Consider the following 144,179-nt stretch of genomic DNA (forward strand, 5'->3'; position numbering starts at 1 on the left):
CAAGTACAATGTTCTTTTTACACATTCTTAGAAAAGGATAAAACATTATAGGTTTTTATTAAGTACAGTATATAAATTTTATATAGTTAGAACAAGCACATTCAAACTTTTCCAAAATACCCACCATAAGATGATGAGTTAATGAGCCATTACAGTACAGGTTGTGTGAAATATATTTTTCATAATCAAAATTTAAAGTTAGTTTATTGATTAATCACTGCTGAAATGTGCATTAAGACAAAATATATAATTAGCTATATAAATATTATAATATACTGTATATCTATATTATAATTAATATATAAAATATAGAATTATCTCAAGGTGGATGTAAAGCTGAAAGAAGCACATCACGTTCACAACAAACTACAGTATAATAATAAAAAACTATTTTTATAAAAAAACTGAATATTTTTATTTTCATAAAGTAGTCCTACTTTATTTTTTAATTACTTTAATATTTAACATACTGTAATAAACAGTTAATTACATTAATAAAAGTCTAAACAGTATATAACTTAAATTCTATAGCTGGAAAAAGATTGTCTCACCTAATACCCCAGCTCAGCATTGACCGGGTTCCAAAACCAGGCCAACTTTTCTGGTGAAAGCCCAAATGCTTCCATATGCCATGTTATGCATTCACTGTGCCACCTAACCTTGTATAAAATAGTGCAGACTAAAAACAGATTTAAAAAACTGTGCAAAACATTGCACTGAGGTGTGTGCACTGCAACTTGCTGTATTTTCTGGCATGCATTCTGAATGGCTGGATCTGTAGGGCTTCAAAGGGAGAATGATGATATGATTTGTTTCCAACTCATTCCTTTTGAGATTAGATTGTTTCTCAAATATTTACACCTCCTCCTTCATACAATTCATTAATAAGAAAAAAAAATAACACAAAGTTACAGCATCCAATGGAAAGAAAATACTAAAGAGAAGTCTTAAGAGAAACACATCAGAGAAAAAAATGATTCTTCAGTAAGATTGAATTCAGAGAGCAGACAAAGAGACAGGCCACCCAGGCTGTACGATGGCCCCACAATGAAACTGCTCTCATCTATGTGAATGTGAGCTTCTATTTAAACTCCTTTGTCACTGGCCTTCACTGTGGGAGAGGTGTGCAAGTGCTGCCAGGCTTGGAGGATTGTACCAGGGGAACAATTAAACTGGTAAAAGAAGAAATGCCTTCTCCCGGCTTTCTCAGAACAGTAAGATTTTCTATTCACCTGCTTGAGGTTTCTGCTTTGTTATAGGAGATTGAACACAAAAGGAAATAAAAAGGATAAAAGTGCTGTGTGTGCCTTTTTAGAAAACTTACTTTGTCTTAATTTTGCTGCATATCTTGGTTCAGGGGTTTCCTGAGTTTTTTTCTGACTGGGAACCCCTTCTTTGACAAAGACATCTATTTTAACATTCCCCTTTAACCTGCAGCAGCCTTTGGACAAAAATAAAAAAAACAGTGGTCTTCACCTGTTTGACTGCATAATTTAGTGGGCTGGAGAGCAGCCTGCCTTTCCATAGGAACAATCCTGTAAGACAGGACAGACAGGAGAGGCCTCAGGCATTCTGTTCCAAGTCTCCACAGTTCAGCCTGGAGCAATGTCTTATCTGCTACAGTCCAGATACTAAAAAGGCAAAACAAATCAGACTGTCACACATTCAGAAGTTTTCATTATGAATATAGGTTCATGTGTCGTTGCCTTATCTTCAGGTGCCTGCTGAATTTAATTAATTTGGGGTTGGCACAGTTCTGACCCACTTCATCGAAGAGAAATTGAAAGCCCGATACAGTAGACTTAGTCAAGACCTGCCCTCCGTTGTCAGTAGAATTAAAATCCACTCAAAGTCTCAGCTCATTAGGAGGCATGCCATGCAATAATGAGAGTGTGAGGACCCAAGTAAAGGAGAAGATTTAATACTGGGCTCATACTGTATGCTTATTAAACTCTCTGTTTCATTTGTTGCAAATGCAACAATAAAGAGAAGTTAATGTAGCAACAAACAGTCATGTATAAATTGTCCAAGCTTTTCTAATGCACTCCAGCAGATTGGAAATGATCTGTCTTCTTCTAAATTTTAAATATACAAAAAGGTAAAAACAAGTGCAGTGATCTGTGGTGCACACATCAGGGAGACCTGTGTTATTAAGTCTTTAAAGAAAAGCAAACCTCTCAATGGCTGTGCAAACTAAAGTCTGTCCTTGTCTGGTTACGCACATGGAAAATACAACGTGAACAGGAATAGTGTTTCCCATTTTCAGATTCCGGATTTCCTTAGCAGAACAATACCAAAACAATGAATTTTGAAAACAATGAAAACAAGAGTGGGCAGACTGCTTGTGCTTGTTTTTGTCAAACTGCAGGGAGAAATGCCTGAGCTGGTGCATCTTAGGTGAAAGTCAAAGTCAAAGGTGAAGCAAATACAGTTCTGCACTGTGACTGACACGCCTGTGAATCTGCACATGTGCAAAGGCCTTCCCTGCCTGTGAAGCATGTTGGGTATATAACTCACCATTTCACAATACATTATGTGAAGTAAAGGAAAGGCTAATCATTCTGTATCTCAACTACACAGGAAAATACTAAACTAATCAACAGCAGGGAGGCAGACAACAACAGTTCCGTGAAGTATACAGGACAGCGGTTATAATGGGGAGGGGAAAGGAAACATTTTGGCAAGAGTTAACCTAAGATTCCCAGCATCTTACATGTCAAGAGTCTAAGGAAATGTCCATTTATCACACAGCTCTGAGACACAGACAGAGGACAAGGGAGCAGCCCTTCCCTGAGCTCTCAAACACTCCACAGTGAAAATATTTAGTGAAGAAACTTTATTAAAAAAATAGTCAGCATCTTTAAAAAATACAAACATTTCAACCTTTTGTACTACATGTTTTCTTAGCTTTGCCATTTGGAAAATATTTTACTTTTCCATTGTAGAAAGAACACTATGGTTAAAGCTTACATGAACTTTATATACAGACTTATTACAGACCTCATTACACTCAAAAGTGAAGATAAGTGCAAATGTTACTTTTTTTGCTGTAGTAAAAAGGTTATGATTGGCACAGTGTTTAGAATGTGAAAAAAATGCCAGATGGCCATTTACCACTCTTGGAAGGCCATACAGGCAACAATCAGTTTGGATCAAAGAAGGAGCACATTTTACCTTTCAGACAAACCCCTTTAATTAATTAAACCATTTTTCTGTTAATAAAAGATCCAGTGCTGTACCCTCCAAACAACAACAAATCCCAGAAGCACAATCCCTGACATTTTCGTGTCATTCACATGGCTGTGTGCAGTTCTTCAAGCAGCTCTCAATTTGGCTCCACCCACAAAAGGTCTTTTATAATCATTGTAAAATCAGGAAACCTGTGGATAATCAGCATTAAACAATAAGTTTATGTATAAATGTGTAAGAGCTACATTAAAAAAACACCAGTATTAGGCTGGAGAAATACTGTCTTTTGTTATGTTATCTAACAGTCGGTTTCAAAGGCAGACTGATATTTCTCATCACCAGTATCACTATGTTACCCCAGGTGATAAATAATTACATGTGCTAAATTCGCAGGCAGAACCGAGAGATGCTTCTACTCATTTGCACTAGAACACTGTTTTACCACCATGGGGCAGACAAAGCAATGAATGTAAGTAGAGACAGACAATATCTCACTGTCTTTTTTCCAGCAAACAGCATTAATTTACTTGCAGCTTAACACTGAGCAATCCTTATTTTTGTAGCAGTCTGCACAAAGCATCAGGAAGTATGAAATACACACCTTAAAGTTCAAGGTATCTCCTTATAACTAAGGGTCGTCAGAAGCTCTATACAACACCCTTAAACTCAAGTAAACGTTTAAGGGGAAAACTAAAGAGGAACTGAGCAGCACCAAGTGATTTGTGCTGCCAGCTCCAGGTGGGCTATAGGCTGCAGGCAGTCTCACAGACTGGACAGCAGCAGGCATCAAAGGGTGAAGGAGGTCATGTTGGTGGGAGAGAGAGGGGGTGAGGTGATGCTCTTGCGTCCCAAAGGAACTTTCTGCCAGCAGAACTGACGCATGTCCTCCAAAATGCCGTTGCTGACCAGCATGTACAGCACAGGGTCCACCACGCTGTTCAAGCTGGACATGGCCAGGGAGGTGGTGAAATAGATGTGCACGTTGTTCTCAAAAGTGCAGCTACCCTCTTTGTAGAGGGAGAAAACGAGGGTGCGCAGGAAAAGGAGGATGTGGTACGGGGCGAAGCAGAAGGAGAAAATGGCAATGACGCCAATGGACAGCAGCTTGACCTTGCGCTTGCCCCGGTCCTCCACACTGCTGCGCCGCACCTTGTGGAAGATGCGGGTATAGCAGAAGATCAGGATGACCAGGGGTGCCAGAAAACCAAAGGCCACACGCAGGAAGTTGAAACGGGCGATGGCAGTGGTGAGCGGGTAGCTTTCGTAGCAGCGCTTGTTCTGGTCATCCTCCTTGTGGTTGACTTGGATCATGATCAGGTGCAGTCCCATCACGCACACAGCCACCGACAGACAGACCAGCCATGCGTAGCGACTCCGGCGGAAGGCCTTGGCGCGCAGCGGGTAGGTGACTGCCAAGCAGCGGTCAATGGAAATACAGCACAGCAGGTAGATACTGACGTACATGTTGGAGTAGTAGAGGAAGCCTGCCAGATGGCACGCAAAGTGCCCCAGACCCCACTTGTGGTCCATGTGGTAGTAGTAGATCCACAGCGGCATGGTGAATATGTAGAGCAGGTCAGAGATAGAGAGGTTCAGCAGGTACACCCCAAGGACATTGTGGCTGCGCACTTGCTGGATGATGGGTCCCAAGGTCAAGAGGTTGGCCAGGACGCCGATCACAAACACCACAATGTAGATGGACATCAGCACATTGCTAATGGGGCCAAAAGTAATTGGGCACGTTCTGTTGTCAGTGGTGTTCATGATGTGAGTTCTAACAGTGAGAGTTTTAGGACCACTAACGGCTGGAACTAGGCTCTTCGAAGGCAGTCTTTGCTCTTCTGTAGTAAAGGCTCCTCAGTGCACATAGGTGTTAATAAAAGTCAGCATCCTGCAAAAAACAGAACAGCACATTGTCACATGGGCACCCTGACATACACTTACTTTCCATTGATGGGTTTGCAAGGTTTATATTTTTTGGAGACATTGAAAATAAAAAATAAAATCAGCTTTGCCTTTTGCTTAAGAAAGCAAATAAGGATGATATAAATTGAAGATCATATTCAAGTGAAAAGACAAAAGTAGAGTGGCTCCCTACAAAACAGTGTTATCTGTAATGATTTCCGGTTGGTGGGTTTGCATTAATGTTTTTTCATCACAATTCACATTTTGGCATTAGTAACAAGATCCACTGGCACCACAAAAGAGTTTCAGAAGGTGAGTTGTGCGGAATGTCGTAGTTTCATCACCAATGACTAGCAAGAACAAAAATAAACAAGATTCTATCTTTTAATTTCTGTCGTAAAAAAAGACAGCACTTATGAACCACCTGAATACCACAGGAACTCCACGCACAAATGTTTACAATGTGGTCAGACAGATGATGCAGTTGCTAAAGAAACCCTGTAACAGTCTTGAATGTGCAATTTATTAATTGCTCACATTTTACTGGTATATACCAATCCTTAAAACAGGAAGAAATACAAATTCAGTAAAATGCATAGTAACTTGCTTTAGGCATTCAGAGTCGTTCATCTTCACAAAATACAAAAACTACAGATCAAAATGAGAACTAAAAGGGTATTTTAGTTGATCCTGAGATGACATCTAACCACATCACTGCTGAGTTTTGCAAGTTCACATGAAAGTCAGTATGTGAAAGATTTTGAGGAGTTTCCAAATGAACACTCAAGCCATTTAGGATGTGAGTTCATAGATAAACTGCTTCTACAAGAGCACACGCCCAGGACTCAGAAACACAGCACCACATGCAGAACGCGGGAAAGAGGAACCTTCTGGAGCATGCAGACATTTACACAACTCTTCCCTTCTTACTACAGCATGTGCAGTTCTAAGAACAAAAAAATATTTCCTGCTGAAAAACAGAGCACACCTTGCCCACAGACTCCATTTGATCGAAATATCATGAGTTACTTGAGTAACACACCTCTGCTCAAGGGAAACTATGGAATGAGCTCAGATGCAATCTGTTCGATTTAGTTTAGGAAAACCCCTAAAATTGTCATTGAACACAATGAGTTTCAGAGCGGGTGGGGAACTTTATGAGTAAAATAACAAAAAGAAAAATTAATATTTGAAGTGATCATTCTTATAGATCTGTTGAGTGTTCTTCTGCTTGGTCAATCTGCTGGCCCCAGGGGTTAGGACTATGTTTCTTTACACATATTTACTAGGGTAAAGGCAGAGCAATTTGGATATCAAGGTCAAACCATGTTAAGGCACAAGAAAGCTGATACAAGCTGCGAGGAACCATGGCAAAGGAAATAAGTGCATGTGGATCAGCAAAAATACTGTACAAATCTGCTGTGATCACCGTTCATAAAGTCACATGAGAAAATGGAATCACATGAGATAACAGTACCTTCAGGAGATCCCACACCTTTTTTCAGTCCACTAGTTTATAAAAAACTGATTTTTAAGTGTTATAGGAACAAAGTAGAAATAAAGTTGCCAAATTAATATTACTTCCCCCTTTCAACAGAAATACTCACTTTGTGTGTCATCTAACACAAAGACAGCTGGGCAGGAGGCTATCTGGAGCAACCTGCACAATTGTCAACAACACAGGAATATGTTTCATTTGGTTGACAAAGCTTATCACTACATTCAATAAATTTATTTCTGTGTGCCGTAGCCTTTAAAGTTTGTTTTAAATTGTAAGTACTATAAGTACTTACCAGATTACTGACACCAAGACATGCAGCCCTTTCCGTAGACAACTGTTGTGTTTCTGAATTCATGCAATACTGACTTGGCCACAAAGGAAGGCAGACCTCAGAGCAGACAGGCAGTAAACACGCTGTTATGCTGATTCCACGTGCGTATCTATTCTGTGTGCGTAACTGAGATAAACATCTGCTTGAGCTGGCTCTGTGGAGTGCTTGTGTCTGACTCAGAAAATTTCTAGGGATGGTTTCAGATCTTCATTCAGACCTGAATGAGCAGCTGCAGTCTCTGATGATTCTTCTCACCAATTAGCTAAAGGACAGAAATAACTTCACTGGAAATTTTTGGGAAAATAGCAGGAAACTTATTTTTAAGCCAGCTCTGGTCCAATGTGTCTGCAATGTCCTTTATAACAAGGGGTGTATGTTGATGATTTGCCTCTTAGTAGATCCTTTTATCTAACGCAACATACAAGGGCCAAGATCTTCAGAGAGGATAACTATTCATAATTCATAGTGGCTACAGATCACCGACACAAAAAGGACCTTGTTTCACAGCTCAGCAACATAAGGGACTTCAGTTTCTTGTTCAGGCTAACAGGCAGAGTGACCTAGGGGTACTCAGGACTTGAACAAGGAACTTCCCGGCAGCAAGACCAAACCACTGGCCTGCTGTCTCTGTCTCTCTGTGCACCAATTCATTCCACAGTGACACAGAATGGGTTTCATATTACAGTACATCAACACAAGGGAATCACTTCAGCAAAAAACAAACTACAATTCCACTGTCGGAAAGAAATTCCAGGTGGTCCGATTTGCTGTCTTGTAAGGAAACATCTGTGGAGCCTTACACTGAAGGTCATGTGTAAGTAGGAGTACACACAGTTTGAAACTGTACATTAAATCTTTAGAAGAAAAAGGAGAAATGTAGACGTACAGTATTTCTATCCTCAGAGCCGTGGAATTTTGGCTTTTTAACATATAAAAAAAATCAAAATACACATATAAATTTGATATTTGACACATAGCTGCATTCTGTAGTTGATTATGAAACTCATTTTCAAATTATAGAAGCTTTAGGAAATCAAAGGTTTTTACTTTTTTAGAAATAATAATGGATCCGTGTTTGTGCAGATTATTGGCATTTATGTCCGGAGTGTGGTTCACCCCAATTGCTCCATCTCTTGACAAACGCAACCCTCACTGCGCCACCACTGCCGAGGACACTCAGGTGTCCCTGCTGCCCGACACTCCCTGTCTTCGGGCTTGGAGAGACTGCCAGGGATCACAGGCACAAACATGTCACAGCTGAGGTGGCACTGCTAACACATCGGCACTGCAGCTCATTCTAACGCATCAAGACTTAAAATTAAGTCTTATCCTCACCAGCGTGGTCTCTGATCGTGCCACATGGTCTTCGAGTGTACCTGTGGTTCAGATTTTATTCCATTGAAACACAGGGAGACTGCTTGATTTTTTTGTTTCAAACAAGATATCGTTTAAAACAAACGATGAACAGGTGATTATATCAAGCTGATTGAGCCCTCTGACTGAAGGGTTTGCTTAATTATGACATTATTTTAACTTGTTTTACACCTACTGAGAAAGAGTAAGAAAGTAGCAGTAGCCCCATGAAATGGGATTCAAAACTTGAAAATTTTCTCGTTTAGCTGCAGTGTTTCAACAGCCTGTGGTCCAAATTGAAGTGCGTGTGCGGCAGGCGAAACAGGAAGTTTGAGACAGGTCTACCAGTCACTGACTGCTAACAGACAAGACCATTTATAGGGCAGCAAGGGCAGTCCTTTTCATTTACTTCTTCCTGAAACAGGGGGTATTTCTATTTGTAATGTTTACCAAATATATGACAAAATAAGCAGAAAAATGAAGGAATTACAGCAGCAATAAGAATTCATAGACATATGAAAAAATCTAAGTTTTGTAAAAAAAGGCAAATAATGAAAAAGTAGCTATGATGAGAAGAAAGTGATCAAATATAGATTAAAGGGCTGACATTTTGTGTATAGATTTTGCACAAACCCTCATAAGATTATAAGGTTTATTTTCTCCACAGAAATTCCATTACTTATTTCAGTCTCTGCGTGGGAAGGTGAGACAGCCAAATGCCATTTGCAAGAAAAAAATGCCAAAACAGGAAGAAATCAATTTAAATTTAGAAATCTTCAAGGAAGTTCCACTTACTCACTTTTTCACAAAGGAATGATATAAATAAAAATTAAAATCCCACCTAGCAAACACGTATCAGTCAACACTGGCTATGCAAGAAGGATAGTAAGAGCAGGGGTACTGGGCACTGACAACAGTTTAAAAAACAATTCAGAAAAACTTAAAGTAAAAGAAGAGTTTCTGGAGCTTTAGGGTACGTTGGTACTCACATTTCCATGCATGAATGAAAGGAGGTTTTCTGTCCCAGCAAAGAAATCCCACACAACTCAGATCCCACAATATGTAAAATGAAACAGGATCCAACACCAACACCTGAATCCAAATTAAAATTCCATATACTGTATATCAGCAGCAAAACAAGGTTAAAGCCTTTATCGCTTGATTGTTTTGTCTTTACTGACAAGGCTTACCAGTCAGAATGACCTTTTGATCGACAGCAGTGTGCCAACACAAAGGAGGGAGATACAGCCAGAGAGTATACAGAGAGAAGATGGAGGCATTGCTGTATGCACAGACTGCAGGGGTGTGACTAACAGCTCCCGTGTCTGGAGAGGAAGCTGGGAGATACACAGAGCTCAGTGCATGTGACAAAGAGACATCAGCTAGGGCTTCAGAAACCACAAGCCTCCATTCACCACAAGAAACATGACCTCATTGCATTCCACCCTCGGTGGACCTCTGGGTGACAGTGAAACACCAGTGCCACGGCTCCCAGCTCGTCCTGGGGCCAAAGTCCGGCAGGTTCTCTAGATCACACGTAAGACAGCCTGGGCAGTACAAGACTGGAGCATGTAAAAAAAATTAAAAGTATTTGGAATTCTTCACATTTCACTAATTTCTAACGATTTTCAGCAAAATAAACTTGCTCGATTGCCTGTGGACCAGGTGGTCTTTGCTATAGGTAATACTGTGTGCTTGCAGCTGTGCAACTGAAACAGCAGGGGTTTAACAGTGGTCAACCACAGCATTGAACCACCAACTTCTTTTTACACCAGATACTCAGTTATGCCCACAGGCTATATAATTCATGATGTCAGCTGCAGCTTGCAGTGCTCAAGAAATCACCCAAATGTCAAAGCACTGCTGTACTGTATATACTAACAGACACTTTTTAAAGGCATTTGGATAAGAAACAGAAACATTCTAAAAACTACAAACTGAGAAATCCACAGCAAAGTAAAGAAAAAAGAATGACTCCAGCATTATCCTTTAGCTGTACACGACAAGACAAGACATATGGTATATTTTTTTTATTTTCACGGAGCACAAAAGGACCATTTTTTCTGTATGTTTGTAGGTCCTGCTCCCCACAGTGCCTCTATACATGTCCAATAAGACAACTGCATTGGGATTCATCCAAAACTGGGGTTTCATCCATCCATCCAGTTTCCATCTGCTTCTTCCAATTCAGGGTCGCTGGGGAGCCGGAGTCTATCCTGGCAAGCACAAATTCAAGGTGGGGTACACCCTGGATGGGACGCCAGTCCATCACAGGGCGACACATATACAACACAGTCACACACTCACACCAGGGCCAGTTTTCTCAGAAGTCAATTAATCTACCAGTATATGTTTGGACTGTGGGAGGAAACTGGAGCACCTGGAGGAAGCCCCTGTGGAGATGGGGAGAACATACAAACTCCACACAGACAGCACCCTGGGTCTGGAATTGAACCCAGAGCCCCAGATCTGTGAGGCAGAAATACTTAAATATTGTGCCACTGTGCCTCTTTTTGAAAAGAAATTAAATTATACTCCTGAAACTTAATTTCATTTGTCTTGAGAAAGGCCATGTTACCAGTAATAATTCTAAAAAGCCTGGTGTACAGTATAAAGTACCTTATAATACTGGAAATCATCCTGAATAAAAGCTTTTGCTAAAAACATTAAAATTAATATAAGAAAGGAATATTTTTTAAACCAATACAGTCAAGATAAAAAAAAAATAATTCAAAGAGATTTAATTACATTTTTCTTCAGCCTCCAGGTTCTGCCTCAGTGAAGCTGAATGTTCTACTGAGACCTGATTCAAGCATTTCAAAACCACTACAAAGGATCTGGCAACTTCAGACCTATGGATTATGAAGGAATGGTGGGATGATATCCTAGGATCAGTTAAGCAGTATCAACAAAATAAATTAGATGGATTGAAAGGCCTCTTCTTGTTAGTGATCTCTAATGTTCGGTGCTGTTACTCCTACAACAAGAATTCCTGTCAAGAAAACTGTCCATCTGATTTTTAAAAAGCTCTGAAAAACAACGAGCAGGTTGATGATTGAAGCACTGCAAGTTTCACAACTAACAAAAATGAAAGCAGGGTGTAATTTAAGGGAAAACCCCCTTTCTTGGTTCCTCACATTCACGGAGAATGAATCAACTTACTTGTCCTCACGGGCCATCTGTATCTGTGCTTACTTTAAAGACTGAGTCTACGGCTCCCCAGTGGATTGAGATCAGTTCCTCTGAATTGCAGAAAGTCCCAGGAGTCACGCCATGTGCCCTCTTGAGCTCACCACTCAGGGCTTTCCAGTCGGAATCCCCACTGCATCAAAGAGTGACGATCTCTGTGTAGACAACAACCAGGGATAAGACAACTAGATGTCACAATATGCATCAGTTAATAACCCTGTCCGTGACTGTGACTTACTACCCAGCATGACTATTCAGCAAAGTCAAAAGAAACACTGTACCATCAGAAAAGTCACAAAATAAGTATAGGTTTAATAATGGAAACTAAACCAAGATCTGCAAACAGATCAACCAACCAGACAGACCAAAACTCTACCAACCACTACTACACCACCTAGGCCAGGTTATACACTATAAGCCCCACCTCTGGTCCCTTTGATGTCAAGGTGAACCTCCATTTTAAGGGGTGGGGTTGACAAGCTCTGTAACCTGACACAAGATGGTGGACACAAGACAACATTGTGGATCCACAACAGGTAACACACAACATAATTCAGCAATACATATTGTATAACACAGAACTAGCAAAAACTATATACAAATGATAGGCCCATCAAAGCAAAGTTCTGTGCTTAACGACAGAGCAGTAGCGTCTGTACTGGGCATCAGAATTAATAGTGTCAGAGTGTGGAGCTTTTGTCCACTTTCCAATGTTATATAAAAGTCAATTTATGAACCTTTATGGAGCACTGTGAAAAGATCAGTGCCTTCATTACCTGTGTATGTGGTCTGGAACTTAAGATAATATCACTTTATTAGCCATATACAATTTCTTGCATTAGGAATTTGTATTTTCGCATGCCCTAACTTGCTCTCCATGAGATACACAGGCACACAGACAGGGAGAGAGAAGCTTGGGGTCAGAGCACATGCTCAGCCATTTATACAGTGCCCCTGGAGCAGTTGGGGTTAAGAGCCTTGCTCAGGGGCCCAACGGAGTAGGATTCCTCTGCCAGCCGTGGGATTTGAACCGGCAACCTCCCAGCCACGGGTGCAGATCCTTAGCCACAGAGCCACCACCCCACCACATACAAATGATAGGCCCATGCGACCAGAGCGTAGCACAGCCGTTCATCACAGCGACCAACACAGCAAAGTCATGATTGCTGTTCCCCACTACCTTCCTGCTTTCGAATCTCCTTCTAAGTCAGGATTTTCAAGCCCTGCTACTGAAGAGCCCCAATCCAGTTATATTTAGAGGTCGCCCCAATTACCCTAGTTATTTAAAGATGAGGTACACTTTTTTAAGCAGTGGTTCCATTAATCAAGTCATTTTCCAGTGAAGGGAATACTTAAGAGCTGAAGGATATTGTGATTTTTGTTTCAAATGATCTCTAAATTACGTCAAATTACCCATTTAACTGATTATAACTAACTTGTTCCCAGCCTTTGGAATTTGATGCCTGGCCCACATGGTATTTAACATGACCGTAAGAAGACTGTGAAGAGAACAGGCCGTCATCCCAGTGGAGACGGACAGGCATTTCCTCTACACTAAGCGCACCATCAAGGCTGCCTGTCTTTCCCTGTGTCTACCCCGCACACTGATTTCTCTCTGCGTGAAAAAATATTTTTTACTATCAGTATGGAATTGAAATAAGCTTACTACCCAGAAGAAAGGTAATAATTATTACCTTGGGAATGTTCATATACAATAACTAAATGTTCACTCGATTTGGTCTGTCACAAGTTCAAATTCTTCACCCAGAAAAAGTTCTGTTTAGCCTGAGAGTGACTATGTCAACAAGCCAATGTTACAAAGTAACAAGTAATAGGTTTATTCCATGCTGAAAAGAGAAGAAAGAAAACACAACGTTTCGGCTGTGCAGCCTTCTTCGGGTGACTGGCCTGGCCTTCGGCTCACACCTGAAGAAGGCTCCACAGCCGAAACGTTGTGTTTTCTTTCTTCTCTTTTCAGCATGGAATAAACCTATTACTTGTTCCTTTGCAGCCTACGCATGCTGACGCAGCTACCCACCTGAACTACTTTCCTAAATATTTACAGTCAAATGGAATAAAACATATGCCTTCAGGATATGAGAAAATCTATTAAGAAATATATATTTCCTATATTTCCTGGGAAGTTCATGGGAAGTTTAATTTGAAGAGCTTTTTTCCGTCAGAGATGTTGCCCAAAGGTCACTACGAGGAAGTAGCTCTTCTTGACCCCCTTTCCTGGGAAAGAAATTAAGCACAATAAAAACAAAACTCTATCATGGCTAGTCTTCAACTGGACTTCCTGGGCAATGACAGTAATTCTCCTGACTAGGGCCTCCACAGACAACCACTGAACCCACTACAAACAATTCATTTAAAGCACATCAGTAGCCAGTATCTAGGAAAGTGTCTTGGGTTATAAAAGTATTTGCAATCTAGAATATAAAGTAGGAGTAGGCAGTTTGACTTGGTCCTCAAACACAACAGAGAGTGACTGCTTTTTGTTTCTATAATGAAACCACTTCAAAACTTCAAAAGTGTCATATCGGGCAACTCATAGTTACACTTGTACTGTTTTTTTAACCTTAAAATATAGTTTGACACAAATGGGGGTGGTGTGTTGTAGAATCAATCTTTTAATAAGTGGGTCTAACTAAGGTACAAAACCAGTGCTCTATGGTTACTTTAGTGTGGGAACAAAAAAGCAAAACCACCAAAAACGAAAAGCTCTTCCTTGAACTAATAATACTTCTTTCAAAATCTCTCTAGTTATAATAACCAGACACAGTAGCTAAGCTGCTCAATGGTTTTGCAGTGACATCTGTGTGAGATCCTTCTCTAAAACTCTTTCTCCAAACATTAAGTGTCTGAGACTCTTCTCAAAAATTGACATACTGTAGTTAAATGTTACCTTTTCCTTTTACCTGCCCAATCTGATTCAATCAGATTCAAGGAGGATCTGCCTTCTGTATACAGATGGCAGGTGTTGACGGATCACCTGGAAGCCCCTGCTTCCTGGTTGTGTCGCCTGACCAACTGTCTGCTCCCAATTGATCAGGTAACCTCCTTGTATAATTATTTTGTTTCTCAAATATGAACTTTCTCCCATCCACCCGAGACCTTAGAGCCCAATCCAGAGACAAACACTGCAGTGTTTGTCTCTATGCCACTAGTCAATAACAGAGCATGTAATTTCAAAATGCAAAATAACTTGGATAGCGTGTTTTTGGAAGGTGGGAGGAAGCTGGACCAATACACAAACACAGAGAGAACATGCAAACTGCACACTGAAAGCATCCCAGTACAGAATCGAACCATGAGTTGTGAGACAGGAGCACTAAATAATATACCACTGTGTGGGTCCAAATTAAAACTTGACTTTTAAAGAAAAAGCCAGAAAGAGGTAAAAATGCATGGCCTATTATAATTCAAGGAACAAATGCTGCAGGTTGAGCCACTCTTTGTATGGAGATACCTGCATGCTGCTCTGCTCTTCCATGACTGTTGGCACTACTGGGGTTAACTGTTCTAAAATCTCTTAACCTTCCTTGGGCAATATACATGAATAATCATATAGAAATTACCTGGGCGTTTTTCACTCCTGTTGTTCTGTTCCTTGTAAGAGCCAGTGCTCTGCCTGCTGCATGCAGCCCTGAACACACACCCATTTCAGAGAGTGAACGGCTGTACAAAGGGACTCCCAGTCTGATCCAGCTTTCTTGATGATTTAGGGTTGCCTGTTGCACCTATGTTGACTGTCTTTTAGCTCATACAGCGCTGGGTTTGGCCAGGAGTCATCCATGGCCCCGTGCCATGTGCTGGTGATGCTCTTCCTGTAAACAGGCATCTGCAGTTAAAGCTGCTGGACGCAAGGGCATTATTCTGGGTGCATGTTTCCTAATGGTGGCTGTTAATTGCTAATTGGATGTGCTATAAAGAGTCATTTAGACAATTACTGGCCAGAAACAGAGTTTCATTGAGAAACTGAAGGACAGAAAGAGCAGAGTTCTGCTGGCTCAGACTGACAGCAGCACACCCAAAGATTGGTGCTTCCAAAACCAAGAAATGAGCACAGAAACTTGACAAAACCAACAAAAACCTATCAATTCAGTTGGAGAAGAAAAGTAATTCAAAACTCACTAATCCTCTTAATTTAACAAATACTGTTCTTTTAAATTATACTAATTTATTAATGACACCCTTTTGAACTAGCTGTCCCTGTGGACTAGCAGGAAAAATGCCCATGTGAATGAAATGATCTAAGACGAGGAGCTTCAAACAGAGTACATATAAAGTATAAATAAATAAGAGATCTTCTGGGAACAAAAACTAAGATGTGTTCTTGAAAGCAAGGTCTGACAAAAACCGGATTTTAATAATTTCCTGCAGTTCTATTAATGTTTGGAAGGCATTTTTTCTTATCAAAAAAAGAGTATATTACAAACATCTCCTGTAGACCAGCTTGTTTTTTGTTTTCAGACTCAACAGCCACCTTGAAACCAGATTGACACTATCTTCTCCTGCTTGTGAAAGTGAAGCTGAAGCTGTAGTGCTGTGCTGTGCCTCTCTGCTTCCGGTGTGACTCTGCCCGTCATCTAGAGAAACACCTGTGTACAGAACACAGGATGTGGGAAACCACCCCAGAGCTGTGTTCTGTGCCTTTAAAACAAACCAAAAGCACAGTCAGAGTGCCGTCTCTGTTTTATTACTTCTGTGGTTTATTTTGTGATCGAGGACTTTTTAATTTCATCCTGTCAGCAACTAAAGGCTGTCTGCTTTTATCTTTGGAGGGAAAACATTAGGATGAAAAGGTTTGGACAGGGGTGGAAATATGTTGTGCTTGTCACCACTGCTGCCTCACAGATGAGGGTGCAGTCTTCAAATCCAACCTAGGCCACCTTCCATGTGCACAACTCCCAGCGACACTGTAGCCTTTCACAGAGACGCGCTGTCTTAGATAAATGAGTTCTCTGGCACCCAGTTCAGGGTACAGTCCTGCTTTGTGCCCTTTTCAAGGACAGACTCCAGGCTGCCATGACTCTTACTGGCCATTATTACCCCTCTTTTGCACTATAATACTGTCTTAAACACAAGAACAGACTTTATACAATACAGCAAAATTTGAAAGCTGAAACAGGTATTTACATGCATTTATCACCCAGAATACTATAATGTTACAAGTATAAATAAATAACATAAACCCTGATCAAAATTATTTAGTACTATATAATATAAATTGTATATCATTTTTAACATAAAAGTATTGTACAATTGAAAACAACACCCATGTAGTATTGGATTAAATTAAATCTACTAAATCTAATGTAAACATAGACATGTTGGAGTAGGGCAGCTTCATGGCCACATTCAGCTCTGGCTTGTACAGCAAATTAGACTCACCTGGGACATGTTAGAAAGTTGTAGGGACCTTGTACCAAAAAAGCAAGAAAACCTGATCTATTCTAGATGACATAGATGGCTGTTAGTTCTGATGTTTTGTACTATACTTTCTGTCTCACTTAAAAGCTTTAATTAGACACTTTATAACACTTCTGATCTATGAGTGGTAAATGTAGCTCAACTGTTTCCCCACCAACACGTTCTTGTAACATTCTTGTAAAAAAGTAACTGATCACTTTCACTCTCACTGCCAGGAAGTTAAAGTTAGTTACAGGGGAGGAAAACAGTAAAGAACTGAAAATTTCTTAGTAGAGCAAAATGAGGGCCAGAGAAGTCACTCTTGCTTCTAATTAACCAGATTGCTAAAGTCAGAAAAATATAAGATTGAACATCTACCTTTCGGCGAGAAGAAATGTTGAAGGCTAGTGGCCCAGGGACGTATATATAGAGAGACCTTGTGGGTTAGTTTCAATGCTATTTAATTGTGCACCTTTTCTTTAACAAAACGTGCAATGAGATGGTGTCACTGAGTTAAACCTTGCAAGAAAGCAGCTTTAAGCTCTCCTCCGCTGTCTGGATTTAAAAACTACCTCTCAAGACAAAGATATATAAAGAGTAACATTTACATTACAGACTTCTGATTTCATTTAGAAATTATTTATAAACTGCAATATCTAAACTCAGCGTTTACAGAGTTTCAATCAGGTAGTTAATCTAACTTTAATTTTTAATGTTAACAACAATCATACTATTCACAAATACAAATGATTTAATATTTGATTTCAGTGTTAATAATTAAAGAACCTATAAACTGTGATTTACAAGCCCTAAATGTTTGACACCTATTAAGCAAGATAGAAACATGGTGCAGGTGGCTCTTCAAAACAGAAATTAATCATATGCCTGTGAAAGTGGAATTCCTAAATGTTTAAAGCCACATCCACAGAAGTAATAAATACACAAGGAACAAGTAAAGGCTTAAGGAAAAGACAAGAGACAATGTTTCGGCTGTGGACCCTTTTTCAGCTGTGACTACAGGACAGCTTCCTACTTAAACGTCTTCATAAATACACAATGTTCGCGTTCTGTCAGTGAGATTGAAATATGTTTTAATATCACTTTGAAGTTCACCTCTCCTGCAAACAAACAAGGTCTGCAGCTCCAGGGTCGCATTCTCCACCGCTCTGGAGATTTAACAGCAGCAAATCTCTGCCTTCAGACTCAGAAAAAAAGAGGGAAGAGCAGTTAACACTGAGAGCAGGAGCACTTCTTTACACAAAGGGTGGTGGGAGTGTGAAACAAACTGCCCAGCCATGTTGTTGAAGCTTCCCTCAAGAAACAGCTGATTGAGATCTTAGCATCACTTAGCTGCAAACTACCAAACAGGCCAGATGGCATATGGCTGCTCTTGTTTGGAACTTTCTTACGTTTAATGTCTGTGCAGTCCCAATCCTTGCAAACAACGAACGGGGGAACGGCAATCAGGTGGGGAGACCAGATAAAGCCTGCAGGGGCAATCCAGAGTAGCCTGTCACACCCAGCCTGCACAGTTTTGGGAGGCAGGAAGAATCCAGGGTGCATGGCCAGACCCCAACATGAGGATGGGGAGAACAGCCAAACTCTTTCTTGTGCTGACTTCTTTACAGGACAGTAAATGTCCCTCTGGTTTGCAAAAGCTTAGTAGCTCAGATTGCTGGACAGCAGGTTTCACACACATATTCCACCAAGAAGGTATTTTCCATTTCCCTGCAGGGGACAGTTGGGAGAATTGGATGGTATAACTCCTACTCCTCCTCTTCACTTCTCCGATTTCCAACCTGGTTTCTCTTTTCTGTGTTATTTTTCAGCCTTTTGAAATGGAAATCTGCTGCCGCCAACTCTCCTGGCAGGCACTCAGCCTGTTTTTCAAAAGCTGCCTTAATGGAAAGTAACAGCGCTATCATGGCGATTGACAATGGAAAGAGGCTCAGTAGCAACACAGACACACAGACACAGACGCAGCAGCACAGAGCGCTAGAGATCAGATATAGATGGAAAGCCTGCTGCTAAACTCTGTTGGTTCCCAAGCACAGCATTAAGAACACAAAGAGGGTGGCAATCAAGGGGTGGCCAGGCAGCTGGTACCTAATTGATCCCTAGATCTCATCCATCTGCTTCATGACGGACCCCCCAGTTTCACAGAAGTGAGTGGAAAAGAGCAAACACCAGCAACTCTTTGTGCAAAGAGCAGCCACCTGTTTTCAAGCCTCTGTGCACCTGGATTTCACTCCCACACCCATCCTCTGTCTTTGTTTTACTGTGTGGAAAAACAACATTGAACTGCTCTCAGTAAGATCACAAACCATGCTTTCACACTTTTCACTGGTACAGACGCAACCCCAACTCTGTTTTGTTGAACTCTTTAACCCACTCTTACTTTTTTCACAACTCTTCAGACAGGTATAACTATATGAGCTTTTTACCTGTCTATCTACATCAGGCCCTGTGTGAGGAATCAAAACTACCCAATACAGCATTGTTTGGTTTTGTGCTTGGTCTTGTGCTATACATCCTTTATAAGTCTCTCTATGGAGGTTTTAAATTTTCAGACGTCGCCTTTTTTCAAACAGTTAAATATATTAATGCAAGTATAGCGAAGTAAGTAATATTATAACCCCATTTAAAAAAAACAACAAAATAATTTTCAGAATTCTTTGAAATTGTCAGAAATAAAACATCCACAACTCTTCCAGCTTTGTTTAGAAATGGATGTTACTTCACAGATAACACGTGTAAAGCAAAATACTGCCCACTTCAGTATTTTGCTTTACACATTTTATCTGTGAAGTAACATCCTGAATTTGGTTTGATCAGATGTGGGATCCACCGCACACGCTCAATGCATTAATGAACGAGTCCTCAGGTTTCTAACCTACAGGGTGTCTCCCAGCTTGTAAAGACTCAGAAGTCCCTCGCAGCTGTTGGAGAGCGAGCCCGTTATACTGTAAATACCACTGCTCCCTAAGAAAACATCACGAAGATAAACATTTGGTTCAAAACAGCAGATACGCTCTCTCCAGATTAAATAAAGCGAGTCTCCAGCCACAACAGTTTGTCTCTAGTGTCCTGCTGTTTCTAGGAATGAGGCGTCTATGAGTTTACAGTAAGTGGCGTGACCAAAACAAGGCGAATTCCAGCGCTAAACAGATCAATCAGTACAGCCTTGCACACAGCGTTCAGATTAATCACGGTTTCACTATTAAACATACAGCCGGGACCACACAAACGGCTATAACATTTAAAAACTGTTGTTCAGAAGTACACCGAGTCTTTCAGCCTTGTTTAAACTCAAGGTCTGTCGTCTCTAGGGCAAAGTAAGAAAAGTCAAGAGAATAATATGAATGTAGTCAGTCAATAATAATTATTTACATTAGTATATAATTTATAGTAGTACTATAGCCCTTTCCATCCCAAAGCGCTTTACATACATGTGGTCTGAGCGACCCTTGCGAAAACAGCCTCTCAAAATGACCTCTCGTGTTCGAGTCCGCGCTGCGGAGCGCACATGCATCGCGGTGCGCTCGCCAGAGTCTGTGCGGCCAGTCGCCGTGAAAGCTCACTCAGCACGACCGCTCCGCTTCCCAGCAGTGGCCCGTGTTTTTCCGGGGTCATGACCCGCGAGGGCTGGCTGTCGGGAGAAACCTGCACCGCTGAGGCTGTGAAACACGAGAACCCAATACTAACCTGTCACAAAAACACAAGAGCTCAGAAAACAATAATCATTATCTAAAAGTTTATGTCGAATATTTTTTTTAACTGTGTAGGCATGCGTATACAGATTTTTGATACAGATCCAGGGACTTGAAATATCTGTACCCGAACTTTGCATTCATAAGTAATTGCAGTCAGAGTCCAGTCCTCTCTCATGGCTTTTCTGCCCTGGCTGTCAGAATCACCTATCTCCAGTCCTTTTGGCCCAGAGTGCCCCATGACCTCAGTGGGGAAAAAGAGCTTCGGTTTGATGATAAACCAGAATGCTGTAGTAGGGAGGCTCTGCTCTTCTCGAGCGTCTTCCTGTCTGAAGATAAAGTTTACTCTAGTTCAACATGGAGCCCCAGGACTTGTGCCAGCCATTGGCTTTGCTTTGTTACATATTCCTGCTGCTCCCTCACCAGCACAGCACCAGCACCCTGTGCTGTACCATGACTTTCGCCATGACTTCTTTGTGCTTTGCAACACTTCCCTGTGGACAGGTACTGAGGGTTGCTCCTGTCTGCGCTGGGCTGCCTGAAGACAATGGCCGGCTGTGCTCTGCTGAGAAACAAGGTCACAGGAGCAAACCTTGAGAGAGAGGCTGAAAGAGCCTAATTTCTTCATGAGTTCACAGCCTGTCACTCAACTTTTAAAAGCTCAGAGGAAGCCTTCTGTTTGCCAGGGACTTCTTTATTTTAAATGATTTATTATGAAGTTAGTTGGCTGATGAAGCTCACAAAACATACTTCGAACATTGGTGAGGATTTCCTGTTTTTGTGGGTGTGCTCAGTAAATGTCATTTTTGCACCATTTTTGCACTATTTTTGTGCGCCAGATCTCGTGGTGCTGAAAGGTGAAACTTCACCTCCGCCTCCCCACCTCCACGTCATTCAGATGACATTCTCATCCAGGTCTCATCTTGGCTGAAATCGGCAGGTGTCGTATCTGGGGAACGCCTCTTTGCTATCAGTAAAAAACACAACTGTCTGTTTACTGAGAGATCACCTGGAGTGGCTCTAGACATTAGAAATAGGGGATTCAGTACATTGTTACATCACAGATAGTCACAGGTATCTGTACAGCCAGGTCCACCCCCAGCCTCATGAACTGCCTCCAGTGGCCACAGAAAGCTCCCTCTGCCAGCAAGCTTTCCTCCCAGCACTGACAGGCTCTCATGCTGATGGAGGCGTCATCACGAAGCAAGAGGGTACGAGGTTCAAAGAAGAGAACTTTGAATCAGTATTTTTTAGGATCTAGGAACACATCAAACTCCAACTGAGGACATAATTAGCTGAACTGGTCTAATGAAGCAAGAGATCTGTGGGAACAAACACCTGTAGACCAGGTTGTTGATCCCTGATTCACCCAGAAGAAAACCTAGATATAACAATGACTTTAGTTTACTACAGTAAACTCTAAAATAACTTTTAGCAAGCATGCAAGATGCTTGGACATAAAAAGAAACACAATAAACAGTGCAAGTCTCACATGTAAAACCTTTGGCGCTACAGTCTCTCTAGAGTAACTTTCTATTGTTCTGATTATAAACAATCTTCTGGTTCACAGCTGTCCAACCTGGAAAGAAATCATTCTCAGCAAGCATAACCCATTATTATTTGATCAGTTTTATTGTAGGATCTACTTCTGTATAATTAAGAAACAAAATTACAGAACCACCTCATTTAAGCTTCTACTGTGGACACAAGTCTGTTTGGGAAACCACACCACAGCTCCCTCTTGTGGCTGCAAGGCTGACAGCCTATTCTTATGCCTTCCTGAGAGATCTCAGATCATAGGAGTGTCACTGGGAAACTGGCGCCAAGGGAGACGCGGGTCCCTTCCTTTTTACAATTACACCAAAGTCACATGTTAACAGCACAGTTCTCCAGAAAACAAAACAACATACAAGAAGTACTCAGTCATGTCTTGAAATCACAGCCCTTGCAATTATTTTTTTTCTTAGTTCTGTATTTACGCAGGTAGTTCTGTGCTTCCTTTACTTTCTTCCACTTCAGAGCAAAAGCTTGACAAGCCTCTTTGTCCTTTTCAGGAAGCAGGCCGCAGAAAATTGGAACAGGACATGTGGAGCCACAGAGAGCATGGAGGAGCCAGTCTTTCACACACTTCTACTGCCTGGAAAGATCACTTCTCCTCTTACAGCAGGAATGATCTTTAAGACGGATGCAGTGTATAACAGTAGAAATTAACACAGGTACAGAAAGCATTTCAAAGAGGAGATGTTGCTTGCTCTCTGGAAACTGAGCTTTTTACACCTGATGCTTCAATAAGCCAATAGTCTTCCCTGCATACACTAGCCAAATAACCTTTTTGAAGGAGTTACAGACAAAATTACATAGAATTAATCAATGGATGATGTGTTTTTCTGGAGAGCATCTTGAAGAAAAATTTTCTGGTCTCTTTTTGTGTATATTAATATTTAATATATTAATGCTATCAAAGCTGCAATACTGCAGTGAAACTGGAAGTCCTGTACTGGCACCTGGGTGCCATGTCGCCCACTGGAGTCGGACACACCCAGACGACTCTGCCATCACTTCCTGTTTTCACTTTGAGGCAGGAACTTTTTTAACACTGCAGTGGGTGATTGAAGGCTGCGTGTGCATAGAAGAGGGAACTATACATACAGGAGTTTCTTAGAGGATGAAGAGTTAGACCACCAACACCCCCACAGTAATGATGTTTCTCATCCTTGCCCAGCTCCTCCCACACTGGAATACAAAGGGTAGCCAGTTAGTCGTGCATTGCTGAATTTTTATAAAAGAGAAATTAAGGAAGTCATTACAGTATCTGTGGGTGTCAGTGGAGGAAAAGTGCTCCTAAAAGGCTCCTGTTCAGGAGTGTCCACATTCATGAAAAGCAAAACCCATCTCCTGTGTTTTTCCAAGAGCCGTGGGAATAAGCAGCTGCAGCATTGGACAGACCTGCTCTGTGAGCAGGAGTTGGGGCGGAGTGTAGGATGGACGCTCCCCCCCCTCTGGCTACAAGAGGCCTCTGGTCCCAGTCCATGAGACGTTGCTCTGCCTCTCCCTGTGGCAATCCGGCATTTGATCATGGTTTTACTTTGTTCTTTCCCATGTTTTCCCAATGGGTTTACCAAGCTCTGGATAATGACGAAACCCAATGATTTTCCAATTAGAAAAGTTTATAGACAGTAGTATTTGTAGGAATATCAAACTGCCCTTCCATGCATCAGCTATGGAAAAACTATGTCCTCTCACAGTTAACAGCACCATGGTAAAAGGAAATTCTCCATTTGAATAAGTTTGACTAGACTGTGGCTCTGAAGCTGCTGATGTGCCACTATGTGTGAGAGAGGACGGAAAGACCATGGCCAGGTCTCTCACTAGAGGGACATCTTCGGCTGCAAGAAGTCACTGTTTGGAGACAGGAGAGTGTTGGAGCTGCTCAGTCCTCTGGAGAATGATTGCAGATCCATTGGGCTTTTGCTGTGGACCCATTGAAGTCGAGTCCTGTAAAGGGCTGGTTTTGTCACCTCTGTGCATGTCACAACTCCAGAGAGACAGGCGGTGGGCGGGGCACAGTGGACCCGTGGAGCCACTGCGCTCAGAGGATGCTGACCCTCTCGGTGAGCCCCTGCATGTCACTGTCATCCGAGTCGTCACTGCCAGCGGCCGGGGGGGCAATGAGGTGGGGGGGGTAGGGCAGGGTGTGGTCCTGTGCGAACTGCTGCCAGCGCCTGTCGTCGCTCTCGTGGGTGATGTAGCGTTCGCCCAGCTTGCACTCCAGCTCCCGCAGGTCCAGCCATGTCTGATAGTCCTGCAGCCCCAGACGCAGAGGGAGAGGGGCAGTTAAGACCAGGAGAAACAGAAACAGAGCGAGTGGGGCTTAACTCTCTATTTTATTAATAGTTGATCATTTATTCAGTCTCCATGTTTCTATTTACCTGCTTATCTTATGGAAATAAATGTTTTGCTGAAAGAGAGCTCATCTAACACCGCCACAGACCCATCACTCGTGGTGGTGGAAGGGGATCCCCATTACCTGTAAAGCACTTTGAGTAGAGTGTCCAGAAAAGTGCTATATAAGTGTAAACAATTTTTCATTATTAACTGCAAAGCCATCTACCTGTCTAACAGTACAACAGTGCCTTCTAGTGGTTATTTCCAGGCAACACAGACAACAAAACTAAGAGCACTGCTGTTTATCAGCACCACAGGTCAAACCAGTGTGTACCTGCAGCCAGATGTGGCTCAGGGACTTGTCCACACTGTAGCGCTTCCTCATCTTCACCTGCAACAGGTTGTTGATCAGATCAATGGCTGAGGAGGAAAGAAATGTATAACAGAATCAGGCAAACAGTGCTTGTACATGTGTTTCCTTTTTTCCACTTGGTCAGCTTTTAAGATCACTTTATTGGCCATATACAATTTGTCTTTTCGCATACACCAACTTGCTTTCCATGAGCCACACAGATAGGAAGAGAAGCTTGGGGTCAGAGCGCAGAGTCAGTCATTTATACAGCACCCCTGGAGCAGCTGGGGTTAAGGGCCTTGCTCAGGGGCCCAACAGAGTAGGATTCCTCTGCAAGCCACGGGATACGAACTGGCAACCTTCCAGCCACAGGCACAGATCCTTAGCCACAGAGCCACCGCCCGCCCACATGGCCTCAACTATCATTTCTATGCTGATGATACTCAGGTATCCATGACACTGATGTGGGGCTGTCTCTAATCTATGTAATTGCATCTCCAACATAAAAACTTGGATGACTCAAAATTTCCTTCATCTAAACTGCGACAAGACTGAAGTCATGCTTATTGGCACCCCCCATCAACTTTGTAAAGCCAGTGCTGTAACCCTATCTGTGGATGGTTCTGTACTTGAGCTTCAGTCTAAATTGAACAACCTTGGGGTGATATTTGATTCAGGTTTGACATTCGACCCACATGTGCAGCATATTGTCAAAACACTTTTCTTTCACCTGAGAAACATTGCTAGACTACGCCCAATGTTATCACTGACGCTCTACTCGCTGGGGTTTCCAAATCCACATTGAACAAACTCCAGTCTGTCCAAAATTCGGCAGTCAGAATCCTGACCAGGTCTAGTGCAAGTGATCAAATTACTCCTATCCTGGAGTCCTTGTACTTGGCTTCCTGTCAAGTATCAAGTCGACTTCTAAATCCTCATGCTCACCTATAAGGCTCTGCATGGCTTGGCACCTCAGTACCTGTCTGAGCTACTGTCGCCCTACTCCCCACCTCACAGCCTTCACTCCTCTAATTCTGGTCTCCTAATAGTCCCCCAAGCCCGTCTACATTGTATGGGTGACAGGACCTTCTCCTGCTCCCGAAGCTCTGAAACTCTCTCCCCAAGGATATCAGAGAGTCACCTTTTCTAAACTCCTTCAAATCCAGACTTAAAACCTTCTTCTTTAGAAGAGCTTTTACTTAACTGGTTCTGTTTTTACCCCTATGCTCCTACTGTATTTAGTAACCCCATCCACTGTCTCCTCTAACTGTGTATTCTCATCGTGCTTATCTTGTGTATTTTTTTATTTTTACTGTTGTTGTTGTCATTCCTTAAAGCGCTTTGAGAAGCCACCTTTAAAGGCATGATATAAAATAAAGTTATTATTATTATATAGAAACAAGTGCAGAATTGAAACAAAGGGAAGTAATGTTAAATGTATTTGTTTCTCCATGTGCAAAAAAAAAAGATATTGCAATCCTTTAGAGTTCAACAAAAGGCAAATACTAATTCATTGGTCTAAATGATCACATACAGACAGGACAAAAGAACTGAGTATCTTTAGTCCTTGCCAGAGGACAGCAACAAGGAGGTTTGATTTTAGTATTTTAAATCCTGAACGGACAGAGTTGAGCTCAATTGCATAATGCTGTGGTACCTTCGGGAGAGATGTGTTTCCAGGGGTTCGGGGGGTACATGAAGGCAGCATTGTGGATCTGGTCATTGATGTCCTCGTCCTCGTTGAAGGGGAAGGTGCCGCTCAGGCTGACGTACATGATGACGCCCACTGACCACATGTCCAGTGAGCGGTTGTAGCCCTGGTTCAGAAGGACCTCAGGTGCCAGGTATGCTGGGGTGCCCACCACTGACCGTCGGAATGACTTCTCGCCGATTATCCGGGCGAATCCAAAGTCACACAACTTTACCTTTGCAGACAGAAGGGAGATGGAAAGACACGGGAGAGAAACAGAGGAGTTTGATCGCCACATGTCCATGCGGATTGGGATTCTTATTCAGGCTTTTCTCTCGGAAAGTGTACAGTACAATACAACACTTTCACACAATGTGCACACATTACAAGACAGCAAATAATAATAAATAATGATCATTCAACAAAGCACAATAATGTACAGCTGGCAATAAAGAGCTATAAACACACTGGACAATAAATACGTGGTAGTCAAGTAAAAACTATGTGAACTGCCAGTGGGTATTCTTGAGCCTGGTGGTCTGTGCTTTGATGGTGTGGTGCCACTTCCCAGAGCGCAGGGAGAAGAACAGTTTCTGGTCGGGTTCCTGAATAATGGATCGGGCTTTACTCTGACTGCAGATTGTGTGAATCTCATCAATTGATGGTAAGTCGCATCCGATAATACTCTTTAGAGTGTCTTTGTCATGTATGGTATTATTTACATACTGTACCATGGAGTGATGCGAAGAGTTAGGACACGTTCTATGGTGCTGTGTAAAAGTTCATGATTAATTGCTTCCCCATACTGCATTTCTTTAGGTACCACAGAAAATGCAGGCGATGTTGTGCTTTTTTCAGACTGCCTACAGTGTTGTGAGACCAATCCAAGATGGCGGAGATCTGAAGTACAAAGCAGCTCCCACTCCCTCTGGGTCTCCTGAAGTCCACATTGAACACTTTTGTCTTGTTGATATTCAGGGCCAGATTATTTTCATAGCACCACCTTGTTTGATGTTCCACCTCGCTCCTATATGCAGACTCATTGTTGTTACTGATCAGCCCAGTGACAGGTGTCATCAGTGTATATGATAATGTGGTTGTTGCTGTAAGTTGCTGTACAGTCATATGTAAACAAAGAGTACAGCCTGGGGCTGAGACAGCAGCCTAAAGGAGCTCCGGTATTTAGGATCACTGTAGAGGACATATTTCTGTCAGTTTTTACTGGCTCAGCTCTGCCTGAGCTGCAAATGCAGTATCCATTTGCAGATAGAGTTGCATAATCCCAGATTCCTGAATTCCGGGACCAGCGTGATGGGAACAGTTGTGTTGAAGGCATAATCTATAAATAGCATTCTAATATAGGTGCCCCATCTATCTAAATGGTCAAAGGCAGTATGTAATGCTGGAGATATTGCATCATCAACAGATCACAGGATTGAGGGAGAAGAGGAGAGGGACAGAAGGGAGAGAGAGAGAAGTGTGGGGGATGAATAACAGGAAGTTAAGAGGATGATGACAGGGCCTGTTCTTGCAGCCCACATACCTACTGTGCAGGTACACAGCAGTAAACTTCTGGATACTCTGTCTAAAAAGAGAGAGTGCACAATTCCCAGTGAACATCTTGCACACTGAGCAGTACCTGTGGGAAGGGGTCTGCTGAGGCCAGCAGAACGTTCTCAGGCTTCAGGTCACAGTGCACGATGTTCTTGAAGTGCAAGTGTCTCAGAGCAGCCAGAATCTATGAGGAAAAGGCACAGGCAGCACCGTCAGTACAACTCTTCCCTCACAGGAGCTCACTGTGGTGAAACTTGTCTAATTTCAGCACCAGCCTGGAGTGAGCCCACGGTGAGAGAGCAGGCACCTGTGTGATGAGGAACTTGGTGAGGCGCTCAGGCAGCCGGCCCTTCTCGCTTGAGAGGATCATCTCCAGCATGTCCCCATGCAGCTTCTCCATCACCACGAACACCTTCTCGGGCGTCTCGAACATGCACTCCAGATTGACGATGCCCAGGTGGCGTAGGCTCTGCCAGACACAGGGAGAGCTGTGAGTGGTCCCCAGTGTTTGCCCCTCGCTTTTTATCATGAACTTATCATGGCAATGCCCTGATCTTGTTGAACATCAAAACCAGTTTAATTTACACTACAGTAACTATTTCTACGTATTGTGTTATTTGTTCTCACTTCCCTAATGTGATGAATAGAGGATTAAAAAATAAAATACAAATTCACTTCCAAACAGAACAGCTCTTCCAGATTTTTAGCCATTGATGAAACAGAGACCTACAGAAGACGCAGGATTTGGGCTTTAATTAGCAGATTGGGATATGTACCTTGCCTACCTTTGGCTTCTCTTGGCCATATCTTTAGATTTACTTTACAATTACTCTAATTACCAATAAAGGTCAAATGCCAATTAAAACAAGCTTACAGTCCATATTCTGTTTCATGAATGGTTTTTGTCCCATATCCAGTGTGCAAAATGGAGTATGCTGTTCCAAGCTGTGACAGTGTGTGGCGCTCAGTGAGATTGCACAGGCAGGTGCTAACCGTCCCCCCCTGTGGGTTACCTGGAGAATCGCAACCTCATTCCTCAGCTGGCTCTCCTGCCTGGTCGGGAATCGCAGCTTGTCAATCACCTTCACGGCCACATCACGTCCAGTTTTCCGGTGTTTTCCTGGAGACACAACACAAGACTCCTTAGTGAAAGATGTAGGAATTCAACCATTAATTGTTGTAAAAGAAAAACTTGCAACAGTTGTAGCAGGTGTATTATGGAAGCGTCTACAGGGTAATTCTATTCAAGGTTTTTTTATTGGCATGACAAGATGAAGCACATTTTGCCAATAAAATGTCTACACCTGTGATTTCAGTGATAATCAGACAGTAAAGAAAACAGACATGAAGTAGTAAAACAAATGCAAAAGAAAAATATGGAAAAGAAAATGAACTTTTACTAAACTGCTTCTGTTTCCCTCTGGGTTATGAGAGTTACTGCAGTGCAGTTTTGGATTTGCACAGCCCCCTGCTGCTTTGTAACTCTCCTCTGGCCCAGATGGAGTCAGGTGACGCCAGCTCGTTCACCTTGCAGGCATTAAATAGAAATGCCGCTGAGAGACACAAAGTGTATTTAAAGACATCTGAGTCACCCTTACAGAGTGTTAGCCGCTGTAAACAGAATGCAAGAAAACCCAGAGCTTCACATAATGACGGGTTACAGACACACTGTGCTCCTGCATTGTCCACCAAAAGGTAACTCTTTAAAGAAGAGATATACTAATTGCGTTACTGACACTCTACATTGTAAACCTCAAGAAGACAAACTGTGTACAGACTGTTTTAAAGACCACAGTCATCACGGCTACTTTTGACAGAGCTGCCTGACAAGCTAGACTGTGACACATTATAGTTGATGCGTATTTTCACTCTGAAGTTATTAACTCTGATTTTTGTAATCTCTAAGTGAATGATCAGCATTTGTGTTCCCAGCAGATAGTTTCACAGATATATATTGTATTACATATGAACAAGTAATAGGTTTGTGAAGGCTCACACCTGAAGAAGGCTCCACGGCCGAAACGTTGTGTTTTCTTTCTTCTTTTTTCAGGATGGAATAAACCTATTACTTGTTCATTTGCAGCCTACGCATGCTGACGCAGCTACCCACCTGAACTTGTATTACATATGTTGTTTATTAAGCATGTTTTTATTATATTCATAACTTGCATGTTGTATATTTAGAATCCGTGTGCGAGACTATAAATTATTATGTTTGACTGATTCCTAAATGTTGTCAAGTGCTCTTATTACAAATTCTGATTGTTACAGCAAATTAAAACCTCAACACCCCACACTACATATAAGCTAATATATTTAGAAGCAGGAAATTAAATTAATAAGATTTTCGATAAAATTCAAGACTGGGCAAATGCTTGGCTTATGACGTTTAATTTAGATAAATGCGTTATGTGGAGACAGCTGTTACACAGAAACCATATGTACGAAACGGGAAACGTTGAGCTTGCAAAAGCTCTTTTAGGGGAGACAAAGTCCCTTAATATGTGCTTACCACCATAGACCACTCCGAACTGGCCGGATCCCAGCACCTCGTCTGCAAAGATCTGGTAGACCATGCCGATGTCCTGCCAGGCACAAGAAAGACACCCATCAGCTACACTCCCCCGTCAGGTCCCCCTTGCGCCTCCAGCTCTCAACCCCCCCCTTGCAGCAGAAGAGCCCAGTCCAGCACAAAACACACAGATGCAGACTATCCCCTTGGCAGATCGCCCTAGACTTACACCAGGATTTGTACATCTTTCCCATTTTTTCACTTTGGTTTCAACCATGCCTTCACTGGGTGGTGGGGACTGCATGGAGAACTATTGCAAGTGTTTATCACAGGATATTCCCCTGCTCAAGTAAAGTCAAACACCATGAGAACATGCTGAAACTACAGCAAAATGGTGGGAAAACTACAAAATTCTGATAGTAAGTTTTCAAGGTAGAACTTTTCATTAGGGAACTGAGAGCAGCAGTGTGTCCAGGTCACCATCCAGCGTTCAAGCAAGGGAGCCTCAAGGAAATGCCCTATTTTCCTCCCATATTCTACTGCAGTTTACATTACAGCACCTTGGAGTTTGCTCTTGTTAACAAAGGCTGTAAAGCCAACCTGTACATGCAGGTTTCAGTTTACAGATAAAGAGCCTTCCAAAGATTCTGTCAAGATGGAAAGCACTGAAACGGTCCTTGTTGCTGCTGTACATGACAATGTCAGAAGGCATCACATCTTGGTATTGTTCTAATTCCATTTAATAGAGTGAAAACATACAGTATAGTTTAAATTAAGGATACTGAAAAGCATGTTAAAATATTTTGAAAAACAAAGGAACATGGAAATTGGAAATGAAAGGTTAGTGGAACCAGTCTCTGTCACAGCTTGGTCATGTTCTCACACTCACACACCCTCATCTGAGCTTGAGGAGTCTAGGACCGACACTCACCACATTCTCCTGGACCTGACTGTTGGACACGGAGATGCTGACCGAGGCCTGTCCTGGAAAGCACAGCACAGTGTCATTAGAATTCATGCACAAACACACTTGTTTGTTCTGCACAACAATAATTTAATCATGTATACAAAGCTGAAAAGGGTTTGGAAACATTGCCTATTGTGCTGCTGCCTTGCGGCTCACCATTTGGCTTGTACTCACTGCGGGGGGTGTGTCCCTGTGAAGTGGGAGCATCCTGAAAAATGACAGGCATGAGGGCTTGGCGAATGACCATCTCCCAGGCTTTGGCCACGTCCCTCCCCACCCCACTGTTGGGAGTGATGCTGCTGGAGGCGGCAGGGCAGGGGGAGAGCTCCTCCCCCACAAAGTAGCGCATGGTGCCTGTGACGATCTCGAAGCAGTGAGGGCTGGTGCCTGGAGGAACCAGGCTGAAGTTTTCTGCTGCTTTGACCTCCAGGATCTCTGATAGAGGGATTTCCTGAATAGGGACAGGATAATCAATATTAATTTAATTTGTTCATCTGGCTGACCTTTGTGTAAGGAGGGGGTTTACCATTTGGCTCCACAATCACATGGGCACTGTGGTATAGAACAGGTTCTTATAGTCAAGCATGCTAACAAGAAAAAAAATACAAAGCCCTTGATGTTGTTTTACACATGAACCTGTTGTGCATCAGTCAGGATTGTACCCTGCCCAACATAATTAGACGTGCAAGAAGGGAGGTGAAACTTAACAATTTAAAGAGTACAATATGAATAGAACATTAAGCACATTAGCCAAAATATTAGGAACTCCTTACTGAAAAATGTGCCAGGCTTCTGTGACCAGTAGATGAGACATTTATATGGAACATTATGGTACTGCTCAGTGCTGCCCCAGTTCTTGGAGCATGATGACCTTCATTTGAGGTTGTGATGAAGTGAATTGACTGCTGTACTGCAGTCTGGGCCCGAGATGACAGACTCTTTCTCATGTTTCTCTAGCACTTCCTGCCATTGACAAAGTCTACTCATTTTACACTATACGTACTGTATACAGCGTGCCTATCACACACTCACATTATAGATTACAGAAGTGCAATCAAGGAAGTGGCTCCTGCAGGAAAATTATTCTTGAATCCTCTTTACATTAAAGCACACTCACACTCGCAATCTCCGGTCGATCTATATTTAACTAGTTGTCAATGTACAGTACGTACAGTTCGGACAAGCAGATCCATATGAAGGGGACTGTTACCTTGTAATACTTATTGGTGGTGTCATTCTGGAAGAGGATGATGCACTTGCTGTCCAGCCGCCAGTAGTGACGCTTCCTCTGGAGGTGGGGAGGGCAGAGGTCAGAGGTCAGAGAAACAAGAAGCAGTCCAGCTAGAGGTGTAGAGAGACCCTCTGGCCAGGAAGAACAGAGCAGAAAAGGGCAAAAACAAGGGAAAAGAGACAGAAAGAACAAGAGTGATTAGAGAAAGACTGGAAATAAACTGTAAAAATAGAGTAAGGAAGGAATAAAGAATTGAAAGAGAAAAACTCTGACAATGCAAATGGCTCATCTACCTGCTTTTATAAATCATAAGTAGAAAACTGGAGGACCTGCAGTCAAACCTGAGCGACCACTGGTTACACACACACAGCCTCAGTCACAGCTGGGTGTCTGTGATAACGGCCAATGACTTACAGGCATGTTAGCCTGGTGAAAGAGTTTAATTACTCTTCAGGAACAAGCAGCACGTACCAGTTCTCATGAAATGATAATGGCAGTCAGGGCCTAATACACAGAGTGCAGCAGGTGAATTCAATTAAGAAGGAAGCCTTTAATAAAAGAATTGAAAAAGACAACATTGTGACAATCCATCCATTCTCAGTGATCTGTTCGTCCTGGTACAAGATAGGACAGAGCCTACAGCTGCTCCCATTACAGACCCACAGAGAAAGGCCAGTCAAACCTGTCCAGTATGGCTTTGGGAGATGGGAAGAAACTGAGCCCAAGACCTCTGACACAGTGAAGGCCATACTGGGGTCAGGGACTCTGCAGTATAAAGCCGACTAATGGGATGTGACAGCTTCCAGCATGGGACGCTATTCCTTCTCAGGATTACCCACTAACAGACTGCGGATGACCGGAGCAATTCTGGTACAGTACTTTGCTCAAGGGCACAAGAGCAGAGCCTGCAGCTTGAACTTACTACCTTCCAGCTGGGGTTCACAACCTGAACTTCTGCTCCCCACAGTCCATGAATTTCATCATGGAGAAACAAGAGGTCAAATAAGCCAAGAGCTAAGAAATTGGACAGGGGAGGACGAGTGCTGTTACCAGTGTGTCTTTGTTGCTGTAGTGGACCATCCAGCCCTCCTTGATGGTGGTACTCGACTTGCGTGTCGTCTGCCTCACAGACTGGACCACTCTCATGAGAGGAATATAGCCCATAGCACTGGGAAAGAATTGATCATTTTATTTCTTGAATAAAGAATTCAATTATTGTCCCAACACATTTCTAACAATGCTTACCAAAAATAATGAGGCCTAAACAGTTAAAGAGAGATAATGCAAGCTCAGCAACTGAGTATAGACAGCATATACAACACATTCTCGAACACTGAGGGACTTTAAACCAAAAATCAGGCCACATGAATGAAGAGTGCCTGAACGAAACATGAACTGAAGTTCATGGTGAAAGAGGACATGCAGGCACAGCCACTCACCTCTGGTCACAGCTGGTTCCACTTAGGCTGTCCTCTGGGAAATTGTTCTCCGAGTGTGATCCCGGGATAATTCCAGAGTCATCAGAGTCATCCATGAGGGAGGATTTGTCAGAGTCTCCAAAATCACTGGTGAAGTCCATGACCACTTCAGGGTCTACATTGGGGCTCAGCATGTCTGTAGGAAGGGATCTGTGATCATTACATCATACTATCCCACAACACCTTGGTTGCCACATTTTCAAAAATCATTTTCTTTTGCATAACCATTTTTTGCTGTTTAGCTTATGAACTCTGCATTGCTTGTTTAAAACATTAGAAGAGTTTGCCTTACTCTGTTATAGCTCGTACTGGTATTTGTCTCTGAAGATAAATGGTTTTTAGCTTGTTTTTTACAACACAGTAAAAAAAAGACAGTAAAAAAAAAGACAAATGTCTGTCGATAATCAGAAGCAATGAATTTAAATAAATACTGTACATTTGAAAACAAGGCTATAGCTTTAATTTCAGAGTCCAGACAGTGCTAAAGTGGTGGAAGTGTAGATGGACCACTAGCACAATCACATCTCCAGAGGAAACCTTTCTTGGGGAACAGCTAATCACCAGTTGTAGGTGTCAGTGTCTGTCCTGGTGACTAAGCACCCCTGTGTAAAGGGCTTGGAGAACACCCCAAACTAGGAAAGATACCAGAGATCCTCAGCAGTTCCCTTACCCCCATTAATGATGGTCTCTCCCAGGCAATCATTGGGCACCTTATAAGCACAGCGCTTGTGGCAGTTAAACTTGCAGTCTGCAGGGAAGGATCAGAGGAAACACATCAAGAGATAACAGTTGTCAGTAAATGGTAAAAAATTAGTAATAGTAATAATTTACTTTGTAGCAAATACGAAAAAAAACCGTTCAATGTTTTTTTCAAAAGATTGTCTCATTACAGTGATTGAAAGAAGAAAGATAAGAGTGATTGATGGATGGACTGGCACACAGTTGAGCCGACAGACTGACCTTTGAGAGATGGACAGAGAGGCCAACAGATGCACATTCAGAGGGGCAGACAGTTGGACTTACCCTTGCACTGCAGACCCTGCCTGAAGAGCCCGCGGAGCAGTCTCTTACAGTACTGGCACACCGTGGGCCGGGTGTAGGAGTGGATGGCGAAGGTATGGGGAACCTTCACCTTGGACAGCAGCATCTTGTCCAGTTGGATGGGACGTCCTGAGTAGAAGCGGCGTGCCGAGGTCCCTACCTCACTGGGCGTCCGGGGCTAAGGGGCAAAAGAGATTAGTCAGAAGAGGAAGTGCTGCAGAAAGGATGGTCAAGAGAGGAAATGAGGAGGTTGCAAATGAAAAGAGGACATTCAGTCCGTCTTCTTTGTTTGGTTTCTAGTAGCTAACTGATCCAAAGATTCTGCCTAGCCAGTTCCTGAAGAATCACTGTCTAGTTCAACACCACAGCTAGAGAACTAGCAACAAACAGAGTCGGTGTTCTTCCAGTGTGTGGCGGGACAGTGTATTCTTCAGAAACCCATCAAACATCAGATGAAGTGAGGAGTTGGGAGCACAAACAAGAGCAGAATTCAATTTCAAGCTTTATTGTCCCCTAGGGGAAATTTGTTTTATGGCACAGTCAAACACAACACTTATATTTACTAATTTACCCAGCCTATAACTGTTACCGGTACTTATGTTGCCAAACTGACAAGTGAAGCAGTATGTTAAGACACTTTCAATAAATAATTTGTAGAAAAGTGTAAGAATAGTTTTATCCACCTTTAAGTAAATGGGTTTTCTAAGAAAGAAGAGTCTCTGTTGGCCTTTTTTATAGATCATGTCACAACATTTGTCCCATTTTAGGTTATTGTCAATGACCAGTCCCAAGTACTTATAGTCATCGACATTTTCAACAGGCTGACCATCAATTATAGTGGGTTGGGGGTGTGTGGTATTTTTCCTAAAATCAATAACCAGTTCCTTTGTTTTTGAAACATTTAACTTTAGGGAGGACTTGTTGCACCAGTTAGTAAAATCCTTAAGGATGGGCCCACGATGGTATTCTGTGTTCTTTAATAAACTGACCAGAGCTGTGTCATCAGCAAACTTAATGAGGTGTCTATCTGTGTGTTTGCTTTTGCAATCATTGGTGTACAAAATGTACAGCAGAGGGGACAAAACACAGTGGATGTCAGATAAGCACTTCCCCAATTTGACCTGTTGAGACCTGTAAGTTACGAAGTCTAGGACCCACCTTATCAAGTTCTCATTCAGATTGAAGTGCTTTCAGAGTTTCTGTGCATGCAACAATGGTTGTATTGTGTTAAAAGCAGAGGAGAAGTCAGCAAATAAAATCCTTACAAAGCTCCCTGGTTGGTCCAGATGTTGACAGACCAGATTTTACAATTACATCGTCTACTCTTCTCCTTTCCCTGTATGCAAACTGAAGGGGGTCGATGAGGGCTTGTGTGCTCTTTGGGATGTGTTGTTTCACTATTCTCTCAAGAGTTTTCACTGGGAGAGATGTGAGGGCTACGGGCCTGTAGCTGTTAAGGCCGCTAGGCTTGGTAGTTTTAGGAATAGGAATAATGATAGATTTCTTCCACAGAGAGGGAATGATCTGGGAGTTTAAGGACATCTGGAAGAGAAAACTAAACATATTACAAAGCTGATCTGCAGAAGATTGTAAGACCCTACCACACACATTATCTGGACCTGCACTTTTCCTAATATTGATTTTCCTAAAAAGTCTATGTACCTCTGCTGTGTCAATATTAAAGAAAACGTCTCCAGATACAGGCTAAATAGCACTATGAGCTGAGGTGGTTGTAGATCTTAACTCAAAGTGGGTATAAAACACATTCAGATCATTGGCGAGCTGTTGCCCATCCATACCATTTAACAGAGGTATAGTGCTGCCACTACGCTTCTGAGGGATATTGGCCATGATTTTAATGCCCTGCCATGCTATCCTAGTGTCACCTGTTGTCATGGTGTTCTCTATTTTTACCCTGTACTGATCCTTAGCTTTCCTGATCTCCCTTTTCACCTCTCTCTGCACTTCCTTCCTGAGCTGGGTGTCCTCTTGAGAAAAAGCTTGTTTCTTTTTTAGGAGAACATGATTAAGGCTTTTTGTTGCCCAGGGTTTGGTATTGGGAAAAGCCTTAAAGCTTTTGGTAGGGATGGTAGAGTCGACGCAGAAAGAAATATAATCTGAAACCACAACAGAAAGTTTAAGAATAGTAAGTTTGCTTAAATCCAAAGGGCATGTGTCTCACCAGGCTGTCTTCAGTGGGGGTACTGGAGGACAGAGATTCAGAAGTGGACAGACGCAGGGACTGGGCACTGTTTAGAGATGTGGTGGACAAACGTCTCTTGCGTGCACCCGTGCAGTTATTGGGAATACTGAAGGCACATCGCTTGTGGTAGTTCAGCCCACATCCTACAGAGGGAGACAGAGACAGGTTGAAAACTCACAGCTACAGCTACTTGATTCTCACTGATGATTTGTCACTGGCTTACCTGTGAAAAATAAAAAACATTTTCAATGTTTTGTAAAGAAAATCTGTTTTTACTTGTCTGCTTCATACAATGTAACAAAAAAACAATTGCATCACTATACTTACAAAAACAAACAAGTGAAACAGGTTTTGTAAAATATTAGGCAGTTATTAGAATGACTTTGCGTTCGTTTGGACAGGTCCGGCTTCCTCACCATCACACTTGAGACCCTGGCGGACCAGGCCGAACAGCATCTCTCCGCAGTGGTCGCAGAAGGCCGGCGCGCGGTACGAGTGCACATTGAGAGCATGAGGCCGGATCTGGAAATCCTCGAATGTGGCAGCAGCTGGAAGGACAAGAGCGAGCATGAGAAGAAGGGAGACGCGTTCCTGAGACTCATGACAGGAGAGGAGCAGTTCAGTCCGCTCAGCAAAGCAAATCACTACCTGATGATCAACACAGACATTTCACACCTCAAATGGAGGACATAGAGAGGCCTGTGATAGTGTAGGGATAACTAAAGCAGTTAAAGAATCAAGAGGCTTCCTTTGTCATCTGAAACCTCAGGAGAATACACAGTCTGGTCTGTTAGCCTGTTCTGCATTACCCTCTTGCTTGCTGGGCAGACAGGTTTGATAAAATAGAAATTAAATCATGCTTCTCAAAATGTTGTTATGGTTTTGCAATCCTGCTACTGCTCCTTGCTATTAATTAACATATTTACTAAATTGTATGGCTGTTTCTTTCACCTCGTGTCTACCTGAGGCAGGAAGGATAAACAGGAAACCTGCTGAAGTCTAGATTTCTGGGAGGTTATAGCAGGACAGCCCTGACCCTGCAGCACTCAGGCCTTCAATTGTCCCTTCTCACCAAGAGCAGCTCTACTGTGCATCTGAGAGAGCTTCCTCCAGGTCCCAGCCGCAGCTGCCAGTCAGAGCTGAAGGAAACCTTTCGCAGACGATGAGCCTCGGCCCTCTCCTTGCAGGTGGCCGCAAACAGGAGATGTGGGGGTGGATGGTAGGTTTTCCCCCTTGGGGTGTCCACAGGACAAGAATAGAAAGGGCCCATCCCCCAAAAATAACAGAGCCCGACTCTACTCTAACCCACCCAAGAGCCAGCCCACTGCTCTCTGGAGGCAGCAGGGTCACGGTCTGTTAGGGTGTAAATAACACACGATAATAGCAACCACTGTCAGATTAACTGAATAATAGTAACAGAAGACTCATCTTTACCACAGCTTGAAACACACCCCTAACCCTGGGATTTCTCTTGAAAGGGTTGGTTTTATCCGCTTCTAAAGCCACTGATTAAACAATCATACCTGTAAGCAGGTGGCTCCACCTCATGAAACTCAATATAGTGCAGAAGGCGCCTTTAGCTGCCAAATCTTCTTCATACTCCAACACAACTTGCTCTAAACTTAACTAACTTAACACCAACTTACCACTGTGGGTCCCTTTATATCCCCACAGTCTAAATTACCCCATGTGAGATTGTAGCTCCTTGGATTGTAATCCACCACCACAACTAAATATCAATACACCGCATGTTACACTACTCATAGACAACAGAGGTCTTAATGGTTGATACTTACTGTACACCTGACCTTCCTCCCTTTATGGTACCTTAACCATCAAGTAGTATTACTACAAGCTACGTGCATAACATGCAGATTAATGGTGATGCATAGTGCTGTTGATAATCATGTGTCCATTTTGTTCAAAAATTTAACTGACAATGCAGTAATGAGTTTAAAAGTGTGTTTCCTCATGGCCCTGTATTGGATAAACTGGTTAGAAAATGAAGGGATGGATGTACACAACGTGTCAATAGAATAGTTTTGCTTTTCTTGAAAATATCAGAATATGAATGCAATAACATAATTAAGATGTAAAAATACTGTAAAATAAAAAAATGAGATAACTTTCATAAACACCTTCAGTGTTTATGAAGCGGGTATTGATTAAGAAGTATTGCTCAGCCTTTATGTATTAACTTGGAAAATAATTTGTCAGCTTCCTTCCAAATTCAGTCCTGATTGCCTTAAGAAATTCTGCAATGATTTCAGCACCTTTAACAGCACTACATTCAGTGAATCTTAATTTCCACAGAACAACAGTACTTGGAATTGTACTCTGATGTGTTGTATGTGACCCAGGAGACAGCGTTATAGATTGAGTACAGTCTCTCTGTCCAGTTACAGTACATCTTTTTTCGATTGGACAATGTTCTAACTTCTTCATAGCTGCAAATAACTGCCACCGTACAGTATGTTATGATCATATTATGTGTATTATCTGAAACAAAACCACTTACATTTTTACAATTCAAATGTAATTCAAACATGTTTAAACATGATTGATAGCCAGTGCTACTGTGATGAAAGTTTTTGTAGATACTCTGTGAGACTGAACGCAGAGTATCTGCAGGCTGTGATTTATTACTGGACAGAGGCATTGTCTGCACTATTATTCCCTTGGAATATTCCAAAAGTCCCAAAATCCCTTGTATAAGTTCACAGGTACTTAATTGTGAAAAAAAATATTTTAAATCTATAGATTTGTCTGTGTCAGCTACATTGTAACATTTTTTGATTTGTTCTTTAAAATTGTTTAATAGAGTAATATTGTCTCCGCTTACCTGCTGTAGATACAGCCCCACTGATTGTTACATGTTTCTTGAGAAATATCAATGCAGATCATTCCTGTCCAATATATCTTATATATCCAGTATATCTTATACGTCACAGTGGGCTGGTGTTCCAAGCTCCATTTACCTTTGTATTTCTTCGAAGTCTGCCTCTCACCAGTGTCAATCTGAGCGCTTCTATCCGTGCACTTGTATGATTTTAAACATGTCTGTTGTTACTCTATGAACATGGGCCAGTGATGAATTGCAGGTTTTACAAATTCAGCCATTGGTGTTCAATGCCAGACTGCTATTGTGCTTGTTCGGCCAGTGATGTTTTGTGACAAATGAATATTTTCTCATGCTTTTCTATAAATTGCCTCAATGCCTGATTTGAACCTATAAACCTGGAACATTAGTTACAGTAATCATGTTTAGGTTCTAATTGAATAATCAATCACAGTTCCTGTGGTCAAATTATAGTGCCTGCAGGGTCACCTGGAGGATAGTGATTGGGAGCCCTGAAAGGCATGTGGTCAAGAAAAGCCCAGTGCCCTTGTTTTAACCGTTTATAACACGTTAATAAATTGCTTATACTTTAGTGCTATACAACAATGTGTGATTATATTTCTAAATAGTTCTCAATAACAGGAGCACTACATGGTGATCCTGATGTATTTACAGCTATTTTCAACTTAGGGGCTGTGATCACAAAAACAATTAAGTACAGTTGGCTAGTTTCACAGCTCCACTAGGTTAGCAGTGATCCAGTGATGAAACTAAACTAAATCACAATCAATCAAATGATCTCTCCATACGGAAAAAGGAACTACACAGCAGTTTGCAATACTGTATTTTCAGTGTCACAGCAAAACTGTAGTTTAAAGGAAACGCAGGTACAGTAGATTTCTGCTTCTGTATTGTCTGTGCATGCAGGCTCATTTCGAGGCTGATGAAATGAGTGGCAGCCTCACAGCCAGATGCAAATGAGCAGCTGAGATGGTAGCTCTGAAACCGCAAACCGCCAGCACCCGCGGGACCTTCCTCTCACACTGAGCACTGCTGCTCCCTCCCAGACTGTGCAACTCTGCACTGCTGAGGCTGTGCTCTTTCTTTTTCATATGCCATCCAGGAAGGAGATCCTTGGGGCTCATAATTTTATCGAGCTCTACACTCTGCCAAAAAAACTAATGGAATGCAGAAATCAGATATTTCTGTAAACCCATTCTGCAAAAACCCTCATTCAAAACATACAATATAGTAATTCAAAATATATATATGATAACATGCTTTCCTTGTTTCTTTAGGAACACAATCCTAACACAATCGGTTTTGTCCCACTAAAGATTGAATAAAATGGTGGTACTGATTGGCGAAAGGTAGAATTAACAGCTTGTGTGCTTTTAAATGAGACTCATGTAGGAAAATGATGCTGAATGCAAGTTTGCTTGCTGTGCTCTGCAAGGATCACCTAACCTCTGTCTTCAGGGAAATGAAAATCAGCATGAATGCACACCATTACCAGAGACTGACTGCGAGAAAACAGCAGAGATACAGTCCTGATATGTGGAGAAAACGGGGGATGTTCTGCATTGGTAGATTTTTAAAATTATATCGGCAAGATTGTTAGAAACAATGATTGAAGTGGGCATTTCTAGTGGCTTAGGATAACAAAGAGTGCTTTGACTGCTCTCTGAAGTCCTAGCTCTGCTCTCAAAGCACTGAACATGCTTCTGGAGGCCTGTGTAGTCCCATAATCAATGCTGATGAGGGGAGAGGGGCTTCAGAGCCTTTTCCCTAACGGGCAAGTAATGAGAGAAGATCCCAACTTCCTTCCCCATGGGGTACACCATTCAGAGCTGCCAGACAACTCTAACATGCATATCTTTAGGTGGTAGGAGGAAACCATAACACTCATTGAAAAGCCAGAAGAGCACAATGTGCAAACACCACACAGATGGTCATTTAAGGCCAGAACTGTACCCAGGCTCCTGAAGCTGTGGAGCAATGGTACTAGCTACCATGCCAATGTGCTGTCCTGTTAACTCACCATACATTTCACAAAGCCATCAATTAAAAAAGTATAATAGCACAGCATTTCAAAGGCACTTGCTATATCAAATGATGGTGCTATTGTAAGGATGATTTTTTAGCTTTGCCTAAATGTCAGGAGTAAATCCACATATTCTATACTACCCTAGCTATTAAACTAGGACATGGTTGTGACTGACACATTGATTTTGACTGGATGAATAAAACAGTAAATTAACTGGGTTGGAAAGCAGGACAAGGGCTGGAGAGAACAAACACAGTACTGGCCAGGTGGTGAGAGCAGAGAGTTTGAGTTTAGAGTATTAAACACAAGGTATTTGCTGTTCAGATATACTGTAGCTATGCCCTCACATCATCAGTTGTAGGAAGAACAGCAGGGAATCAGTTGGAAAAACTCTGTGACAGTGTCGAGTGAGGGATGTCACAGGGACGCTGTGATTTAGACCAGAGGAGAAGGGGCAGGTACTCACCGGATAGAACCACCTCAATCAGATCCCCCTCCTGGATATCAGAAGCCGTTTTCACCAGCTGCAGGATGTTGTTGCTGCCAGTGTCATGCTTGAAGAGCAAGATCTTATCGTAAATCCCGTAGAAGCCGCACTCAGGAAACTGACAGAGGAGAGAAAGAGGGGAGACTCACATCAGTATCTGTGTGCCATTTAACGTGTGCTGCCTGTTTTTTTCATGACAGCTGCCAATATTTGCTTGGCTAGGTTTATAACCTGCTTTCCAAATAAAATCCATCTAATTTTAAACGAAGGAATTTATGCTAATATACATGTTGGCGAAGGGTCGACACACAACCAGATGAATCTTGAGGTGGCAGAGGTATCTGTCTATGCAGATGAGGAGACATGAAAGAAATTTGTAAAATCCTGAAAAGTACTGACAATTACTGCCACGGAAACTAGTTCAGAATACAAACAAGACAAAATAAGGAACCAAAGACACGAGTAAACACAATGAGGGAAGGAATTTAGAATGGAGTAGAGAAAGGGGGTTTTGGGGATCAAGTTGCCTAGCACCATTGCTGAAGTAGATTCCCTAAGATCCTTAGAGAAATCGAATGAGCAAAATGAGCCTGTGACTCCTTCTTTCCTGTAACCTATACTGTGTTCTTGTGCTGAAAGCCTCTTTATTCACTAGCTTTTAATATACTGTACATAACACTACAATCACTGATGTATGTATATACAGTATGTAGATATATTGTTTAGTTAATATAGGTAAAGAGTGGTTCCTGATTGTGCACAAGGGATGTTTTCCTCATTTTATATTGATTCATTAATTGCAAAGTTGGAAATAAAACAATGGCAAATAAGTGGCCAGTTTTCTACACAGGAAGAGGAGTAAAATGTCAAATGGCATAAAAAAGTATCATTTTTAATGGACTCTGCTTCAGAAGCATCTTTACTGAGGAAATGCCACACCGCCTGCACAGCTGGTTAAACTGGGGGTTCCCCGCCCTGCTCCTGGGGGACTTCTCTGTCTTTTGCTTTTTGCTCCAGCTGAGTTCTTAATCACAGGCTAATTGATTTCAGTTTTCTGTTTGAGGCATATCTATATCTGCTTTCTTGAAATGTTGAAAGGGATGTGTAATCGGTTTCAGCTTTGTTCCAATTCCTAAGGTTCATAACACTGCTGATCCAATGTGTTGTCTGAATGTAACCAACAGTTTTCTCACCATATGCTGATTACCTATTAAGAGCTCTTTAGTTAGAAATCAGAGGAAGAAATTTCGGAACAGGCTGATTAATGTGTTGAGCTTCGAAACAATAATCCTGAAATCAAGTATTTTTTAACTTCAGGGCTCGGGAAAGAAAAAGGTCAACTGAAAGCCTGAACAAGCAAGCAGATAAGTTAAAGGTATCCACCAAAGAAACATCACCAGCACAGCTGTCTGTCAAGGGTTAGGAACCACCATGTTAGACAGCGACTGTGACTGACCTCATTCTGCTGTGACGCGAGGTGTTAAATTCCACGGACCTGTGATGAACCTGCTACTTCTGTTACACTGGCAACGCATTAGAAAGAGCACATTTTGGGCTAAGATTCATCAATTAAAACTGTCAACTCGCTGCTGCTGAATTACTGTATGCAGCTCCGGAGGTGCTGATGAATTCAAATCAGTGCACAAATTAATTCAGTGTTTTATGGATACAGCCTTATGATAGTGAAAACATTAACAATGATCTTTTTTGTAAGGTCTCAACAAGAGTGCTAGTTTCTTTCCCTGTTAAACCACTAATTAGATGAGTGAAGCAGGTCAGGACTTGGTGAAGAATGAGCTGGGATACTTGGCAGCCCTTCTGAAATGGACATTGACACTTATCTTCTTAAAATGTTAAGAGACAGGTGAAAAAAATCACTAAACAAAAAATCCCTGCCCAACTCCTAACTTTTCATCCTGCATCTCTGGCTTCCCTCTGGCTCAGCTAGCATGGAGCCCCCACATGATGGTGCCCCAACCTGCTGGGGGGGGCAGCCTGTGGAAGCTCCTGCAGGGGGGGCACACAGGAAGGCGGCTTGCTCAGCGCTTGGAAGCAGAGATTGAGGAGGGCATTGTTTTCCAACCACGCCTGAGGGCCAAATCTACACCCCACCTCTCTCCTGTTGTCACACAACGTTGCTTCCTAACAGGCACAGACGAAAAACAGTTCCCCACACTGCAGCTGCCCCCTTCCATTAAATCAGACAGGCCTGGAAGAGAACTTTCTGTGATCCCCAGTGTGAAGACCCCAGCTTCAGCAAAAGTTCAGTTCATCAGGAGATTACACAGAGCTAAACCCAAAACGCTATGGTTTTGGAGGCTTATTCGCCACTTCCTTAAATTCTCATAAACTAAATTTTACACTTAATCTTCCCTTTAAGCATCAGCTAAGTGTTTTGACAAAAACCCAATTGAAATTGAAATGTTACTTTAGGAGAAAAACATCCATATTTAAAGTGTCTTATGTAAGCAGGACTGGAATTTGTGCTAAGAAAAGTTTTGCAGTTTCAAAATATATACGAAAGACACATAAAGACTAAGTTTCAGATGCCTGGTAGCACCTAAAAAGGTAGTCTTCTAACTAAAAAGTTAAAATCCTTAGAAGTATAGCCAGGTTTCCTTTCACAATCTCAGAGTTGATTCATAGGTAAAATGGTTAAACAACAGAATGTTTGTGCAGAGCTCCTGGCAACGGTTACTATAGCTACTCCTGCAAGCAATCCAGACCAGTTTGGCAGGTGCTGACCTGATGACATCACTGCCTGTGCTCAGGTGTGGCTGGTAAAGAAACACAGAGTGTGCTTTCTCAGCCCAGTGACAGCACTCAGTCACACCAATAGTCTCCTCTTTGTTTTGAAGTGGGACATTTGTAGAAAGATGCTTCACGGTCAATTGTGGCTGCACCCCTTGAAACTAAAAGATTCCCTGTGATTTTTACCATGGTTTTCCTACAGTTAATTCTGAATGAATTAACTTCTTGAACTAATGATGCAACTGGTAGCTGAGAAGAAATAAATGTGCAAAGATCTTGTATTTTCTCGAACCAGGATACTAAATTATGATTACACCATGATAAATACATACAGTATTTACATTTTATAGAGTATGCTTTATCTTATGCGGTTTGACAATAATTAAGGTCTTGCAAAGGTCCTTAAAAAATTGAAACAACCTAACATTCTCGTATTGAGTCCAAAAGATGTCAGTCATGTTTTCCCAACAAAGATTCCAATGAATTAAATAATGAAAGTATTGGAAGCTGGTTAACTCTATGGTATCTAATGAGGAAGATGTTAAAAATGAAAATCTTTAACTGCAAGGACATTTAATGCAAAAATATTCCAATATCATTAAACCATTAATAAAACAAATGACAATTTGAGAAAATTTTGTTTGCATTTATCTGTGCCAATGTAATAACTAAAAAAATAAAATCAAGAAGATTCCCTTGAAAATGTAGATTTTTAGTCAATATAGAGTAGAGCAGTTTATTGTCATATGTACATATGTATGTCTTGGGATATACACGGTAGAGCAGAAGACACAGTAGAACAGATTATTGATGGTAAATCACATCCTATAATCCTTGTGCCATTGCCACAACCCTTTGCAGTGTGTCTCTGTCATGCATGGTAGTACCGTTGTACTACACAGTGATGCCACTATCGAGGACACTTTCTATAGTGCTGCATTAAAAGCTCATGAGTAGCTGCTTCCCCAAACCGCATCTCTTTAAGCACCGCAGAGAGTTTGTTTTTCAGACTGGCTACAGCGTTGTGAGACCAAGTCAAGTCGGTGGAGATCTGCAGACCGAGAAACCTGAAGCAACTGACAGTTTCCCCTGTTGTGCCCTTGACGCTGATTGGGGCATGACTCCCTCTAGGTCTCCTGAAGTCCATAATGAGCTCTTTTGTCTTGTTGACATTCAGCCTGATAACTGTGGTGTGATCTGAAAACTTAATAATGTGGTTGGTGCTGTAAGTGGCTGTACAGTTGTAGGTGAACAAGGAGTACAGCCTAAGACTAAGACAGCTGCCTTGGGGAGCTCCAGTGTTTAGGATCACTGTAGAGGAGATATTGCTGTCAGTTTTCACCACCTCAGCTCTGCCCGTGAGGAAAAATTCAGTATCGAGTTGCAGATAGAGTTACATAAACCCAGATTCCTGAATTTTGGGACCAGCTTGGCGGGAAAAATAGTGTTAAAGGCTGAAATGTAATCTATAAACAACATACTAACATACTGTAGGAGCCCCACCTGTCTAAATGTTCCAGGGTTCTAAATGTTGAATATATTGCACAAGCGTGATATGTGAGCTGTTTAATAATTCAATTCAGACGTGTAAGCTCAAGAAAACACTAAGATTCTTTAACACAATATTAAAAGAGGTTTAGAATAAAAAGTCAAATTACAACCTGGGGCCTTTCTTTAATGCTTTAGCTGAGCTTGAGTGCACAAAATGGATTATACTTCCAGAGGCTGTTGCCAGCAAGTCCTTAGTGACTGACTGAAGCCAAATCATTAACCGAAGGAAAAGAGGAGAGGATTGTGTTCTTGTTTTCTTATTAAATCACTTCTTTTTATTTTTCTAAAATGGTCTATCTGCCTCAAAGTACAGCACAAATGCTAGCAGGCACCAGCCAATCCTTAAGTAAAGTATGACCACCAACTATACCCTCTTTTAATGTATGTATGGCAACACTGGCCTCTGCTCAGCCGGCATGAGGAAAAAGATGTACACAGAAAGTACACATAAGTCTTAAAAACAAGCAACCAAGTGGAAAACAGAACCCAATTATTAGTATTAATATTAGTATTCCCAGCTGTGCTGCATATACTTTCTAGAACCTTTCTTCTCCTTTGGAACAGTCCAGGAAGGATGGGATGTATCATCATCCAGTAAGTCACTCAGCAGTGTATTGGTACAGATTCCTCATACCACAGCCCCTCCAAGACACCTCCAAAGCCCAACCCTTTGTGTAGGACATGTGTGACATCTATAAGTCTGGCCAATTAAAAAAACATCACTCCCACTCTTCATTAAAAAAATGCCCAAAAAGTATTTAATACAAGAAATGCAAAGACAATAATGAACAAATTAGTATTAATTATTGTGTCCTGCCTTTTGTTTGGTTTCTCAGTTATGCTTGTTGTCTTTTCAATCATAGATGCACAGAAATATGATTTGAAAAGGTTACAGGCAGGTTGTTCTATGTTCCTTTCTGTTCAAGACCTCACTGTTCCCCTCCTGACATTGAACACTGCGGGAAGGAATCAAAAAAGGACTTTCCTTCCACATTTGGGGCTGTTTCTGATCCAGATCTCTATACATCTCACTGTGCATGTCTGACATCATTTGCCAGCCTTCAAAGTTGAAACAGTAATCCCTGATCTATATTCCTTCAAACTCAGATAATGACAAAACAAGCTGCATTGTTTTTGCTATCAAGCCTTCTGGTTGTCGCTGTATCCTTTGTCTGGGCAGAGGACCAAGCAGCTATGCCTTAAATTACTTTTATTGGCTTCATTCAAACAATCCAAAAGATGCTTTTGGTCTACTAATTAAAAAATCAACTTAATGAAGAATGAAAGGGCATGTAATATAAAATTGGGGACACAATGTCAGCAGTGCCGTGCTATAATATACTGTACATTCAAACCACTAACAGAATAACTAGAAGTCTGACCTTCTTAAATAGTTTGAAAGAAATGTCTTTCAGAAAGCGAAGTGATATGGTGCTCGCACACTATAGTTCGGCTCACCAGAAGTTCTGCAATTGTGCCACAGACATGGCCTCAGCTTCTACATGCAGCGACCAGATGGGGAAATGACTTACACGTTTTCTGTGCAGAGTTCAGAGAGGTTTTCACTCTGCAATCGATATCACACACATCACACATTCACCATGTTTATCACGGTAGGACTCCAGAACTTACCAAATTCTGGCACAAAGTAACTGTTAAATATCAATGTCTAATCATTCAGGTGGGTACCTGAAGAAGGCTCCACGGCCGAAACGTTGTGTTCTCTTTCTTCTTTTTTTCAGCATGGAATAAACCTATTACTTGTTCTTAATGTCTAATCATTCCTTATATCTGGCAATCTAGATTCTAAAGCTCTATAAAACTACAATGATTTTATTATAAACGCACATTTACATTTTCTCTTAATTAAGGATATTGTCCTCCACAGATTCCAATCAGATTCCTCCAATTACTGTACAATAAAACCTTACTGACTCTCCCTGTAGCCTGGATTAGTCCTGACTGTTCTGTAATGGCTCTTTAATGTGTTAATCACCAGATCCTAATCACTTAAGCCCACAGCAAAGCCCTTCTTTGATGTATTGTTAGTGCAGAGTACAGCAAAAGGCAAGAGCTTTCTCACTCAGCTGGGAGGGGTGGTCACCAAACAGCCAGTGCAGTGCTTGCGGGGTCTGCACTGCTAACTGTCAGCCTGGCATTCAGGGTCTTTCATAAGCCCACCGAACTCCAGTGCCATTTCTCTCTGCCTCTTCACATGGGATGATTCACATCAATTCATACACTCCACTCCATTAAAAACACAAATTAGTACAGCTAACAGCAGATGTGCTGTTGGTTTAAAGTGGCTTACTTTCAGTTTTTTCACCAGTATATAAAGAGTTTTTAAACTGCTTTAGAAAATTGCTTGGTTTTGACAAGAATTAGAAGTCACTTCCATGTAAAGATTAACGTTAAGAGCAGGAGATGCAATGAATTATGGGTAAGAACATGATGTATATAAAAACACAAGAACAGCTGCAGATGCGAGGAAGCCATTTGGCCTGTCGAGCGCATTTGGTAGTTAATAGTTAATTGATCCGAACATCTAATCTACTAATATTTGCATATTCAGAAGTTTATTTAGGTTCTATTTATATTTTACTGATACATTTATTAATTTATATTTGGGTGGCATGGTGGTGTAGTGGTTAGCGTTGCTGCCTGGTGGCATTGCGACCCTGGGTTCAACAACTGGGTTCTGTCTGTATAGAGTTTGTATGTTTTCCTTGTGTTCGTAGGGTTTCCTCCTGGAATTCTGGTGTCCTCCCACAGCCCAAAGACATGCTGGTTGGTTAATTGGCTACTGGGAAAACTGCCTCTGGTGTGAGTGTGTGTGTCAGTGTTAGTGTCTGTGAACCCTGTGATAGAATGGCGTCCCATCCAGGGTGTACCCTGCCTTGCTGAGATCTTTTATTGGATAAAACAGTTAGAGAATGGATGGATGAATATATTATAATAAATACATAACAAATATTAATACATGTCAAGTGAAATTGATTTCATATACACAAAGAGATATTATTAGAAGCATAAAAAGTTTTTTCTCCCGAGCGGTTATGAGACAAATATGAGAGTAGGATCTTGGGCTGTTATGAAAATTGCTCCACTAGTGTGACATTTTCATGCTTCGTGTCCCTATTTAAGTCTGTAACACCATGTTACTGGGACAAAATATTTCTTATTTATAAGGAATAACACTTCTAAAACATGGACCAAGCTTTCCTTTGATGGGGGGAAAAGAACCACACAAGAAGAAAGATCTAGACTCAGGTCCGAGCAGTTGCTCTCGAGACAGTGCACCCAGAAGATCTCTCCCTACAAGCCTGGCTTGTGAGCTGCCCAGTCAGCAAGTGTAGGCATACAAGACGACAAGTCGTTCTTGTTAACCAGAGAGAGAATAAAGAAAGCACATGTCTGCAGAGAGAGCTATGGCACCAGCTCTGTAACTGGGTCCCCTTGAGCTTGGCAGCTCTGACATGCTGAGTGAAATAAAGCTTCCATTGTGGCACACTGGCGGCTGGGGTGGGAGACACCCCCACCCCTCTGCCCCTCGCCTTGGTGCTGAGTCTGACCACTGCTCTGTCCGCTCTGCCCAGCTCCCTGCTGAGACTCTATTCACAGCCCTGAGCTCATTTGTTTGTCTTGTGAGGTGGAGTCCCCTTGGCCTCGACAAGTTGTTTTTTCCTTGACCTTCATTCAAACAGAGCTGTTAGCACGCTGGAAGGACTATGGCTGTGAAGTTTTCAGTTTGCTTTTTTAGGACCATGTCTCTTAAACATTTAGCCTCTGCTGCCTCCTTACAGATTTAGCATCAGCTTCAAATAACAGCACCCGTTAATATAAACACACAAACACCAGCATTTTTATTGTTAGAAAGTGAAGAATAAATTCCCAGTTAGAAAATAAAAAGGAAGCAAATTTCCAGCTGAAACTGTTAAATTACAACCATTAAAAGATTAGCACATAATTCTACAAGGGAGCTGTGTATTTTTTTCCTTATTAGAAGAAAACAGCTACAAGCTTATCATGGTAGGGACTGATTTATGAATGTAGCATTCTGGGATATGATGCCTTTGGAGGCTTTTATTTGCCTTAAAGATACCCTCTGCAGTACACACAGCGACTGCACGCCAACCTCCGTCCTTGTAAGGAACCGGCTGTGGAGCAGCACTGTGTATCCTGTGCATGAGTCATGGAGAAGAAGAGGTAAATACTCACACATGCCAACGTAAACACTTCAGCCAAGACATCAGCAACGCACGCTCACTTTCACAGGCAAACAAATCACAGCAGAGCTGGAGGCCTCTTCCTGGCCATTCCAGCAAAGAGTCACTTTCTCTGAAAACATTACAGTGCAAGTGCTCACTTTTTATGCATTTCAGAATAGCCTCAGTAGGGCTGTGGTTGGTATAAATGTCCTAGATGTTTCCTTCTTTCACTGTGTTTGATGGACAGTAACCCACACTTGGAAGTGTTTTTCACAGTACAGGGACTTAGACGCTCCAGTGTATGAGGACATTTTGCTGTGCCCCTGGCAGTGTGTGTTTGCAGTGCCCTGCTCCAGGTGGAAAATAAGGGAAGGACACAGAACTAGTCAGATCCATTAACATGGAAACAATTTTGGTCAAGACTAAACCTGAAAATCCATTTGGCATAAGCTATTTCTCATGTTGGAGCATGTTCAATGCACACAGAAGAAAACACATCTTATGACTTTTTAATTATTAGGCTCCATCCTTCATTTCTTTTTTAAACTGATAGTTTGCAAAACTCTTTTCCCATGAGTAAAAGTTTGTTTCCTAATTTCTGGAAAAGCAGAAATCTTGAAACAAACATAACAAGTGTCAAAAATACAGGGAACAGAAACAAAGTGACTAAGTCTGTGTTTATACACAGGTTTGGAAATCAGTTAGAATATATCTGCATTGAGGAAGAGTGGAGTGATTCTAATAGTATAGATCTCCCAGGCAGAAGGCAGGTTGTGCCTGACAGGCCAGAAATTGTTGAATTTGTTAATTCAGTTCTGGGCTCTGTCATTTTCCAGCTGTTGTCAGGATTACACCAGAAGTAAGAAGTGCTGACCATGTAGCCTGGGTTTCCTCAGTGTACTGTGTAACTGTTTCACCCCATGACTGACCAGAAGCTTGTGAACATGGCTGTGTTGTCAGTGAGAAGTGCATCAGTGCTCTGTAGAATGCCTAGCTCTGCTGTTGGTGTTCTGGGATTGCAGTGCCAGCAGGAGCAGGAAGCATGCTTGTGCACTCTTCATGCCCTCTGTGGTGTGATAAGAGGTTGGAGAGATGAGCTGTTTAGAAACTGTTTGTTTCAAATTGGCGCATGGAGCTCGGTTTGCATAGGAAGTGTCCTATTACAGTGATTCACTCCTGGTCCTGGAGGGTCACAATCCACTATGTATTATAGGTAACTTTTAGTTGTCATTAAATGAAACAGCAGTAATATAGACCAGTTAGGTGAACCTCTGAATTAGATAAAGTCCTTAAAGTAGAAGACCTGGTAATCCTCCAGGACCAGCAGTATAGAGTATATCAGGGACCTGTAGGAATTCACAACGTTGACCACAAGGGCTCTAATCCACACTGTAAGAAAAAACAGCTAGAATATCTGTTATATTACAGGCTTTGAAAACATTTAATACATGCGCTGAGAACAATTAAACAATTCAACTGTTTCAAAGAGATTTCAAGTGGTGAGCTGGCAGCAGAAATGAATAACAGAAGTGGCTTGTTTGTATTTGAAGGTTAGGGCTTTGGCGTGGTGGAAAACTCATCTGTGTTCAAGTGTGTTGTGCTGAACACCGCAAGGAATGTGTGACAGGGCATTTCAGAACAGTGATGGAGTCAGGAAGCTTACTGCCTGACAACAGATATTCCTTTTTCATACACTGGATGAAACTCTACCTAAGGTAACCTTCAAAGCTCTCTTTGTCCCTTTTCTGAATGTCTGAAAGACAAGGGGTATGTGTCTAGCACGGAAAGATACACATGTTAAAAAAGAGGTCAAATTAAGAAGAACATGAGAATAGGTACTGTACAAAAAAGAAGAGCATTCACCATATCTTCTGGGTGCTCCCAGAAGATCTAGGCTCTTTCTCTGAGAATCTGCCTGAAACCAGCCTCAGCATCATTCCTGGCAAAGTTGAATTTTGTTAAAGTTGAAATGGAAAAGTAAAAAAAATAAAGTGGATTTTATCTGGAAGGGAAGAAAATGAAAGGAAAGTAATGGATCTTTCCAGCAGAACGGTCTGAACCGGGTGGTGAGCTCATGTCGCAGCATGTACAGGCCCTGTGGAGATCTGGCTCTTACTGAGAGGGATCAGCACTCATCATGCTCTCATTCAGTCAGAAAAAGATTAGCAGTGAAGTATCATTTTCAAGCTCAGACACATAGCCTTTCAGTTTTTACTTTCTATTCCAGGCTAAATACCCCCAGTGTACCAGATACCAGATAGATACAGTAAGCCCATGTTTCTATAACATACAAAGGCTCCATGTTTGGTGACACTGCAACAAGGGATGTTCTGTGGGCTCTGTCAGGTACTGCAAAGGTGTGAACAAGAGCTCAGCATATTTGAATACCTGCCTGGCCCCCAAGAGTTTAAGACTCTTTTCAAAACAAAAAAAAATCCCCTTCATGCAAACAGATTCCCTGAACATGCAAATAAGGGATAATTCATCAGGGATGCAAACCAAACACAGCCAGGTTACCGTTAGTTTCTCTCCACTGACAGGGCTAGAACTAATGGTTCTGAATCAGTGATGAGAAAGTAAAAAGTAATCTTTAGGCTTTAAAAGGTTTTAAATTGATTTTTTAAAGTGGAACCAATGACTTAAAAATTTTTCTGAAAAGCTAAAAATGGCTTTGTGTTCTGATCAGTTTCCACTCCACATTCGATTAATATTAATCAAAATCATCATCATCATCATCATCATTATTATTATTATTATTGCAACACTGATGTGCATGTATGAAGGTTTATCATGGCTTCTGACACAAGTTCCTGGACTTCAGTGCCGACATGAGCAGCTGATGAAACAACAGGCGCTGGGAAGGTGACACTCTGAGGCTCTTCACCAAACATCTGATCTGGACTGAGCGGAGAGGAAGGAGCAGTGGAAGAAGAGGAGAGGAAGAAGTGTTCCAGGCACATGGTCTCATATAACTGGGGTCTTCCCTTTTAAATCCAAGGACTGAAACTGTACAGGAACTGGAAATTCAGTCACAGCCTGATAAGGCGATGTCTGCAGTGTTATCATTAGCCGGCTGTGACAGGGGTGAATTCCACAACAGAGATTACGCACAGCTGACTTCACTTCCTCTCTCCCCTGAGAGAGCTCACTGCTCCAGTTTTAGCTTTCCCAGGAACAAACAGAAGCACTCTTATCATGGTGGCAATACCCATATCTCCATCAAAATAACAGCTGTAGCAAAACTCTTCCATAGAGAGAACTAGGCCTGAGGGCTGCCATCAGCTGAAAAGAAATCAATGTGTAAATAGAGCTGTTTCTGCTGCCAACCAGGGATGCACTGAGGGGTGAAAACTGTGGCCACAGGAAAGTGAACAGAGGAGGAGCTGCATCAGTTCCCTCTCATTCTAAGGCATCACTTTTCAGGACATTTCCAAGACTTGTATACAAACTTTTTAGCCACAACATACACGACACAACAATAATTATTTTGAAAATGTATTTTTGCTTAAATATGATCCATTACGATGGTCTTCTTAGTGTGAACACATACTGTACTCAATCTCAGGGCAGAGAACCTTCTGGGGGATCGTGCTCACAATGATTGACCATAAAAAGCTAATAAGTCACAGCAGTTAGTCAATAACCTCATTAAAAATGCAGTTAAACCAGAGTTAATATTAGTATTATTATAATAATTTAAGAGTAATATTATTTCTTCATAATGCTGACATACTGTAGGAAATACTCTAATAGATAAAAGTTGATACAAAAACAACTTGTCCATAAACCACTTTGTAGGATGGCCAGTTTTCACTGTTTGAATTGAAATTTTAAATATTAAAAAATACAAGGTTACAATTGAGGTTGATGTTGAATTTAATGGAATATATAAATTCCAAACATGCAAAAATAGATGTCATGTTTAACACCAGTGTTTAACTAATCAAAGGTTCATAAACATTTACAGTAAATAGAGCAGAGTGAGGAATTTTATTGTAAATGTATGCTGTAAGATGGCAAAATTGATACAAGATTTACTTTTGTTCTGATACAGTATGACTGTCCAGTTGATATATTATACAAGGCTTGTATGAAATCATTACATTTACAGTTGATAATCTTTTAGAACTGTGAGATCACCAGCACATTACCCACAATTACCCACGCCTTGCCTGCGCGTCACCTTAATTTTCTGCACTTTTTAAATTTATTCTCTGGTCTCTTAGGTCTTTTGTTAGTCCCCACTCTGGGAGGCCTGCACAGTCTTCTCTTTCTTCGTTCTTCCCTCTGGGTTTCACTCACTCAGATCTACAGTATTCCTTAAAACAATCAGGTACTGGAGTATTCAACCCGACTCATTCCATGTTGCATAATTACTCATTATCTTCACTTTGTTAATTATTATTCCACTCAATTAACTCTGCTCTTTCCAGGTGTTTACTCTCCAGTGCCCTCTATAGGGGCTGATCCTGTTGGGCCAGGGACACCTCTCTGTCTTCATCAATAACCGCGTGACTCAGCAGCAGCCGAACTAAGGCCAGTTCCTCACGGAACCAGCTCTTCCCCCTCATGTGGAATCTCACCCGTCTGGGTGCCAGCTGTACAATTAGATAGGTTTCATTTTGACCTGGTTCTTCCCCCTTAATAAGTGTCTTTCTTCTAATGCCACCTCTCACTGCCTCACAAGGATTTTAATTGTCACTGGTCTAAAAATCTACATTGGTATCTAAGCAAGTTTAAGCTAGTTACTTTTAACTCCCACTAATGGGGACAAAGAAGTCTGAGAAGGACAAATAGACATTAGCCTTTGGTTGTCTAAAAGTCAGTGACGTCTTAAAAAAGACTCCAGCTATTAGAAGCAGAGATAACAAAATGTGGCTTGCAGAAAACTAGGCAAAACCTAAACCTAACAGTAACTGCTGAAGGTGTAGGAGACCTGCCAGCCCTGGGATCAGTCATTATTTCGAGAGGAGAGGAGAAATATGGAATAACTAGAAACTCCTGTCCACAACACTACTAAATCAGACACCAAGAGCACGTGAAATGTCCACCCAATAAAGTGAAAGAGCTTCCCTTCAACAGAGAATGTGAATTATAGGTTATGACATTTGACGCTTTTTTCTGCTCTTCCTGCTCAAATCAGCACCAGAAACACATCTCAAAATGGGCAAACCAGACTACAGGGAGAGGCGATGAGAGGTGGAGGTGCGTCTGTACTCTGAGATTCCCTAGACTCCAGAGCTGAGACCCAAAATAACAGAGTGGGAGTGGTCTTCCAGCACACATATCCATGAACGAAAAGGCAGCCATCACATCTGGTTTGACAGCCGGGCACAAATCTAGTATGTCATGTGAGGTTAGTCTTGGGTCAGTGAACAAGCCAATTTAATACTGACAAACAGGACTTCAGACATTCTGTGCAATGCACAGAGCTTAGTTTCAGAGTCATCAAAATGTGTAAAGCATTCTGTGTTGACAGGTTCTGAGTGTCTGAGAGTTGATGGGAAAATTAAAGACCTACAGTAGCTGATCTTTTTCAAATTCGGTATGCTACCCAGTGACTGTTTTGCTGTACAAATATTTCTGTCTTAATGATAGGAGCAGGGTGACTCACATATCCATTAAAACTGAAAAAAGTCCATTTTTTGAACACATGCTAGTCATCATTAAAATGTTGATGACTATGATTAAAATATGATTAAAATATCTCAAGACAGTAGAGGCTACATCATGTTTGCATCAGTAGTGTTAACCACTGCAGCACAGCTCAGACAGTACTGCTCAAAATACTTCAGAGCTTATTTAACTTCACAAACAGTGGTGATCATCTAGGAGGTGATCAGAATGGCAAATTAATGCATGTTAATGTTGAATTGGTGAATGTGTCTAAGATCATAAAAAAAGTCATTCTGATTTGATTTTTTTCTTTCTCAGCATCACTGCAGAATCAGTTAACACTTGACTGTAGACTTTTCCTGCACAGTGAGAGACAAGTAAATATTGAATATAAAATTACGAAAGAAAATAAAGAAACTGGGTTGATTATTTTTTAGTTTTTTTAAGAGTTTTAAGTTTTGGAAACTAATTCATCAATCATTTAGATAATTTACAAACATGGCTGATTTATTTTCACATCTTACAAGGGTGGGTCTGATTTCTGAAAGGATTCGTTTTGGAAACACACATGTAACATTTATTTTAACTGTGCTTTACAAAGCTAAAATAATAAGAGACGGAAGCTGACCAGGGAACCTGTGTGAATGGGATACTGCCATGTCCCAAGACCGGTTAAGGCTGGTTTTCCTGTTGCTATGGGCTACACTTCCTGAAAGCAACCTCAACATCAAGGTGAACTGTGAGTAAATGAGATGGGGTCTCATTTGATTTAAAGGTGTGCCTGTGTCAGGCCATGCACAAGGCTGGTGAAACTCCTTATATTGTGGTGTTCCCTCAAATACAGAAAAAACACAATACAAAAACTTTGAGTTTCACTCTTTGTAATCAGAAAAAAACAAATACTATCTAGAACAGAGAAGCTCTGAGGATCTATTGAGAAAAAAAGAACGAAGACTTCGTGACTTTCCAAGCTTTGCCCTATATCGCAAAAATGACCACTTTCTGAAAATCTGCAAAGGTACTTGGTATAAGCAACAGGCAAAAGTAAAACAGGATTTGTGTCTCATCAAACTAACGTTTTATATACAGTAATTAATCTTTTAATAATTTATAATATAACAAAATTATTGGTGTCCAAAAAGAGCTGCACGTTTTTTACTACAGCAAAACAAAAACTTTAAACAGCAACATCTTAAATGGTAATTTTCAAGAAATTATGATTGGAAGAACACATTGAAGAAAAGGCTTAAGATCTGTTTTTATGTCAATATTTGAGAGAAGTGTGTGTTCAATATGGGTGAGTATAGGGAGTGTTTAGGAACGTGCAAGTTCAGAGTAGTTTGGGGTGGTTAGAAATGACTGCTTTCAAGACATGCCTGGTTACGCAAGGAGGCAGCCCTGCCTGAAGGCCTGCAGAGATCACAGAGTCCTGGTGTTCAGCATTCCCTGGGGGTGCTGCAGATCATGCCTGAAAAACTGCTCCTGTGCCACAAGAGCCAGGAAGTGAAGGCAATTTCCTCGCCTTCATTCTCACAGACAACAATGAAGCAGCTATTGCGGACAACACACCAATGAAAACTCATCAGGGACAGCCCTCTCCAGCAAGCTGGAAAAGTGCCTGTACAACAGGCTTCTGTTCTCACTGCTGCATTTCTGTTTTTTACACAGTTCCAACAGAAATAGAAAAATAGGAAATGCAAGCAAGTGTTTTCTTGATTTATTTTAAGAATGTTAGTTTCTGAAGCAGTTATTTTGAGATACTCTACGAAGGGAAGAGGAAAAAACCTTTGTCATTCCCGAGAACGAATGAGACACGCTGGTGAAAGGTTTATGGGAATTCCTATATCTACTACCACAGTCTCTGGGTTCACAAACTCAGCTGCTCTAAAGGAGCACAAAACAGCTAAGATACATATCAAGTCAGAGGTCACTAAGTTCCTGACCACATACACAGGTAATGAAGACAATGATCTTTTCACAGTGCTTCATAAAGGTTCAAAAATGGACTTTTATATAATATTGGAAAGTGGACAAAAGCTCCAAGCTCTGACACTATTAATTCTGATGCCCAGTACAGACCCTACTGTTCTATCATTGAGCACAGAACTTTGCTTTGATCATTTAATGACATATCTACAATATATAGTGTATGCTACTTGAGAATGCGATTAATGCCCTTTCTATGCGTAGCAAGTTATATATGATCAAACTAGACTCTTATCAAGACGTATACTGTGTTTAAAACTCTGGTTAATAATATCAGGGTTGAGGTAGCGTCAAAAGGATGGCAAATATTAAGGGCAAACAGAAGAGAAGCCAGTCAGGTGACTCTAGAAATGTATTTTCTGTGTTTCAAGACTGCATTCCATTGTTTAACTGCGGACTAAAGGAACACCCAAAACAAAGCATCTGCACTGATCTCGGTGGATGTTTACAGGAGTGTTTTGATTGCCTCATGTCATTCACGCTAAGGTTGGTGATGCACATGAATTAATGTGAATTGGAAAGTGTTATGAATTGTTTAGTGCTATTATGTCACTTAACATAGAAACACTGCCTGCTGCACTAACACAGAACAATATTTTCTTTGAAAGAAGTAGCTTGCTTTTTTGGCATAAGAACACATAAGAAAAAATGCAGTTATCACATTATAAAAAGTGGTCTGCTCCTGTTTACAGGAAAAATCAATTTCTGAACTACCAAAAAGTGGACAGGCTTACTTCACAAACAATGAAACAAGGCCATCCCTTGTCCATCTGTCCTAAGCAGTAAAAGGGCTTAGAGAAAATGTCCCATGGACTAATAATACAGGCCAGTGGAGACACATTGATTTTCCAGCTTTTGGCTCTAGGGGAAAAACCTGCACCTCATTTTCACAAAGCATTCCAACAGGAGACATCACAGACATACAAAATATAATGGTTTTCTTCATTAACATACTTTCAAAATTAAAAAATGGGGGTAGAAAATATGAGTATGATTTCTGCATTACAAATCAAAACCTTTGAATGTATCAAACAAAAATACTGCACAAAACTAAAATAAATAAACATGCTTCACTATAATCAGTGATACCTTACCTTTACTGCTGTGCTGCATCACACTTTATAGTGTACATCACACCATAATAACACTGTCAACATATTAAAAAAATGCATTGTATGACGAAGGACACACCTTTTATGCTAAATTTCCAAAACACTCAAGTCACCATGAATCATAGCACAGGCATACCCACTGCAATGCATAAACTGTGATCTGGTCCAATAACTGGTCCAATACTGAACAGGCTGTCCAATACAACAGGAAGACATGCACAGACAGTCCTATTTTAAAGGGCAATTATACAGGTGAGCCCACAACCTGCAGCCCCTTCATGACGATGCTCTGTCAGTGACACAAAATAGTGAGATGTAGAAACACATTCTCTGCCAGAGAACGTTAGGTTAGGCTGTAAACCTAACCAGCAGTCTCTAAAACAGGCACCAACGTAGGATAAATAATTTTTTAGTGCCCTTCCAGATAAAGGGTTATAAAATTAAGGATATTTACTATGGGTATTTTATATATAAATATTTATATTTATTCTGGGTGAGCTTTTCTTTTATTGTTTCTTTGTAAAGTCTTCGTGTAAAAGACACTGCGCTCTACTGCTCACTAACAAACATGTCTCCCATAAGTTTGCTAAATTCCAATCACAGCCACACTAAATGGTTTCTGGGTTATTCAGATGCTGTTTTCTGGGGGAGCAGTGGCAGAGCTGATCAATGCTTCCCACAGGAGAGCAGTGACTCTCTGTTTTGACTGACCTGCACTCTAGGGAAATAAAATAAAGTCACTCATTCACCTGATGAGCGAGAGACATGGAACATTGTGTACACAACCTGCCATTTAGAAAGGCACTGAAAGTCCTATTCAGTCTCCAGACACTTCACCCCTCTTGGTGTACCTGTCCTATGAACTGCATTCTGCAACTATACACACAGAATAAAGAGATTCTTACCTTCTGGTCCACTATAGAGCAGGCCATCTGCTTGACATAGGCCAGGTCAGCGGACTGGGGCAGTAGGACAGATTCCCGGGTCAAGCCAATCTGAATAATGAAGGAGACTCCGGCTGGGGTTGGGGTAACAGGCGACATGAGCCCCCCGGATCCCATAGCTGTCCCAAAGTCAGGAGGTGGGAATCCTGGAGGTGTGTTCCCTTGTGAGCCCATCATTGCCAATCCCAGGGAAGAAGATCCTGCTCCAGCACTGATGTACACCTGGCTTGAAGGGAGCGAGGTAGAGGACAGGCAGAGACTGGCGGGTGCGTTCATCATCTTCCTCTTCTGGTGTCACACCTGGATGGTGGGGGCTTGCACAGGGAGAGACAGATCAGGGGATGGAAGCTTGGGAGAGGCTCACAAATACAGCCAGGAGCTGGTCTAGGCTCCCCCTGTACTCAGAAAAGCCCCTTCCCTCCTCTTCTTCAGTCAGTCAGCTTGTAATGTCAGTCAGACAGTCGTACTTCTCCTTCTTACGGAAATCAAGAGCAGAGACAAGCGGCAATGCAAAACGCCTACCCCCCCTCCTCCTGTCCCTAACCAGCTGCCCCCTGCTCCAAGGCGCGAGGAAGTAAATCCTGATCCTGTCGGACAGAGAGTTAACTGTCCCGTTCATGCAGGGCTACAAAATGGCCTCCTTTGTGGTAGAGCAGGAAACTGTTGAGGAGTGAGCCTGGTTTAGCTTGCTTTACAAGTAGTGCTCTGTTTCAGTTTCTCACAGAAGTGTGTGTCTGCATGTTCGTGTGTGTGTGTGTCTCCCTCCCCTCTCTCTGCCTACTTCTGTTACTTTCTGAACTTTGTCAGACCTGAGGAGGAAGTCTCCTGACTGGCAGGCCCCTGGGCCAATTGCTAGGAGGTGCAGGAGAGCTCTGACGTCACTGCAAGCCGTCCTCTCTACACCCCCTCCTGCTTCAGCCTGTGTGTGTGCACACATGCGTCTCGTCTCTGTGAGCTAGCCTGCTGTTTGTTTCTTTTTGCTTTCCTGTGTAGAACTTGTGCCTCTTTCTCTCTGCCTTGTCCTGCTAGTGGCTGGGATGAATCCTGTTTTCTATCTGTTGGCTCGTCCCAGACTGCAGCAGCTCTCTCAGAACATCCAGAGCTCCTCTCGCTCAGGAACAAGCCATCCCACTGCTGTTCACTGCAGGAAAGACAGACCTGACACCTATTAACCAGATCCCCTTGCTATCTCTCCACTTCCAGGAAAAAAATGTTTCTGAAAAATAAGAAGGCAATGCAGAACAGCACAACAGTAAAGTAACTATGCATATTGTTAGAAACATATTACTGTATTCCAAAACAAACTAAAATCACTTTCTTCCCCAGTCCTTATTTGGAAAGCTATTGTCACCTCTTTTACATAATGTGATCCTTTTCCTGACCAAGCAATGTGCTTTAAAATGATTTTGGCTCTGTCTCTTCTGACATAACTTAGCTGTTAGTTTTAACCAAAGAAAGTGAGCTGAGAATAACCTGCCTTCCCTTTAATGTCTAATCAAACAGAGTTAGGACTTTGGACAGCTAGGACAATTCTTCAGAGTGACAGTAGTTTATGAGACAAAATTTAACATAAATTAAGATGTTACAGTGCTGCTTCAGTTCAGAAGCTCTCTGAGTGGGATGCAACATCTATGCCTGGGACTGGAACCGTCTAAGCTCCTTCGGTTTAGTGCCTTGACCAGCCACCCTCTTCAGAGCTCTGGCTGAATGAGACCCAGAAGGGTAACTGCTGTCCTGAAGCAGGATGGAGCTCCAGTTCTAGTGTAAAAAGCAAGAGCTGAGAAAGAAAAGCTCGATGTGCCAGATCTTTTCTACATTAACCTAAACAATTCTAGAAAAAAAAAACATGCATTCCACTTTTCCATGGGCGGTTACAGCTCATAAAATCCGGTCTCAGGAACACTTGTGTTTCTAAAAACAGGAAGCATTCCGCTTTGTTTGCAAGAAAATAGAATGTGCTTGGGCAGTTACCATGGAAACATGGACATGAATGGCTAAGTTAATTGCATGACTTGAGGACATTGCTAAATTAACATTGCCCTTATCACCGCGCCAAAACAAATCCATCAAAAACGAGAATGTTCCACACTCTGGGAACATCGCAATCAAGTCTCATTATGGGTGCTGGATCTGTGGGTCACTGCGAGTTTCAACAATTCACACTCTCGGTGGCTTAATCATTAAAAATCTGGTGAACTATTCTGTTCTCATGACTTTCAACACAGGCTAATAAAAGTTCCCCATTTTTTGTGTTTGAAGAGTACAACCACTTTAAACTTTCCTAACAGACTAATTAGCTATTTATTTTCCCTCAGAATACAGTAGGAAAGTTGTCTTTTGTTTTTAATAGATATAGATTTGGTCATTTATACCCAAAACAATTATTTACCTTTCTGAGTAATAAATATTGTTTATTGAATTAAATTAATGTTTCTGCCCTCCTTCTAGGGTTATAAGACACTAATCCATCCTAGTAAAATGTTCTAGTGAAATTCAGGAACTCATTTAGTATGGCTGCCAAGAGCCCACTGTCCCCCCTGCTACTGTAATCAAGGGGTACTTTGATTGCTCTGCTTTAAGCATTTTGGAATGTTACTCCGATTAATAAGCAATATGACAAAAGGGAACTCCAAATGACCAGACCACCAGCATCCCAAGCTGAAATACAACACCCCAACTCTCTGCAGGAAGTGGGCACCAGAGGTCCTCGCTGTGATCAGCAGACATCTGTGAAAAGAAACTTCATGTGGACTTGCTGTCCAAGCTACACACAGAGCCTGGTCCTGCTGCAGGTCTGCCTTGCTGATTCTGTAACTCATTTTAACGGTCAGAGAGTTCTCCTTGGACAAAAATGTGCTGAATGCAGAACTGTTACATTGTTAGATGAGAAGATCAAGCATAATATCTAAATATGGGCTTCTACTGCTGCCAGTGGCAGTTTTGTGCCTGACATTAGACATTTCAAACATTCTTCAATTGACTAAAATATGCACTTCACTGCTGTTTAACCAAGGGAAAAATGAGAAACCGCTCTTCAAAGAAGGTCCTGTTTCTTTTGTTTGTAGTGTATGACAATTTGCAAATAGTGAGAGGAGCTAAAATACTAATTAAATGAAAAGGATATTTAATGTAGTGTCCTGCCTCATTAAAATGAGCAAGCAGTACTCTAAATTTACAACTGTGACAAAACATTGTAAAGCACAAAATTGAAGTTGGACAAACAGCTCCTTTGCTTTGCCACTGTGAACCCACTGCAGACATTTCCACTGACTTGATGTTGCTGCCAGCAAAAAGATCCACTAAAGGAGCAGTAGATGGTGTTCCCACTTGCCCAGGCGTAAGTGTCACAGCGGACCTCTGCAGCTTGGCTGTGTGAAGAGGTGAGAGCTCTCCAGGAGATGTAGACTTCTGACATTTAAAGAGAATGAACCCCCTCATTTTCAGGACCTACTGTCAATCAAGCACCCTAATTACCTTGAAATTCAGACTACAACAAATAAACAAACCTTACTTTAAGCTATAAAATCAGGTCCAAATGTAATGTGGAACAGGACAAATAATAAGGAACAGAATAAATAAAAATATTTGAAACATTCCTGGACATTCCATCTATGAGCTCACTGCACCAGTTTTAACCACAAAGTGTTTATTTCTAAAGATTTCACATCACTATAGAGTGACAAGTCTGCATCTACCAAAAGTGAGTAGCATTATTACTGAAAAGTATTCTCAATTTTATATTTTGCTGCCAAAAACAGGATGCTGCTGTTGTATCCTTGAACAAAGTACTTCAGATTGTGTCAATAAAGCTATATAAATACAAATGTACACTTCTTTAGATACAACTAAGAACTAAAGAAACAAGATGGAGTGAACGCCCACACCTCCTTTGTAATTAATCTTATAATGGCAGCACTGCAACATCAACCCAAAATTAAACTGTCTTGTATATTTCACATGTATATCTGCACCAATGTCGCCCTCTAGTGGTAGATTTGAGCTAAGAAATTATTTTTAGAAGAGTCCAAGTCACACATCTTGGCTTAAGGGTCAGGGAAAATCTTTCGTTTTTAATTTAATTATTGGGAGGGATCCAACAGAGCAGAAAACTTTAAGAACTAAACCTGCTTTCCAAGCTAATAAAGCATTGTGTCCATCACTAGAAAACAGCACATGTCTGATAAAGGTTTTAACCCAAAGCTCAACCTGGGAACGCAGAATTTAGGGCAAGACAGCCCCCTTCAGATGTCACAGTGCATCCCAGACCATATGGGGACTATTAAGAGACGCTGACTGACCCAACCAGCAAGTTTTTGGAAAGAGAGAGGAAACTAGAGCACCCAGAGGAAACCCATGTGAGCACATGGAGAACATACTGTTACTGTTACTTGGGACTTGGGACTGTTACTGGGCAGCGGAGCAATTTTAGCAACAGAGTGCTCCAGCTATGGTGTTCAAGGGAACGTTTCCGCAGGTCTTTCCTCCCACCGGCTGTCAGGGTGTATAACGCTGCTCTAGGCTAGGACTGTTAGCCCTTCATTTGCTCGTCTATGGACAGCATGTTGCTTCATTATACTTTTTGGACAATCAATCTGTATAAACCTATGCACATTTTGCACATATTCTATTGTTTTTACAGTGACTATGATCATCATATTTTGCACACACCTATGTATTTATTTATTTTTATTTATTTATTTTATATTTATTTTGTATAATTTTTTGTCTATTCTGATGTCTGTTTTTGTTTGTCTTGGGCTGGACTGCTGTAACTCATCAATTTCCCTTCGGGATCAATAAAGTCTTATCAATCTATACCAGGTCTAATTGGTAGGTAGGTGCCCTAATCCAGAACTGAACCCAGGCTTCAGGAACCCCGTTACCCTCCCCCCCCGACTCCGGTGAATTCAGGTAAAATGACAATTTGGATAAATTGACACCAGGGACACCAAGAGGCAGACAGAAGAGGTATGTTTCTCTATATTGGGTTTTTATCCCTCAGTGATGGCTGAAGTGGCAGCACAGTATAACTCCGTTGTAATTCAAACTTGAGGTAAACAAATTTTGAGAATCAGTGGTCTGTGGTTGTGGATATTAAATTAAAACACTCCGGTATTTTCTCCCTTCTTTTTCTTCAGGTGTAAAGACTTGGAATGAAATCCCAAAGAAAACAAGCTCAATATTTAATAGTTCAGGTGTTCCCAGCAAGCAGCATTTTGGATACATGTGTATTCCCAGCCCAGCCGATGAATGTGCCCTAAGGAAGATTGCACTGCATGGTGAAAAACTTGTTGGGATATGAACTGTGAATAGAGAGAAATACACAGGAATTTTAAACCCTTAGCAACATGTCACGTATGAACCCCATTGAACCCCATATGGAAAGGCATGGTTCAGCAACTCCGCAAACTGCAGAAGCAGCTCTGCTACTGCGTCACTGGTAAATTCTCACATGAAAGTGACAGTGCAGAAGAGTTGAGCCCAAACCCAAAGCTTTGATATTGCTGCAATACCTCTGTGAATAAAATAATAAATGCATTACTCTATATACAAAATCTTTTTATTTTCAGGATTTTGTGAAGCATTTTCTTCCTTAATAGCATACAATAAAAGACTCCCTCCAAAAAACACGATCAACTAGAATGAATTACAAAAAATAAATAAAAAACATGGTCTTTAGTCCCTTGCAATTACAGCAAATTGTGAAGAGTTACAGCTTAAAATGATGTACAAAATATCACACAGTGATAAATTGGTATTAAAAATAAACCACAAAGAAACTAGAGCCCTTTAACCTTGGCATTGACTTTTTTACTTTATTTCCATATCATTTACAAGCATTTCTAAGCCTACTAACAGATAGTACACTTCAGATACTACATAATTGATACATCTTAAAAAAACGTAGAAAAAGTTAATCAGACATTTACAAAATACATGGATGAATTTTGTTGGATTTGTTTTTCCTGGAATGTGTGTTGTTCCTAGGTTGGGGATTCCCAGACATGTGGCTGGAGAAACCTCTTTTTTTTTCCTTTCTGTCCACAGGGAATTATATGCTTTGAACTGCCATGAACGCTAATTGAAATGTAATACAAATATTTATTATACAAACTGGCACAGCAGCTTAACAGCTCCAAAAATATATAAATGCAGATGAGACATTTGCAAGAAAAGCTCTATTAAAGGAAAGCGATAGTGTGATTCTATTTAAACTGTCTGTATTAGTAGTGTAGACCACACCTTCAAGCCCCATCAGACCATTCAAACTAACAGGTGAAGACAAGAGCCTGCAGGCTGATACCAGCTGATCCCAAGAAACTGATCTAAAGATCTATATCATACCAAACAAATATGTTACTTGTTTAAACATAAAAAACAGCCAATTAGCAGAGATCTTTAGGCCCTTTCTTCCACCTGATTTTTTAACCACATTTTTTAAATAAAATGTTAGTATTGTGTGCTATATGACAATGTCTGTGATAATCATTCAATTATTAAGTAATGAAATACATTATTACACCTGGCTTGTTTCGTTATCCCATTTCATTTCTTTGTAAGACACAGTAACTGCTTCCTTAGGTGTAGATTTCAAAGATTTCTAATCTCATCTCTCCCGGGTCGTCTGCACTGAGAAGCTCTACAACATTGATATAAATGAATCACTGCCAACTGTGTTTTCACTTTCCCTGGAGAAGCAGCGCCACAGCTGTCAGCCTGCTCCGGACTCAGGGCTGTGGGTGCAGGAGAGTGCGGGAGTGCATGATGGTCTGGGGCAGCACTGCCAGTACGAGCCCCGGCACCAGAAAAGACACGCAGGCCAGGGTATCAATCAGGAAGAGTGCAGCAGACACAAAGTGCACTGAAACAATACAGCGATTGGTCAAATTAAACTATCCTCACACTCAAAAGGAAACATACCCATAATAAAGGCATGGTTGTGTTACAGCGCTGTACAACATAAAACAAGAAGAGGTGCAGCTGAGCCATACTGCCAGAAGCTGTTCCAACAAAACCCAAGACTGAACAGTGCAAGAGTGCTTTTTGCTCAACAGTGTAAAGTGAAACAACTCATTGCTATTCGATGTCTCCCGGGCTGCCATTAGCACATTAATGAACACCTGCACATGCAAAAACCTCCTGCGCTCTCTGGTCCAGCAGCTGATGATGCGGGTTAGTTATTCATTGGAGACAGGGTGTGCGCTGAGGTGAGCTTTTATTGCCTGGCTATCTGCCTGGCAGATTTAATGTGTTCCACAGGAGCTGAGCTTCATAAAGTTTTTTTTCCCCATTTCTTTTTCCACTGTTGTCTGAAAAGCAGGGAGAACAGTGATGTGCCAGGTGATAACAGGTTGTAGCCACTGGCTTCAATGTCATGCCTTGGTAAAAGCTCCATGGTAAAAGGTCAGGGAAAGATCAAAATGAAAAACAGCATGAAACCTGGCAAGGAAATGGCCAGCCCTTTCTTTTCTCTTTCTACTAGGAAGGCAAGTCTGGTATCAGCTTACTTAGTCTACTCCAGTTTCAGTAAGCAAGGGACTGATAGATCAATTGGATGCGTGTTAGAATTTTTGTAACCACTTCAATGTAAACCAAAGCCCCATTATGTTCCTTTGATGGTTGGGAGACTGGGAAGCAGGATTTAAAAGTTTTTCTGTAAGAGCTGAACCCTGTAGTGAAGACATTGCAGATCAGGTCTGCACTGTAACTGAACAATGATTAACAGATAGCAACCGCTAATCATCTGAGTAGGGATGTGAACAAAAAGAACATTTTGCCGATTCCAATGAAAAAACGTGTAGTCTCAGTATAAACCTCTTTAAGTGCAGCAGAACAGTGTGCATTTGAAACTAGTTAAAAGATGTTACTATTTAGATGCAGATGCATAAATCGATGAAGAACTAATTTTCAACTTCAATTTTGAAGGTTGTTGTCTTTAAAGTAAATGTTGTAAATAAACAAGAGTGATGCATGACTTTTGGTAACAGTGACTGGATTCCCTGTCCATTTGCTGATCACTCCGTTGCACAAATGAGTCTTGGATGGTAACTGCTGTCCCACCCCCTCCTGCGCCCTGCGATGAGATTTAGCACCAAAAGTAATTGCATTATGTACAATATATATAGGACAGTATTACATAGACAAAACTGTACAATAACTGCACATTCTCAACTTTTCCCTTTTAAAAGACAGATCAAAACATTTATGCACAAACAAAAATTAAAACTGCCATCTCAGCAGCAGCTGAGCGCAACACCTCCACAGAATCAGCAAGAAAGTGGTCCAATACAGACGATGACGACTCCCACTCCAGCTTGAGCCATTACAGGCCTCATGAGGTGCTGGATCTTGATAGCCTCCAGTGTAAACTGACTCTACACACTGCATCTTTTGTGCTCACTACCTCGTTATGAGCTATTACACGTCACAACAAGCACTTGCAGCTCAAACAGCCTGAAACGGATCAATCTACTACACAGTGGGAGTCTGACTTCCCTCCTGGGACTATCCCGATTCTTCGCCCACCTACATCATCAATACAACAAAACAAAAACAGAGCGACCATCTCAGGAGCTAAAAACAAGTTAACTTAATTATTTAAAATGTGGCAAAATCCAGTGTTTCATTCCCTGCGCTGAGGTTGAGGTTTTTAGACATTTTTACTTTAGTTTTGTCTTCTGTATGAGGCAACTTTCTACTGTTCAGTGTTTTCATTCTGGACTGCATGCTGATTGTAGTGTTGCTCATAGAGCAGGTTCCACTGCACGACCAGCCCAGCACTGTCACACACAAACTTGGACCACTTCGACCCTGCAGAACAACGCTTCCTGCAGCTGGGTTTGCTCCCCCTTTCCCACATCTCAATTGTGTAGCATGCAGAAATGATTCTTGAATAATTCTTAAACATCAGCCTTTTATATCAAAATGTTTTCCTGTTCTGCCATTTCACTGAAGCTTAAGCATTCAAAGCAACTGAATTAAACAATTTGTGTTTTACTTGCTGAAAGAGTAACACCAATAAACTGACTAAACACAGTATGCAAGAAAATGGCAGCCTTAGATTCCATATCATGTAGTTTTTACAAATAAAAAATAAGCAAAGATTTTATAGAAATTACATTCAATCAACAGTCCCCCCAACCATTTACATGAAAGGTGCTAGGATAATTCCTGCAATTCTAAAATGCGGAAAAGCAGCGAGATGTAAACTATTGCATAAAAATCATACTATATTAAATATAATTATATCTGAGGTCTAAATTGAATTATTTTTTTTCAAATATTACAACCATCATACCTTCAGATAAAAAGTTTTAAGTTAATTACTACCTTCTCCACCCCCTCCAGAAAAAAATCCAAAAGGATATCATATCTGTCCTTACTTGTTTTCATGATTGATTTGCTAATATTGAACGTGTACTGTTTGGAAAGATTATTTATTGCTTTTGCTACTGACAGATGACAATTGAGCTCTTAGCAGCATGCATGTCACAAGGATCTTTGTTCGATAGCGCATTGCTATCAGTTGTAAAACTCATCTATTGAGTTTTTAATGCCTCTTTAAACTTATTAAACTGTGCCACATTACAAACTGCTTGTAATAAACCAACATGGAAACAGATATTTAAATAATATTTTATACATTTTGCCTGGGATTTTGTGGTGAGGTATCACTAAGAAACCAATTTCCCTTAATAGATAGTTCAAATTAAGAGCAATCTGATGTCTCCAGTTTATTTAAACTCTGGTTCTGCCACACTGTTAGCCAGGGGTTCCCTTTTTGGACAGAGCAGAGAAGAAACTGGAGCAAAAGGCCTTTTGACCTCCACCTCCTTCAGACTGAAATGTTAGACCAATTCTGACAAAAAACAAAGACCAATAACAATAATGATGATAGTATTTTTCACCCAGAGTGAGCAATGACCAGCTGCAAGACTCCTCAATGAGAATTTCCCTTGAGTGTTATCCGAGTTCTTTTTGGGAACTGCACAAAGCAGCTGAATAACCGAAGGCAAAGCCCTGCTTTCCTTTCTCTGTCTACGCCATCTATTGGTGCACTGTACTGTTACCAACAGTGGAGCCTGTTTTTAGACCAGGAGCACCAAGGTAATTCAGCAGTGAAAGATACTACAGTCAACAAATCAAGGTGAAGAACTCCTGAGTGCTGGAGACTTATTTTATTCGTGTTATAGCTTTAAAGGAACTATGTCTGCGCTAGACTTCCTCTGCTTGAGCTGTGGAGTGTGTTTAACCTCAGTCACAACATAAAATGCTACGTCAATGCATGTTGCACTGTGCTTTGCAAGCATGCAAGTGGGAAGACAGTAGATAAGGTTTGGATGCCATGATGAACCCACAGGAGGTGCTGCCTATACCCTGGGTGTCTGGGGGGTAGGGGGACATTGTGAGAGCTGGTCATTGTATGCCACATCTGGAAGTACAGGGTCTCTAAAACCCCATGACTTTACAGATCCTGAGTTTTTGGACTTCATTTGCTTCTCCCCCTCTCCCCACCCACACCCCCATCCTCTGTAGTGTAAAGAGCAGCAAGTCTTGCAGGCTTGAGCGGCTTGACGATGATGATGACAAAACACCCTATTCGATATGGCAAAGGCCTCACCTTGGCTGGTTGGCTGCAATGAAAGTACAATAGCTTTAACCGTTAAAAACTCACACTTCACTATTTATTCCGACTACTGTTATGTGTAGCTCTCACGTCCCTGGGCTGGTTTGCCACATGGCGCCCTGCTCCTGTGCAGCGCCTACATGGTGCCTGCTGTGCCACCCTGCCAGCACCCTGGAGACCAGAGGGCAGCTGCCTGGAACAGGAAAGGAAATAAGCATGTGAGGGGCGCAGACGGGGCGTGTCAGCCGCATGCGTGTGGGCCTAGTACGTGCGCATTCCTCACCGCAGTGAGGCGAGACATGGTGATGGAGGTCTGCTCAGACAAAGATCTTGGCCAGGGCATCAGCACCGGCGCTGGCGATGAAGGGCTGGCTGGGGTGGAAAGCCACGTCGTGAATGGCCTCGTCGTGCTTCTTGCGGTGAGCCGTGATCTCCTGCACGCATGTCCGGCTGTCCAGTGTCCACAGTCGCACTGAGCAATCGTGACCTCGAAAAACACACACGCAGCAGTTCTCAGAAACGGCTCTTTCTCTTCAATTTTCAAGCATGTAATCTTAGCTAATCTTTGGCTTTTGAAAAAAGACATTGCTTTCCCAAGATAAGCCTTAAAATGTGCAAAGACGTTAACATAAGAAAGGTTACAATGAACACAGGCATACCAGCACATCTTCAACAACATGGCAGGAGAGCAAGTTCCATACTCCCACAACTATTTTTGCAAAGAAGTGCATCATGTTGTTTTTAAATTCTGTTCCTGTATCCTCTCATTTGTGTTTTACTTTTGATTCTGTAGAAGTCCACTGGGCAGATTTCAATACTTGAATAAGGTTATCTTACAGAATTAAACAGTGATCTTAATCTGTCAGTGTAGGATTTTCCATTAATCCCAGAAATGTATTTATAATTGCTATTTTATACAACGCTTCCAGAGCAGTAATATTTTCTTTTTTGCAAGAAGGTGACCAAAATTCTGTTCATAACCAACACTGTTCATTCACATTGATCTACTACACTGTTCCTAAACTGAGTGATTTTCTACTTAACAGGAAAGCTCAAGTTTCAGCCTGAAAGGATCTGTAGCTTGAATACATGAGACTGGTGTGCTCACACATGAAAATGCACTGCCCTACAGACTACTGGTTACTTACTGCCCGAGATGAGGTAAGTGCCTTTGGGGTCTGTAGCCAAGCAGGTCACTGCATCCAGGTGGGCAACCATGGAATGGATCACTTTACCTGCAAACACACACAGCAGGGATATCGTAACAGCCTCCTCAACCTCAGTTCACATTGTTCTCCATGGCAAGAATGTTTTTTTTTACAAAATTTGTGCAATATTTGTATAAATACCTCTTATGATCCCTTTAAGAACAGTTAGGAAAAATTCATGACAGCAGTCTGAATAATAAGTTAATAAGAACATCTCAATATATATAGTCTATTGAAATCTGCACAAATAGAACAATATTTTTTTTTCTGACAATATTTTGCAAACCCATCTGATATAATGCGCCACTAACAATGGACACAAGCCATGTGACCTTCCTACAGCTGTACCAGTAATGGGTTTCTGTTCTAATCTCTCATCAAGATGTCCCAAACCAATACTGCAAGCTGCAAAAATGAAAAAAAAATGTGTTTATTAATATAGTGCTGTTCTGCCAACGGATTTGTTTGAGAGGAGAGTTCATAGCTATCACTGGGATTCTAAACTGTGTAGCTGGATTTCTTGATTCTGGTCCACAAGTGCTGACTCTGGAAATGTCAAGGAAGCTCAGGGTGCTTGCTCTCTTACCATAGATAAATTGCAGATGTTTTCCAGATTTCTTCCAGGCAGCTTTTTAAATTTTTACGACCCATCTAACTTTTGTCTGTTCTGTTAAACTTGCATGCTGTGTTGACATTTTGCTTGTGACAATTGCCCATTCTAATGAATAAAAACTAAACATTCACATTGCAGTTGTTTTCCCATTACTTAGCTGCTTTTTTCTGCTGCTTTGCACAGAAACCTAACAGAACAAAGAGTAAGAAAATGAACCTCTTTTGGTTTAGATATTGTGGGTAACACCAGAGAATATTAAAAATTATCAATGGAAACTCAAGTTGATAAGTCAGAGAACACAATTTGGGCACACGTCTTACTTTGTATTTCTGAGCTCTTTTACGTGCAAGTTTGAAACATTAATAACGCTGTGAGCTGTTAGAATTCTGTGCCAAATCTAGAATTTTCTCCGCTTCAGCACAGAGCCCAAGACATTGTTCATTACAATCCAATATTTAACTGAAGACTAGCTAGACTGCGTATCGGTCACACACCTGAAAAAGGCTCCAGAGCCGAAGCATTTTTTTTTCTTCGATTTTCAGCATGGAGTAAACCTTTACTTGAGTACAGCTGAGTTTGAGTCTGTACAGGTTCTTGACTTCTGCTTTTATGCTTGCCTGAAAATAACCACTGACCCTCTGCAATGAACTGTTGAATTGCTCGCCAATTCAAATCATGTCCATATTAGCTCGCGAAACAGGAAACAATGAAGACTAGACGGCCTTGTCGCACCATCTTGAGATTTGCCACTGCTGACGTTCTCATCACGCACTGTATCCGAGGTGCACTGCAGGGACCAGCCAACTGTGCACAAATATGTGAGACTGTGCACGCAGGTCAAAGGCTTGATTAATCATTCAAATATGATATACATAAGAACCAAATCTAAACAGAAATCACAAACTGCATATTAACTCTCCTCCTGAGTTACCTTAATACGGACAGATTTCAGTCTGACTAGCTGAACCACTTTCTGACCCCCAGCCACCTGCTGTCTGAAACGAACATGAATAACGGCTCGCCGTTGTTTCCGCAGGCTGATTTAAAAAACACGGAGGTTAGGTCTTTTGTAGTTTTGTTAAACACAAATATTATTTGTATGAAGTAAACTTAGTTTGGTCAGCATTATTTTGATACTATGATTTCCTTACTTTTTCCAAACGTATGTCTCATTTTACAAACTATTCCAGGACTAGAATTCAATAATTGTTAATTCCATACGTTTCCAGACCTGTGCAAGCACCCTGGAAACCTTAATTAGTTTTTTTTATTAGCCCTCTACAAACAGTTTTTAAACTACCTTTAAAAATGTATAGGTAGCTTGATGGCTCCTGCTGTCTTACAGCTGAAACCAAGTGTTGCGATAAAACATCTGGCTACATTAATGACGCCACCATATCTAGCAGAAAAGAAAACCAGAAGATGGGGGGGACCTCTGAGGACCCAGATAGGGGCATCCTAATCTGGGATATTATAATTGTTCTCATCCATATATCCCCTACAGGACACCCTCCTAGATAATAATAAATTTTATTGTATATAGCGCCTTTAAAGGTGGCTTCCCAAAGATTTCTTTATCTTTCGATGTAACTATATAGAAGCCTTTATTTGATTTAAAGCCAGTTGAGTGCTGTTCAGTTAACGTCCCTGAACTGTGTTAGATTTAGGTGGCAATCAACCAGTCAATATCAGTGTGACGTGACAGGCGTCAGTCAGCCGCGGTGTGGGCAGGCGCGGGGTGTCTCACCAGTCTTGTTGTCCAGGAAGCGGATGCTGCGGTTCTCATGCGCAGTGATGGAGACGGCCAGTGAAGGGTGGCTGACAACCCGGTTAATTAGCCCGCAGCCTACAGAGAGAGAAATCAGAACAGAATCTGTTAATCTCCCAGCACCTTACCCTGGTTCACACACACACACACACACACTCTGCAACCAACATCCCATTCGGTCAGAAACTCATCACACATCCCAATCCACAGTTGTGTGCCTTAACAAAGGAACAGCCAGATGAGATCCCTGGATCCATTAACTACTTCCATCCATACCAGCTGGATGGGTTTCATGGCCTTTCATTGGTAACCTGTTATCATCAGGAATCTGTTATCATCTGGCTCTCAGGAAGTAGTACCATTAGGAAGTTCTTTGGCTATGGGGCCAAGGGAAAGGGCCTGTTAAACAGGAGATTCCCAGTAAAGGTTTTGGCTCCAACACAGTGGGTAACACCAGACAGTTACTGCACCTCCTTGTGTTCCATCATTTGATACAAGATTAAAATTATGGGCCTGTTGATATAGTCTCTGCAGCAGCAGCTACTTGTCTCTATACCGACTTGTCTCTATATGTTCATGGGAAAGAGCGCATCAGTGGAAATGTTTCATTATTACGGGTGTGCAAGTGGACGAGGGCTCACTGACCGGGATGGGTAATTATATCAAGTCCCTCTTGCTCACCTTCCTTGCTCTTGGACTCCAGGGTCAGAATGCGCTGCTCAGTGCTGAGGTCGTAGATCAGGGTGTCACCTCCATTGTAAGACACCACAGTCTGTGAGGGGTCAGAGTTCACAAAGGCCACTGAGGTAGGGATCCCGAGATCTTGCAGAGACAAATGAGAGGAGTCGAGTCACTCATCTGAATACAAGAACACCTAAATTTAAAGGACTAATAAAATCAAAATGGAGAACATGATATTCAAAAATGGCCAACTACTACCATTAAAAATCTAAAATATTTCAATAAATAGCTCAGATACTAAGTAACACTTTTTGTTTGTTGTTTTTCTTTTCATGAATTTCAATGCTGTAAAAAATAATGAAGGTATTTCATTACCGAAACTAAGATAATAATGAAACAAATCCCATACCACTCTGGGACCTTACAGCTCTTTACAGAGACTGGAGCTTGCCAGGCAGAGGTGTGGTGCTGAAGAGCTCGTTTTCGCCCACACACTTGAAAGGTGTCTTGCACATCCAAAAAATAAATCATTTCCGTTTTCAATTTAATTTTGTAGTGATGACAGAAATCTTTCACAGCAGGATTTCACATGGTCCTTTTGTAATTTCTGTGTATTTCTAACAAACTTGCGAAAATATAAGAGAAAAGATCGACTACATTTAACACCTTGATATTTCTATGACAACAGTTATTCCTCTATGCATCACATCACTTAGGATATTTTTTATGTGGTTAAATATTTTGGTACAATTCAGACGGTGTATCTACTGTAGTGTCACTACTTTCACATCGTGTATTGATGCCCCTGGCATCTCCTACACCAACAGTCCAGTCACCCCCTTTGCTCGCTCACCCTTGTCCGTGCTGAAGACGCTGACACAGGTGGCGCTTTGCGAGGGGTCCCAGATCCGGACAGTGCCATCGGCAGAGCAAGAGGCCAGGCAGCGCTGGGCGGGGGAATACGCCAGCCACCACACCGCGTCCGTGTGCCCAGCCAGCACGCTGCTCTCAATCCTGGGGTCTAAAACAGGCAGAAACATGACCTCTTGGTACATCGGGTACAGCTCTCTTTTCCATACCAGTGTTGCCTAAAGCTTTTTAAGCACCTCTGGATACTAACAAACACTTCCAGCAAAAGATGCACACAAAATTCCTGGTTGTGGGAATTGAGATTATTTTCCGGGATGCAAGGAAAACAATACTTTAAGGCAAAACTGATATAACACTGATAGCACAAAGTCTTAGCATACCGTAGTTATCGTAGGGATCGACGTTAAGGTCGGGAATCTTCCAGCACCGCACAGTACCATCCAACCCTCCACTATAGCATGATTCGCCACTGTCATCCATGGCCATAGACAGGACTGCTCCGCTGCAAGCACACAAATGCACAAGCACACAGCTGTTTATAGAGAAACAAGTCAGACTCCCATAGGAAAACAGTCTCAGCCCCTTCATGGGTTTTACTAAAGTCACTCTTTAAGAATGCAATGCACTGCATCAGGGTAAGAAACAAATCAGGACTGCAACAGATCTAAAGAGTTATGGTGACGGCACCTACAGGAGATTCATTCAGGATCTGGCCCGTCATCAGAGAGAAAAAAACAGGACAGCAGGTTTTAGCCTTACCTGTGAGCTCTGAAGGTGTAGATGGGCTCAACATCCAGAGCTGTATTCCTGCAAGAGAGAGACATTTCAAAATGCCTATAAAAAGTATTAACATGAAATTTAAAATGTTAAAACATTTGTACGCTGTCATCCTTTGCTATTTTAATGTATTAACATCATGAATGCACATGCAGAAAATGCAGGGAATTCAAAGTTTTGTTTTAAACCACAGTTGCAACAATTAGAAAAATTTAGTTTCAATATTAGTGAAATAATCTCAAACAAATTAAAAAAATCATCCACTGTGTTTATCACAGCATCAAGTGTCCTCACTAAGAAAGCTAACAGCCAGGGTAAAGTAATCATTGAACAAGTATCAGTTAGGAAGAAAATGTTTCAAAAAGGATAACACAGAGAAGTAGTGAATCTGTAAAGGAAGAACACAGTCTCAGGGGATATTTATCCCATACATGCCGGAGCACAAAACAGAAACAAGGAGACAGGCAGCAGAAGGGACAGGGCCTCACTTCTTGGAGTGGATAGCCTTATGGAGATTCCACAGCTTCAGGGTGCCATCCTCGGACGCACTCAGCAGCACGGCCTGGCTGGGGTGAAAGGTCAGGCCTCGGATGGCATCGAAGTGGCTGCGGAGGGTAAAGCGAGGGTTCCACGTCTTCTTGAACTCCTCACGGCTGTCCTGCAGCTGCAGAAAAAGTCACACGTGGGTTTCAACGACGCTTCTGCTACTGTCATCACCACAAGAATATGACAAGGTTCAATACATAAAAGTAAAACCAAGATTTACAACATTTCAAAAGAGACTGCCTTACAAGGCACAAAATAAAGACCACATCCCATGCTTGCGAAGCTTTTCATGCCTACTCCGAACCTGAAGGAAGACTCACATCGATGGTGAGGTCATTATCAACGGTGAGGTCAGCCAGCTCCCCGAGGTTCATGTCTCCGCCCCCCACGGTGTCCAGGATAAACACATCTGAGGAGAAGCCCAGGGCGCCCCCTATAGCACAACAAAGGGGGTACCGGTAGTTATTATTGAACCTGAGCCTCAAGCCGGACTTCGACTGTACCTCTTCTGCACTACATAGCTCAATGTCTTATGCCTACACAGCCTCCAGCAAAGACAGGAGGATGTGTGATTTTTATGCTTTTTATGAACCCACCATCAGAAAGCATTAGCTAGCAAGTTCAAAATCCCAATTAAACTGCACTGTGCTACTGAAAATGATCCTAAACATGGAGAAGAAAGCATATTCACACTAAAAGTCAAGTAATGGAGGAAACTGAGCAATTTTAAGCAAGGCCCAAGTACATGACAATAAAAGGTTTTTAGCTAAGGTGAAAAATACAGGCTGAATTCATGCTGGGTGTGCATAATCCACAACAAACACTTCAATCTAATTACAACCTTAACGCTTCACGTTCAGTTCATGTCATGTGGGGAAAATCTTCACCTTGCCAAAGAACAGTTTAAGACAGGTTTAGGGTTTGAATGTTCAGATGATCTTTTTTATGTTCCATTGACACGTTTTTTAAACCCTTCATACCAACAAGACGTCCACTGCACAGCAGTCTGATCCATGTAATGTTTTATGAGCAGCAGATTCCTTCATAAACTACTGATAAAGTATATATTTTATATATTTAAGGTATGAAAGCTCTATATTTAACATTTAATTCAGAAATCTGTTGTTTTTAATTAAAAAAAAAGCCTATGCATATTGACGCAACTACCTACTTGAACTGTTTAAAATCAACACAACAATCCAACAACCAGTATAAGTTTACATACAAGAGCTTGTTTTTCATAAGACCTGCAATGGATCATACTAGCTAAATACAGACTCATGTGACAAGGGCAGCACATGTGATCTGGCTGACCTACCTTCACTGCCTCTGGACTGGCCTGGGACAGAGGAGGGGATGGCTGATTTGGGTGGGAGCCCATCCACATCACGCAAATCAGACATCATCCCTTGCAACTTGTTCCTCCGGTTTTCTGTTCCACAAACACAGATGCACACAAACAGAGCTGAATGTGCTGACATTTATTACATTTGAATGAGGGAATTCAAATCATACAACCACTGGGTTGTGCACACATTTGTGCACAAGGCTGATGCTGCAGACAGGCATTGGTGTGGACAAGAAAATCCTATACCTAACTCACGTCCATCTCCCGAGATCCTCGCCTCCCCAGCCCCCTCGCCCTCCTCGCCTGATCCCAGGAAGTCGAATTCTCCCAGGGCGTCTTCAGAGTCGTCTTCATCCTCCTCATCATCAGGATCCAGCTCAGCACCAACTGGCTCTGCTCCCAGCTGCACCGATAGACAGAGCATTATGTGAAGCAGGCGTGTTACTAAGGTCTGACCAGAGCGGTGATCCTGGTGCTTTAGAGAAGGAGAGGTCTGAAAGGAGTGTAGCACTGTGAGCTGTGAGAGAAGAATCTGGGCTCTATTGTCTGTTATACTGCTGCGATTTCCTGTGCACTTTGCATTGACATCACCACGCAAGAACAGGTAAATTAATGTTAACAACCGCAAATTTAATTTCTACACCAGCATGAGTTGTGAAATAGTGCATTTTTCTTATTGAAAGTCATGCTGGATGAAGACATTAGTGAAATAATAACAGCTTACCTTCACACGGGACTTTTTGTGCTTGCGGGGCCCATCGATGGAGTCTGTGGCCATGCCCTGGAAATCATCATCTTCATCACTGTCATCTTCCTCCTCTTCCTCACAGCCATGGAGAAAGGGTAGCTTTTCCAGCACGGAGCCACTTAGCCGCTCCTTGGAGCTCTCCTTCCCAGCGTTTCTGGCAGGACACAAACAACACTGCAAAGCTGAGCAGAGCGTCACCAGCCAGCTAGCACCCTATTAGTGGAAATGAGGAACAAGTGTCAATCTACCTTGCACAGGGACCATAGGAGAACACCTCCCTGCCACCCCATCACTCTAAGTGACCTACCTGGGTTTCCCAACTAAGATTCACCCCCGTGATCTCTGGACTGCAGCATCCAGATTGAGTGAGGGGAGGTGTCTACCAACCAGCTTATACTTTATGTAATGATATTATTTTCAACATCCTGCCAAATGTACCCGAACACATGTTCCAGAGCCTTTCAGAATGTCACTTGCTCATGCAACAGCTGAGGTTTAGCATGGATGGTGAAGTTATCTAATGGAATTGCATTCAATTGTCAATAAAAACAAGTATTTGCTGCACACAGTGGTTTATATATACACACATAGTTTCTAAATACATTTCCTCTCACCTCTTGATCTGCTCCTCAATCTGCTTAACCAGCAGAGATTCCCCACCACTGCGGGGCTCTCGCTCTGCAAGAGGAGGTGAGGGTCCCACATCCGGGGGTCCATTGACCTCAGGGCTGCTTCGGCCCAGCAGGGAGCGCACCCTCTTAGAGCGCATGTCCAAGATGGTGTCCGAGTAGCCCACCTCCTCCAGGTACCTGCAAAAAAAGACACAACTCATGGTAAACAGAGCCGGCACACTACAGCATACACACTCTATGCACAACTACCCCTGGAGAGGCACAGGGTGACACTCAGGTTTCACTTGATAGTCTCAAAGAAAGTTTACTTTTTAGATTATTTCTATTTTTATAACCTTCCCATGATGGATTTGACTAACAGCAGTCCATACGGTTCCCTACCGACAGCACAAAGAGCTGCACACTACACGCACGTGGCAGCAGAAATGTGCACCACTGTCATCTGCTGTTTTACACACTTCCGAGTCCTGTGTAAACAATGTTTTTATATTTCATAAAATAAACAGTAACGAGCTGGCCCACACTTTTCGATGAACCTAGGTTTCACTGCTACTTGGCAAACCTCGGAAACTCTTAGTCTTAAGAGCTGCGTTTTGAGGTGCTAATGAGTCGCACATATCTGACTCCACAACACTCTTTGACATCAGCTCCACTGTAGTCTGCCTTTCTCTGTGAGTGCCAGAGGATGCTATAATAATAATAATAATAATAATAATAATAATAATAATAATAATAATAATAAACTTTATTTAATATAGTGCCTTTAAAGGTGGCTTCTCAAAGTGCTATGCTGTTGTGTCCTAGCAGCAATGCTGTACAAAATGTTGCTAATGGACCTTTTAGCACATTTGTAAGTCACTGAAGCAGACGGTTTCCGAAAACAAATGCAGCACAATGAAGATGTACTGTAACAGTGTGTAGGTGTTTCCTAGCAGACCAGCAGGGTCAGGGAAATGGGGCCAGCGACTTCTCCCAAGGGAAACTCTTACTTGCGCAGAAGCTGCCGTCCCTCCTTCCAGGACATTTGATTGGCTGGTGCAGAATCAGAGTCCGCTGGCCCATTGGAAACTGCAAGACAACATGGCATTCCAGCAGAAAAAATATTTAAACACATTTATTCACCAACGCCCATGACCTATGTTACCTTTATTCAAAGAAATCCAACGGTTCACAAGCCTTTTGCCTGGACAACTGGATCAGACCAGACCAACCGGACACTGGCGTCATACCAGGGTAGTACAGTACCTTGCTCTGACTCTCCCGTCTCTTGCTTCTTCTCCCCTGGGTTCTGTTCAGACCCGGCCTTCAGTTTCTGGTGCTTGGCCCTGAGGAAGAGACACACAGGAGTCAGCTCTGGCTCAGCGAAAGGGGGGAGCTCCCCAGTATCTTACCACATAAGAAACTTCTTACAGAAAGGCCCCCAAGCCATCATGGATAATCTTGTTTCCCTGACCGGTGTAGTCAGCTATTTGCAGATGTTTAATTCCCACTGTGACCCCATATTCTTGTAAATGCTGTGATCTTTGTAAGATTGAGCATTACAGTTCTACATGTTGTTTCAGCTGTGCTAATAATACTACATTTTAATTATGTATTTCACAGTCTCTGTATAAAAACAGCTGAACCATTGTTTGTGCCATTACTGGAAAACCAATGAAAGAAAAATGACAGCCATGACACTTTAGCGGCTGTTGCAAAATGTGGAGAGAGCATAGCTCCAATATTTTAAGGAACCCCAACACATTTACCCTTAATGGAAAAAAATGCTTGATTTTCAATATTGACAGCTCTGAAGCCTACAACCATACATTAGAAGAACAAAGAAGAAATAAAAAAGATTTAACAATCTCCTCCTGCTCCCCTTGCCCCAGCAATTCAACGTGACTTTAATGAGTCACAGGCTGTGCAGCCCCATACAGTTTAAGAAGGTTTAGGGGTCTCCGAGAGGGAGCTCAGAGAGCCCTGGACAACTAGTCCCACAACTGTGTTCAACTTCTGAATGCATCTATTTTGTACAATTTTCTAAGTACTTTGGAAACGTACTTCAGTGAGCTCACCTGAGAGAAAACACACCTACCAGAGGTCCATGGAAAGAAGGGCACATTAAATGCTAGAGCAGTAGTAGATGAGGTCTCTCATGCAGGGTCTGTCACTCACCTCTCCTGTTTCAGCGCATACTCCAGCATCTTTATCCTGCGTACCAGGTCCTGCTTCATGTTTTCCTGGCCCTTCCTCTCATTCTGAAGGAACGCCACCTGTGCCTGAAACACACACACAAACATAAGCCCTTTAACCTGACACAGAGAGGACCACAGTTCAAATCAAAGGCAATGTAGTTTCATACTATATTGCTTAATACCCAACACTCCTGCATCAATATCTTCCTGTGTACAGGTCTTAAGCAAGGGAAATTCTGTCCAAACTCAAACCTTCCCAGTAGCCCTCAGCATGCTGTGTATGATTCAGCACACTGGCTGATTTCCAAAGATAGCTTGGTTATTACACAACCTGGACACTGAGCAAATTTCACAAAGTCATACATACTGCACTTGCAACAGGAAAACCAGTTGCAAATTTAAATGACTTAAATGTACTTAGATTTATAATCCCAAGATAAAAACATTTTGTGCCCAGGTCTTACTGAAGAATGTAAAGTGTTTTAATGTGTCAAATAAAAAAATAGTTTTAATTAAATACTACCCCCCATTCAAGTCTGGCTATACGTTTGGTAGTACTCATGTGAAGAACAGTTCTCAGACACACAAGCTGCCACAGAACTCTCCCTCATCTCTCCCTGCAGGCTAACAAATCTGTTAAACCACCCATCAGCCAGGGCAGAGGCCTGCTGAACAAAACAGGCAGACAAGGACAGTGAGACTGACAGAGATCTGATGGAAACTCACTGCTGGCGACATGTGCAGTGAAGACTATCTGAGTCAAGTACAGTCAGTCCTGGTGAACAGCTGTTTACCTGGAGTCTGCCAAGACAGAGCAGACAAAACCCACCCACATACACTGCAGGGATCCATCTCGGAGCTGGTCTCTCTCTGGGACAATTCATTTTCTTTTTAACACCCACTCTACCATCACGGCAACACACACACACAATATTCTGGAATCACCCCTTGATAGTACAAGCTACAGCGACAGGACCTGCACAAGAGAGAACAGACAGGGAACCACAGTGCCCTGTGTTATTCTACCCAGCAGTGCACAGAGGCTGACGAGTCTCACCGATGACATCACTGACGTGGGGGTCTGGCAAACCACAAGTGTGCTACTGTACAGAAACCCTTGCCACTGTGAAGCCTAAAACTACCTAAAGATATATAATACATTTCCTCTGTTAAACAGAACCTTACTGAATCACATTCACATCTGGTTTTCATAAAACTGAATGCCCAATCTCCTTCTGGTGACCAGGCCTTGGTCTGGTCACCCTACCCAGTACTGCTGTTTGTTCCTGCTCTGTTTTGTGCCTGGTGTTGTCCCAAACACACAGCATGCTTATACCGGTACTGCCAGTGAGGTACTGGCAATCTGCTGTGTCAGAAAGTTACTAATGTAGGACACATGGCCCGAGGAGCTACCGATCCCACAGGGGGATGAGCAGACTGTTACTTCGGTGAATCTAGCCCTGGGTTCAGCACAGGCTGGGACCTGCAGTGATTTCACCTTTCTCTGAACGTTCAAAGTCAAATTACTACCGGTCCCAGAGCCACTTGTCCACCAGTTCCAAAGCCAGATCCTATGGCTGAATATGAAACGATCTAGTATGTAGGTTAACTAGACATTTGTTTTTTAAGGATTTTAAAAAAGGAAGCATACAGCTCCTGGGATTAGGCTGTAACTTTATATTTTCCAGTGCCACCATACTGGATGTCATGGTACGATTTTCTGTCTGGTTATCTAAAAAAAAGGCAAAATGCTTTAGATTCTCATCTTCAACTGACACAGCACCACCATGCTCTATAATCTTGGGTACAGTCCTTCTTAGCTTATATGGACAAATTTAGCTCTTTAATCACGGAAGAAAGTTAAGGTTTAATTAGTTACAGTACTTTGAATCGGGAATGTCTTAATTCTGAGAGACCTAAAAATATTTCAATTAAACTAAATTCCTGTTGGGCTGGTGGGCAAATATCACCAGTCGAAGTAACGCTACAGCCATCACATTACAATATCATTATTGCCTCCAAACAGCACACCTCACTGATTATTTCACTCACAGCTGGTCCTCACTCCCCACCGTCCCTCCTCACTGCTGATACCAACCCGGACTGACCCAAACGGGCCAGTGAAGTCACATGAGCAAACTAATTCATCACATGCTCAAGCTATCATACTGGTAGTTTTCGCTCAATAAATTATCTGTTATCTTAAAACACAGACACAAAAACACCTGAACACTGAAAAGAGGTAGCTTTAGAGGTAAAAAGTGCTATATCCCCGATAAAACAGACTTGTATCCAGAGTTGCTTGGCATTACTAAGTCTTGGTTAAACCCTGGTAAATCATTCAACATTTATGTTGTGGTATCTAATATTGTATTACTAATAATAGTTGCTTTGATGCAAAATGAATTTATGAAAAATCAGAATATTATAATACCTAAATACTTTAAAACTGACTTAAAACCTTAATATTATGAACATAAATGTATTGTTGTTGAGGCCCATATGTTGAGAAAAACCTTGAAAATAAGAAATATGGACTATTCGGGCCTCTGTAGCCTGAAGTTGGGCCAGTGTCCATACTGTTAATGCCAGGCCCCATTTTTTTTATGTCAGTCTGGAACTGAAGATGAGTTGAGGTCACTGGCTCTAATGTCTCTGAAGAGATGGCTGACCTGCTGCACAGCTATTTCACTCCCAGCCCTTACCTGTACCTGCACACCTGGAACCTGAGCAACTGGGACAGTGGGATCGACTACTGTCCCACAACACTGACCATGCACAGCTGAACGGCTCAGCGCCTTGTCACCACGCAGTGTTGCCGATGGGCCGAGGGGTCCTTTGAGCACTGCCAGGCTGCATGGTGTAAATACACACACATGCAAGTCCACAGGGAAACGGTGACTGGCCATGGGAATCTACATGTCAGGACACAACTAGCAGACAGTTGCATTCAGAGCTGGCACACTGGCTTCTGAGACCATCTGCATGAGGCCCTGGCCAGTGCTCCCAGTAACACGACTGCACACAGAAAACGAGTACACTGGAGGGCAGTGTTGGAAACAAGCCCTTCGAGATACTTATTTTTAAGGATTAGGCTTCAGTCATTTTACAAACTTTTTAAAAAAGACCACCACTTGACAACGCACTCAACCAACTCTAAAGTCTTTTAGAGCTTAAGCTTAAAAGCATTAAACGCAGTGACTTTTCTGTAAAATCCAGGTTAACTTCGTGAAGTGTTTTTTCACGAGAGTTCAGACGGAGCACCGCCTGATCCTCCCACACTACACCGCAGCCCCCAGCTCGGACACGTCACCCCGTTTTCGGGGTGCCAGCTGACCCCGAGGTCACGCACCCGTGCACAGCTGGAGGGGGACAGTGTCACGACGCAGGAGCGGGGACTGCAGCGCCCTGATTTTGCAAGCCCTTTCATGTGGCGACTGGTGACGATGTTGTTGAGCAGGCTTGCTGACCGTGCGCTCCTGCACGGAGCCCTGCCGTCGGACGACACACAACAATGTACAGACCACCGCCGCCCGAAATCGCACCGCCGCGGCTGCTGCTCTGATTGACCGACCTACACGGAACGACAGCGAGCCGGCCGTGCGCTTCTCCCCCAAAGAAACGGGTTTTCAAGTCCCCATGCGATTACCCTCAGCTCATCTCTCTCGGCTTCCCAGCGGTATTTCTCGGCCTGAAAGCGACCCCATTCGTGCTGGATGAAGTGCAGGATCCCAGGCAGAGAGAGGCCCGCTTCTGCCTCCTGCATGTCCTTTGGCTGGGAAGAGGCAGCCATCGCCCCCGCGTTGGACGGGGAGGGAGACGCCGCCGCTTTGGGCCCGTTGGGGTTCCGTCCAGCACCGCTCCCGCCTGGGCTCGGGTTCGTTGCGCCCGCTCCTCCACAGGACCTGTCCGCCTCCATGATGGAGAACTAGGAGTCGCCAGGATAAACAGGGAGACGATAATATAATCCCCCCCTCCCTCTCCCTCCTCCTCCTCTTTTCAGATCACTACCGCCAGCTACTCTACCACACGCACACACAAGCCTCGCCTGCCAAATAGTGATCTCCGTCGACTTGCATCGTTTTCTTGCGGCGAGTGCTTGGCAGGGCGGTACCTTCCTGCCAAATTGTGAGCCGAGCTGGTTTCCTGCAGTCATTTCCTAACTAAAGCCGCTGGCTCCCGTAGGAATAACAATTCGGGGATTGCGTTTTTGGAAAAAAGGAAAAAAATCTTCTCTGTGGGCCCCGCTTCTTTACGTATGTGCATTTTCCGTTTTATATTGTTACTGTAAAAATGTCTATACGGCGTTTTTTTCCCTCGCAGTTAAACCCTTGCTTCGTGGATTACTAAACAATTGCTATAAATTCAAGCATTACTAGACTAGCATTGCTGAGCAATCTCAACCCATTTTATCGCATGGTAATAGGGGCGTCGTAGTTCCCATAAAGCAGATAACCCGTTTCATAAAAAAAGAAATAGCGATGATATCGTGTCATTGTGTTCTGTATTTTTACGGTTAACACAGTGTAATGATACATAGTCTGTACAATAGGCTCCCGAGTGCGCTTTACTCGTGCTGTCCCTAATTGCTATATTGGCGTGTTTATTTTTTTACTTTTTAAATAAAAATGCGCCAACCAGTTAAACGCACAGCACAAACTTCAAATGGTCACATCGGTATTTTGATAGAGGAAGTCAACGTTTGTGATTCATTCAACAGGAAAATGACAAATGTACATTGCGTGTTTCAGAGTTCGCAAGACGTTATGGAAAACAAAACTGGACGTTGTGATTGAGCCATAGTTTGGCGTGCAATCGCTGCCCCCTGCGGAATAGCGCCCCCGTGTGGGTCTCAGGCCGAGTGGCAGAAGTTCATAATCGATTCCGCAGGTTTATGCAGGGGGAGGTTTCCATGGGAACAGAAGATCTCAGTAGCACACTTTGATAGGTCTCCAGTTACCAAGGAAACGTGGAGATTCAAGAATACTGCTGCCTCAGTCCATGTTTCCAAGAAAATGTTGATCTAGGTGTACAACTGCCAAAGTAGCGACAGAACCCTGTTCAGTATGGACCTAACTTAAAATTTTAATTCCCTATATAAGCTCCTATAAATTACTAATTAATGATTTAGAGAGGTGTTGAATTTACATTGTAATACACACATTAATTGGTATTAGTTTAAAATGGTTTCATTTCAACTGTCCAGTATAAATTTCCATGCACTTTACTTGCAGCACTTCATTATCACACATTCAGCCTTTTGTGTATTTTTGGTTTGCAAAAGAGAAACAAATAGGTATGGCACCTAACCACCGGATTGTTTTTGACAAAAACTACATGTTTTATAAAATATATGTGTTTCTACTTTAACTGTGCTGTTTAAATCTGTGTGAGCTCTCAGTGGAATTCTGGTGACCGAATACACGCCACGCCACGCTGCTCCTGGGTCTTTCTCTAGCTGTGCGTTTCCATGAATAACAGATTGGACCCTGCTGATAGTAGTGGTATAGATGCCCACATCACAGTTTCTTCATTCCATCCACTCCACTCGCCTGCCTGTTCTACTGCTAGCACAGCCACATGGTCTCATCATGTGGTTCATCCAGAAAGATCCTTCAAATACAGGACAGACCCCACCTGGGTGGCGCATGGCCAGCAGACCCACTACAGCCTCATAAGGTGAAAAAGTGAGAATGTTTTTTGCCTGTTGAATTCATAGGGGACTTTAGGGAGACTAGACTGCACAAACAAACCCAGAGTGCAAGTTAGTCCATACACTCTCGTTCTTATGAAGACTGACATGGTGTGGTTAATAAGCAAGTATTAAGGACTTCAAATTCACATCTCATCTGAAAAAGGGCACCTCCTACAACATGGAGTCCTGGTCACCCACTGGGGTGCTGGTTTGGAAATTTGGAACCAGTGGGAGGAGTGCCTCAAAATTTGGTTTTTCTTAGTGATGTCCTATTCCAATATAGGTCTGGTGTCATGGGATCACACAACAGGGTGGTAACGCTGATGTAAAAAATCAGAACAATTTAGTCAGTTGTATTTATCTAAGAGGCACATTGCTCATACTACTAATTCACAGACATAAACACATATAATTGATTGTTATACTGCAGGTAAACAGGGCAGAGGCAGAAAGGTTTTAAAATCAAAATACACTGATCTGTCTAAAAACTTTACAAAGCAGTTTTTCATACCATAAACACAACCTCTTTTTAATTATGAAATATATTTGTTTTATATTCTTTGGCATTTTGACAGTTTGGTTTTAACTTAAATTTAAAATCACATCTGTAGGAGAATGAGAAATTAGACACAATTAGAAAATACTGGTTCATAAGCATGTGAAAACCCATTAATACCTATTTAGAGGAACAAACAACAGAAGGAAAAATGGCCACACTCTATAGCTTTTATCGCATGTCTCTTCTGTGCTTTCAGGTATTCCTGGAGGAAGCCACTAGCACTTTGTGGACAAATGAAGTCTTCCCTTTTGAAACAAAGCACGGTCCTTTGGCGTTCTGATTCAAGCTACCTATAAGCAGACCTGTTTTACACCTGGGAAATGAAGCCCTTCACACCAACACTGGTGACCTGCAATCAGACTCACACATGAAAGACAGAAAGTATTTGGAAAGTGAGAAAAATATGGGCTGCTAAAAATTAATAAAGATCAGCCATTGCAGTGGGATAGTCTTGGTGTGGAAGTGGAATATTTTGTGAAGAAGATGCACTTGAAGCAGTGATGCTTAAAGCGGTTGAGAGCTACACACAGGAGAAGTGAGTGATGTGAAGAACTCAGCTGGACAGTTAAGCCTTCGAGCAGGAAGGATGAGAGTGAGCTTCTGCCAGGGCCTCCTGACTGGGGCCATAGCTCTGAACCTGCTGATCCTCTACTATGTGTCCCGGGCACAGCAGCAGATGATGGAGAAGCGCAGGGAGCCGGGGAAGGGTTTGCCAAAAAAGGCACCCCTGCCCGCAGCTGGGATGAGTATTGGGATGGGCATGGGTATCAGTGGCAATAGCAGGAGCCCTGGTGTCACAGTTCTGTTGCGTGAGTTTGAAGACTTTGAGAACTATGTGCAGGAGGTGGCACATTCTTTCTTGCGACATCGCCCTGAGCTAACGTTCTTGGTGGTGGCAGACACTCTCCCTTACCCACCCCTGCAGCTGCCGGAAGGGGTGCGTCTTGTGGTCCTGAAGCCCGCTCCAGACCAGCCCCCGCAAGTGTCTCGGCCAGAGTTCTTTGTTCAAACGGAGTACGTCCTTCTTGTTCCAGACGGCGTGGAGCTGGACCTGGGGAGACAGTTGGATCGGTTGGTTAGAGAGCTGGAAGGGGAGGGCGGGGGGCCGGTACGACTGGTGGCGGCCCCAGTCCTGTCCCGGTCAGCAGTGCAGTGCCTCCATTTACGAGTGAGCCTGAGGGAGTGGACAGCCACCTACACCCCAGCAGCGTCGGGGAGCAGTGGCAGTGTGTGCACAGCCCTGCGTGGGGATGCTGTAGTCCTGACCCGGACAGAAGACCTCTTCAATCTTTCCAGCCCTCTTGCCCGGCCTCTCATGACCTCTCTGTTCATCCAGACTTCCTTGCGGGGATGGAAGGTCAAGCTTCTGGAGGGGCCCTCTTTCGGCTCGAACCGCAGGCCTCTCTTTGGCTCAGCTCACAACCAGTGGAAGGCTGACAGCCGCCTGAAGGAGTCCACGGCACGGCTGCTACACGAATTCGGAATAAAGCGGGTTATTAATCCAGATGGAAAGGAGCAATGGTTTGGTTGTAACAAGGAGATGCCCCGATGCTTTGGGACAATCCATGATGACACCCCCGAATATCTTTACTTGGAGCGCTGGACACCCCCCTGCTGTCTGCGTGCCCTACGGGAGACAGCTAAGTATGTTATCAACATCTTGGAGAGCTCAGGAGTCCGTTATTGGCTGGAAGGGGGGACTCTCCTGGGTGCTGCCCGCCACCAAGATATTATTCCCTGGGACTTTGACGTAGACCTGGGCATTTACCTTGAGGATGTACCCAACTGCGACTACCTGAAGAACTTGGACTCCGGCTCCCTTGTGGACGCCAATGGCTATGTGTGGGAAAGGGCAGTAGAGGGGGATTTTTACCGGGTTCAGTTCAGCGAGGCCAACCACCTGCATGTGGACCTTTGGCCTTTCTACCCCCGCAACGGTGTGATGACCAAGGACACCTGGATGGACCACAAGCAGGATGTGGAATTCCCTGAGCATTTCCTGCATCCCCTGGTTCCTGTCCAGTTTGCCGGCATAACCGCCTATGCACCCAACAACTACCGTAGCTTCTTGGAACTCAAGTTTGGGGAAGGGGTGATAGAAAACCCCCAGTACCCCAACCCTGCTAAAAAACGACTGGACAGAAGTAGGCTCTGAGTACTTTGAGCAGCAAGACTGTGGTGGTCTTAAAGAGTACTGCAAGATGACTGATATTACTTTCATCAAATGACTTGATCAATGAAAAGATTCTCAGGAGGCTGAGAAATATATAACTGTTAACACTCCTTTCTTATAAGGTCCTCTCAGATTTTTCAGATTGAAATAAGATTCTTACAGTGCTGAACTGGGTTATTACCTTTTTTCAAATTCAGAATTAGAAAGAACATGCTGGCCAGTCTTGGAATATCTGTAAGGTTTCTTTTCCCAGATTCCTGTGTTTTCTGATTCAGAGGACTCTGCTCTGGATCATGAAATCCACCTCCCATGGATGAAGTTCATTCTTCATGACATTTTATTGACTGCATATTTACATTTGTGAAAATAAAAAAACAATAAATAAACCAGTAATCGCATTAGCTGTCAGACAAAGTAGAATGATTAAGTTTACACAAAACTATTCCCTAATCATAAAGTGAAATGTAAAGACTTAATGCTTCTTCCTCTTTACTCAGGAGTGCAGTGTGTCTCAGATGCATAATCAGGCCTCATGTTAAGTCAGTTTTTTTGGTTTCATTGTGATGCTTATTTCAACTTGTACATGCTTAGCTTCTTTTTGAACTGATGTCATATATGGATAGTCACTTTCATCTATCTAATATCTAATGTATGATAGATGTGATAGAGACCGGTCTTTCACTTATTGTATAACTTTTACCCTGAATAATCATGGATGCCAGACTGGGATGGAATAGCTCAGTGGTTCTCAAACTTTTTGGACCAAGTACCACCCCTAATCCAACCAAAGGATCCAAGTACCACCTACAAGTCATCATCTCATAGGAACCCCAGAAATTCTCAATGACCAACATGAGCGCGCGTGCACACACACTCACACATACATATAATAAATATTATAATAATAAACTTTATTTGATATAGTGCCTTTAAAGGTGGCTTCTCAAAGTGTTTTACAGAAAAAAAAACATTAACAACAACTAATAAAAAAGCACCATTTCAGTGAGAGGGGTGAGCCTGTTTAATTGAGCAAAGCAGATGTGAATTAATTTTTCGAGCCTTGATACAATTCAAAACAGAGCCTAACAGATATTAAATCGTCAGGCATTTTCTTGACGGCAAAGGTCTCGCGGTGGATGTTGTAATGCGTACATTAATTTCTAGAGCAACCTCTCTAATTCGTGCAACTACACCGTTATGTCGGCTTGTCATTGCTCTAGCACCGTCTGTACAAACTCAGACGCATTTTATCCAGTCGAGGCCATTCTCTTCGATAAATTCATTCAGAAGCTGAAATATGTGCTCTCCTGTAGTTCCTGTTGGTAGCGGTTTACAGAACAGAAAGTCTTCATGGGACATACACTCAAACTCATATCTAATGTAAACGAGCAAATTGGCCAAATCGACTACAGACTCATCTAATTGCAGTGAAAAACATCTGCTCATCTTAACGCGCTCTATCAGTGTACTTTTGATATAATCCTTCATTTCAATAATTCTGTGAATGACTGTGTCTTTCAGGGGGAGGGGGGCAACAGGTCGAGCTGTTTAGCAGCTTTTTCTCTACACATAATACGTGTCAGCTCTTTTGCCAACGGTAAATAAGGTTCTTCAAAAATAGTGTAGCTTACCTGCTTTAGCAATCTGCAAGCTTGCATTTTTCCGCGTTTCCGTTTTTGTTTCCGTATTTATTTAAAGTTTTTATTTCATGCGCATGGGAGCGAAACACAGAGACACTCTGTGTATTTTTCTCAAATTAGAACAGTTCTTAAATATTTTTCTGTTATTATGCTTTCGTGTGCTCACAAGATTACCTGCGTTCGTAGCACGTATTTCTATGCATTCCTGTGTTTACAACGTTGGCATTGTTCCAAAATCACACACATTCTCCTTTCTTCCTATTTGCTGGAGATACAGTAGCTTTTTTTAAATACCAATTGGTCACTTGCATCCGTAGCACGCATTCCTATAGAGTGGTATAGAATTACAGAGTATCTCTTGTGTCCACTGAAGTATTAGCGCGCACTGTATCATAGTATGTAGGCTGCATATTCGACACGTATTAAAAAACAAAATATGAAAACCTGTCCCGATTTTCAGCGCACACGACACAGTTCCAGGGTCATTTGGCGTACCACCTGGCGGCACTCCACATACCACTGCCGGTACGCGTACCACAGTTTGAGAACCACTGGAATAGCTCATTAATCTTAACTTAAATATCATAAAATCGGCTGCAGAAAACTGCAGTTCAGGTGAAAAGCCAGGATTATGACTGCAGCTCTAACTGCTCAATAGAGCACATGAAAGAGGTTCTTAAGAGACAATTGCTTGTTTGAATTTCCTCTGTGTGGATCTGCAACTTGCATGTGAGATCATTCTAGTTTGTTATCCAATACTGCCATTATTCGCACAAAGTACAGTCTACTGCTAAGGACTGAAATGACCTGCTGAAATCTGAAGCACAGCACCATATCCAGATAGTCCTGCTGGATGTACAATCAGAGATGCTTTTGAAACAGCTGGTTCTAAAAGTGACTTGACTTATTGTAAAATTGTATATGTGCTTTTTTGTCGTACTACTGATGTGAAAAGTTATGAAACCCCAATGTTGAGATAAAACCTTGATGGAAAATTTCAGTTTCTGAAGTTTTGATTTGTAGACACCTGAGAGAAACTTGGCTCCATGGAACATTGTGTTCTGGACACTGCATAGAGCAAAGATCCGAGAGTCTGGTCCTGAAGAACCCTACTTGTCTTGTTTTTGTATCACCTAAGCAAACTAATAACCTACTGGGATCAGTAAGTTTAACTGCGATGAGTCAGCATGCTTTCCCAGCTTTTATCACTGATAGTGTTAAGGTTAAGAGCTATAGGACTGTGGCTTTCCAGGACCACAGTTATAGATAGATAGATACTTTATTGATCCCGTGAGGGAAATTGCAGTGCAACAGCAGCTTAACACACACAACACAGCCACAGTGTAACGAATTATATAATAATAGTACAATACATACAATACAATACAATACAAGAGTTACTCACAGTCCGGACGCACAAGAACAAACTAGAACAGAACAGTACACAGAAAATCGTATCACACTCATATCACACATATGAATATAAATATAGATGTAACTATAGATATAAATATAAATGTATTGCAAGGATTATTATCAAGGATTGTCTTGAAAACAACATTTATAGGCTGAAGATTGCACTAAAGAGAGTTCCACCTATCCTATAATTGAGCTTTCTTATTTTTATGTTATGCATATCCGTTTTACACTTTAAAACTAGCAGGATTTCTAAACCAAATATAAAACACAGAGAGGTACAGTGACATAGATAAGACCACATTTCACTATAGCTTTTGTGTATTTCTTCAGGATTCTGACTGCAGCAAATTTTGGGTTATGTAAGATTATACATTATTATTTATAATTTTCATAGAGTAAAGCAAGTTACATTTATAATTTTTGTTGTAAATAAAGTACTGCTACAGTATAATGTCTGAACAGTCACTTTGGGAGGATAAAAATCTGGAGTGAATTTGTAATTGATTGTAATTTGATTGTTTGTAAACATTAAGAACAAAACTTGTTCTTACCATCTATAAATATCCTCTCAGCCACACTCCGTCCAGCCCAGGCTGTAGCCTCTGTTGAAAAGAACTGTTTGGGTATTAAGCTGCAATTGTAGACCAAAAAGAAAAAGAAAATAGGATTCTAATCAGTGTGTGTCGAAATGAAGGTGCTTCCCCGGTTTTAAAAGAAAATCTCTTCAGATGATCTGCCAATGGTATTAAATCAGAATATGTTATTTCAAATGTCTTGAGAAAACTAATATTAGATTTGCTTTGCATTACATTTAAAAAGTCAGGATAATTTATCCAGGAGAGCACGAGAGCACACCAGCTCCTCTACTTCCTCAGGAGACTCAGGAGATTTGGTACAGTATGTGTTCACAAACACTCGCAAACTTTGACAGATGAACTATAGAAAGAAAATAATCTCACTGGATGCATTACAGTTTGGTACGGCAATTGCTCAGCTCATGAATGTATAAAACTATAGAAGGTTGTGCCAGCTGAGTCCATCACCGGTACAGAACTCCAGATACAGTGAAATTGTCACGGGAGCCTGGGGCTAGCCGTGGAGAGACCGGCAGAACAGGAAGACCCAATGCGAAGCGGCAGGAATGGAGCAAACATGGGGGTTCGCTCCGGGCTCAAGGTATCGGGCGGAGTCGGGGACGAGACACAAGCCCTCAGGTACCGGACGTGGGGCGACCTGGTGAGGCTAGCCTCTCGACAACCGATCCCAATGCCGAGCCAGGAGGAAAGGGAGACCCGGAAATATAAAGACCGAGACAACAAGACACACCGGAAGAACAAGAAAAGCACGGGGAAACTAGGAACAGGACAGAGAAGGAGCGCCCTCTGGATGTAGAGGGCGTGACAGAAATGTGACTATGATAACATTTGCAAGCACACACAATCTGTCTTGTACAAAAACAGGAACACATTTCAAACATATCTGAATGCAGGGCCTTGTAAGCCTAATGAACCTTTGGAGGTTTATGCAGCAGAGATGCATCACCTTATACTGCAAGCTTTCCCAGATTATGGGCAAACTGCCATTCAGCAGAAATCCTGAGGTGTTTCATTGCTGGATTTGACCTTGAGTTACAAACAAAATTATATGAGGTTGGTGTCACCACTTTTGAAGAAGCTCTTAAGGTACCTGGCCAGTGTGAGAGAGCAGGTTCCACATTCCATGGCATCTTCCCAGCTACAGTGTCAATGACTACTCCACCACCTGCTCTCTCCACCCCAGTCCATAACTTGTCTAACACCAGTGATGACAAGCTAGCAGCCTGGCTAGATATACTTACACTTCAAGTGGACAGATTGAAGTCAGCTGTAACATCACTGACTCGCACCCAGGCATGTACCCATTCTCATTCCCCAGAGGTCCAGTCTTCATCCACTGCACGTAGGAGACCACAGTCCCCAGAGGGGCCCTGGGATAGCCACTGCAGTCCTTGCTGTGACTGTCAACGTCAAACAGATTCTACTGTTCTACAGATTCAGTTCTACAGCAGAGGCAGATCTCCTTCACGCAGCTGCATCAGTCAAAGCCGACCTTTTCGCAGCCCCAGTCTTGGTGACAGGTCATACCAGCAACACCACAGCTATAATGAGCCTGTACACTGGGACCAGCAGGTGTCAGGCCATCACCAGCGGGGGAGGTCTGATAGCTATGAAAAAGAGTCTGCAATGTCTCAGCAGAAGTACAGGCATTGTTCAGATGACCCAACCAGCTCAAGTTCCAGATATGAGAGAGACACTTACAGAGGTAAAGAGCACTCCAGACAAGGTTCTCCCAGTCCAACACCATCACGTGTGCATCACCAGGGAAGCGAATGGTAGCTGGAGATGGGGGCATATCACTCTGCAACTCACAACTGGCAACCCACTGAAGCTAAGCAGGTGTGAGCCTGGTCAGTATCTGGATGGGAGACCTCCTGGGAAAAACTAAGGTTGCTGCTGGAAGAGGTGTTAGTGGGGCCAGCAGGGGGTTCTCACCCTGCGGCCCATGTGGGTCCTAATGCCTCAATATAGTGACGGGGACCCTATACTGTAAATAGGCCCCATCCTTCGGAGGAGCCATAAAACCGAGGTCCTGACTCTCTGTGGTCATTAAAAATCCCAGGGCTCTTCTCGAAAAGAAAACTTACCAATCATGGCCTCCTATGAACTGGCTCATCTATGAACTGGCTCCATCACTCTGCTCTCCTCCCCACTAATAGCTGGTGTGTGTGGAGCGTTCTGGCGCACTATGGCTGCTGTCGCATCATCCAGGTGGGGCTGCACACTGGTGGGGGTGGAGGGGATCCCCATTACCTGTAAAGCGCTTTGAGTGGAGTGTCCAGAAAAGCGCTATATAAGTGTAAGCAATTATTATTAAAAGTAAATGCTCTCTTATGTGACAACTGCAATGGTTTCAGTACAAGCCCAACTGATCTTGGCAAAACAGACTTGATCAAACACCCAATTCGGACATCATCTGCATCCCCAATACGTCAACGGGCGTATCGCACCTCTCCCCTAGTTTATTTCCCCTAGTGAAATAAACTGACAAGTGCAACAGTTACTCGATGCTGACCTGATTGAACCTAGCCATAGCCAATGGGCCTCTCCTGTCCTATTAGTTCGCAAAAAGGATGGCTCATACTGATTTTGTATCGACTATAGATGTTTAAATTCAGTCACAATTCAGTTTGGATGCTTTATCTGGAGCCACATCGTTTAGTACACTGGATATGTCAAGTGGCTACTGGCAGATTCAAATGGAGGACAGTGACAAGACAAAACAGCCTTCTCTACAGTTGATTGTTTATATCATTTCAAAGTAATGCCAATGGGCCTGACAAATGACAAATGCACCTCCAACTTTCCAGCGATTAATGGAGTTGGTGTTACGTGGTCTCCATTGGTCCAAAACATTAGTTTATTTAGATGACATCATTGTTTTCAGTTAGACATTCCAGGAACACGTGGACAGCCTCACTGAGGTTTTCAGCAGACTAATGAATGAATTATAATTATTATATAAGTGTAAGAAAATATTTATTATTATTACCTAGCTATAGCCCACATCCTCCAAGTTGTACAGTTTCTACAATCAGTGGCCAGCGATCGCATTTGGCTTGTGTAACTCGTCCGATCCCGTGCGCGAAAGCGCTCGATTTAGGACCCCGCGGAACACGGGAGGATGTGACGTCACGTGGTGGATGCGGCCTGTCGGCTTGAGGAAGCCGCGGTGCAGTAGTGAGCTTCAGAACCGGCCTTCCCTCCTTCTTCCCGTGCTGCTGAGAGAAATGAACTGGCGTTATTATACAGCATTACCGGAGAAATAAGCAAGTTAAATGTAACTATAAAGGCGTGTAGATCTTTTCAGGTAACCAGTTTGTCCTCAACATTTTTACTCTTCAAATGAATAGATTAATTATATTCTCCTAAAATATCTTTAGTTTTGAAGCTATAGGGATGCGATCAAACCACTGAAGTCACCTAAATTCCACAAGAAATTAATGCGGGCTTAATTCAGTGAACTACACACAGACGTTACATGTGAGTTTAATTTGTCAGAATAGTTATTGTAAACGACTGGATTGTCTTGTACATACAATGACGGCAGTTTTGGTAGTTTGTATCGTATGTTTACGTTTGTGCAACTGTTATTCTATTTCCTGTTGAACTGTGTGCAAACATTTGACTATTGAATATACCGAACACCCATGCGCCTTTCCACCTTTGGCAAAACTACATTTAAAGATCTGACATTGGAAACTAACGCATTCAGGGACGAACGGACATTACAGTAATTTGCATCTTTCAAAAAGATAATTTTTCACATAAGAAAATCAAATAAAAATTGGGCTTTATCTGATTAAAGTTTAACTCGATTTAAGGCTCTCTGCGCATTATATAAAACACGAGTTCTAAGTGTCTTGTGAACAGCGGGCAGGTCTTGCCATGCTGGAGTCGGCTGGAACGGTCGTTCGACGTGTAGGCTGCTGCACAATTAATAATAATAATAATAATAATAATAATTGCTTACACTTATATAATTACAATTATATAGCGCTTTTCTGGACACTCCACTGAAAGCGCTTTACAGGTAATGGGGATCCTCTCCACCCCCACCAGTGTGCAGCCCCACCTGGATGATGCACCAGTCTGCTCCCCACACACCAGCTCTCAGTGGGGAGGAGAGCAGAGTGATGAAGCCAGTTCAGAGATGGGGATTATTAGGAGGCCATGATTGGTAAAGGCCAGGGGGGAAATGTGGCCAGGACACTGGGGTAACACCCTTACTCTTCTTGAGAAACGCCCTGGGATTTTTAATGACCACAGAGAGTCAGGACTGTGGTTTTACGTCTCATCTGAAGGACAGTGCCTGTTTACAGTATAGTGTCCCCGTCACTATACTGGGGCATTAGGACAATATTTTTGGGAATTAAGGCATTGGAGTCGTAGTTTGTGTTCCACAAGTTTATACATGCCACCTTCGGGCTTCCTACAAAATGCCTTCAATATACATGACAATTGTGTGAAAGACAATAAAACGACATGTGATAAATAGGTGTGCATTTAAAGCAGCTTTGCATAGAACAGATGAACCCATTTACACTGCGGAGGGCAAGATTTGTCCTCTGTGGTTTTGCTATGGACAACCCTGAACGGGAGCGACAACACTTAAATGTGGGCGTCTGATTGTCTTAGATTATTGTTCCTAGTGCTGTGTACTATTATTTTCTCTTCATATATTACTGATTACATTTGATGTAATATTTATAATATGCTCTGACCACAGATCTTATGGAAATTAGTTTCTTTTAGCCCCACCATCTGCTGGGCCTGCTGCTGCACATCATAGACCTGTGGCAGCTCCTTGGCGCGTCGCCAGCAGAGCTGTCGGAGCGGAGATGGAGTCGCCAGGAAGGAGGCCCAGCACGGGGAGCCGGAGCCGGGACTGGGACTGGGATAGCCCAGAATGCCGAGCCCAGTTAGACAAGGTCTTTTTCCGGGAGCAGGATTATATCCAGGTGGGCAGCTCGGAGCACAGGGAGTTCTGGATGTTTTTTGAGCGCTTCCAGAGGTTCCAGGAGAAGCAGGAGGTAGCAAGCGGCTCTGAAAGAAGTGAGGAGAATCAGGATGACAAAAGCAGGAAGAGGGGTGGAGGAGGGCGTGCGGTTCTGGGCCTGCCCAAGGAATACAGTCCCCGTTACCGGATCAACATCTCAGTGTGCACCAAGGATGTAGAGGAGAGGCTCAGCGGGACAGGGAAGACGAAGCGGGAGAGGGGAAGCAGGGCAGAACCAGGGAGCCGAGAGGTGATGTGTTGCCGTTCGGCACTGCTCCACTTCCTGGACTTCACACAGAAGCAGAGCTTTGGGAAGTTAGCCAAGCTGCGCCAGGAGCAGAGGAGCCTGCCCATTTTCCTGTACCGGGAGAGGGTTGTGGAGCTGGTGCGGTCCCATCCTGTGGTCATAGTGGCGGGTGACACGGGATGCGGGAAGTCCACGCAGGTGCCTCAGTACCTGCTGTCCGCTGGCTTCAGCCACATCTCCTGCACTCAGCCACGCCGCATCGCCTGCATCTCTCTGGCCAAGCGGGTCAGCTTCGAGAGCCTGAACCAGTACGGCTCCAAGGTGAGGGATCGACAGTGAGCTTTGCACCACGGAGCTAAATTAACGGATTGTTAGACTGATCACAGTGTTTCCACGGACAGGGGTTTACAATAGCACAGTGACAGGCTGGCTCTCCTACTCTAGTATAGTAAATTGTGGATCTTATTTTCTATCAGGGGTCTTTAAGTGGCTTAAAGATCAGACTGTCTTCCACTTCGTTTTTTTACAGTGAAGGGAAAATTATCTTTGCCCTGTTCTATTAAAGAGAAAAAAGAAAAAATAGTTTTCTTTCTATTTGCAAATAAGACGTTTTAAGTACTCTCAGTATTTCTCTTGAAAAACTATTTTTATTTAATTATCATGTGAAAATACGTAAATCGTGATTGAAAGGTTGGAGGTGAGAGGACAGCCCTCTTGTGGCTGTTGGCAGAATTACTGGCCACCCTGCCACAGACACAAATACTGAAACTAAAGATAAGCAGGGCTCCAGAATGACTTAGCATGTGAAGGTGTGTAAAGGCTCTGTTTACAGATCAGGTCCAAGTAAGATCAGAGACCTGTGGTTGTCACACAGCACAGTAGAGATAAAAGCAACAATGTGCAACACACAGCAACATACATTCTCCGAAACATGCACTTTAACCCTGATTACATCCCCGACATCTGAGCAGTTTCCAGTGATGGGAAGTCTTTAGGCATCTTGGTCACCCAGAAGGGTTTGCTTATGTACATGTACAGATGCTCAGGTGATGATGCTTTACCCCATTGTGAGCCACTAGCCTCTGGATTGCAGAAGTCAGTTTCTATTGAGTGGAATTCCTTTACTCTGTACACGACTGTAATCTCCCTCTTGTTGCAGGTAGGCTACCAGATCCGTTTTGAGTCAACACGTACCCCTGCCACAAAGCTGGTCTTCCTAACGGAGGGCCTGCTGCTACGGCAGATCCAGCAGGACGGTATGCTGGACCGGTACCAGGTCCTGATCGTGGATGAGGTGCACGAGAGACACTTGCACTGTGACTTCCTTCTGGGCGTCCTCCGCTCTCTGCTGCTCCAGCGCTCCGACCTCAAGCTCATCCTCATGTCGGCCACCATCAACCTCAAGCTCTTCTCCGGATACTTCAGTGACGCCCCTGTGCTGCAGGTCCCAGGCCGCCTCTTCCCCATTCAGGTGAGTTGACAGAGGCGAGCCCTCAAAATGTGCTCCTTTTTCACCAACAGAGGATACCCCGGCAGTGTGATTGACAGGGCCCTTGCCTGATCCAAAAACACCCCTTGGACCATCAACCCAATCAGGAACTCCCACCGTAACAACCGCATTCCTTTGGTGCTTCCCTACCACCCTAACACAGTTCCTATCCCCAGGACTATTAACGACAACAGGATGATCCCTCCATTGGGGCCCTCTTTTCTGATCGCCCCATCATCTCATATCGCCGATCACCTAATCTGCGCAACCTTCTTGTTCACAGCTCCCTTGACCGCCCTCAGCAACCATCCACACCAGGTACTTTCCCTTGCAACAGAGCTCACTGTATCACCTGCAAGTACACATCCAATACCACACTCATTCAAGGCCCCTCAGGACAATTCCGGATCACCCAGATGGCATCTTGTACCTCCAGCAACCTTATTTACTGTATCTCTTGCAGTAAATGCCCAGTTTCTCTCTACATTGGAGAAACAGGAAGGAGACTTGGAGACCGCTTCAGAGAACACGTCATGGCTGTGAAGATTAAAGATCTCTCCAAGCCCATTGTTTCTCATTTCACCTCTGTTGGCCACGACCACTCTAATCTCTCCGTCTGTGTTCTCAAAGATGGTTTTCCGAACTCATACATCAGAAAGACTACCGAAACCAAACTTATCCTGCAGCTAGGACCACAGTTTCATTTCACACCTCTCAACACCTATTCTGACTTCACACCTCTTGATTGGCCTCTCTTTCTGTCCCCTGCTCCCGCCTCTCACCCCTCCTCCCTCCCAGCCTTTGTTCTCCCACTACATTACCTTTGCCTACTGCCTTGTCTCTCTCACACCTGAAGAAGGCTCCACGGCCGAAACGTTGTGTTTTCTCTCTTCTTTTTTTCAGCATGGAATAAACCTATTACTTATCTCTTAATTTATTACTTGATTTGAATGTTTTCTACAATATGTTTTAAATGTGGAAACTTAGATATTCTACTTGTACATGGATGATTAGGCTTAAATAATTTTTTAGTTTATCTCACTAGTAAACCATGTGCCAGAAATAACAATACTGAAAAGACAAGAGGCTAAATTAGGTTATTTGGGGAGTGAAAAGCAAGTCACACAAGTTCAAAGCAGAGCAGAAGAGTTGTATGTCAGGTGTATTTCAAATACAGGTCAAGGAATGATTATCAGCATTGCAATGAAGACAGTTTCAAAGGATCTAAGATTTTGAGGGTTTTTGATAGACATTTTTCAAATTTAAAAGGAGGTAAGATGATCAAAAATACAGAGTGATCAGGAACCCTAACACTACTATACCCATTGTGCTGATGAACCAGAAACTGTGTTGTTCTAAATATTATTTTGTAACTTAAATCTGTCAGTGTAGATTTTGTTGAAAGATGGTAACAAGGTTGAAATATCCTGTGAGTGTACAGTTTGTAAAACCTGAAGGGATCCAAGTGCTGTGCTGTGAGAGTCTTACTGCTGACTCTCTGTGGACAGGTGGTGTACCAGCCCATCCCCGCAGAGGAGCAGCCATCCCGGTCAGAGAAACTGGATCCCCGGCCCTATCTGCGTGTCCTGCAGGGAATTGACCAGCGCTATCCCCCTGAGGAGAGGGGTGACCTTCTGCTCTTCCTGAGTGGTGTGGCAGAGATCAACACCATCCTGGAGGCAGTGCAGACGTACGCTTTGCACACCCATCGCTGGATTGTCCTGCCTCTGCATAGTACCCTGTCCTTGGCACAGCAGGACAAGGTAGAGGCTCACCAGACAGGGCAGTTTTTCTCATGTAGGAGAACCACCTGCTTCAATGTACAAAGTGAAAACCTTTAGAAAATATTGATTTAATACTGTCTTGTAGCTTTGGCCTCACACAAGTCTGGATTTTGTTGTGGGAATCCTAAATGCAGGAGCCATTACTTCATTCCGTGGAAACATTTCCTGTCCCCTTTTGTCTTTGCCAGGTGTTTGACATAGCGCCCCCAGGGGTTCGGAAGTGCATTATTTCCACCAACATCGCTGAGACATCAGTCACCATAGATGGTGTGCGCTTTGTAGTGGACTCGGGTAAGAAACCAAAGAAATGGTGGATAAGCTCTAAACCAGGAATGCTGCACCAAGAAAATTAGTGTGATTCCAATGCGTCCAGATCTCAGAGCTGGTCAGTAATGAGCCGGGAGGCCTCAGATTGCTGCTGTAAGTAGTGTAAGCCCCTCGGTTCAGAACTGCCAAACCCGTGTGGTGACAGCGGGCCATGCTGTAGGTGCAGTCTTTTTGATGAGATGTTATTCGTAAGATTGTGGGTTTTTACTGTTTTACCTCTGTTCCATTCTAGCCCTACGCCGTCTGTGCCGTGGGACCATTTGGGACAATTTGTGGTGTACAAGTGCAAGCATTACTATTAAGTTTATTACTATTTCTATTAATAGCATCATTATTATTAAAATTAAATTACAAACACTTGGCTCAAATTTATAATGCTGTGTTTATTGGAAAAGAAAAAATTATACTTGCTCTTTTAGATGACTTTGTCCCCTTGTGTAACCTGTCTCTGGCAGGGAAAGTGAAGGAGATGAACTTTGACCCCAAGGCCAAGATGCAGCGGCTGCAGGAGTTCTGGATCAGCAGAGCTAGCGCTGAGCAGCGCAAGGGTCGAGCCGGGCGCACTGGGCCTGGCGTCTGCTACCGCCTGTTTGCCGAATCAGATTATGATGCTTTTGCACCGTACCCCATTCCTGAAATCCACAGGGTGGCCTTGGACTCCCTTGTGCTCCAGGTGGGTACGCCTGTTAGGCTGCTTCAGCGTAACTCTTAAAACATGAACTGTATACTATCCTGCAGACAGACAAATAAGGCAATTGTAAAGACGCGCCTAACATGATGTCAGGGCATCTGCTGACTGCCACTGGATTTTCAGTATAGCCTCATACCAGTAATTCTTCAAAACAAGAAAGAAAAATCTGATTAAGCTTACCTCCATGTATATATTAATATTGTTAGGTACTTCATGTCTGGAGAGGTTGTTTTTTAAACAGTATAATAAATTGTAATAACTAATAAGTTGTAATTGCCATTAGGCAAAGTAAAGCAAATTTTTAAACTTTAGTAAAGTTAGCTTTGATTTTGTCATTCTGTGAATGTTTAAAATCATATATATGAAGTGGAGTTCGTCTGCATTTTACAGCAATGTTATTTTATTATTATAAAATTATTCTCTTGTAAAACATTCCAAAATACCTCCAGGTAGAGCACTTTAAACAGATAAGCTGACTTGTTCTTTTAGAGGAAATGAATTCTGTCTACCTAGTTGTACTAGTGTGTTTGAAGATGATGTAGGTTTTATTTCCCATGACAGATGATACGTGTCGCTTGTTTGTGTGCAGATGAAGAGTATGGGCCTGGAAGATCCCCTGTCCTTCCCTTTCATTGACCCCCCACCTGCTTCCAGCATCCAGACTGCCATGCACTATTTAAAGGATCAGGGGGCACTGGACAGCCAGGGGCAGCTCACCACCATAGGCAGTTTGCTGGCACAGTTGCCTGTTGATGTGGTCATTGGTAAGGGATGCCCTAGCTGACAGGACAGTTTCAGCTCAGGTCTGCATGGTCTGAGTTCCATTGCTGAAGTAAAGCTAAATTCACCACAGAAGGACATTGCAGGAGATCTGGAAGACGTGTGACCTAATTCTGTGCATGCCTGTTTTTCCAGGTAAGATACTAGTGCTGGGATGCCTGTTCAGCATAACAGAGCCTGTGCTGACGGTGGCGGCAGCCCTCAGCGTGCAGTCCCCCTTCCTGCGTAGTGCCCACCACAACCCTGATTGTGCCACCGCGCGGCAGCCTCTCCACAGCAGCCAGGGAGATCCTTTCACTCTGCTCAACACCTTCAATGCCTGGGTGCAGGTGAGGGGTGCGGAGAGCTGACCACACAGCTAGGAGGGCATGTTCTTAGGATTGCAAAGTCACAGCATGTGGGGAAAAAAGAACCTTCGCAGTGTTATCTCTCCTTCAAAGAAAAATGTGCTGTAAAGTGCAGGTTTTCCTGATGGCCAGCTATGCTTGTTGTTTATGCAATCAGGTGAAGGCAGAGAGGGGTGGGGCATCGCGTAAGTGGTGCCGGAGACGGGGTCTCGAGGAACAGAGGCTCTATGAGATGGCGAACCTGCGGCGGCAGTTCAAGGTAATTGCTTGTCAGTAACAAAATACATAAAACAGTTACTTTGGTTATGTTGACAAAGATATGAGCTGCCTGCTTTAGGCACTGATTTTTATTTAATTGACTTGATATAACTACTGTGTAAAACAATGCCTGCTTTATTGTTAACATGATGCATGTGTATTAGAGGCTTTAGTCTTTAGCATAATTTGAATTATAACCATACCTGGTTTCCGGCCTCATCAGGAGCTGCTGCAAAGTCACGGCCTGTTGGTGGTGGAGGAGAGCGCCCCCGCCTGGCAGGACCGGGGGCAGCGCCGGCAGAGGCTGGGGGAGCGGAAGCGCCTGCACCAGCTGAAGAGGGAGCATGAGAGACGGGAGAGCGGGCGCCGCAAGGTCCTGAGGCTGCAGGAGGGCGAGGAGGAGGACAGCCCAGGGTCCTCGGACCAGGAGGAGAGTGCAGGGGCAGCTGGGAGAGGGAGGACGGGCAAGGACACCGCGGTCAAGGGCGTCGACATTCAGGTGACAGCGGGGTTCAAGGGACACGAAGCGTTGAGTTTATTCGCACTGTATTAAGTGATCCAGTCGATCATCTCAGAGCTCTTAAGAGAAGCAAAACCACTGTAAAATTTTACATAATGTAAGTTCCTTATGTTGCAAATCGCCTTGATAGCAAAGACCAAATTAATATAACATTTAGATAGATAGATAATACTTTATTAATCCCATAGGGAAATTGATGTGTTACAGCAGTCCAGCCCAAGACAAGCAAAAACAGACATCAGAATAGTTATAAAACAAAAGACAGCAAAATAAATAAAAATAAATAAATAAAAAATAAATACATTGGTGTGTGCAAAATGTGATGATCATAGTCACTGTAAAAACAATAAAATATGTGCAAAATGTGCATAGGTTTATGCAGACTGATTGTCCAAAAAGTACAATGGAGCAAACATGCTGTCCATAGACGAGCAAATGAAGGGCTAACAGTCCTAGCCTAGGGCAGCGTTATACACCCTGACAGCCGCCAGGAGGAAAGACCTGCGGAAACGTTCCCTTGAACACCGTAGCTGGAGCAGTCTGTTGCTAAAAGTGCTCCGCTGCCCAGTAACAGTCCCATGAAGCGGATGAGAGGTGTTGTTCGTGATGGCTGTGAGCTTGGTCAGCATTCTCCTCTCAGCCACCACCTCCATGGGGTCAAGGCTCATCCCCAACACAGAGCCAGCCTTCTTGATAAGTTTATTGAGCCTATTTGCATCTTTTGTCATGATGCTGCTGCCCCGGCACACAACAGCGTAGAAGATGGCCGCCGCCACCACTGATTCATAAAAAATGTGTAGCAGTGTTCCACACACACCAAAGGACCTGAGCCTCCTAAGAAAATAGAGTTGGCTCTGACCTTTCTTGTACAGGGCGTCAGTGTTACCAGACCACTCCAGCTCATCATCCAGGTGTACCCCTAAGTACTTGTAGGAATGTACACCCTCTATGTCCTCACCCTGGATGGAAACAGGGTTCAGCGGAGACTTATTCCTTCGAAAGTCCAAGATCATTTCTTTGGTCTTGCTGGTGTTAAGCTGGAGATGGTTAAGATGACACCACTCCACAAAGTTGGTGATCAAGCTCCTATATTCCTCCTCCCTCCCCTCTCTAATACACCCCACAATTGCAGAGTCATCCGAAAACTTCTGCAGATGACATGTCTCAGAGTTGTACCTGAAACATGTCATCTGCAGAAGTTTTCGGATGACTCTGCAATTGTGGGGTGTATTTGTGCACCTGTTTAACATTTGTGTTGGTGTTCCTCTCTGTTATGAGTATTTGTGAGGATATCCTCACAGTTTGTCCTCATGTGGATAGTGAAACATAAATACTAGTACTAAATGTCCACATAAAATCTATCTTCAAAAATGAAGAGTAGTCAAAATTTTTTTTTAAATCAGTCAGTTAACATGATATTCCCACCCAAAATGATTTTATTAAAAACATTCCTGAAACCAGCAAAGTCAAAACCAGAGTGAAGCGGAAGTATTGGAGTTATTTTGCATTTTGTAATGGCACTTTATTGTTTAGATTTTGCCATGGATATTTGGTAACTTACACAATTTTGATTATTTTACATAACATAAGCCTGTTGCTTTTCCACTTTGAAGATTGCACTTGAATAAAATAACCCTTTTTGAAATCAGGGAATCCTAATACAAATGTTCTCCGTGTGGTGTAAGGATTTGTGCAATATAAAGCTCTGATCTGGAGGTGGGATGTGTGTACGCTGATATGGTACGAAAACGATTATTGTGTTTCAGGATGTGAAATTCCAGCTGCGCCACAGTCTGGAGAAGCTGCAGGAGGCGGCCAGTGCCAGTCAGGACCTGTCCCGACGCCAGCAGGCCCTGCTAAAGCTGGCGCTTTGCCGGGGGCTGTACCCACAGCTGTCCCTGCCTGACGAGCACAACGCCACCCGCAAGGACTCTGAGCAGGTCAGCCAAGGACGCTGCCCACTACTGACCAGCCTGAGATACACGGCTCCAAGTTGTCATTCAGACAGTTGTTAAGTATACACAGGCCTCTACTGTCTATACTTACAAAGTTATAGGGGACATCATTCCAGGCAGAGATTGCCTCTTTAGTACACTTTAGAGTACTAAATTTACGTCCTCTCTCCATGGAGGTTCTCTCTTCATCTATGTCCATGTGTTTTGCTTTTAGCTGAAAGAAGCCAGAACACCTTATCCCCTGCTCCTCAATAAACATTCCTAGATGCTTATTCTTATTCTATATTCTATTTCTTATTCTTATCACTGTAAGATGAGATTGTGTTCTCAAATGACGTAGCTGGTAATTAAGAAAATTGCCAGCATTTAATCAGAAGAAAAACACAATGTTTCGGCTGTGGAGCCTTTTTTGGGTGTGTGAAGGCTCCACAGCCGAAACGTTGTGTTTCTTTTCATCTCTTTTCAGCATGGAATAAACCTTTACTTGTTTCTTTGCAACCTACGCATGCTGATGCAGCTGCCTACTTTTAATCAGGTTTTGTTACCTTTATAAGAACACAGTCGGCTGTGCTTGAGCATATTACAGGCATGTATACACAGGGGTCTTATTCATCTTAACCTACTCCATGTTGCTCTCACTGTCCCTGTCCATGCATGCTGTATCACACTCCACCGCAGCAAGTGGTGAGATTCATTTCATTTGCTTTTTCCATAAGACAGATATAACTTAGAAAGTAGTTTATCATTCAGTTTTTGAAGACTTGGCAAGTTTCTATTTTGTGCCCTGTAATGCTCCTCGCTGTGGGCTTACCTTGCGTTGTGTGCAAAGGTGCTGACATGCTGTCTCATGTGTTTCAGATCTTCCACACACGCACCAAACAGAGTGTGGTGATCCACCCCACCAGCGTCTTTGCCAGTGACCCAGAGGTACTGCATGTCCCTGAGCAGGACTCCACTGAGACAGGTACCAGTAGGACAGCCTACATATGTACAAGTAGTTCAGGTGGGTGGCTGCGTAAGCATGCGTAGGCTGCAAAGGAACAATAGGTTTATTCCATGCTGAAAAGAGAAGAGAGAAAACACAATGTTTCGGCTGTGAAGCCTTCTTCAGGTGTGAGCTCATTACTTATTACTTGTTCCTTTACGCATGTACAAACTGAGCCCTGTTAAAAATAGGCTGGTCATGTGCACCGTGTCCAGATGCTTAAGGCTGTTCCTTATAAGATGCTATTGGAACAAGCCCCTATTATTACATTATATTACATTATGTATTAATAAGTCTATTAATTAGTAATTGATAAGTCTATTATTGCGGAAACCTTTTCTGGTAATATCAGGGATGTGTATTTTTAAAACTAAAAAAACCTATATATTTAAAATAACTTGTCTGTACCTTGTAAACTGCGATCCCTCAATGCGCTTCTCCCTCCACAGGATCCGATAAAGGAAAAAGCAGTAAGCACCAGCTCCTGGCCTTTGTCACCCTGCTGGAGACAAACAAGCCTTATATAGCCAACTGTGTGCGTGTTCCCGCCCTGCAGGTCAGCATGCAGCACTGCGTCTCCCTGTCAAACAGCCCTCCTCAGTGGAGGAGCTGCCAGCTATCCTGGCTTTCTATTCACCTGTGCTCTAATTTACTTTGTTAATCTCATTAATGGATGAACTGGACAAAATGTAACAGTTTAGTCATAGGCTTGAAAATGGACAATCTAAAAAAGAAAAAGAATACTACTTAATTTTCTAATCCTACAGCCATTCTTATAGTAAAATGTTAAAGAAGCCCTTGACAATATTGTATTGATTACTTTGGTAGTTATATCTGGATCAAATCAGGATTTATTATCAAATGCCTGTCAGAATTTAAAACCTCTCAATTTTAAGAATTGACACGGAAAAGCCTGATTTTGACAGTCCATGTGTTTGTTTACAAAATGTTTATAGCTTCCCATATGCTTGGGTTTGTTACCATCATGAAAAAAAACAGGTGCTAACCTTTAATAGTGATAAGTGTTTCATGTAGTTCAGGTGGGTAGCTGCGTCAGCATGCATAGGCTGCAATGGAACTAGTAATAGGTTTATTCCATCCTGAAAAGAGAAGAAAGAAAACACAACATTTCGGCCGTGGAGCCTTCTTCAGGTGTGCCTTCTTCGGGCCTTCTCAGTTATGCCTTCTTCATAAGTGTTTCATGTCTGGATCAGGCTTTGCTGCTAGTGGCGAACTCAGTGGACACAAATGCAGACTGCACGCGTGTGGTGGTGGACAGCTGGCTGGAGCTGTGCTTGGATGATGGGGGCGCTGCTCTGCGTACTCTCTCCATGGCTCTGCAGCTACGGCAGGACTGGGAACGCCTCCTACAGGCCCACCTGGGCCACAGTACTGGAAAGGTGGGGGCTTCCGGAGTCCTGCGGAAAGATCTTGAAAGACTGAGCGATGGCCTGGTCAGGTTCCTGCTCTACACTGAGGTAACCGAAAGTTACAGTTTACTTCCTTTGCTTGACTCGTTTACCCCTTTTCTCATTTGCTCCGAAAAATAATTTCTGGATAGAAGCTAACAAGTCATGTGTTTGCAGCTGATACCCTGGGGATGTTTAGACATGCAAAGTTGTCCAGTGCTACATTTCCTTTATGAGGGTGTTGAGAAACACTACAGATGAATTTAAAAACAGTACAGTACTTTCTCTGCACTTACTAGTAAGCAGGTTTACATACAGTTTGAATAGTGCTGTTTTTTGTAACGCTCTACAGACTATACCATAAACATGGGCAACCATTTAAGTTTGCAAAAGGTCCTGAGTGGTCATGCCTGTTTCTGACATTTTAGTGTACTCACTTTTTGGGTCTGGCATAGCTGACCATGCATATTACATGACAGTAAGCTTTGTGTGTGTTTAATCAGTGCATAGTGAGTTTTTTGTGCATGTGTGATTTGTGGTCCTGGCATGTTTGCAGACTGCAGTGCTGTTCTCTCTGAGTAGGTCAGCTACAGCCTGCGGCGTCTCACTACACTGGAGTCACAGAACCTGTATATCGGCCCCCAGACCCAGGATGGGCTCAATAAGGCCCTAGAACAAAGCTCACTGTTCCCAAGCACAGAGGTTCGGCCTGACCCCAACAAAGGAGGCCTGTGGGTCACAAGCTTCTTCACATACAACTGCCTCTGTGTGAGTATGAGCTTAACAAGTAGTTTAAGTTGGTAGCTGCGTAGGCTGCAAAGGAACAAGTAAAGGTTTATTCCATGCTGAAAAGAGAAGAAAAGAAACAACATTTCAGCTGTGGAGCCTTCTTCGGGTGTGAAGGTTCCACAGCTGAAACGTTGTTTTTTTTCAGCATGGAATGAGCTCAACAAGGAAATGCATGACTCCCAGCTTTACCTGGACTACTATCCTCTGGCACTGTCGCCATGATCAATTTCTCATATACAGTGTTGTGTAAAAGTGTAGGCACTGCTGGTGAAACTGTTTCAGTGATTCTCTAAGTAAAAATAAGTTGACACAACCTCTGCATGGTACAAACTTAGATACGACATCTTTCTGCAACTTTTAAAGCACAGTTAGTATTTACAGTTTTGTAAATATTCAAGATGACAAAACAGTGAATATGACATATACAAAAATTTGGGCAGGCAGTATTAAGTAACACCTCCATTGGCAGAAATCACAGCTTGAAAAAATGTTTACTGAAGCCAGCTAAGAGTCTTTCTGTTCTTGCTTTTGGGCTTTTTCCCACTCTTCCTTGCAGAAACCTTCTAGCTCAGAAATATGCTTAGGTCTTCTTGCATGCACTGCATGTTTGAGATCTCCCCACAGATTTCCAATAATATCCAAGTCTGGGGACAGTAAAGACCATTCCAAACCCTTAATCTTTTGTTCCTGTAAGTACTCCGTGGTTAAATTTGAGGTATGTTTTGGGTTGTCTTGTTGAAATTTACAACCTTTTTTCAGCTGACATATTCAATGTCTTTAATCTTTTCTTCACTGACTCTGGGACATTATCTACTAAGATTTCTTGGTATTTAGTTAAATCCATTCTTCCTTCCACCTGCGCAGTATTTCCTGTGTTACTGGTGGCCACACAACCCCAAAGAATCATTCACCCCCATGCTTAATGGTTGGCAATGTCTTCTTTTCTTCAACTATTTCATTTGTTTTTTTCCAAATGTATCTTCTGTGGTTGTGTCCAAAAAGTTCAATTTTAGTTTCATCAGTCCACAGCACTTTGTTCTAAAAGGTTTCCAGCTAATCTGGTTTGCATTCTCTTTAGATGTTGACTTTTATGATGAAGTAGTAAAGTAGGTTTCCTTCTGACAACTCTCTCGGGCAGATTGTTATTGTCAGCTAAACTTTTCTGCAGATCTTTTGAAGTGACCTGTTGGTTCTGCTTTGCAGATCTAAGTAGTATTTGGTGGTTCTGTAAGATTTTTCTGAATCTTAACACATGATGCCATGACTTCAACAGTTTCCTTTAACTTCTATTTTGTCATTGTGTTTATCATAGTTGAAATTGCTGGAAGCATTTAGAAACATTTTTATAGCCTTTAAGAGTGAATTATTTTTATTATCATGTCCTCAGACAGCTGCTTAGAGGAGCCCCAGGTTGTTGAAAGTAGGCAGAACAATAATCACAACCTGAGAGGTTAGAAGGGTCAGAGTATTTGTTGAACCCTGGAATTGTCTTCACCTGACTTAATTTGAGAGCAATGAAGTTGTGGGACTTTTAGAAATTGCAGAAGTGATAATGAACCAACTGCAAGTGTGCCCAAGCTTTGCATATGCTCTGTTTATTTTTTTACTTTTTTATTTTTCAATCTGTTTAAATTAGCAAATGAACAGTATTTTTGTATTATAATTTGCAGGTGTTGGTTTTAACTCTGTACCATGTAGAGGCAGTCACCTTCTGTTCATCTAGAGATTTTTTAAAACACATTTTAACCCGGCGAGTCTAAACTTTTGCACACATATGTAGTTGTTCAACCTTGCACAGAGTACCTTAATTAACATTCCCAGTCAATTTGGAACTAATTTAATTCATTGCAACGTAATATATATGTATAGTTCTTTTAAGGATTATCTGCTAGCAAACTATGCAAACTTGTTTTGTCATCGAACATTTTATGCTTTAACAAAGAAAGGACTTTGCTATACAACTTTTTACCACATCTTCTCTAACAAATAAAGGAGTAACTATAGTATGAGCTTTTATTAGCTTGGTCAGAGGTGATCATTTAATATGCAGATGAACATTTGTGTGCCTCTTCTTAGGATTCAAAGGACCTATACAGCGAGTGTCTGCGCACATTCTGGAGCTGCCCTCACTGTGACCTGTACATGCCTCTCACACCATTGGAGCGAATGCACCATGAGGCCACCTGCAAGCCAGCTGGGGCTGGGGAAGTGAAGCCTGAGGAAGGTGAGTTCACAGAGTCCGTGCAAATCAGTGGAAAGGCACAGCCCTGCTGAATGTATCGGGAAGTGTGATGGGAAAGTGGAAATTAGCATAGCATTCAGTGGTAAATATTTTGGCGAGGCTCATAACAGAAACTGATCATGTTGGCTGAAGCCCCTGTTTTTACGATGCTGCACCTGTCTCTCTGTAGGCAAGCCAGAAGCTACCGGAGGTAAAGCAGACAGTTCCTCTTCCTCCTCCAGCCTGTCCAGGCTCTATCACTGTGACGTCTGCAACAAGGACCTCTTGCTCACCTCCACAGAGATATTGAAGCACAGGAGACAGCACTAAGCCCATCAGAAACAGCTTGCTGCTGACACTAGCACATAAACACAGAAATCACAGGCTGGTGTTCCTTCAAGGAGAAATTAAACCTCTGTGGGTTCTCTAATGTCTAATGACAGGAAATGACAAAGGCCTAAGACTGAAGAACTACCAAGTGGTTGTTACACTTCACAATGGTAGGGTACTTTATCACCTCTTTGGAACTTTAGTCACAGATGAGATTAAACATTTTCTGGGGAGTTAATGTTTTTTGTAGATTAAATATGTAGATTTGTGTGTGTATAAGTTATGTTAAATATGTTATGTTTTAATATGTTTCAATGTTATGTTATTAGGATAGGAAAGATCCTATTTTGGGGGAAAGTTGACAGTTGACACTACTATTTGCATAACTTTTTTATCCAGTTGCAGTTATTCCCTAAGAATGCATGAACAGCTTTGTCGGTACCTTAAATATGTTACCAATCCAAATTTTCAAAGCATATAAAATGTAAATGGCTGATATGTCTGCACTTCTAGAATTTATGGATTGCTTTGAATATTATAAAGCAGAATTGTTTTGTGTAAATAAACTAATGTTTGAATTGTAAAATAAAAACAATGAATCATGGAACATTCTATGCCAGCATCATGTCTGCATTCAACACAGGGAAGACCTAACCAAGAGGAGGATGTTATGGCAGGTTACTGCCGTGTAAGAGCAAAGGACCCGATAGAGGTGGAACTCTGAAGGAGACCCAACTGAATGAGGGTTAGGATGCTGCAGCAGAAAGGGAAAGTGAGAACAGAAAGACGAAGAAACTGGCCCAGGCGATGCTAGCAGTCTGCATCCCTGGTGACCAGAGAGAGAAAGCTAAGTGCCAGCCTCTACCTGGACTGCTCATTCCAGCCCGCCGGCCTGACCCAGAAGCATCAGCGACTTGGAGTTACCTGTAAGGAAGTAGGTAAAGTGAAAGTGATTTCAGGAACCATTTGCTGATATATGCCGGTGAGCGGTATATTATTTTCTTTGTTTGCCGGCTATTAATTTTTTAAAATGTCGAAACCCTGGATGGTACGCCTCAGGGATTAATAGTGTAATCCAAACAAAAGAGATGCTGGGCACACCGTGATCTTGACATGCAGGTGTAAAGTAGAGTTAACAGCTTCTGTTTTAAAAGATTTTGGATTTGTGTTAAGATTTTTATCAGTTGGAACTGGAAATACAAGGGCAAATATAATTGAGGTTCTAAATCCAAATCAAATCAAAGTTTATTAACAAATGCACAACAATACAGCGTGGAGCAGTAGTTGCTGGCAATGAAATGTCTTTTTCTGCGAGCTCACAAAAATTACAAGAATCACAAAAACACAAAAATCACAAAATTGAGGTTACATTTTTTAAATTGAATAAAACTCAATGTGAGTAGAGCTGTTATGTGTCCATGGTGTATGCAATATATACATGTAGTGCAGTTATACTGAATATAGTGAGAATTGTGTGTCCATGTAGCCATTACAGGTGATTTGCTAAGGAGCTACAGGTTGGCTGTTTAGCAGTCTTATTGCCTGGAGGTAGAAGCTGTTCGGTAGTCTGTTGGACTTGGACCGAATGCTTTGGTACCGTTTACCGGACGGTAGGAGGGAAGGAGGTTCTACTGTTTAAAGTTTAAGCTTTTAAAGTCATGCAATGTCTAAGTTAGGCAGGAACATTAACATTAAAACATTAAAAAATGTTTAAAAAAATCAGCTTCCCTCTTTTACCTTGCTGTTACTATAGTGGGATTGTAGCATATTTGGGGACTCGTTTGTAGTGGTCCTTTGTATTACAGGTATTACGGGTAATTGTGGTTTAGCGGATTTTATTTTGCGCCAGGTTTTGGAGCAGGCTTTGGAGTAGTCCAATTTCATTGTAAATATCTGCATCAATTTGACTCAAAACACAGGAATTTTAAAATGTTCACAACTTTTATATAAACAACATCTAGAAACTGGTTCCAGTTTTAAAAAACCTTATTTTGAATAAAGCAAATAAAGCAAATCCCAGGTGTAAGCGAAACCAGAATTACTAATCCTATGTCTGCGAAACACCTGAACATATACTTAAAGCTTTCAGTGCTTTGTGTATATCCCAATCGCAGCGGGGGGAGGGTGTGTGGGGAAGGTTTAGGCTGCAGTTAAATTTTGGGCTCTGTATTCTTCTCAGCATTTTTTCTCTGAAAGCATTTTTCTTCCCTCTTTAGTTGTTATTTTGCAGCCTACGCATGCTGAGTAGCGTGCTTGCATGCTGATGCAGCTCCTTACGTGAATTCTTGGTTCTTGACTGAGGCTTTGGAGAACTTTACAACCATTTTTATTTTGTTTATGATGCAAGTTTGAAGTATGATGACAAATTAAACCAATTGTAAATATGACATTTACATTTACGTTTTTATTAATTTTGTATATCACAGTATATTTGACATTCACAATCACTTAAGCGTTTGGAGGAGACGCCCCCCCTAGGAAAGACTGAGAAAGCAGTTGGGAAGGATTAAATATCCAGCCATTGCAAAGGGTGCAACTGCAGCAGCCACAAATAAATAAAAAATAATATTTTTTTCTCCTGACCATAATTGTAACAAATTGTCACGTTTCACTTCCTTGTGTACTAACAATCATGACATTCTCATCCAAAGTTTTTTTTTTTAATTTCGAAACCTTGGCTGGTATACCTCATGGACTCAATCACAGAGTAATCCAAACAAAAGAGCTGCTGTGCGCACCGTGATCTTGACATGCAGGTGTGAAGTAGAGTTAACAGCTTCAGTTTTTTAAAGGTTATTAATAATTTCTTCTGTATCGCAATAACATTGGAACGTTCTTGCAAGTGTAAAAAGAGGCGATATACATGTCTTAAGTCTACAGAAAAAATTCCCCAGAGCCGCACAACATTGTCCAACATTGCCCTTCTTTTGTCTAATTTTCAGGGAGTAACCCTGTTACAAAAGGGAACAGCGCATCAGTTCTTGATTATGCTTAAACAGTACATACGATGTCTGGAGTTTCAGCGTTCACTTTTCTGTAATCTGTACAGAACCACGACCTCTCATCAATGTTTGGTACCAATAAACAGGGGGACTCCCTCCTTTGAACAAAACTGCGCTCCAGTAAATAATTTACAGTATATCACCTTCTGCAATGCTTCTAGTTTATCAGGATTTGTGTGATAAGCCCATTGTTTAATGGGGGTGACATTACCCACGCCTATATCACTGTACGACACAGGTTTGAGTCGGCGTGTCTGTTAATAAAACAGAGCACTCTCCATTAAATTTAACTACTGCATGATTTCTTTTTCTGTTTCAGCTAAATGAGGGGAATACAGTGTCAAATCAGGATCTCGGAAGCTAATAAGCGAGTGCTTTAGTGTAAAATATTTCGCGTTGGCATCTAGGCAGTGTACATTAGTAAACAACAGTCACTGGCTCAGTTATGATACGGTTTCAACACATCGATAAGTTGTTCTCTGGATATTGGCAATTGTAAAAATTGCCTTGATTGTTTCTTTCTCATACTTTTTGGTTTGGGGAACATGGATTTTGGGGCCCAAGTCAGGTTTAGGATGAGTGGTTTCTTGCTCCGTTCTGAAAATTTTGTTTTCGGAAAGTCTCTGGGGCCTGGATGGCGCAGTGCACCACTCAGTAATTGTAACCCAAAACTGTGTCAGTTGGACCAAAAGTTGTAACCAAACAGTATTGAATTCAATTGCAAGAGCTTAGATCAACTGTCTTGATTGTTTCCCACTCGTACCTTTTGATTTGGGGAACATATCAAAATCTGATCCCCAGAGAGGCTCAGACATAGATTGCGTAAATGCTCAGTTGACACCCCAGGCAGTGTTAGGGTTAGCATTCAGACACTACTTAGACAATTTATAAGCTTAGCACTGTATTTAGGGACCTAAGTCAGGTTTAGGACTGGTGTTTTTTTGCAGAAGCTCTGGGGGGCTGGATGGGGCGGTAGTTATATCAAGGAACTGAGTCGGTTGGATCAAAAGTTGTCACCAAGCATTATTGAATCACATTCAATTACAAGAGCTTAGATCAGTGGTCTTGATTGACCTCACACCTGAAGAAGGCTCCACAGCCGAAACATTGTGTTTTTTTCTTCTCTTTTCAGCATAGAATAAACCTATTACCTGTTCCTTTGCGGTCTTGATTGTTTCCCACTTGTACCTTTTGATTTGGGGAACATATCAAAATCCCATGACCAGAGAGGCTCAGATGTAGATCGTGGAAATTCTCAGTTAACCCCCGAGGTAGGGTTTGGGTTAGCATTAATACACTACTAAGACAATTTATTAGCTTAGCACTGTATTTTGGGGCCCAAGTTTTAGGTTAGGTTTGGGGCCCAGGTTTAGAACGAGTGGTTTTTGGCCCCTATCTAAAAATTTATTTTTCGATAACTCTAGGGGGCCTGAATGGTGTTGTATCAATTAACTGAGTTGGTTGGATCAGAAGTTGTCACCAAGCATTTTTGAGTCTCATTTAATTACAAGACCTTTGATCAACGGTCTTGATTATTTCACACTTGTGCCTTTTGATTTGGGGAACATGTCAAAATCCCATGACCAGAGAGGCTCATATATAGATAGTGGAAATGGTTAGTTGACACCCCAGGTAGGGTAACGGTTAGCTTTCACAATCTCATATCACAAATCTAATAAACAGTGTTCAATTTTGGGGCCAAAGTCAGGTTTAGAATGAGGTTTTTTTCCTTATCTGAACATTTTTTTTTTCAGAAACTCTGGGGGGCCTGGGTGGCGCGGTGCACCGCGTGATAGTTGTATCAAGAAACTGAGTCGGTCGGATCAAAAGTTGTCATCAAGCATTCCTGAATCTATTTCAATTGCAAGAGCTTTGATCAATGGTCTTAAATGTTTACCCACTCGTGCCTTTTGATTTGGGGAACATGTCAAAATCCCATGACCAGAAAGGCTCATATGTAGATTGCAAAATGCTCAGTTGACACCCCAGGTAAGTTAAGGGTTAGCTTTTACACTCTACTTTGACAAATTATTTGCTTACCACCGTATTTTGGGGCCCAAGTCATATTTAGAACGAGTGTTTTTTTGTACTTAACTGAATTTTTTTTTCAAAAGCTCTGGGGGGCCTGGATGGTGCGGTGCACTGTACCGTAGTTGTATCAAGAAACTGAGTCGGTCGGATCACAAGTTATTGTCACAAAGCATTACTGAATCTCTTCTTCAATATTTCCCACTCGTGCCTTTTTATTTGGGGAACATGTCAAAATCCCATCACCAGAGAGACTCAGATGTAGATCGCAAAAAGCTCAGTTGACAACCCATCTCAGTTGAGGGTTATCTTAGAGTATGAATACTGATCCTTACCCTACCTGGGTGTCAACTGAGCATTTCCACAATCTATATCTGAAGTTCTCTGGATATAGGATTTTTACATGAATTAGAATGTGTTTCAATCACTAGGTACTCGTGTGATCCGACTGACTCAATTTTGGAATACAACTGTCGCGCAGTGCATCGCGACAACCAGGCACCCCGGAGTTTCTGAAAAAAAATGTGTAAATGCTGATCCTTACCCTACCTGGGGTGAACACTTAGCATTTCCGCAAACTCTATCTGAAGTTCTCTGGGTCTAGGATTTTGACATGTTCCCCAAACCAAAAGGAATGAGTGGCAAACGATCAACACCACGGATAGAAGCACTTGCTTATGAATGAGTTTCAAGCATGCTTGGGTATTCGTGTAATCTGAATGACTCAGTTTTGGAGTACAACTGTCGCGTGGTGCACCGCGATATCCAGGCACCCCGGAGTTTCTGAAAAAAAATTTTCTGCGATTTTCACGAAACCACTTTTCTTCAACTTGAATTGGGCTAAAAATCCATCCCTGAAAATAAATATTCTCTGAGTAGTGTGGAAATGCTGATCCTTACCCTACCTGGGGTGTCCACTGAGCATTTCCGCGAACTCTACTTGAAGTTCTCTGGGCATGGGATTTTGACATGTTACCCAAACCAAAAGGAATGAGTGGGAAACAATCAAGACAACAGATAGAAGCACTTGCATTTGAATGAGTTTCAAGCATGCTTGGGTACTCATGTGATCTGAGTGACTCAGTTTTGGAATACAACTGTCGCGTGGTGCACCGCGACCTCCAGGGACCCCTGAGTTTCTGAAAAAATTTTTTCTGCGATTTTCACGAAACCACTTTTCTTCAACTTGAATTGGGCTAAAAATCCATCCCTGAAAATAAAAATTCTCTGAGTAGTGTGCAAATGCTGATCCTTACCCTACCTGGGGTGTCCACTGAGCATTTCCGCGAACTCTACTTGAAGTTCTCTGGGCATGGGATTTTGACATGTTACCCAAAACAAAAGGAACAACAGGGAAACAAAGAAGACCACGGATAGAAGCACTTGCATTTGAATGAGTTTCAAGCATGCTTGGGTTCTCGTGTGATCTGAGTGACTCAGTTTTCGAATACAACTGTTGCGTGGTGCACTGCGACCTCCAGGCACCCCGGAGTTTCTGAAAAAAAAATTTCTGCGATTTTCACGAAACCACTTTTCTTCAACTTGAATTGGGCTAAAAATCCATCCCTGAAAATAAATATTCTCTGAGTAGTGTGGAAATGCTGATCCTTACCCTACCTGGGGTGTCCACTGAGCATTTCCGCGAACTCTACTTGAAGTTCTCTGGGCATGGGATTTTGACATGTTCCCCAAACCAAAAGGAATGAGTGGGAAACAATCAAGACAACAGATAGAAGCACTTGCATTTGAATGAGTTTCAAGCATGCTTGGGTACTCGTGTGATCTGAGTGACTCAGTTTTGGAATACAACTGTCGCGTGGTGCACCGCGACCTCCAGGCACCCCGGAGTTTCTGAAAAAAAATTTTCTGCGATTTTCACGAAACCACTTTTCTTCAACTTGAATTGGGCTAAAAATCCATCCCTGAAAATAAAAATTCTCTGAGTAGTGTGGAAATGCTCATCCTTACCCTACCTGGGGTGTCCACTGAGCATTTCCGCGACCTCTACTTGAAGTTCTCTGGGCATGGGATTTTGACATGTTACGCAAACCAAAAGGAATGAGTGGGAAACAATCGAGAAAAAATAAAGACACTTGCATTTGAATGAGTTTCAAGCATGCTTGGGTACTCGTGTGATCTGAGTGACTCAGTTTTGGAATACAACTATCGCGTGGTGCATCGCGATCTCAAGGCACCCCGGAGTTTCTGAAAAAAAATTTACTGCAATTTTCACGAAACCACTTTTCATCAACTTGAATTGGGCTAAAAATCCATCCCTGAAAATAAATATTCTCTGAGTAGTGTGGAAATGCTGATCCTTACCCTACCTGGGGTGTCCACAGAGCATTTCCGCGAACTCTACCTGAAGTTCTCTGGGCATGGGATTTTGACATGTTACCCAAACCAAAAGGAATGAGTGGGAAACAATCAAGACAACAGATAGAAGCACTTGCATTTGAATGAGTTTCAAGCATGCTTGGGTACTCGTGTGATCTGAGTGACTCAGTTTTGGAATACAACTGTCGCGTGGTGCACCGCGACCTCCAGGCACCCCGGAGTTTCTGAAAAAAAATTTTCTGCGATTTTCACGAAACCACTTTTCTTCAACTTGAATTGGGCTAAAAATCCATCCCTGAAAATAAAAATTCTCTGAGTAGTGTGGAAATGCTCATCCTTACCCTACCTGGGGTGTCCACTGAGCATTTCCGCGACCTCTACTTGAAGTTCTCTGGGCATGGGATTTTGACATGTTACGCAAACCAAAAGGAATGAGTGGGAAACAATCAAGACAACAGATAGAAGCACTTGCATTTGAATGAGTTTCAAGCATGCTTGGGTACTCGTGTGATCTGAGTGACTCAGTTTTGGAATACAACTGTCGCGTGGTGCACCGCGACCTCCAGGCACCCCGGAGTTTCTGAAAAAAAATTTTCTGCGATTTTCACGAAACCACTTTTCTTCAACTTGAATTGGGCTAAAAATCCATACCTGAAAATAAAAATTCTCTGAGTAGTGTGTAAATGCTGATCCTTACCCTGCCTGGGTTGTCCACTGAGCATTTCCGCGAACTCTACCTGAAGTTCTCTGGGCATGGGATTTTGACATGTTCCCCAAACCAAAAGGAATGAGTGGGAAACAATCAAGAAAAAAGATAGAAGCACTTGCATTTGAATGAGTTTCAAGCATGCTTGGGTACTCGTGTGATCTGAGTGACTCAGTTTTGGAATACAACTGTCGCGTGGTGCATCGCGATCTCAAGGCACCCCGGAGTTTCTGAAAAAAAATTTACTGCAATTTTCACGGAACCACTTTCATCAACTTGAATTGGGCTAAAAATCCATCCCTGAAAATAAATATTCTCTGAGTAGTGTGGAAATGCTGATCCTTACCCTACCTGGGGTGTCCACTGAGCATTTCCGCGAACTCTACTTGAAGTTCTCTGGGCATGGGATTTTGACATGTTACCCAAACCAAAAGGAATGAGTGGGAAACAATCAAGACAACAGATAGAAGCACTTGCATTTGAATGAGTTTCAAGCATGCTTGGGTACTAGTGTGATCTGAGTGACTCAGTTTTGGAATACAACTGTCGCGTGGTGCATCGCGACCTCAAGGCACCCCGGAGTTTTTGAAAAAAAATTTTCTGCAATTTTCACAAAACCACTTTTCATCAACTTGAATTGGGCTAAAAATCCATCCCTGAAAATAAATATTCTCTGAGTAGTGTGGAAATGCTGATCCTTACCCTACCTGGGGTGTCCACTGAGCAATTCCGCGAACTCTACTTGAAGTTCTCTGGGCATGGGATTTTGACATGTTACCCAAACCAAAAGGAATGAGTGGGAAACAATCAAGACAACAGATAGAAGCACTTGCATTTGAATGAGTTTCAAGCATGCTTGGGTACTCGTGTGATCTGAGTGACTCAGTTTTGGAATACAACTGTCGCGTGGTGCACCGCGACCTCCAGGCACCCCGGAGTTTCTGAAAAAAAATTTTCTGCGATTTCACGAAACCACTTTTCTTCAACTTGAATTGGGCTAAAAATCCAACACTGAAAATAAAAATTCTCTGAGTAGTGTGGAAATACTGATCCTTACCCTGCCTGGGTTGTCCCCTGAAGATTTCCGCGAGCTCTACCTGAAGTTCTCTGGGCATGGGATTTTGACATGTTCCCCAAACCAAAAGGAATTAGTGGGAAACAATCAAGAAAAGAGATAGAGGCACTTGCATTTGAATGAGTTTCAAGCATGCCTGGGTACTCGTGTGATCTGAGTGACTCAGTTTTGGAATACAACTGTCGCGTGGTGCATCGCGACCTCAAGGCACCCCGGAGTTTCTGAAAAAAAATTTTCTGCAATTTTCACGAAACCACTTTTCATCAACTTGAATTGGGCTAAAAATCCATCCCTGAAAATAAATATTCTCTGAGTAGTGTGGAAATGCTAATCCTTACCCTACCTGGGGTGTCCACTGAGCATTTCCGCGAACTCTACTTGAAGTTCTCTGGGCATGGGATTTTGACATGTTACCCAAACCAAAAGGAATGAGTGGGAAACAATCAAGACAACAGATAGAAGCACTTGCATTTGAATGAGTTTCAAGCATGCTTGGGTACTCGTGTGATCTGAGTGACTCAGTTTTGGAATACAACTGTCGCGTGGTGCACCTCGACCTCCACGCACCCCGGAGTTTCTGAAAAAAAATTTTCTGCGATTTTCACTAAACCACTTTTCTTCAACTTGAATTGGGCTAAAAATCCATCCCTGAAAATAAAAATTCTCTGAGTAGTGTGGAAATGCTCATCCTTACCCTACCTGGGGTGTCCACTGAGCATTTCCGCGACCTCTACTTGAAGTTCTCTGGGCATGGGATTTTGACATGTTCCCCAAACCAAAAGGAATGAGTGGGAAACAATCAAGACAACAGATAGAAGCACTTGCATTTGAATGAGTTTCAAGCATGCTTGGGTACTCGTGTGATCTGAGTGACTCAGTTTTGGAATACAACTTTCGCGTGGTGCACCGCGACCTCCAGGCACCCCGGAGTTTCTGAAAAAAAATTTTCTGCGATTTTCACGAAACCACTTTTCTTCAACTTGAATTGGGCTAAAAATCCATACCTGAAAATAAAAATTCTCTGAGTAGTGTGGAAATACTGATCCTTACCCTGCCTGGGTTGTCCACTGAGCATTTCCGCGAGCTCTACCTGAAGTTCTCTGGGCATGGGATTTTGACATGTTCCCCAAACCAAAAGGAATGAGTGGGAAACAATCAAGACAACAGATAGAAGCACTTGCATTTGAATGAGTTTCAAGCATGCTTGGGTACTCGTGTGATCTGAGTGACTCAGTTTTCGAAAACAACTGTTGCGTGGTGCACCGCGACCTCCAGGCACCCCGGAGTTTCTGAAAAAAAATTTTCTGCGATTTTCACGAAACCACTTTTCTTCAACTTGAATTGGGCTAAAAATCCATCACTGAAAATAAAAATTCTCTGAGTAGTGTGGAAATACTGATCCTTACCCTGCCTGGGTTGTCCACTGAGCATTTCCGCGAGCTCTACCTGAAGTTCTCTGGGCATGGGATTTTGACATGTTCCCCAAACCAAAAGGAATGAGTGGGAAACAATCAAGACAACAGATAGAAGCACTTGCATTTGAATGAGTTTCAAGCATGCTTGGGTACTCGTGTGATCTGAGTGACTCAGTTTTGGAATACAACTGTCGCGTGGTGCATCGCGTCCTCAAGGCACCCCGGAGTTTCTGAAAAAAAATTTTCTGCAATTTTCACGAAACCACTTTTCATCAACTTGAATTGGGCTAAAAATCCATCCCTGAAAATAAATATTCTCTGAGTAGTGTGGAAATGCTGATCCTTACCCTACCTGGGGTGTCCACTGAGCATTTCCGCGAACTCTACTTGAAGTTCTCTGGGCATGGGATTTTGACATGTTACCCAAACCAAAAGGAATGAGTGGGAAACAATCAAGACAACAGATAGAAGCACTTGCATTTGAATGAGTTTCAAGCATGCTTGGGTACTCGTGTGATCTGAGTGACTCAGTTTTGGAATACAACTGTCGCGTGGTGCATCGCGACCTCAAGGCACCCCGGAGTTTTTGAAAAAAAATTTTCTGCAATTTTCACAAAACCACTTTTCATCAACTTGAATTGGGCTAAAAATCCATCCCTGAAAATAAATATTCTCTGAGTAGTGTGGAAATGCTGATCCTTACCCTACCTGGGGTGTCCACTGAGCATTTCCGCGAACTCTACTTGAAGTTCTCTGGGCATGGGATTTTGACATGTTACCCAAACCAAAAGGAATGAGTGGGAAACAATCAAGACAACAGATAGAAGCACTTGCATTTGAATGAGTTTCAAGCATGCTTGGGTACTCGTGTGATCTGAGTGACTCAGTTTTGGAATACAACTGTCGCGTGGTGCACCGCGACCTCCAGGCACCCCGGAGTTTCTGAAAAAAAATTTTCTGCGATTTCACGAAACCACTTTTCTTCAACTTGAATTGGGCTAAAAATCCATCACTGAAAATAAAAATTCTCTGAGTAGTGTGGAAATACTGATCCTTACCCTGCCTGGGTTGTCCCCTGAACATTTCCGCGAGCTCTACCTGAAGTTCTCTGGGCATGGGATTTTGACATGTTCCCCAAACTAAAAGGAATTAGTGGGAAACAATCAAGAAAAGAGATAGAGGCACTTGCATTTGAATGAGTTTCAAGCATGCCTGGGTACTCGTGTGATCTGAGTGACTCAGTTTTGGAATACAACTGTCGCGTGGTGCATCGCGACCTCAAGGCACCCCGGAGTTTCTGAAAAAAACTTTTCTGCAATTTTCACGAAACCACTTTTCATCAACTTGAATTGGGCTAAAAATCCATCCCTGAAAATAAATATTCTCTGAGTAGTGTGGAAATGCTGATCCTTACCCTACCTGGGGTGTCCACTGAGCATTTCCGCGAACTCTACTTGAAGTTCTCTGGGCATGGGATTTTGACATGTTACCCAAACCAAAAGGAATGAGTGGGAAACAATCAAGACAACAGATAGAAGCACTTGCATTTGAATGAGTTTCAAGCATGCTTGGGTACTCGTGTGATCTGAGTGACTCAGTTTTGGAATACAACTGTCGCGTGGTGCATCGCGACCTCAAGGCACCCCGGAGTTTTTGAAAAAAAATTTTCTGCAATTTTCACAAAACCACTTTTCATCAACTTGAATTGGGCTAAAAATCCATCCCTGAAAATAAATATTCTCTGAGTAGTGTGGAAATGCTGATCCTTACCCTACCTGGGGTGTCCACTGAGCATTTCCGCGAACTCTACTTGAAGTTCTCTGGGCATGGGATTTTGACATGTTACCCAAACCAAAAGGAATGAGTGGGAAACAATCAAGACAACAGATAGAAGCACTTGCATTTGAATGAGTTTCAAGCATGCTTGGGTACTCGTGTGATCTGAGTGACTCAGTTTTGGAATACAACTGTCGCGTGGTGCACCGCGACCTCCAGGCACCCCGGAGTTTCTGAAAAAAATTTTTCTGCGATTTCACGAAACCACTTTTCTTCAACTTGAATTGGGCTAAAAATCCATCACTGAAAATAAAAATTCTCTGAGTAGTGTGGAAATACTGATCCTTACCCTGCCTGGGTTGTCCCCTGAACATTTCCGCGAGCTCTACCTGAAGTTCTCTGGGCATGGGATTTTGACATGTTCCCCAAACCAAAAGGAATTAGTGGGAAACAATCAAGAAAAGAGATAGAGGCACTTGCATTTGAATGAGTTTCAAGCATGCCTGGGTACTCGTGTGATCTGAGTGACTCAGTTTTGGAATACAACTGTCGCGTGGTGCATCGCGACCTCAAGGCACCCCGGAGTTTCTGAAAAAAAATTTTCTGCAATTTTCACGAAACCACTTTTCATCAACTTGAATTGGGCTAAAAATCCATCCCTGAAAATAAATATTCTCTGAGTAGTGTGGAAATGCTGATCCTTACCCTACCTGGGGTGTCCACTGAGCATTTCCGCGAACTCTACTTGAAGTTCTCTGGGCATGGGATTTTGACATGTTACCCAAACCAAAAGGAATGAGTGGGAAACAATCAAGACAACAGATAGAAGCACTTGCATTTGAATGAGTTTCAAGCATGCTTGGGTACTCGTGTGATCTGAGTGACTCAGTTTTGGAATACAACTGTCGCGTGGTGCACCTCGACCTCCACGCACCCCGGAGTTTCTGAAAAAAAATTTTCTGCGATTTTCACGAAACCACTTTTCTTCAACTTGAATTGGGCTAAAAATCCATCCCTGAAAATAAAAATTCTCTGAGTAGTGTGGAAATGCTCATCCTTACCCTACCTGGGGTGTCCACTGAGCATTTCCGCGACCTCTACTTGAAGTTCTCTGGGCATGGGATTTTGACATGTTCCCCAAACCAAAAGGAATGAGTGGGAAACAATCAAGACAACAGATAGAAGCACTTGCATTTGAATGAGTTTCAAGCATGCTTGGGTACTCGTGTGATCTGAGTGACTCAGTTTTGGAATACAACTTTCGCGTGGTGCACCGCGACCTCCAGGCATCCCGGAGTTTCTGAAAAAAAATTTTCTGCGATTTTCACGAAACCACTTTTCTTCAACTTGAATTGGGCTAAAAATCCATACCTGAAAATAAAAATTCTCTGAGTAGTGTGGAAATACTGATCCTTACCCTGCCTGGGTTGTCCACTGAGTATTTCCGCGAGCTCTACCTGAAGTTCTCTGGGCATGGGATTTTGACATGTTACGCAAACCAAAAGGAATGAGTGGGAAACAATCAAGACAACAGATAGAAGCACTTGCATTTGAATGAGTTTCAAGCATGCTTGGGTACTCGTGTGATCTGAGTGACTCAGTTTTCGAAAACAACTGTTGCGTGGTGCACCGCGACCTCCAGGCACCCCGGAGTTTCTGAAAAAAAATTTTCTGCGATTTTCACGAAACCACTTTTCTTCAACTTGAATTGGGCTAAAAATCCATCACTGAAAATAAAAATTCTCTGAGTAGTGTGGAAATACTGATCCTTACCCTGCCTGGGTTGTCCACTGAGCATTTCCGCGAGCTCTACCTGAAGTTCTCTGGGCATGGGATTTTGACATGTTCCCCAAACCAAAAGGAATGAGTGGGAAACAATCAAGACAACAGATAGAAGCACTTGCATTTGAATGAGTTTCAAGCATGCTTGGGTTCTCGTGTGATCTGAGTGACTCAGTTTTGGAATACAACTGTCGCGTGGTGCATCGCGACCTCAAGGCACCCCGGAGTTTCTGAAAAAAAATTTTCTGCAATTTTCACGAAACCACTTTTCATCAACTTGAATTGGGCTAAAAATCCATCCCTGAAAATAAATATTCTCTGAGTAGTGTGGAAATGCTGATCCTTACCCTACCTGGGGTGACCACTGAGCATTTCCGCGAACTCTACTTGAAGTTCTCTGGGCATGGGATTTTGACATGTTACCCAAACCAAAAGGAATGAGTGGGAAACAATCAAGACAACAGATAGAAGCACTTGCATTTGAATGAGTTTCAAGCATGCTTGGGTACTCGTGTGATCTGAGTGACTCAGTTTTGGAATACAACTGTCGCGTGGTGCATCGCGACCTCAAGGCACCCCGGAGTTTTTGAAAAAAAAATTTCTGCAATTTTCACAAAACCACTTTTCATCAACTTGAATTGGGCTAAAAATCCATCCCTGAAAATAAATATTCTCTGAGTAGTGTGGAAATGCTGATCCTTACCCTACCTGGGGTGTCCACTGAGCATTTCCGCGAACTCTACTTGAAGTTCTCTGGGCATGGGATTTTGACATGTTACCCAAACCAAAAGGAATGAGTGGGAAACAATCAAGACAACAGATAGAAGCACTTGCATTTGAATGAGTTTCAAGCATGCTTGGGTACTCGTGTGATCTGAGTGACTCAGTTTTGGAATACAACTGTCGCGTGGTGCACCGCGACCTCCAGGCACCCCGGAGTTTCTGAAAAAAAATTTTCTGCGATTTCACGAAACCACTTTTCTTCAACTTGAATTGGGCTAAAAATCCATCACTGAAAATAAAAATTCTCTGAGTAGTGTGGAAATACTGATCCTTACCCTGCCTGGGTTGTCCCCTGAACATTTCCGCGAGCTCTACCTGAAGTTCTCTGGGCATGGGATTTTGACATGTTCCCCAAACCAAAAGGAATTAGTGGGAAACAATCAAGAAAAGAGATAGAGGCACTTGCATTTGAATGAGTTTCAAGCATGCCTGGGTACTCGTGTGATCTGAGTGACTCAGTTTTGGAATACAACTGTCGCGTGGTGCATCGCGACCTCAAGGCACCCCGGAGTTTCTGAAAAAAAATTTTCTGCAATTTTCACGAAACCACTTTTCATCAACTTGAATTGGGCTAAAAATCCATCCCTGAAAATAAATATTCTCTGAGTAGTGTGGAAATGCTGATCCTTACCCTACCTGGGGTGTCCACTGAGCATTTCCGCGAACTCTACTTGAAGTTCTCTGGGCATGGGATTTTGACATGTTACCCAAACCAAAAGGAATGAGTGGGAAACAATCAAGACAACAGATAGAAGCACTTGCATTTGAATGAGTTTCAAGCATGCTTGGGTACTCGTGTGATCTGAGTGACTCAGTTTTGGAATACAACTGTCGCGTGGTGCACCTCGACCTCCACGCACCCCGGAGTTTCTGAAAAAAAATTTTCTGCGATTTTCACGAAACCACTTTTCTTCAACTTGAATTGGGCTAAAAATCCATACCTGAAAATAAAAATTCTCTGAGTAGTGTGGAAATACTGATCCTTACCCTGCCTGGGTTGTCCACTGAGCATTTCCGCGAGCTCTACCTGAAGTTCTCTGGGCATGGGATTTTGACATGTTACGCAAACCAAAAGGAATGAGTGGGAAACAATCAAGACAACAGATAGAAGCACTTGCATTTGAATGAGTTTCAAGCATGCTTGGGTACTCGTGTGATCTGAGTGACTCAGTTTTCGAAAACAACTGTTGCGTGGTGCACCGCGACCTCCAGGCACCCCGGAGTTTCTGAAAAAAAATTTTCTGCGATTTTCACGAAACCACTTTTCTTCAACTTGAATTGGGCTAAAAATCCATCACTGAAAATAAAAATTCTCTGAGTAGTGTGGAAATACTGATCCTTACCCTGCCTGGGTTGTCCACTGAGCATTTCCGCGAGCTCTACCTGAAGTTCTCTGGGCATGGGATTTTGACATGTTCCCCAAACCAAAAGGAATGAGTGGGAAACAATCAAGACAACAGATAGAAGCACTTGCATTTGAATGAGTTTCAAGCATGCTTGGGTACTCGTGTGATCTGAGTGACTCAGTTTTGGAATACAACTGTCGCGTGGTGCATCGCGACCTCAAGGCACCCCGGAGTTTTTGAAAAAAAATTTTCTGCAATTTTCACAAAACCACTTTTCATCAACTTGAATTGGGCTAAAAATCCATCCCTGAAAATAAATATTCTCTGAGTAGTGTGGAAATGCTGATCCTTACCCTACCTGGGGTGTCCACTGAGCATTTCCGCGAACTCTACTTGAAGTTCTCTGGGCATGGGATTTTGACATGTTACCCAAACCAAAAGGAATGAGTGGGAAACAATCAAGACAACAGATAGAAGCACTTGCATTTGAATGAGTTTCAAGCATGCTTGGGTACTCGTGTGATCTGAGTGACTCAGTTTTGGAATACAACTGTCGCGTGGTGCACCGCGACCTCCAGGCACCCCGGAGTTTCTGAAAAAAAATTTTCTGCGATTTCACGAAACCACTTTTCTTCAACTTGAATTGGGCTAAAAATCCATCACTGAAAATAAAAATTCTCTGAGTAGTGTGGAAATACTGATCCTTACCCTGCCTGGGTTGTCCCCTGAACATTTCCGCGAGCTCTACCTGAAGTTCTCTGGGCATGGGATTTTGACATGTTCCCCAAACCAAAAGGAATGAGTGGGAAACAATCAAGAAAAGAGATAGAGGCACTTGCATTTGAATGAGTTTCAAGCATGCCTGGGTACTCGTGTGATCTGAGTGACTCAGTTTTGGAATACAACTGTCGCGTGGTGGATCGCGACCTCAAGGCACCCCGGAGTTTCTGAAAAAAAATTTTCTGCAATTTTCACAAAACCACTTTTCATCAACTTGAATTGGGCTAAAAATCCATCCCTGAAAATAAATATTCTCTGAGTAGTGTGGAAATGCTGATCCTTACCCTACCTGGGGTGTCCACTGAGCATTTCCGCGAACTCTACTTGAAGTTCTCTGGGCATGGGATTTTGACATGTTACCCAAACCAAAAGGAATGAGTGGGAAACAATCAAGACAACAGATAGAAGCACTTGCATTTGAATGAGTTTCAAGCATGCTTGGGTACTCGTGTGATCTGAGTGACTCAGTTTTGGAATACAACTGTCGCGTGGTGCACCTCGACCTCCACGCACCCCGGAGTTTCTGAAATAAAATTTTCTGCGATTTTCACGAAACCACTTTTCTTCAACTTGAATTGGGCTAAAAATCCATACCTGAAAATAAAAATTCTCTGAGTAGTGTGGAAATACTGATCCTTACCCTGCCTGGGTTGTCCACTGAGCATTTCCGCGAGCTCTACCTGAAGTTCTCTGGGCATGGGATTTTGACATGTTACGCAAACCAAAAGGAATGAGTGGGAAACAATCAAGACAACAGATAGAAGCACTTGCATTTGAATGAGTTTCAAGCATGCTTGGGTACTCGTGTGATCTGAGTGACTCAGTTTTCGAATACAACTGTTGCGTGGTGCACCGCGACCTCCAGGCACCCCGGAGTTTCTGAAAAAAAATTTTCTGCGATTTTCACGAAACCACTTTTCTTCAACTTGAATTGGGCTAAAAATCCATCACTGAAAATAAAAATTCTCTGAGTAGTGTGGAAATACTGATCCTTACCCTGCCTGGGTTGTCCACTGAGCATTTCCGCGAGCTCTACCTGAAGTTCTCTGGGCATGGGATTTTGACATGTTCCCCAAACCAAAAGGAATGAGTGGGAAACAATCAAGACAACAGATAGAAGCACTTGCATTTGAATGAGTTTCAAGCATGCTTGGGTACTCGTGTGATCTGAGTGACTCAGATTTGGAATACAACTGTCGCGTGGTGCATCGCGACCTCAAGGCACCCCGGAGTTTCTGAAAAAAAATTTTCTGCAATTTTCACGAAACCACTTTTCATCAACTTGAATTGGGCTAAAAATCCATCCCTGAAAATAAATATTCTCTGAGTAGTGTGGAAATGCTGATCCTTACCCTACCTGGGGTGTCCACTGAGCATTTCCGCGAACTCTACTTGAAGTTCTCTGGGCATGGGATTTTGACATGTTACCCAAACCAAAAGGAATGAGTGGGAAACAATCAAGACAACAGATAGAAGCACTTGCATTTGAATGAGTTTCAAGCATGCTTGGGTACTCGTGTGATCTGAGTGACTCAGTTTTGGAATACAACTGTCGCGTGGTGCACCGCGACCTCCAGGCACCCCGGAGTTTCTGAAAAAAAATTTTCTGCGATTTTCACGAAACCACTTTTCTTCAACTTGAATTGGGCTAAAAATCCATCACTGAAAATAAAAATTCTCTGAGTAGTGTGGAAATACTGATCCTTACCCTGCCTGGGTTGTCCACTGAGCATTTCCGCGAGCTCTACCTGAAGTTCTCTGGGCATGGGATTTTGACATGTTCCCCAAACCAAAAGGAATGAGTGGGAAACAATCAAGACAACAGATAGAAGCACTTGCATTTGAATGAGTTTCAAGCATGCTTGGGTACTCGTGTGATCTGAGTGACTCAGTTTTGGAATACAACTGTCGCGTGGTGCACCGCGACCTCCAGGCACCCCGGAGTTTCTGAAAAAAAATTTTCTGCGATTTTCACGAAACCACTTTTCTTCAACTTGAATTGGGCTTAAAATCCATCCCTGAAAATAAAAATTCTCTGAGTAGTGTGTAAATGCTCATCCTTACCCTACCTGGGGTGTCCACTGAGCATTTCCGCGACCTCTACTTGAAGTTCTCTGGGCATGGGATTTTGACATGTTACGCAAACCAAAAGGAATGAGTGGGAAACAATCAAGACAACAGATAGAAGCACTTGCATTTGAATGAGTTTCAAGCATGCTTGGGTACTCGTGTGATCTGAGTGACTCAGTTTTCGAATACAACTGTTGCGTGGTGCACCGCGACCTCCAGGCACCCCGGAGTTTCTGAAAAAAAATTTTCTGCGATTTTCACGAAACCACTTTTCTTCAATTTGAATTGGGCTAAAAATCCATCACTGAAAATAAAAATTCTCTGAGTAGTGTGGAAATACTGATCCTTACCCTGCCTGGGTTGTCCACTGAGCATTTCCGCGAGCTCTACCTGAAGTTCTCTGGGCATGGGATTTTGACATGTTCCCCAAACCAAAAGGAATAAGTGGGAAACAATCAAGACAACAGATAGAAGCACTTGCATTTGAATGAGTTTCAAGCATGCTTGGGTACTCGTGTGATCTGAGTGACTCAGTTTTGGAATACAACTGTCGCGTGGTGCACCGCGACCTCCAGGCACCCCGGAGTTTCTGAAAAAAAATTTTCTGCGATTTCACGAAACCACTTTTCTTCAACTTGAATTGGGCTAAAAATCCATCACTGAAAATAAAAATTCTCTGAGTAGTGTGGAAATACTGATCCTTACCCTGTCTGGGTTGTCCCCTGAACATTTCCGCGAGCTCTACCTGAAGTTCTCTGGGCATGGGATTTTGACATGTTCCCCAAACCAAAAGGAATTAGTGGGAAACAATCAAGACAACAGATAAAAGCACTTGCATTTGAATGAGTTTCAAGCATGCTTGGGTACTCGTGTGATCTGAGTGACTCAGTTTTGGAATACAACTGTCGCGTGGTGCACCTCGACCTCCACGCACCCCGGAGTTTCTGAAAAAAAATTTTCTGCGATTTTCACTAAACCACTTTTCTTCAACTTGAATTGGGCTAAAAATCCATCCCTGAAAATAAAAATTCTCTGAGTAGTGTGGAAATGCTCATCCTTACCCTACCTGGGGTGTCCACTGAGCATTTCCGCGACCTCTACTTGAAGTTCTCTGGGCATGGGATTTTGACATGTTCCCCAAACCAAAAGGAATGAGTGGGAAACAATCAAGACAACAGATAGAAGCACTTGCATTTGAATGAGTTTCAAGCATGCTTGGGTACTCGTGTGATCTGAGTGACTCAGTTTTGGAATACAACTTTCGCGTGGTGCACCGCGACCTCCAGGCACCCCGGAGTTTCTGAAAAAAAATTTTCTGCGATTTTCACGAAACCACTTTTCTTCAACTTGAATTGGGCTAAAAATCCATCACTGAAAATAAAAATTCTCTGAGTAGTGTGGAAATACTGATCCTTACCCTGCCTGGGTTGTCCACTGAGCATTTCCGCGAGCTCTACCTGAAGTTCTCTGGGCATGGGATTTTGACATGTTACGCAAACCAAAAGGAATGAGTGGGAAACAATCAAGACAACAGATAGAAGCACTTGCATTTGAATGAGTTTCAAGCATGCTTGGGTACTCGTGTGATCTGAGTGACTCAGTTTTGGAATACAACTGTCGCGTGGTGCATCGCGACCTCAAGGCACCCCGGAGTTTCTGAAAAAAAATTTTCTGCGATTTTCACGAAACCACTTTTCATCAACTTGAATTGGGCTAAAAATCCATCCCTGAAAATAAATATTCTCTGAGTAGTGTGGAAATGCTGATCCTTACCCTACCTGGGGTGTCCACTGAGCATTTCCGCGAACTCTACTTGAAGTTCTCTGGGCATGGGATTTTGACATGTTACCCAAACCAAAAGGAATGAGTGGGAAACAATCAAGACAACAGATAGAAGCACTTGCATTTGAATGAGTTTCAAGCATGCTTGGGTACTCGTGTGATCTGAGTGACTCAATTTTGGAATACAACTGTCGCGTGGTGCATCGCGACCTCAAGGCACCCCGGAGTTTTTGAAAAAAAATTTTCTGCAATTTTCACGAAACCACTTTTCATCAACTTGAATTGGGCTAAAAATCCATCCCTGAAAATAAATATTCTCTGAGTAGTGTGGAAATGCTGATCCTTACCCTACCTGGGGTGTCCACTGAGCATTTCCGCGAACTCTACTTGAAGTTCTCTGGGCATGGGATTTTGACATGTTACCCAAACCAAAAGGAATGAGTGGGAAACAATCAAGACAACAGATAGAAGCACTTGCATTTGAATGAGTTTCAAGCATGCTTGGGTACTCGTGTGATCTGAGTGACTCAGTTTTGGAATACAACTGTCGCGTGGTGCACCGCGACCTCCAGGAACCCCGGAGTTTCTGAAAAAAAATTTTCTGCGATTTTCACGAAACCACTTTTCTTCAACTTGAATTGGGCTAAAAATCCATCACTGAAAATAAAAATTCTCTGAGTAGTGTGGAAATACTGATCCTTACCCTGCCTGGGTTGTCCACTGAGCATTTCCGCGAGCTCTACCTGAAGTTCTCTGGGCATGGGATTTTGACATGTTCCCCAAACCAAAAGGAATGAGTGGGAAACAATCAAGACAACAGATAGAAGCACTTGCATTTGAATGAGTTTCAAGCATGCTTGGGTACTCGTGTGATCTGAGTGACTCAGTTTTGGAATACAACTGTCGCGTGGTGCACCGCGACCTCCAGGCACCCCGGAGTTTCTGAAAAAAACTTTTCTGCGATTTTCACGAAACCACTTTTCATCAACTTGAATTGGGCTAAAAATCCATCCCTGAAAATAAATATTCTCTGAGTAGTGTGGAAATGCTGATCCTTACCCTACCTGGGGTGTCCACTGAGCATTTCCGCGAACTCTACTTGAAGTTCTCTGGGCATGGGATTTTGACATGTTACCCAAACCAAAAGGAATGAGTGGGAAACAATCAAGACAACAGATAGAAGCACTTGCATTTGAATGAGTTTCAAGCATGCTTGGGTACTCGTGTGATCTGAGTGACTCAATTTTGGAATACAACTGTCGCGTGGTGCATCGCGACCTCAAGGCACCCCGGAGTTTTTGAAAAAAAATTTTCTGCAATTTTCACGAAACCACTTTTCATCAACTTGAATTGGGCTAAAAATCCATCCCTGAAAATAAATATTCTCTGAGTAGTGTGGAAATGCTGATCCTTACCCTACCTGGGGTGTCCACTGAGCATTTCCGCGAACTCTACTTGAAGTTCTCTGGGCATGGGATTTTGACATGTTACCCAAACCAAAAGGAATGAGTGGGAAACAATCAAGACAACAGATAGAAGCACTTGCATTTGAATGAGTTTCAAGCATGCTTGGGTACTCGTGTGATCTGAGTGACTCAGTTTTGGAATACAACTGTCGCGTGGTGCACCGCGACCTCCAGGCACCCCGGAGTTTCTGAAAAAAAATTTTCTGCGATTTTCACGAAACCACTTTTCTTCAACTTGAATTGGGCTAAAAATCCATCACTGAAAATAAAAATTCTCTGAGTAGTGTGGAAATACTGATCCTTACCCTGCCTGGGTTGTCCACTGAGCATTTCCGCGAGCTCTACCTGAAGTTCTCTGGGCATGGGATTTTGACATGTTCCCCAAACCAAAAGGAATGAGTGGGAAACAATCAAGACAACAGATAGAAGCACTTGCATTTGAATGAGTTTCAAGCATGCTTGGGTACTCGTGTGATCTGAGTGACTCAGTTTTGGAATACAACTGTCGCGTGGTGCACCGCGACCTCCAGGCACCCCGGAGTTTCTGAAAAAAAATTTTCTGCGATTTTCACGAAACCACTTTTCTTCAACTTGAATTGGGCTTAAAATCCATCCCTGAAAATAAAAATTCTCTGAGTAGTGTGTAAATGCTCATCCTTACCCTACCTGGGGTGTCCACTGAGCATTTCCGCGACCTCTACTTGAAGTTCTCTGGGCATGGGATTTTGACATGTTACGCAAACCAAAAGGAATGAGTGGGAAACAATCAAGACAACAGATAGAAGCACTTGCATTTGAATGAGTTTCAAGCATGCTTGGGTACTCGTGTGATCTGAGTGACTCAGTTTTCGAATACAACTGTTGCGTGGTGCACCGCGACCTCCAGGCACCCCGGAGTTTCTGAAAAAAAATTTTCTGCGATTTTCACGAAACCACTTTTCTTCAACTTGAATTGGGCTAAAAATCCATCACTGAAAATAAAAATTCTCTAAGTAGTGTGGAAATACTGATTCTTACCCTGCCTGGGTTGTCCACTGAGCATTTCCGCGAGCTCTACCTGAAGTTCTCTGGGCATGGGATTTTGACATGTTACCCAAACCAAAAGGAATGAGTGGGAAACAATCAAGACAACAGATAGAAGCACTTGCATTTGAATGAGTTTCAAGCATGCTTGGGTACTCGTGTGATCTGAGTGACTCAGTTTTCGAATACAACTGTTGCGTGGTGCACCGCGACCTCCAGGCACCCCGGAGTTTCTGAAAAAAAATTTTCTGCGATTTTCACGAAACCACTTTTCTTCAACTTGAATTGGGCTAAAAATCCATCACTGAAAATAAAAATTCTCTGAGTAGTGTGGAAATACTGATCCTTACCCTGCCTGGGTTGTCCACTGAGCATTTCCGCGAGCTCTACCTGAAGTTCTCTGGGCATGGGATTTTGACATGTTCCCCAAACCAAAAGGAATGAGTGGGAAACAATCAAGACAACAGATAGAAGCACTTGCATTTGAATGAGTTTCAAGCATGCTTGGGTACTCGTGTGATCTGAGTGACTCAGTTTTGGAATACAACTGTCGCGTGGTGCATCGCGACCTCAAGGCACCCCGGAGTTTTTGAAAAAAAATTTTCTGCAATTTTCACGAAACCACTTTTCATCAACTTGAATTGGGCTAAAAATCCATCCCTGAAAATAAATATTCTCTGAGTAGTGTGGAAATGCTGATCCTTACCCTACCTGGGGTGTCCACTGAGCATTTCCGCGAACTCTACTTGAAGTTCTCTGGGCATGGGATTTTGACATGTTACCCAAACCAAAAGGAATGAGTGGGAAACAATCAAGACAACAGATAGAAGCACTTGCATTTGAATGAGTTTCAAGCATGCTTGGGTACTCGTGTGATCTGAGTGACTCAGTTTTGGAATACAACTGTCGCGTGGTGCACCGCGACCTCCAGGCACCCCGGAGTTTCTGAAAAAAAATTTTCTGCGATTTTCACGAAACCACTTTTCTTCAACTTGAATTGGGCTAAAAATCCATCACTGAAAATAAAAATTCTCTGAGTAGTGTGGAAATACTGATCCTTACCCTGCCTGGGTTGTCCACTGAGCATTTCCGCGAGCTCTACCTGAAGTTCTCTGGGCATGGGATTTTGACATGTTCCCCAAACCAAAAGGAATGAGTGGGAAACAATCAAGACAACAGATAGAAGCACTTGCATTTGAATGAGTTTCAAGCATGCTTGGGTACTCGTGTGATCTGAGTGACTCAGTTTTGGAATACAACTGTCGCGTGGTGCACCGCGACCTCCAGGCACCCCGGAGTTTCTGAAAAAAAATTTTCTGCGATTTTCACGAAACCACTTTTCTTCAACTTGAATTGGGCTAAAAATCCATCACTGAAAATAAAAATTCTCTGAGTAGTGTGGAAATACTGATCCTTACCCTGCCTGGGTTGTCCACTGAGCATTTCCGCGAGCTCTACCTGAAGTTCTCTGGGCATGGGATTTTGACATGTTACGCAAACCAAAAGGAATGAGTGGGAAACAATCAAGACAACAGATAGAAGCACTTGCATTTGAATGAGTTTCAAGCATGCTTGGGTACTCGTGTGATCTGAGTGACTCAGTTTTCGAATACAACTGTTGCGTGGTGCACCCACTCATGCATCCCGGAGTTTCTGAAAAAAAATTTTCTGCGATTTTCACGAAACCACTTTTCTTCAACTTGAATTGGGCTAAAAATCCATCACTGAAAATAAAAATTCTCTGAGTAGTGTGGAAATACTGATCCTTACCCTGCCTGGGTTGTCCACTGAGCATTTCCGCGAGCTCTACCTGAAGTTCTCTGGGCATGGGATTTTGACATGTTCCCCATACCAAAAGGAATGAGTGGGAAACAATCAAGACAACAGATAGAAGCACTTGCATTTGAATGAGTTTCAAGCATGCTTGGGTACTCGTGTGATCTGAGTGACTCAGTTTTGGAATACAACTGTCGCGTGGTGCATCGCGACCTCAAGGCACCCCGGAGTTTCTGAAAAAAAATTTTCTGCGATTTTCACGAAACCACTTTTCATCAACTTGAATTGGGCTAAAAATCCATCCCTGAAAATAAATATTCTCTGAGTAGTGTGGAAATGCTGATCCTTACCCTACCTGGGGTGTCCACTGAGCATTTCCGCGAACTCTACTTGAAGTTCTCTGGGCATGGGATTTTGACATGTTACCCAAACCAAAAGGAATGAGTGGGAAACAATCAAGACAACAGATAGAAGCACTTGCATTTGAATGAGTTTCAAGCATGCTTGGGTACTCGTGTGATCTGAGTGACTCAATTTTGGAATACAACTGTCGCGTGGTGCATCGCGACCTCAAGGCACCCCGGAGTTTTTGAAAAAAAATTTTCTGCAATTTTCACGTAACCACTTTTCATCAACTTGAATTGGGCTAAAAATCCATCCCTGAAAATAAATATTCTCTGAGTAGTGTGGAAATGCTGATCCTTACCCTACCTGGGGTGTCCACTGAGCATTTCCGCGAACTCTACTTGAAGTTCTCTGGGCATGGGATTTTGACATGTTACCCAAACCAAAAGGAATGAGTGGGAAACAATCAAGACAACAGATAGAAGCACTTGCATTTGAATGAGTTTCAAGCATGCTTGGGTACTCGTGTGATCTGAGTGACTCAGTTTTCGAATACAACTGTTGCGTGGTGCACCGCGACCTCCAGGCACCCCGGAGTTTCTGAAAAAAAATTTTCTGCGATTTTCACGAAACCACTTTTCTTCAACTTGAATTGGGCTAAAAATCCATCACTGAAAATAAAAATTCTCTGAGTAGTGTGGAAATACTGATCCTTACCCTGCCTGGGTTGTCCACTGAGCATTTCCGCGAGCTCTACCTGAAGTTCTCTGGGCATGGGATTTTGACATGTTCCCCATACCAAAAGGAATGAGTGGGAAACAATCAAGACAACAGATAGAAGCACTTGCATTTGAATGAGTTTCAAGCATGCTTGGGTACTCGTGTGATCTGAGTGACTCAGTTTTGGAATACAACTGTCGCGTGGTGCATCGCGACCTCAAGGCACCCCGGAGTTTCTGAAAAAAAATTTTCTGCAATTTTCACGAAACCACTTTTCATCAACTTGAATTGGGCTAAAAATCCATCCCTGAAAATAAATATTCTCTGAGTAGTGTGGAAATGCTGATCCTTACCCTACCTGGGGTGTCCACTGAGCATTTCCGCGAACTCTACTTGAAGTTCTCTGGGCATGGGATTTTGACATGTTACCCAAACCAAAAGGAATGAGTGGGAAACAATCAAGACAACAGATAGAAGCACTTGCATTTGAATGAGTTTCAAGCATGCTTGGGTACTCGTGTGATCTGAGTGACTCAATTTTGGAATACAACTGTCGCGTGGTGCATCGCGACCTCAAGGCACCCCGGAGTTTTTGAAAAAAAATTTTCTGCAATTTTCACGAAACCACTTTTCATCAACTTGAATTGGGCTAAAAATCCATCCCTGAAAATAAATATTCTCTGAGTAGTGTGGAAATGCTGATCCTTACCCTACCTGGGGTGTCCACTGAGCATTTCCGCGAACTCTACTTGAAGTTCTCTGGGCATGGGATTTTGACATGTTACCCAAACCAAAAGGAATGAGTGGGAAACAATCAAGACAACAGATAGAAGCACTTGCATTTGAATGAGTTTCAAGCATGCTTGGGTACTCGTGTGATCTGAGTGACTCAGTTTTGGAATACAACTGTCGCGTGGTGCACCGCGACCTCCAGGCACCCCGGAGTTTCTGAAAAAAAATTTTCTGCGATTTTCACGAAACCACTTTTCTTCAACTTGAATTGGGCTAAAAATCCATCCCTGAAAATAAAAATTCTCTGAGTAGTGTGGAAATACTGATCCTTACCCTGCCTGGGTTGTCCACTGAGCATTTCCGCGAGCTCTACCTGAAGTTCTCTGGGCATGGGATTTTGACATGTTACGCAAACCAAAAGGAATGAGTGGGAAACAATCAAGACAACAGATAGAAGCACTTGCATTTGAATGAGTTTCAAGCATGCTTGGGTACTCGTGTGATCTGAGTGACTCAGTTTTCGAATACAACTGTTGCGTGGTGCACCCACTCAGGCATCCCGGAGTTTCTGAAAAAAAATTTTCTGCGATTTTCACGAAACCACTTTTCTTCAACTTGAATTGGGCTAAAAATCCATCACTGAAAATAAAAATTCTCTGAGTAGTGTGGAAATACTGATCCTTACCCTGCCTGGGTTGTCCACTGAGCATTTCCGCGAGCTCTACCTGAAGTTCTCTGGGCATGGGATTTTGACATGTTCCCCATACCAAAAGGAATGAGTGGGAAACAATCAAGACAACAGATAGAAGCACTTGCATTTGAATGAGTTTCAAGCATGCTTGGGTACTCGTGTGATCTGAGTGACTCAGTTTTGGAATACAACTGTCGCGTGGTGCATCGCGACCTCAAGGCACCCCGGAGTTTCTGAAAAAAAATTTTCTGCGATTTTCACGAAACCACTTTTCATCAACTTGAATTGGGCTAAAAATCCATCCCTGAAAATAAATATTCTCTGAGTAGTGTGGAAATGCTGATCCTTACCCTACCTGGGGTGTCCACTGAGCATTTCCGCGAACTCTACTTGAAGTTCTCTGGGCATGGGATTTTGACATGTTACCCAAACCAAAAGGAATGAGTGGGAAACAATCAAGACAACAGATAGAAGCACTTGCATTTGAATGAGTTTCAAGCATGCTTGGGTACTCGTGTGATCTGAGTGACTCAATTTTGGAATACAACTGTCGCGTGGTGCATCGCGACCTCAAGGCACCCCGGAGTTTTTGAAAAAAAATTTTCTGCAATTTTCACGAAACCACTTTTCATCAACTTGAATTGGGCTAAAAATCCATCCCTGAAAATAAATATTCTCTGAGTAGTGTGGAAATGCTGATCCTTACCCTACCTGGGGTGTCCACTGAGCATTTCCGCGAACTCTACTTGAAGTTCTCTGGGCATGGGATTTTGACATGTTACCCAAACCAAAAGGAATGAGTGGGAAACAATCAAGACAACAGATAGAAGCACTTGCATTTGAATGAGTTTCAAGCATGCTTGGGTACTCGTGTGATCTGAGTGACTCAGTTTTGGAATACAACTGTCGCGTGGTGCACCGCGACCTCCAGGCACCCCGGAGTTTCTGAAAAAAAATTTTCTGCGATTTTCACGAAACCACTTTTCTTCAACTTGAATTGGGCTAAAAATCTATCACTGAAAATAAAAATTCTCTGAGTAGTGTGGAAATACTGATCCTTACCCTGCCTGGGTTGTCCACTGAGCATTTCCGCGAGCTCTACCTGAAGTTCTCTGGGCATGGGATTTTGACATGTTCCCCAAACCAAAAGGAATGAGTGGGAAACAATCAAGACAACAGATAGAAGCACTTGCATTTGAATGAGTTTCAAACATGCTTGGGTACTCGTGTGATCTGAGTGACTCAGTTTTGGAATACAACTGTCGCGTGGTGCACCGCGACCTCCAGGCACCCCGGAGTTTCTGAAAAAAAATTTTCTGCGATTTTCACGAAACCACTTTTCTTCAACTTGAATTGGGCTTAAAATCCATCCCTGAAAATAAAAATTCTCTGAGTAGTGTGTAAATGCTCATCCTTACCCTACCTGGGGTGTCCACTGAGCATTTCCGCGACCTCTACTTGAAGTTCTCTGGGCATGGGATTTTGACATGTTACGCAAACCAAAAGGAATGAGTGGGAAACAATCAAGACAACAGATAGAAGCACTTGCATTTGAATGAGTTTCAAGCATGCTTGGGTACTCGTGTGATCTGAGTGACTCAGTTTTCGAATACAACTGTTGCGTGGTGCACCGCGACCTCCAGGCACCCCGGAGTTTCTGAAAAAAAATTTTCTGCGATTTTCACGAAACCACTTTTCTTCAACTTGAATTGGGCTAAAACTCCATCACTGAAAATAAAAATTCTCTGAGTAGTGTGGAAATACTGATTCTTACCCTGCCTGGGTTGTCCACTGAGCATTTCCGCGAGCTCTACCTGAAGTTCTCTGGGCATGGGATTTTGACATGTTCCCCAAACCAAAAGGAATGAGTGGGAAACAATCAAGACAACAGATAGAAGCACTTGCATTTGAATGAGTTTCAAGCATGCTTGGGTACTCGTGTGATCTGAGTGACTCAGTTTTCGAATACAACTGTTGCGTGGTGCACCGCGACCTCCAGGCACCCCGGAGTTTCTGAAAAAAAATTTTCTGCGATTTTCACGAAACCACTTTTCTTCAACTTGAATTGGGCTAAAAATCCATCACTGAAAATAAAAATTCTCTGAGTAGTGTGGAAATACTGATCCTTACCCTGCCTGGGTTGTCCACTGAGCATTTCCGCGAGCTCTACCTTAAGTTCTCTGGGCATGGGATTTTGACATGTTCCCCATACCAAAAGGAATGAGTGGGAAACAATCAAGACAACAGATAGAAGCACTTGCATTTGAATGAGTTTCAAGCATGCTTGGG

General features: G+C 42.5%; 5 protein-coding genes and 1 long non-coding RNA gene across 9 annotated transcripts; 2 read left to right on the forward strand and 4 right to left on the reverse strand.

The window, feature by feature from the left end:
* Nucleotides 1-2,999: 2,999 nt before the first annotated feature.
* On the reverse strand, nt 3,000-5,040 carry gpr184 (G protein-coupled receptor 184). Its single transcript, XM_088911791.1, has one exon. It carries the CDS (start codon nt 4,951-4,953, stop codon nt 3,976-3,978), a length of 978 nt encoding a protein of 325 aa, XP_088767917.1. The 5' UTR covers nt 4,954-5,040; the 3' UTR covers nt 3,000-3,975.
* A 5,282-nt stretch (nt 5,041-10,322) lies between these two features.
* On the reverse strand, nt 10,323-20,377 carry LOC148838838 (uncharacterized). Its single transcript, XR_016090859.1, has 3 exons — nt 20,333-20,377; nt 11,442-11,623; nt 10,323-10,495 (listed from the first exon to the last, which is right to left on the reverse strand). It is a non-coding gene; the product is annotated as an uncharacterized LOC148838838 (long non-coding RNA).
* Nucleotides 20,378-22,212: 1,835 nt separating this feature from the next.
* prkd2 (protein kinase D2) lies at nt 22,213-61,719 on the reverse strand. Its single transcript, XM_088912302.1, has 18 exons — nt 61,009-61,719; nt 42,859-42,997; nt 37,923-38,054; nt 37,486-37,649; nt 35,286-35,481; nt 34,933-35,010; nt 34,224-34,398; nt 33,835-33,952; nt 32,764-32,841; nt 31,728-32,004; nt 31,518-31,570; nt 30,587-30,659; nt 29,088-29,194; nt 28,382-28,543; nt 28,160-28,258; nt 26,488-26,755; nt 24,813-24,898; nt 22,213-24,395 (listed from the first exon to the last, which is right to left on the reverse strand). The coding sequence occupies exons 1-18, from the start codon at nt 61,324-61,326 to the stop codon at nt 24,183-24,185; spliced, it is 2,736 nt and encodes a 911-aa protein (XP_088768428.1). The 5' UTR covers nt 61,327-61,719; the 3' UTR covers nt 22,213-24,182.
* Nucleotides 61,720-66,589: 4,870 nt separating this feature from the next.
* Nucleotides 66,590-86,961, reverse strand: strn4 (striatin, calmodulin binding protein 4). Of its 2 annotated transcripts, none has more exons than XM_088910738.1 (18): nt 86,692-86,961; nt 83,023-83,126; nt 82,111-82,190; nt 81,855-81,933; nt 80,848-81,042; nt 80,210-80,387; nt 79,732-79,888; nt 79,456-79,569; nt 78,458-78,570; nt 78,080-78,255; nt 77,574-77,621; nt 77,195-77,316; nt 76,798-76,965; nt 75,945-76,085; nt 75,243-75,341; nt 72,823-72,909; nt 71,958-72,161; nt 66,590-71,867 (listed from the first exon to the last, which is right to left on the reverse strand). In XM_088910738.1, exons 1-17 carry the CDS (start codon nt 86,959-86,961, stop codon nt 71,992-71,994), a joined length of 2,301 nt encoding a protein of 766 aa, XP_088766864.1. In that variant the 3' UTR covers nt 66,590-71,867; nt 71,958-71,991. The 2 variants fall into 2 exon arrangements, with proteins under 2 accessions (XP_088766864.1, XP_088766865.1); XM_088910739.1 differs by having other exon boundaries at nt 71,730-71,867; nt 79,741-79,888.
* fkrp (fukutin related protein) lies at nt 86,377-94,104 on the forward strand. The gene is made up of 2 exons (XM_088910740.1): nt 86,377-87,298; nt 89,493-94,104. The coding sequence occupies exon 2, from the start codon at nt 89,883-89,885 to the stop codon at nt 91,449-91,451; it is 1,569 nt and encodes a 522-aa protein (XP_088766866.1). The 5' UTR covers nt 86,377-87,298; nt 89,493-89,882; the 3' UTR covers nt 91,452-94,104.
* Nucleotides 94,105-98,269: 4,165 nt separating this feature from the next.
* Nucleotides 98,270-114,847, forward strand: dhx34 (DExH-box helicase 34). 3 transcript variants are annotated; one of them, XM_088911929.1, is made up of 17 exons: nt 98,270-98,434; nt 99,870-100,691; nt 101,530-101,841; nt 103,368-103,622; nt 103,832-103,934; nt 104,426-104,643; nt 105,251-105,425; nt 105,577-105,770; nt 105,946-106,047; nt 106,270-106,545; nt 108,333-108,506; nt 109,380-109,485; nt 109,956-110,062; nt 110,721-110,984; nt 111,498-111,683; nt 113,781-113,928; nt 114,116-114,847. In XM_088911929.1, the coding sequence occupies exons 2-17, from the start codon at nt 99,966-99,968 to the stop codon at nt 114,253-114,255; spliced, it is 3,486 nt and encodes a 1,161-aa protein (XP_088768055.1). In that variant the 5' UTR covers nt 98,270-98,434; nt 99,870-99,965; the 3' UTR covers nt 114,256-114,847. The 3 variants fall into 3 exon arrangements, with proteins under 3 accessions (XP_088768055.1, XP_088768056.1, XP_088768057.1); XM_088911930.1 differs by having other exon boundaries at nt 111,561-111,683; XM_088911931.1 differs by having other exon boundaries at nt 98,313-98,434; nt 99,870-100,085.
* Nucleotides 114,848-144,179: the final 29,332 nt, after the last annotated feature.

The sequence above is a fragment of the Atractosteus spatula genome, chromosome 3 (assembly GCF_055471065.1).
Source record: "Atractosteus spatula isolate fAtrSpa1 chromosome 3, fAtrSpa1.hap1, whole genome shotgun sequence".
Lineage (NCBI taxonomy): Eukaryota > Metazoa > Chordata > Actinopteri > Semionotiformes > Lepisosteidae > Atractosteus > Atractosteus spatula.

Coding starts and splice junctions, on each gene's coding strand:
- gpr184 (XM_088911791.1), bottom strand. CDS start 4,953: ATGAACACCACTGACAACAGAACGTGCCCAATTACTTTTGGCCCCATT.
- fkrp (XM_088910740.1), top strand. CDS start 89,883: ATGAGAGTGAGCTTCTGCCAGGGCCTCCTGACTGGGGCCATAGCTCTG.
- strn4 (XM_088910738.1), bottom strand. CDS start 86,961: ATGGAGGCGGACAGGTCCTGTGGAGGAGCGGGCGCAACGAACCCGAGC. Junction 79,570..79,731: donor GGGAGATGGACGTGAGTTAG/GTATAGGATTTT, acceptor TTTGTGGAACAG/AAAACCGGAGGAACAAGTTG. Junction 76,086..76,797: donor CGTCTTCAGCACGGACAAGG/GTGAGCGAGCAA, acceptor TGTCTCTGCAAG/ATCTCGGGATCCCTACCTCA.
- dhx34 (XM_088911929.1), top strand. CDS start 99,966: ATGGAGTCGCCAGGAAGGAGGCCCAGCACGGGGAGCCGGAGCCGGGAC. Junction 104,644..105,250: donor TGGACTCCCTTGTGCTCCAG/GTGGGTACGCCT, acceptor GTTTGTGTGCAG/ATGAAGAGTATGGGCCTGGA. Junction 106,048..106,269: donor ACCTGCGGCGGCAGTTCAAG/GTAATTGCTTGT, acceptor CGGCCTCATCAG/GAGCTGCTGCAAAGTCACGG.
- prkd2 (XM_088912302.1), bottom strand. CDS start 61,326: ATGATGAACGCACCCGCCAGTCTCTGCCTGTCCTCTACCTCGCTCCCT. Junction 30,660..31,517: donor GTCAGGTCCAGGAGAATGTG/GTGAGTGTCGGT, acceptor TGTGCCTGGCAG/GACATCGGCATGGTCTACCA. Junction 26,756..28,159: donor CAGCAGACCCCTTCCCACAG/GTACTGCTCAGT, acceptor CTGTCTGCAAAG/GTAAAGTTGTGTGACTTTGG.